The 144,179-nt window shown below is 42.5% G+C and overlaps 1 protein-coding gene and 2 pseudogenes across 5 annotated transcripts; all 3 read left to right on the top strand.

The window, feature by feature from the left end:
- Positions 1-44,562: 44,562 nt before the first annotated feature.
- On the top strand, positions 44,563-45,013 carry LOC308240016 (CCAAT/enhancer-binding protein gamma-like; annotated as a pseudogene). The gene has a single exon. The product of its transcript is annotated as a CCAAT/enhancer-binding protein gamma-like (transcript).
- A 2,009-nt stretch (positions 45,014-47,022) lies between these two features.
- On the top strand, positions 47,023-125,312 carry KIAA1210. 3 transcript variants are annotated; one of them, XM_080652109.1, is made up of 12 exons: positions 47,023-47,080; positions 79,171-79,241; positions 82,611-82,779; positions 85,926-86,049; positions 86,368-86,499; positions 87,320-87,472; positions 97,385-97,582; positions 100,199-100,295; positions 103,208-107,050; positions 107,999-108,162; positions 121,081-121,186; positions 122,871-125,312. In XM_080652109.1, exons 1-12 carry the CDS (start codon positions 47,046-47,048, stop codon positions 123,032-123,034), a joined length of 5,256 nt encoding a protein of 1,751 aa, XP_080508235.1. In that variant the 5' UTR covers positions 47,023-47,045; the 3' UTR covers positions 123,035-125,312. The 3 variants fall into 3 exon arrangements, with proteins under 3 accessions (XP_080508235.1, XP_080508236.1, XP_080508234.1); XM_080652110.1 differs by having other exon boundaries at positions 107,999-108,147; positions 122,868-125,306; XM_080652108.1 differs by having other exon boundaries at positions 122,868-125,306.
- A 17,139-nt stretch (positions 125,313-142,451) lies between these two features.
- LOC308240217 (60 kDa heat shock protein, mitochondrial-like) lies at positions 142,452-144,171 on the top strand (annotated as a pseudogene). The gene has a single exon. The product of its transcript is annotated as a 60 kDa heat shock protein, mitochondrial-like (transcript).
- The last annotated feature ends 8 nt before the right edge of the window (positions 144,172-144,179 follow it).

Here is a 144,179-nt window from a genome sequence, read left to right as displayed (position 1 = left end):
AAAATAACTTATTTTTGCGTAAAATAGTAACTTCAACTAATGCCTAACACGATATAACTAAGTAGAATTTCCCTCAACCTCTGTTAATGAATAGATAAGGTAATTAGTACATAATTAGCATGCAAATGATGCTGCTTCTAAACTAGTTGAACTGGCTCTAGCCATTTTGATTCAGATGATTAATTTTCATAGCTTTATCTTTTTTTTATAGCTGGGGCAAAGTTAAACTTCAGTCACCTGTGCTCCTCACCTATTGTGAACTATAGTTCTTTCCATTAATAAGATTTTGCTGTTTTTTAGAGGTCCAACCAAGGTTCCATTTTAATGTTAAATGATGGGTTTAAGATAGAATCATGTAGGAAAATATTATGTGTGTGAGACACCCTTATATTTGTTTATATATTTCCTTCTCTCTCTCTCTCTCTCTCATACACACACACACACACACACACACACACACACACACACACACACACAATACTTTCCAGCAGCTAAGAAGAAAGGAATAATCAAACTATCAGGAGCCATGGCCATCTCGAGAAGAGAGTAGAAAGTACTTATAGGATTTGGGCTCTGGATTGGGTGCTATAGGAAGCAGAGCCAATGCTATGACTGGGTATTTCAATAAATCTCATCTAGAATGAAGATAGATTACAACCAGGCCAAAGACATAATTGGTCAAGAAGTGGCAGCTCCTCATATTAGCCAGGAGAGGGTGATATTTGGTCATTTCTGTGGTTTGGCCAATGTTCATGTTTTGTCTGAGTTCAGACATGATTAAGGAGTGGTCTTGTTTTTGCCTTGGTCCACACTGTCACAGAGAGACCTTGTCTGATGTTGATGTTTGTGAAATTGTTTATGTTCAACAGGAGAACACCAAGGCTCAGCTGTGAGTGCAGGGCCAGCTGCTAACCACACCAAGGCCTAACTGATAGTGCCAGGCCAGCTCCTGGATAGCAAGGGATGCTTTTCTCTTTATCAATACATTTATTATATCATATTATGTTATTTTATTATTCATATCATATTATTGTACTATATCATATATATATATATATATATATATATATATATATATATATATATATATACACACACACACACACACACACTAGAGTCCCAATGCATGAAATTAGTGCAGGGGGCAGTCCCTCAGCCCGGCCTGCACCCTCTTGCAATCTGGGACCCCTCGGGGGATGTCCGACTGTTGGTTTAGATCAGGCCTAAACCTGCAGTTGGACATCCCTTTCGCAATCCGGGACCCCTTGCTCCTTACCACTTGTCTCGCAGCTCCTTAGTGCTGCCCCAGAGGCAGGAGAGGCTCCTGCCACTGCCACTGTGCTCGCCAGCCTGGCTTCTGGCTGAGCGGTGCTCCTGCTGTGGGAGTGCACTGACCACAAGGAGGCAGCTCCTGGGTTGAGCATCTGCCCCCTGGTGGTCAGCGCATGTCATAGTGACCAGTCGTTCTGGTTGTTCCACCATAAGGGTCACTGGGCTTTTATTATATAGGATGTGTATACATCCATATTTCCATAACTCATAGTCAACTACTATTAACTTAGTGTTCTTACTTCTACTCATTTCTTCAGTGCCTGGGTTTTCATTTGTTGGTTTTCTGTGCATAAAGACTTTAAGTCTGCTATTTCACTACTTTCCGCAAACACTGATTTTTCCCTCTGATTCACCCACAAAGTTAATACCTATTAACACACCACCATCATTCAGCCCTGCCCTCATTCCAGCCTGGTCTTTCTCCCTTGTAAATTGTCCACCTCTCTTCATCTCCACATCCATCAAAAGTTTTTTCCTATTTGAGATTCATTTGGGATTCACTGTGAGAACACCATAGCATGTCTCCCCTGGGGGAGGGGGGTGCATTTGGGAATCTGTGAGGACCTAGCCCCCACACAGGAAAAAAAGGGGTCCTAAGCTAAAGAAAGGATGGAAGTCCAGGCTTCGAAAATAAGGGGAGGGATAGGCACCCTGAAATTATACTGCTCAGATTTTAGGTTACCTAGGTTTCTAAGTGAGGGCTTGGAAAGGGGGGGGGGGAAGTTCACAACTTGATAAAGCAAGAGGTTTGAAACAAAACATGTACCAACATGGGATCCTGATCATCCCCTGGTTGGTTATCTGATCTCCATCTTATAGCCTGTCACCAGGGAAAGGGAGCCTAACAGCAACAGGTGAGCAAGTTCCAGCTGGCTCCCAAGCATGGAGAGGGTATCCTGAGAAGAGTCCTTTGAACTCTTCCTCTGGAAAGCCTTTCCTGACCCATCCACTGGTTGAGGTGCTTCCTATTATAGTCTCTTTCGAAGTGGTCCTTTGGGGCCAGAATAGACCTAGGTTCCTAACCTGGCTATACAAAGTTTCTTGGCCTCTCTGAAGCTATTTCTACATCTTTAAAGAGGTGCTAAAAATAGTACATTCTTTGTAAAATTTGTTGTGAAAATTAGAGAAAATGTATGCATAGTTGCTGGCACATAGTAGGTACTTAACACATGGCAGCTCATATCATTATCATTATCATCATCAACAACAATATTATCATGGCCTGTTTGCTCTACCCCACTGAACTGAGCTCTCAACAGTGAAAAGTAAGGGTAGGCAATGTGCCTTGAAAAAATGAGTTGTCCAGGAAGGCCATGAAGGGAGGACTTCTCCCCCTTCTTACTCATATCCTCTGTTCCCTTCTTCCCTCAACTGAGAGCTACCATAGTCTCCCCCTATCAAAATATATGCTTAGGTAAGTTTAGGTAGGGTTGTAACAGGGAATCTGGCCTTAAACTGAAGGACTGAAACTCTAAGGGAGGAATACTAAGCAATAATCAATGGATGGGAAAACTGGATGGGAAAGATTCGCCCCGTGTCCTCCAAATCCCAACCCACTGCACACAAGAAAAATGTGATTTTTGTCCAGGAGGAGTTATTAAAGAAGTAACATGGTCCTAATAGGACAGTCATTCTTATTGACATGCCACAAAGGGACCTTTCTATCCTAAGACTTCCCTGACCATTACTCCTCAAACTTTTGGTAAAGGAGTTAATGATCTATAAAGAAAGTCATGAGTGCTGGCTTGTATTTCAAAGACCTTTAAGGGTAATCTTTCTGTAATCCCAAGTTCTGATTTGTCCGTTTTGTACTTTTAGTTTTTTAAAAAAGCCCCTGTAGATTCCCTTACTCTCCTTATGTTCCCTCTTCTTAACATAGCTCAAATTTCCCAGACTCATGAATGTCACCCTAGCCACAGGGCCTTTTAGTTCCCTGCCCACAGGGCTGAGCTAGAGGCTCCCTGAAAACAGAAGGCAACATCTTGTTTTAATAGTAGCATTATTTCATCAAACACTTTCTACATGCCAGGCACCATGCTTGGTCTCATTGTTTTCAAATTAAAAAAAAAAAATTAAGTAAGTATAGATTCACAGGAAGTTGTGAATATTATACCAAGAATTCCTGTGTATTCTTCATCTAGTTTTCCCCACTGGCTAAATCTTATGTTAATATACACTGAGTGGCCAGATTATTATGACCTTTGAATGCATAATAATCTGGCCACTTAGTGTATATCCTATATAATAAAAGGCTAATATGCAAATTGTCCCCTCGACCAGGAGTTCGACCAGCAGGAAGGCCGGCCAACCACCCATGTCCCCTCCCCCTGGCCAGGCTGGCTAGACCCCACCCATGCACGAATTCATGCACTGGGCCTCTAATATATATAGAGAGAGTGGCCAGATTTTTATGGGTTCAGAGATCATAATAATCTGGCCACTCAGTGTAGTTCATTATCGAAACCTGGTACAATTGACACTAGTACAATGTGTGTATGTAGTCCTATGTCATTTTATCACATGTGTAACCACCACCAGAATCAAGTACAGAACTATTCCATTACCACAAAAATCTCCCTCAAGCTACCCCTATATAGTCACATCCACTCACCCCTGCCCCCACTCCCTATCCCTGGAAACTACTAATCTGTTCTCTACCTCTGTAATTTTGTCACTACAAGAGTGTTATAAACATGGAATCATACAGTATGTAACTTTTAGAGGTTTTTTTTTCCACTGAACATAATGCCTTTGATATACATCCAAGTCTTCGCATGTATCAATAGTTTGACTCTTTTTTTTATTTAAGGGAAGTGCTTTTGGTATGTCTAAGAACTCTATGAAGCCCTCGGTTCGAAGATTTTCTCTTATGTGTTCTCGCCCCCAACTCTAGATAATGAGAACAGATCCTCCTTTTTACAGACAATCCACCACCATGTCCTGTTGATTCTACTTCCTAACTGCATCTGGACTCTGTCCACTGCTCTCCATCTTTACCACGCACCACTAGTTGAGGCTTCTGTCATCATCTCCTATCTGAACGAGTGTAGCAGCTTTCCAACTGTCTCCCTATTTCCACTCTTGGCTGCCTCTCAAAGCCAATGCAAACCTGATTCTGTCTCTTGCCCAAAGCCCTTCACTGGCTCCCCAAAGTTCTTCAGCTGCAACACAAATCTTTCTCATGGCCTGTGAGGCCCCACCTGTCTAGTCCCTCCTTGTCTTTCTCCTAGAACTCATATTGAGTCTCTCCAGTTTAACTTCACTCAGCCCAAACCCTGGCCTTTTTTCTGTACTTTGAAAGTACCACATCATCTGGTCTCTGGTCTTTTGCTTGCTGTGCCCTTTGTAATACAATACTTCTCCCTCTCCTGCCTCCCTACCTAGATAAATCCTGCTCATCCTTCATGTTTAAGCTTTAAATGTCACCTCCTCAGGAAAGCCTTCCCAATGATTGCAGGTCTCCCTATTATAGTCTCTTTCAAAGTATTTTTAAAATATATTTCTTTATTGATTTCAGAGAGGAAGGGAGAAGGAGAGATAGAAACATCAATGATGAGAGAGAATCATTCATGGGCTGCCTCCTGCACACCCCCTACTGGGGATCAAGCCTGCGACCCAGGCATGTGCCCTTGACAGGAATCGAACCTGGGACCCTTCAGTCCGAAGGCTGACGCTCTATCCCAAGCCAGCCAGGGATTTTTCAAAGTATTTAACACAATTGTAATTAATTAGTTGTTCATGAAATTAATTAAATCTCTATCACTTCCACTGATTAGACTTTAAGCTCCCCAAGAGTTCACCCTTGAGTCTTCAGGTCCCAAAGAAATGTCAGCTTTGTGGCTGCTCATTGGATTCTTCTTGAGTAGATGAATAAAGGAAAGTACAACCAACTGATCATAAGTTACTGTGATTTTAAGAAACAGGGAGTAACTTTATGGAGCTATTGGAGGGGAGGGATTACCGAATGACACACTGACTGAACAGCTGGATGTTCCAGAGGCCTCACTGCAAACTCACTTCCCTCTTTCATCCCTCTTCAAACCTTCCCTTATGCATGAGAGGCCCTATGAGGGGAGAAGGTTTTTATGAGGTGCTAGGGACCCATTTTTGAGTCTTATATGTCTGCAAAATGTTGGCAGTTTCTTCAAGATACTCAGATTTCAGGTTTGGCAGCACTAACTGGAGAGCATCTGTGGCTCTTTAAGAGGGAGGGTGTGCCTCATGGTAATGTAAGCCTCTTTTAACTACCCTATCTAAAGGACCCCCCCCTTCCGCTTTTGTTCCCATTAGGCGGTAAACTCCAGCAGGGCAGAGTACCGTCTCTGTTCACCACCGTACCTCCAATGCCCAGCCCATAATAGGTACTTAATAAATGTTTATTAAGTGAAGGAATGGCTGATGAGTGAATGAATGAATGAACAAATGAATGATTAGGCGAGTTGCTGAAGGTTCCATAAGTTGCCTGGAAGCCAAAACTGACTGGCTGAGCATATGCTCTTGTTGTCATATCTCTTGCCTCATGTTTTCCCTGAGAGCTCTGTTCCCTCATGCTAGACTAGAAGCAACCAGAGGGCAGAAGCAGTGGTCCCAGGGCACAGCATTGGGCCACACAAGTAGGGGGTACTCAGTAAGGACTTGCCGGATGATTTGCTGATGGCTCAAGAGTCCCCCTTGCAACCGCTCCCTCCTCCTCCCTCCCTATTCAAACCTTCCTGGCCTCAAAACTGCTCTCTGCTTTCCAAGTTGGCAACCTGCAAATGGATGAGCTAATCCAAGCAAATGGCTTCCGGTACTCCTCCTCCAGAGCGAACAGCGTGTTCATTCTCACATTTCAGTCTTATCACAGACCTGGTGGGGGCAGCCGTGGAGAGTTGGGGTCCTTAGGGAAAACATCCAGACCTTGGGTGGGGGGCTGCTACCTACTTCTCAGGCTGCCTTCCAAGGAGGCCCTGACTTGGTTCTCTTATGTCTCTGAGTGAGCCTCCAAGGACACTCTGAGCCTTTGCAACTGGCAAGAAGAAAAACACCCTCCCCCTTCTATCCCCAGTGTCGCTACTGAGAAGAAGCTGGAAGAGGATCCTGGGAAGGCCCTGGAGAGCCACCTGTGAGAGGCTCTGGGAGAGACCCAAACTCCAAACTGGTTTCTCTGTCTTTAAATAGATCACTGAAAGCTCAGAGCTGGAAGGGAGGGAAGTCATCTCCCAGGGCAGCACCATGACAGTGGCTCCTTCAGATAGGAAGTTGTGTAGAAAGGCATGGTGAGGCCTGGCCACAATTCCCTCAGGAGAGGCTCCAGGTTGGAGCAGGGAAGAGCTGCATTTTCCTAATTTTAGCTTTTCCATTTGGACACCCTCCATACTGTGGAAATGTCTGGCCCACGAGTCAGCCCCCAGCAGTGCTACTGACTCATTCACAGTGTGAACTTTGAGCAAGTCTCAGCCCTGGGTTTGCAAATGTAGACCAGAGATGCTCCCTACTATGCCTGCCTCAGGAACGGCCATGAGGAGCAAAAGTGATAATGGAGAGGAAAGTTCTTGGTCAAAGTGAAATGCTTTTCTTCTCTTAATCTTCTCTGGTCTTCCAAACTGGAAGCTGACCTGTTCCAGGGGCCCTGGCTCTCCATCCCATGATATCTCTCAGTGGAGTTATCCCCAAGCCAGAAAGCTGTCTATGTGGGATGCTACTAAAAGGGTTCCTCAAAGCCTCACTGAGCAAAGACCTCTGTCCCAATGGGGGCTGAACTTTCCTTTTCTCGCATTAGAGCCAACCCCTGTTTTTGTTTTATTTTAATTAATTAATTAATTAATTAATTAATTTTCCTCACCTAAGGATATGTTTATTGATTTTTTAGAGAGAGGGGAAGAGGGGGAAGAGAGAGAGAGTGACATTGATCTGAGAAAGAAACATCAATTTGTTGCTTCCCGTATGTGCCCCGACTGGGGATTGAACCTGCAACTTTTAGTGTACAGGACGACACTCCAACCAACTGAGCCACCTGGCCAGGGCATCTCCTGGTTTTAAGCATTCTGCCATTAACAGAATTATTAAGCGCTTCCTAAACACCTCCTAGGGCAGGGATTGTGGGCTAAGCCATGAGGATACAAGAAGGCCTAAGACATAGTCCCTTCCTCCAACCGAAGTAATCAGGACAGGAAAGGAGGAAAAGAGGACAAACCTTCCCTTTGTGTATTGCTTTGGAATTTACCAAGTGTTTCCATATTTTCATTTAATCTTCAAAATTTATTATAGGTGATAAAATGGAATCTCAGAGAAGCTAAGCAATTTGTCCAAGGTCACATTGCAGAGACTCAAGATATTCTGATTTTAAATTCAAGATAGTTTCTTCTACCAATAGTTGCCCTGTATGATCTCCAGGAAGCCCCTGTTGAAATGTAAGTGGAAGGTGGGGATAATATCAGTGTCTTCACTGCCCACTAACACCTTAGCATAGATTACTATAGCAGGGCCCAAGAGAAGGGCATAAACAGAGGTGCAAAAAGATCTTTTTAAAACGTTTTTAATTTTGAGATAGGTTCACATGGAGTTGTAAGAAATAATACAGAGAGATCTCAGGTACCCTTTACCCCATTTCCCCCAATGGTTAATAGCTTGAAAAACCACAGCACAGTATTACAACCTGGGGATTGACATAAATAAAATCATATAGATAGATTGTATTTCCATTTCTACAAGGGCCCCTCATGTTGCACTTTTATAGCCACACTCACTTCTCACTCACCCTAACCCTCTCCACAACCCCTGGCAACCAGTAACTGTTCTCCATTTCTATAATTCTGTCATTTCAAGAATTTTATCCGAATAAAATTATCCGAACAAAACCTTTAGGAATTGGCTTTTTTTCACTCAGCATAATTCTCTGGAGAGCCATCCAAGTTGTTGCATGTATCAAGACTTCTTTCTTTTTATGGCTGAGTAGTATTCCATTGACTGGATGTATCAGTTTGCTTAATCATTCACCTGTTGGAGGACATCTGGGACAATTCTGATTTTTGGCTACTATGAATAAAGCTGCTATGAACATTGTGTACAGGTGTTTGTGTGATCATAAGTTTTTGTTTCTCTGGGATAGATGCCCAAGAGTGTAATTGCTTGTTTCATTGTACTTGCATGTTTGTCTTTTTAAGAAACTGCCAAACTGCTTTCCAGAGTGACTGTACCATTTTACATCTGCACCAGCAGTGTATGAATGATTCAATTTCTCTAAATCCTCACCAGCATTTGGTGGTACTGCTAATTTTTTTTTCATTTTAATCTTTCTAAAAGGAGTCTCATCGTGGTTTTAATTTTTATTTCCCTAATAGCTAGTGATATTGAATATGTTTTCATTTACTTATTGGTTAACTGTATATCTTTTTTTGTGAAATGTCTGTTCATGTTATTTGGCCATTTTCTAATTGGATCATTTTTCTGTGGTTGAGTTTGAGAATTCTTGTTATATTTAAGGTACTAGTCTGGTGTTGGACATGTTGTTTGCAAATATTTTCTCCCAGTTTGTAGCTTCTCTTCATCTTAACAAGGTATTTCATAGGACAAAAGTTTTTGTTTTGATGAAGTCCATTTTATAATTTTCTCCTTTCATGGGTCATGCTTTTGGTGTCAAGTCTAAGAATTTTGCTTAGCCCTGATCCTGAAGATTTTCTTCTATGGTTTCTTTTCAAAATTTTTTTACTTTAAAAAATTTGGCTTTTATTGACTTCAGAGGGAGGAAGGGAGAAGGAGAGAGAGATAGGAACATCAATGAGCTTGGCTGGCTTGGCTCAGTGGTTGAGTGTCAACCTATGAACCAGGAGGTCACAGTTTGATTCCGGATCAGGGCACATGCTCGGTTTGTGGGTTCGATCCCAGTAGGGGGTGTGCAGGAGGCAGCCAATCAATCATTCTCTCTCATCATTGATGTCTTTATCTCTCTCTCCCTCTCTGAAATCAATAAAACTATATTTAAAAAACATGAAAAAACCACACACATCAATGATGAGAGAATCAGTGATTGGCTACCTCCTGCACCCCCCACACTGGGGATCAAGCCAAGCATGTGCCCTGACCAGGAATCAAACCTCAACCTCCTGGTTCATGGGTCAATGCTCAACCACTGAGCCACACTAGCCGGGCATTTTTTACATTTATATTTTACATTTAAATCCATCACCTATTTTGAATAGTTATTGTTGTTGTTGTTGTTATTATTATTATTATTATTTGGTGTATGGATGCTTACTTGCTCCAGCACCATTTGTACCTTTGTCAATAATCGGTTGGGCATGGTAGTGTGCATATTGTTCTGGGTTCTCTGTTTTGTTCATTAATCTATGTGTCTATCACTCTGCCAATACTACATTACCTTGATTAATGTGCTTATATAGTAAGTCTTAAAATGAGGCAGACTAATTACTCATATTTGTTGTTTCAAAATTGTTTTTATCTATTCTAGTTCATCTGACTTTTCATATAAACTTTAGAATAAAATTGCTGGGATTTGTATTAAACCTATACATAATTTGGGGGTGGGGAAGAATTGCCATCTTTACTGTATTGAATCTTCTCATCCATGAACACGCATATGTCTCTCCATTTATTTAGATCTTTGATTTATTTTATCAGTGTTTTGTAGTTTTCAGCAAACAAGTGGTATATATATTTTGTTAGTTTTATACTTATTTTAATTTTTGAGTGATTGTAAAAGGTATCGTATTTTTAATTTTTTTGTGTCTGTATGTTTATTGCTACTTTGCAGAAATACAATTGACTTTTTTATGTTGCTCTTATATCCCATGACCTTGCTGAACTCACTTATTAGTTCTAAGAGATTGTTTGTAGTTTGCTTGGGATTTTCAATTTGACTATCATGTCATTGGCAATAGGGATAATTTTATCTCTTTCTTTTATATCTGTACTAGGGGCCCAGTGCACAAGTTCATGAATCTTGAAAGGAACTGTGGGCTGTGGTGGGCACAGGGGCGGGTCTCGGCCTATCCTCTGCACCCCCGTCTGGCCCCTCCCACTATGGCCCCAATCCCCTGTCTGCTGGCAGCCCAGCTCCGGCAGCACAGAACTATTGTGGCTGGTGCCAGCAGTGAGTGCGAGCGGCGGCAGCTGCCCTGATCACCTGTCAGGAACAGGGGGAGGTGGTGAAGTCCTCAGGGGTGATCGGGGCTGGCAGCCACTGCTCACATCCGCTGATGGCACCAAGTGATCTGGACAGGCACCTGGCGCCAGCAGTGGGTGAAAGCAGTGGCTCTGGTGCCCGTTGCGGGTGCAAGCGGGGCCGTAGCCAGCAGCGGGTGAGAGAAGCAGCTGCCAGCCCTGATCGCCCCTCAGGAGCAGGGGGAGATGGAGAAGCCCTGAGGGGCTATTGGGGCTGGCAACAGGTGCTAGGGCCGGGAGGGACCTCAGCACACCACATGAGAGCAAAGAATTTTCAGTAACCACTAGAGGCTCACCCTGATGACAACAACTGGCACCCAGCTTTGGTCTGGTGCCCCGGCTCACCTACTTCACCATCCCACTGCGGCTGACACACGCCATGTTCTGCGTGCACCCCCTGGTGGTCAACACATGTCATAGTGACTGGTTGTTCGGTTGTTTGGTCTATTTGCGTATTAGGGTTTTATATATATAGATGCCTTCCCATGTGGCAGAGCCTCATGACTACTGGGCAGCAGTGAAATTCCTCATTTTCCACGAGGCCTCCTCTGATACCACTCTAGTGGGAGGTAGGGACACCTTTTTTTTTGTTTTGTTTTAGGGGCACCATTTATAGCTTATGAGGGTGGAAGTGTGGGCTCCCCACTAGGCCTTTGCTGGTGTCTTTATGTGGTGTCTGGCTGGTATAGAGCAGTTATTAAATTTTTTTTCTATCTTATAGCCTCCCCTTTCCTATTCCTTTGGCTAAGGAGAGCAGGCTTTGCTTTGGGATTTTTTTGTGATTGTGTCTCTTGTCCTTTATCAGTTGTGGGCTTCTTCCAAAGACTGAGATATGTGAGACAAAAAGAATACACAAGGAACATATTACCATTGTTCTTTTTCTTTTTTTTTTTTTCACCGTGAATGGACTTTTATTTTATTTTATTTATTTATTTATTTAATAAATCTTCATTCAGATTATTACAATTGTTTCTCCTTTTTCCCCCCATAGCTCCCCTCTACCCAGTTCCCACCCCATCTTCTGCCCTTACCTCCCCCTCACTGTCCTCATCCATAGGTGCATGATTTTTGTCCAGTCTCTTCATGAACCCCCCATACCCCTTTCCCCCTGAGAATTATCAGTCCACTCCCTTTCTATGCCCCTGATTCTATTATATTCACCAGATTATTCTGTTCCTCAGGTTTTTAATTCACTTGATTTTTAGGTTCACTTGTTGATAGATATGTATTTGTTGTTCATAATTTTTCTCTTTACTTTTTTCTTCTTCCTCTTCTTTAAGAATACCTTTCAGCATTTCATATAATACTGGTTTGGTGGTGATGAACTCCTTTAGCTTTTTCTTATCTGTGAAGCTCTTTATCTGCCCTTCAATTCTGAATGATAGTTTTGCTGGGTAGAGTAATCTTGGTTGTAGGTTCTTGTTATTCATCACTTTGAAAATTTCTTGCCACACCCATCTGGCCTGCATAGTTTCTGTTGAAAAATCAGCTGACAATCGTATGGGTGCTCCCTTATAGGTAATTAACTGTTTTTCTCTTGCTGCTTTTAATATTCTCTCTTTGTCTTCTGCTCTTGGCATTTTAATTATGATGTGTCTTGGTATGGTCCTCTTTGGATTCTTTTTGTTTGGGGTTCTGTGCGCTTCCTGGACTTGTAAGTCTATTTCTTTCACCAGGTGGGGGAAGTTTTCTGTCATTATTTCTTCAAAATAGGTTTTCAGTATCTTGCTCTCTCTCTTCTTCTGGCACCCCCATAATTCTGATGTTGGTATGCTTGAAGTTGTCCCAGAGGTTCCTTACACTATCTTCAACTTTTTGGATTCTTTTTTCTTTTTGCTTTTTCGGTTGAGTGTTTTTTGTTTCTTTGTATTTCAATTCTTTGACTTGATTCTTGTGTTCCTCTAGTTTGCTGTTGGGTCTCTGTATAATATTTTTTATTTCAGTCAGTGTATGTTTAATTTCTAGTTGGTCCTTTTTCATATCTTCGAGGGTCTCATTATATTTATCGGCCTTTTCTAGGATATTCTTGAAAAGCCTTATAACCGTGGTTTTAAATTCTATATCCAGTTGTTTGTTTTCCTCCATTTCTTTCGTTTGTGGTCTGTTTGTTTGTTGCCGCATTTTCATTGCTTCCCTGAGTTGGTAGGGTAGCTTTGTGTGCTAGGTTTCCTATATGGCCCAGTGGGTCGGCCTCCCCAGTTAACCTGAGGTGGATACTCTTGTTGCACCCCTTTGTGGACTGTGTGTACAGCCTTGTTGTAGTTAAGTCTTGATTGTTATTGGTATCACTGGGAGGAATTGACCTCCAGGCCAGTTAGCTGTGAGGATCAGCTGTGTCTACGCTGGGAGAAGTTCGGTGCTGGAGACAACCTTATAGGATTAGACTTGCCAAATTGCAAAAGTCTCTGTGCTCAGCTTGGATGGGGTGGAGTCTCAGGGCAGAGCAGACAGTCTTGGCTTCCTGTCAGCCCTGCCCTTGTGCGCATGCGCCTCCAGGCCTCTGCCTTCCCTGGCTCCCGAGTCTCTGCCCGAGAGTCCAGATTCCCCCCCCCATAAGAGCGTGGGTCCCCAGGGGCTCGCCTGGAACTGGGGTTCAGTGCAGTCAGAACTGGGGTTCAGTACAGTCCGGAGCTTCCGACTCCCTTCTGCTAGGGAAAGCCTGTGGCAACCTCTGCCGTCTTTGTGCACACTGGCGTGCCGGCCTCCAGACCCCTGCCCGCTGGGGCTCCCCTGGGTCTCCCCCGGGTCTCCGAGTCTCCGGGTGCCTTTCTCTCTACCTGACAGTCCAGACTCCCCCTGTATGAGCCTGGGTCCACGGGGTTTCGCCCGGAACTGGGGTTCAGTGCAGTTGGAACTGGGGTTCAGTGCAGTAGGGGGCTTCCTTCCCCCTCCCGCCAGAGAAAGTCAGCCAGGCTCTCAGCCGCCCTTCCTCTCTGCGCGCACAAAGACCCTTTGCCGTACCTCCAATTCTCTGTGAGCTTTTCTCTTTCCTTCTAGTTGTAGAATTTCCACTCAGCCAGCTTTCCTGTGGTTCTGGATGGTGTCTGTTCTGTCTTTTAGTTGTAGTTTTGAAATTGTTGTACAAGGCAGCAGTTTAGGTGCTTGCCTATGCCGCCATCTTGGTTTCTCTCACCATTGTTCTTTTTCATGTCCTAAGGTTTCTAGTGTGTTTTCTTCTCCCCACCTTCGAGTCATCTCGCCCTCTTTCTCCCCCTTTTTCTTCATCTTTTTAATATATAATGCCCATCATTCTTATTTGTATTTAGTGGGAGGAATGGGGAAAAATACATCTACTGCATTAGGAAGGTTTTGTTTGTCAAAGAGGGAGGGACAGAGAGCAAAGGACCTGGAATGCTTATTTGACAACCTTCCTAGGTGTGGTGGGCCTGCCTCTGAGCCAAATGCAACCATGGGTCCAGATTAAAGGTACCTCAATAGTCCTGGCTGCCCTAAGAAATGGTGTTGGGAGGGATGCATAAAGGAGCAGGTGGGAGGGACCAAAACACAGCATAAATCTTAGTTACCCAATTGGATTGCACTGAGACTGCAGAAGGCTTGGGCAGTCCCACAACAACATAGGTCAGGATTCCTGAAAGAATCAGACAGACTCCCAGCAGCCTGTAGGTGGCACCTGGCATCAAGGAATTTGCATGTGGGTCTTCCAGAGAGCCCAAGTGTGGGCTCATCTGATTCAACCAGTTTTCATTCCTCTGAGCCCACAGGGCCCTGCAGTGAGACTGAGCCCTACCTCAAAATGCAGAGACTATCCTGGACATGGCTGCTCAGAAAGTGGGAGGTTCTCAGGAAGCATTCTTGGGTAACTAGAAGGCACAAAGAAACAGCTTTTTAAAAGAACATATGTTTTTGTTTAATTTTAGAGGGAGAGAGGAAGGGAGAGGGCTATAGAGATAGAAACATCTATGAGAGAGAAACATCATTGATCAGCTGCCTCCTGCACATCCTCCACCAGGGACTGGGCCCACAAACTGGGCATGTGCCCTGACTGGGAATCAAACTGGCAACCTCTTGGTTCTTGTGTTGACGTTCAACCACTGAGCCACACCAGCTGGGCAAGAAACAGCTTTTTCCCCTTGTTTTTCTGAAGGTTTGAGACAATTCTGGTTCATTGAAAATTAACTCATTGAACATCAGGAGCCCTTTTTTTTTGCTAGCCACCATTCACTCATCAGATACTAATGTGTAGTAGGCACAATTTTAGGCACTAAATATACAAAAAGTCCCTTCTCCCAAGGAACTTTCTGGTGAATTACTGTTGGAAAACTTTCCCTTTTCAGTGAACAGTGCTTAGCACAGGTCTGCTCACTGGGATGATGTTGCAGACCTTGAGTCAGGGTTCTGAATACAGTGTATTCTGGGGGTTCTCAACTGGGCCTGCACCTCAGAATCATGGGTGATACTTATTAAAAATGAAGCCTCCTGGCCCGGATGGTGTTGCTCAGTGGTTGAACATCGACCTCTGAACCATAACCTCTGGAGGTTATGGTTAGATCCCTGATCAAGGCATGTGACCAGGTTGCGGATTTGATTCCCAGTAGCGGGCATGCAGAGGCAGTCGGTCAATGATTCTCTCTCATCATTAATGTTTCTACCTCTCTCTCCCTCTCTCTTCCTCTCTGAAATCAATAATATCTATCTATCTATCTACCTATCTATCTATCATCTATCTATCATCTATCTATCTTTAAATGAAGTTTCCTGAAGAGCCCAAGTGCCCATCAGCAGATGAATGGATAAAAAAAGCTGTGGTACATTTACACAATGGAATACTATGCAGCTATTTAAAAAGATCACTTACCCTTTGAGACAGCATGGAGAGACCTGGAGAGCATTATGCTAAGTGAAATTAGCCAGTCAGAAAAGACAATTGTCACATGATCTCACTTATATGTGGAATGTAATTAACAAAATAAACTATGAACAAAATAGATCTAGAGGTATGGGTGTATGGAACAAAATAAGAGATCTCAGGGGAAGGAGGGAATAGGAAGAAATTAACCAAAGAACATATATGCATATATGCATTGCCCATGGACACAGACAATAGTATGGGAAACACCTGGGGTGGGCAGGTATTGGGTGGAGTGGGGCAAAAAGGGAGAAAATGTAATACTGTCAACAATAAAAAAAGAATCTTCCTGGCCCCCATCTAAGATCTATTGATAATGAGTCTGGGCCTTCTGTCTATCTGTGTTTATGCCCTTGAGTGAACCAAGCACTTTCCTATCTCACCAGGGTTTCTGCATTTGCTCTTTCTTCTGATATAACACCTTTTCCATGGCTGACTCCTTCTGTTCACTCAGGCCTCAGTGAAATGTCCCCTTCTGTGGGAGGCCTGCCCTGGTCACCTTCTCTAAAATCACAATCCCATCCTAGTCTGTCCATATCACACCATATTGTGTCTACTTTATAGCACTCATGAATACTTGCAGTTACCTTCTCTCTTTCTTGCCTATCTCATCCACTAAATTGTAAGCTTCTTGTGGACAGGGACTCTGTCTTATTCACTATTGGATTCCTAGTGTCTACAGCAGTGTCTGGCACATAGTAGATGTTCCCTGAATAGTAACTGACTCCAGTTGAGTGACTGGAGGTCTGCATGTTCCTCATTTACACTCATCACAAAAACAATGTTATCTCCCTGTGTGCCCTGCAGTTAGCAACAGAGATTTGGGGATCAGAGTGGAGCCAATCTAGAATTGTGTGTTTTTAAAAACACTTTATTTGTTTAATAATGACTCTTTTTAAATTGATGAGAGAGAGAGAGAGAGAGAGAGAGAGAGAGAGAGAGACAGAGAGAGAGAGAGAGAGAGAGACTTGTGTTCCACTGATTTATGCATTCACTGGTTGATTCCCGTAAGTGCCCTGACCAGGGATTGAACCCAGCACCTTGACATATTGGGACAACACTCTAACCAACTGAGTTACCTGGCCAGGGCTAGAACTTTTCAAAAATTTATCTTTATTATTGATAGTATTGCAGATTTCCCCCTCCTTTTTCCCTCCATTTCCCACCTTCACCCAGTTCCTGCTCCACCCCAGGCCTTCACCCCACTATTGTCTGTGACCATGAGCAATACATATATGCATATATGTTCTTTGGTTAATCTCTTCCCACCCCCACTCCCACTTCCCTCTGAGATTCATCAGTATGTACCATGCTTCCATGCCTCTGGCTCTATTTGGTTTGTCAGTTTATTTTGTTCATTACATACCACATATGAGTGAGATCATGTGATGCCTGTCTTTCTCTGACTGACTTATTTCGCTTAGCATAATGCTTTCCGGGTCCCTCCATACTGTCTCAAAGGGTAAAAGATCCTTCTTTTTTACAGTATTCCATTGTGTGAATGCACCACAGCTTTTTTTATTCGCTCATCTACTGATTGGCACTTGATCTGTTTCCAGATCTTAGCTATTGTAAATAATGCTGTTATTAACATAGGGGTGCATATATCCTTTCTGATTCGTGTTTCTAGTTTCTTGGGATATATTCCTAGAGGTGGGATCACTGGGTCAAATGGGAGTTCCATTTTTAGTTTTTTGAGGAAACGCCATAGTGTTTCCCACCACGGCTGCACCAATCTGCATTCCCACCAGCAGTGTACTAGGGTTCCTTTTTCTCCATGTCCACACCAGCACTTGTTTGTTGATTTACAGATGGTAGCCATTCTGGCAGGTCTGAAGTGATGATACCTCATTGTAGTTTTACTGTGTATCTCTCTTTGAGCATTTTTTCACATGTCACTTGGCCATCTGTATGTCCTCTTTGGAGAAGTCTCTATTTAGGTCCTTTGACCATTTTTAATTGGATTATTTGATTTCCTTTTGTTGAGTTATATGAGTTCTTTATATATTTTGGAAATTAATCCCTTATCAGATGTATCATTGGCAAATATGTTTTCCCTTACACTGGGTTCCATTTTCATTTTGTTGATGGTTTCTTTTGCTGTGCAGAAGCTTTTTAGTTTGATATGGTCCCATTTGCTTATTATTTTCTTTGTTTCTCTTCTTGTAAGATGTCTGGGATTTTGCGGCATATGTTTTCTTCTAGGATTTTTATGGTTTCACAACTTACATTTAAGTCTTTTATCCATTTTGAGTTTATTCTTTTGTATAGTGTAAGTTGGTAGTCTAGTTTCTTTCTTCTCTTCTTTTTCTTTTTGCATGTACCTGCCCAGTTTTCCCAACACCACTTATTAAAAAGACTGTCTTTACTCCATTGTATGCTCTGCCTCCTTTGTCAAATATTAATTGAGTGTAATGGCTTGGGTCGATTTATGGGTTCTGGGTTCTGTTCCATTGATCTATATGCCTGTTCTTGTGCTAGTACCAGGTTGTTTTGATTACAATGGCTTTGTAGTGTAGTTTGATATCTGGTATCGTGATCCCTCCTACTTTATTCTTTTTCAAGACTGCTGTGACTATTCAGGGTCTTTTTTGGCTCCATATAAATTTTTGGGGTGTTCTAGATCTGTGAAGTATGCCATTGGTATTTTAATAGGGATGGTGTTAAATCTATAAATTGCATTGGGTAGTCTGGACATTTTAATTATGTTAATTATTCTTATCCATAAACATGGTATATGCTTCCTCTTATTTGTATCTTTCTCTATTTCTTTTTTCAATGTCCTGTAGTTTTCCAAGTACAGATATTTTACCTCCTTGGTTAAGTTTATTCCTAGGTATTTTATTTGTTGTTGTTGTAATGGTAAATGGATTGTGTTTTTAGCTTCTCTTTCTGAGAGTTCATTATTGGTGTATAAAAATGCCATCAATCTCCAAATGTTCATTTTGTAATCTGCTACTTTGCCTAATTCATTTATTAAATCAATTAGTTTTTTGGTGGGGTTCTTAGGGTTTTCTATATACTATATCATGTCATCTGCAAATAATGACAGTTTTACTTCCTCCTTTCCAATTTGTTTGCCTTTTGTTTTTTCTTCTAGTCTGATTGCTGTGGTTAGGACTTCCAGTACTATCCTATCTAATAAAGAGGGAATATGCTAATTGACTGTCACACCATCACAAAGGTGGCGGCACCCACGACCAATAAGGAGGGACTATGATAATTGACTGCCATGCCCTCAAAGATGGTGGTGCCCACAGCCACCAAATGGCAGTGCCCAGTCCCCTCAGCCCCGCTGGGGTGACAGGTGTGCGGCATGGCTGGGCCCACCCTCAGGCGGGTCTGGCCACTCCGTGTGCCTGCCTCTGGAGTCCCCCAGTCCCCTTAGCCCCCCAGCTGCCCAGGGCCTGCCCAAGGCTCAGGCAAGCCTCAGATGGCAGCTGCCCAGCCTCCCAGGGCCACCTGAGGCTCAGGTAATCATGGCCAGCCAAGGCTTGCACTGCCGGCAGTGGCAGCAGCAGAGGTGTAATGGGGTGTTGCCTTCCCCTGATTGCCAGGTCACCTCCCACCCAAGGGCTCCTGGACTGTGAGAGGGGGCAGGCCATGCTGAGGACCCCCCCCCCCTCCAGTGCATGAAAAAGGGCCTCTGGTTTTGAATAAGATTGGTGAAAGTGGAGACCCCTGTCTTGTTCCTGTTAGAACTGTTATTTTTAAAATTCACCACAGTGTTCTGCAAAGCTATGATTCCTAGGCGCTTAAGGAAAATTGCACTTTGCTGTGTTTCTTGCCAAGGTCTGCACTCTCTCTCATGACCCTCCCCCCCCCCCCAAATCTATAGCTGGATCCAGATTGCCCAGAGGAACAAGCTGCTTTGCTGACACATGGGTTCCTGGACCTTCCCCCACAGAGTGGCTATCACTTTGGCATCTAGCATCAGTCTGGAGTTAGAGAGGCAAGGATGTAAAAAAAAAGGATCCAGAGACATTGGGTTGCATGGTGGGTGGTAAGTTGGTGGCAGAATGGCTCCTCAGGGAGAGCCCTGCTCCTCTCCTGCAATGGCTGGGGTCCTGAGTGCTGCTGCTGTGAAGTCCTCTGCAAATATGGCTCAGAGTGCATGTGTCATCATTTCCCATTTGTGTTTTCTCATAACCAAGTCCTGTCATCAAAGAGAGCCAGAGCTTGTTCCTGAAACCCTGGGTCTGGCCAGAAAAATGGAACAAGAAGAATAATGGGACCAGTATCACCTTAGAAAGGCCAATACTGGTTGGAGAGATATTAATAGGCTTTTTGGGCTCTGGGCTGCACACAATCTGTCATCTGTTGACCCCTGTTCACCAGGCCCCAAAAGCCTATGGCTCTTTGTAGATGTGGTCTACAGGGTCCCAGAGGAATGTGGCTGTGACCAATGGCAGTGGGGCCTGTTTTGTTGCATAGCTGGACTCACCCTGAACTTGCTCGTTATTATCTCCTTATGGTTTCTGTTAGAGCCACTGAAGAAGGATTTGTTTTTATCTTTTTAAATTCATTCAAGAGACACTCAGGATTCTATTCAGGGAAAGTCAAATGCTCCATGTTGCTTATTTAATAGAGTTGTGGAGGTTTCTTTTGGTCTTGTTTGTCAAGCTGGCATCTTTGAGTACCACTCACAGAGAATCAAAATAGGGAGCAGAGTGTATGTTTAAGAGCAGATTACAGGGCTCTCTTTGCAGTGTTGGAGACTAGCTGGACTTCAGAGAGCATCCTTAGAGGGGTGAACTGATTAAAAATGCCTTACTGCCTTTCTGGACAGAAAAATTTTTTAAAATAGTCAAAGTTATTAAAAACAGTTAATCTAATTAAAACTAATTAAAGAAATAAAATAGTAAAGGAGTAAGTTTCAGGAGGGGACCATCTCTTCTCCAGTTGTGGCTGACATAAGGTCTTCCTTTTGTAGAATTTGTGAGAGGAACAATTGCCCACTTGAATGTGCGGGGCTGATTCAGTGTAATCCATCAGAGTTTAAGTTACTGTGCTTGTAGTCTTGGTAAATGAACGGCCAGCTCTGGATGAAGACCAGAGGTGGGGATCACACTCTGGTCATTTTCCCTCCAATCCAGATGAAATTTGGAGGAATGGCTCAGTTTGCTTTGCAGTCATCTAAAGAAAACAATATTATGAGGATAACTAACAGAATGTAGGTCCTGTGCCCAGGCCCTGTTCTGAGGGCTTTATGTAGATAATCTCATTTATACCTCACATTAACCCTCTGAGATAGGGACCATTGTCATCCCATTTTACAGAGAAGTTACAGTCACAGAAGGACATATGCCATAACAAATAAAGGTGTGGTTAAGCCAACTCTGCAAATTGCTCTAGGTAAGCAAGAGCTACAATACTTGGGGGTCCTTTGGAGGTGGCTCTTCAGGCATCACCAGCACCTAGGGGGAAGAGAGGACTCTGCAGATGTTTGCATACAGGCAATCATTCCTTAACCCCACCCCCATAGCCTTCTGTATAGAAAACTTGTTGGTGATTATTCTGGTCTCTGTCTTGTTAACAAACCTCATCACTAATAGCTAGCTTGAAGAAGTTTGAAAATCCATTCAGGAAACCTCATTCTTATTCTAAGCATTAGACAGCAGGGAAGTTGGCCTATTAATAGTTCACTGCTACATTTTTTTTTTTTTGTCTCTTGAGGGGGTATTGGCTATTTGCAGTTATGTTTCTCTTTGTAAAGTGTTCTGACATGAGATGTAAGTGATAATTGTCATTATTATGCTCATTATTAGCAGAGTAATACTTATTAGTAGAGGCAATTAGGCCTCCTGCTTGTGGCCCTTCATATGCATCAACTAGTCTTCCCAATACCCCAATGTGGCCTGCTTAGCATAGAGTTCCTGCTAGCTTAGCAGGATCAGGATGTTTTGACTGTTGCTGTGACCTGAAAGATCAGCAAGCAGAAAAATAAGTGGATCTCTCTAGGCATTCAGTGTGTCCATTGACAGATTTAGACAGCTCCAGAATAAGAGGTTAATTTTTTAAAAAATCAGCTTTGTTTGGATTATAATTCACAAACCATGCAGTTCAACTAAATTTTTATGGTTTTTATTAAGGACATTTCTAAACAGATACAAAAATAGATAGAACATTAGAATGAATCTCATGAACCCATCTCCAAGCCTCATAGCCAATCTTGTAGATCTATCCTGCCACTTCCCATGCCCCTCACCCCCACATGCCTGGGAACATTTTAAAATAAATCCCAGACAACACATCATTTCACCTATAATATTTCAGTGTGCATCTCTAACACAGATAACATTAGAAAAAAACATAACCACAGGACCTAGTCTGTTTTCAGATTTCTAGATCAGACGTTTCTGTAATGTGGGGACCTGGGGCTATATGGGCAGGATGGTTTATGAAGGAACTTCAGGAGATGTATATATCACCTGAAACTATGCAGAGTGTTGTGTATGTATTTTGTGAGGGGGCCACTGAAGGAGTGCAAGCTTCTGCGTGGATGTGTTTAGGGGACGATGGGGAAGATCCAGAGCTTTGGACAAATTCTCAGAGGGGTATGTGACCCTGTAAAGGTATAGAGTCCCTGGTCTAGGTGAAGGGGTGAAGCTGTGTTGTCTGACTAACAGAGTCCTGGTTTTCAGTGACCAGTACTGGGCAGCTGATATGCTGGAAAAATTGCTAAGCAATGTTGGGTTTCAGCATTGTAACCTTATTGTATGCCAAATCAGGAGGCAGCAGTGTCAGCCAGCACTCTAAAACTTTTCAGTGCCTCAGAACCCCGTGGTGTGGTTTGAATATGCAGATTCCTGGGCCCACCTCCCAGGATTCTGAGACAATAGATCTGAGGCCTTGGAATCTGCTCATGTTAACTAATCTCCTGCTTTGAGAAACACTGGTGCAATGGCTAAGAGCCTGGGCTTTGGAGTTCCACAGCTCTTGGTCTGAATCTTGGCTCTGACTCATATAAGCTGTGAGGCCTTGGGCAAGTCATTAAACTTTTCTGTGAAGTGGACCTACTTATAGCACCTCAGCAATAGGGTCACTATAAGGATTACGTTAGATAATATATGTAAAGCACACACATAGGGCCATGCAGGAAGATAATGCCCACATTGATGGTAGTTCTTTTTATTCTTGATTAAAATGTCTCAGATTAACAGACTTTAGGAGGGTCCCTCCCTTCCTTCCCCCAGGATTATAACGGTTTATTGTCCTTCCCATAGAATTTTAGAGATTTAAAAAGTATCAGAAAGTTTATCTGATTCATGGGTCTTCTGAGCTCCACTGACTTCAGCTGACAATACTAAAACAAAGAAAACAAAAGGGATCAGATGGAATTATCAAGCTGCATGGCCTGGGTGGAAATGGAATGTTTCTTTTTCTAGGTGCCTTCTGGGTGCTACTGGTCTTTTATCTCAATTGTTTGTAACGTGAGACATCAGTCAGGAAATCCTTGATAACAAAGCCAACCCAATTTGGTAAATGTTTCCTAAGCCACAATGAAGATGCAATGAGAAAATGCAGATGACTCAGGGCCAGACCATCTCACTTGGAGGAACATAACTCAAAAGCTTCTGTCCAGCTAATGGGGTAGTGGTGAGCACTCACATGCACAAGGGCTCACTCTAGTGCCCATGACCTTTTCCAGCTTCAAAACAGTGGTGGTTTGGGGGGACCCAGGCCTGGGAAGCATGAGTGCTGTGTCTGTCTTTCTATGAAGGAAAAGCCCTGCTAAACTTCAAACTCCATGAGGGCAAGGCCCTGCCTAGGCCACTTGAGAAAACTATAGCATCCATCTTAAACGAGGATGAACTGCCCATGAACTGTAAGAAATAAGGAGAGCCCCCAAATTCAGGGGTCCTGGTAGAACACAAAACATACTCGGGAGCCAGGCAGCAAGGCACATGTCTTTACGCCTGCAGGAGGGTGCCCTGCACATGGTCTGGAAGCACGCACACACTGAGTGGGCGGTCCACTTGGCTTTTTAATCCTGACTCACATGACCTGTCCTTTGCACTTGATTGGTGCTCAGGTGCACAGTCTTTCACAATTGGCTAATTCAAAGGGAGGGGCTGGCCTTTGCCATTTCAAGATGGGGAGCTGCAAGTCCTGCCGGCAAAATGGTGGCTGCCAAGTCACATGAGCCAAAATGGCAGCTATCTAAACTGTTCTTTGACAGAAAAGATGACTTGTTCATTCTCACAGAACTGAGGCTTATGATTATGTTCAGCTCCCCTGCCTCCAACACTCTTCAAGGTCATTGGATTTTCTCACTTTGCTGCTGCCTTTATTTTCCAATCCTACCTCCATCCTAGTATCTACCTGCTGTCTGACTCGTCAGATCTTACCTCTTGTTTTTGGCTCTGTACTGCCTCTTGGAAATTAACAACCGAACATGGCCTTCCCCATACAGACCCTCTGGTCTCTCAGGATACAGCTAATACCTTGTTAGAAAGTTAAGGTGAATTGTCCTGCCACTGGCCTCCTGCTCAGGGGAGCTTGCCTGGTTCTCTCTCTACCCCCAGAGGGTTGACCCAACAAGCAATGGATGCAAATTAATAGTAATGGGCTCCATGGGGGTGTGGGTTAGAGAGCAACCAAAGGACTTGTATGCATGCATAATAGCATAACCAATGGACACAGACACTGGGGCAGTGGGGGCTTGCCCAGGGTGGGAATGGCTGGGGGGAGGGCGGTCAAGCGGGTAAAAAGGAGACATATGTAAAACTTTAGAGAATAAAAGAATTAGTAATGGGCTCCAGAGAGTACTTGCTGTCCAGGTTGCTGCAAGTGGATGACTAGTCAAATGAGTGAGGGGGTGAGCTACCTTTCCTTCCTCTAGCCAGCTCTCCCACCTGTCCAACTGTGCTCAAAGACCCAGGCAGGCATAGGGCAGAGGCCTTTTGGTAATGGAAGGAACTTCACAGGCCAGGCTGAGGCTGGTCTTGTGTCTGTTCATTTCCAGAGGCCTCTGCCTGCAGGGTCATTTGAGCCAGTGGGGAGCTAAGTCAAGGTATCTGGCCTTCTCAGCATAGTGAAATCTTGACTGGTCAGAATCTTTGGGAAGGGGCATAGTATGAAATTCTATAACACTGAGGCTCAAACAGAAAACTTTGTCATCCTCCTTATTAAAAGAATTACCAAACTGTCTCATGCTACCTTCCTGCCTTAAGAGCTCATCCTTATGACTACAGTGAGCCTTTGTGTTGTGATTACACTTCCTGACTATCCGAGGTCACTGCGCAGGCTGAGGATAGACACTAACAGAGTGTATGAGAGTTGACCCCCATGGATGTTCACAAAATTATGCATTTGTGTGCATTTGTGTGTGTGTGTGTGTTTTGGAATGTTTTTTCTCCCAAAAGAAGACTTAAGAGAAATGTTTGAGGAGGGTCCAGGTAATTAACTCTCTATCTTCCTAGGAAATAGAATTTTTCAACCTGAAATCATTTTGGTCATGGATGACCTTGGCACTTGGAAAATCAGACAGAAAGTATAGTTTGGGGAGGGTTGCCCACGCCACCTCTTCCTTCATGTCCTCAGAATAACTTCAAGTCAGGTTTCTTGGTTCATCTGAGTTTTTTCATGGGTAAGCAGCCCAGAGGTTAAACACTAAAGAAAATGTTATAAGGCACTACTGTGCTGGATGCTATGGGGGACACAGAGAGCTAGGAAAAAAGAACCTCTGCAGTCAAATAGCCTCTGCTGAGCTAGTTGAGGACACACAATGTAGATGTAGCATAGGGTAGTTAGGGCTTCTCTAATGTTATCCCTCAAACCCTAATTTCTGATTTCATGGGTCTAGAATGGGGACAGGAATCTACATGATCCTATTCCCTAGGAGACTTGGGATATATGGCAAAGAACGTCTCCCTTAAATCTTCAGGGCCATTGGCACAGATTATGTCCAAGGGCTGTTCCTGCTCTGACATTCTGTGATTCCCTGGAAATCCAACTAAACTAACCCAACAAAGTGGTCTGCAATGGGTGCCAGACTTGCCCAGGCAAATAGCCTTTCACTACTTCAGAAGAGGGCAAATCTCTTTATGGGCTGGGGAAAGAGTACTTCATGGAGAATTTCCAAACTAGGCCTCTAGGGATGAAGGGAAGATTTGAAGAGAGTAGAGGAATTATGTGATCAAAAACTCAAGAACATGTGGTACTGCTTTTCTCTATTTCTCTTTGTGCTTCTTATCTGGAGGTGGATATGGAGGAGTTGAGTTGAGGATAGGAGTCTGAGCACCAGCCAAGGCCAGACCTCAAGTTCCTTGAAATTTCTCAGATCCTGTTCTGGCCAAAGTCAAGGAATTCTCATTAGGCATTGACCTGCTGTTATTGGGGATAGAGATTTAGTAAGGCCATTAATTCATTCCACAAATCTTTATTGAATACCTGCTTTTGGCTAGGTCTTATGTTGAATGCTAAGGATACAGAGATGAATAAGGTATTATTCCTACCTTGGAGAAGCCTCAGTTTGAGCAGCAATTACAGTGCAACAGGTGTGTTAAAGACCTTATATGGAACACTAGTGTGCAAAACAGAGGCTTAGTGGGGAGAAAGGGATAGCAAAGACCTCACAGAGAAGGTAGGTAAGATTCACCAGGTTGGTGGAGGAAGAGGGAGAACACTTTCTGAGTATAGAGGTGGTATAGAAGTGTAAACCAGTATGGCACACTAATAATGAATTAGGACAGTTAATAGGCCTATAATATAGCCATGTAATTGGTGTAAACAATGTGAGGCCCCCAGGGGAAGAGGAAATGATGGGTACAATTTAGCTGGGGCCAATACTTTCATCTCACCAGTGTTTTAACCTCACTTTCAAGGCCCTGAGGAGACAGGAAGGAGTTTTGAAAGCAGAAGTTTACTTAAGCAGATTTAAGTTTTAGAACGTTCCCTTTGGATGTTCTGTAGATAGGGGGATAGAATGAGTTGAGCAATAACAAAAGAAATATTGAGATTATTTCTCTGGTCTAAGGAGAGTTGATGAATTGGGGATGTACAGTGGGGAGGATGAGCTATGGGTGGATTGGAATGCTATTTAGGAATTCAAATCTACACAGTTTTTTATTTTGCTTTGTTTTTTATTTAAAATACGTTTTTATTGATTTTTAGAGAGTGAGGAAGGGAAAGGGATAGAAAAAAAACACTGAACTTGTATGCATGGATATGAACATAACCAATGGACACAGACTGGGGGGCAAGGCATGTACTAGGGGGTGGGGACAGCTGGAGAGAGGTCAATGGGGGAAAAAGGAGACTTATGTAATACTTTTAACCATAAAGAATTTTTTTAAAAAAATGTGCCATCCTATATAATAAAGATGTAATATGCAAATGGTCATTACACCGTGAAGCATAATGACCAACCACGTAACGACCAGATCACGGATCAGCAGGAGGGTGGGGCAGCGAGTGGCAGAGAGCTACAAGAGCGGGCAGGGCAGCAAGCTATGATGGGAGTGCAGGGGGAGCTACAGGAGGGTGGCAGCAAGCTACTGGCACACGGATTTGTGCGCAGGGCTACTAGTATAATATAAAAAAAGAAAGAAACATTGATAAGCACAGATTAGCTGCCTCTTGCATGCCCCCTACTGGGATTGAGCCTGCAACCCAGGCATGTGCCCAGGGAATCAAACCAGTGACCTCTTGGTTCCTAGGTCAATGCTCAACCACTGAGCCACACCAACTGGGCACAGTTTATTGATTAGTTGGCAGTGCAGTGTTGAGGGAGAAGGTAGAGCTGAGGATAACTTCCCAGTTTTTGACTTGGGAAATTGGGTGGAGAAGAAGGTTTAGGGGATTGTAGATTAAGGAGAGAGAATGAGTTCCATTTTGGACAAGCTGAGTTTGAAGTACCTATATGACATCCAGGTGGAGATGTCCAGTAGGTAGCTAGATAACAAGAGAGAGTCCCAGCTTAGAGGTAATTCTGAGGAGGGATTTTTGGGTCCTGTGTATTCCCTTCTTATACATTCATTCATACTCTTAATACACTTCCAAGAACAGATTTTGGTGATATTCAAGGTTCTATATTTTCTCCTTTCTAACACCTCTGTATCCACCATCTATAACATTCATAACACATCACATAGCCACCCATGAATTCCTAAAGACATTTTCTTAAATCATGAAGGCAATTAGAAGAAGATCTCAGATCACTTTCTGACTCCTTATAGCGAAGTGTAGATATTCCAGAAGGCAACCAGACATTTGTTCAAGATTCTAGAAGTCACTTGTATTGTTTTGAGAATGGAAGTATTACAGATGCCCCCTTTTTTCCCCATTGACCCCCTCCACCCCACCCCCCAGGCCTTCACCACACTATTGTCGGTGTCCATGGGTTATGCATATATGCATATAAGTTCTTTGGTTAATCTCTCCCCACGCACCCACCCACCCCTGACTTCCTTCTGAGATTCGTCAGTGTGTTCCATGCTCCTTTGTCTCTGGATTTTTATAGATAAAAAATGGAGGTTAAGGAAATATGAATGACTTGCTTATGAACCCAGTTATTACTCAATAGAGCTGGATTTCGAACCTGTATCTACCAGCATCTGACTCCAAAATCCTTATTCTTAAGCATACTTGGCCTGTAACCACTGCTGCTTTTCTTTCAGAAAGTCTTCTAGTTTTTTTTAATCTTCATATGTAACTGCCTGATTAGTCAGCTAGTCATTCAACAGCTTGGATTGCATACCAGTTTTAAAAGAACTATACTACACTTTGGGAGAGACATGTGAGGCAAAAGAACTTGAAAACACAGTTCCTGTGCTCAAGAACCTAGCTAGCAAAAGAAACCCAGGATGTGACTTGAATGAGATTATGCAGTCTGGGGCTAAGAATGGGTGGAATTCATAATAAGGTAAGGTTTCCTAAAGGAGATGAGTTCTAGCTGTTTCTCTACGTAGAAGGAAGAAACAGACAAATGGGACAAGGCATTCTCGGTTTCTCTTAGGAGAATTCAGAAGTCATCAGAACTTGGAGGGACTAGAGAAAACATCTGGTTACTAGAGTCTGGCCTCATTTCCTAGATGAGGAAATACAGCAAGAGAGTGGGTTAGGGTTCCTGACACCCCAGCCAATATTTTCTCCCTGGGGCAGGGGAGATGGAAGACCAGCATGAGCAAAGTCCTAGAGGTGTTAAGAGGTCATAGTCATGTTCAGGGGAGAATCAAGCCAGGAGCAGCCACAGAGCCACCTTGTTCAGAATGCATTTCAGTAAAGTCTGGGAAGTTTTGTTTTGATTTCCACCTACTCCAGGGGCTTTCCTCAACCCTGGTGACAGTGTGTGGCTTGCTCTTGCCATGTGCCTTCGCAATCCAGGTTGACAGTGTACATTTTATTGGCCTGTTCATGCCAAAACCATACTGTCAGTGGAACATGCTTATGGCTTCTGTTTACCCAGCACAGAATATTTCCGATAAGAAACTAAAGCTTCTTTATTCCCACAACTTACATATTTTAAAACAAAAGAACCATAGAGTCTTAATTTATAAACTTCTGGCTGCCCTGGTGTTTGGTCAGGAAATACCAATTTTTTACATGGTGTCAAAAATTAATCGACTTCCATCTCCTCCCACAAAAATGTTGCTTCACAGACGTAAAGATGCGGGGGTTGGAGTCCTAACTCTCTTGGCTCCCAGACTACCTTGTCATACAGTCCTCATAAATCAGAAGGCAACCCTTTCTGTTAGGTATGTATTTATCTTTGCAGATGAACAGAGGTGCCAAGTTATAGAGGGGGAAAAATCATTTTTTTTTTTACTCTCATCTGGAATCTTCCAGCAGTTCCCACCTGCCTCCAGGGGCTGTGTAGATAGCAGAGCACTTGAATTCCTGGACTCCAGAGTGCGTATTCTAGGTGCTTCTTTCCTCTTGCCCAGCCCAGAGGTTTTGCCCCTCACACTGAGCTTTTTGCATTCCAGGTGCCCAGAATTTAGCCATCCATCCTTGGCCTTTTAGCCTTTCAGCCCTGTGTGGGAAGCTCAAAGGAACTGGCATCTTCTTGCTGTAGCTGCAATGATTTTGGATCCTGCATTATGCTTACCTGGCTGAAGGGTTGCCTCCCTCTAGATAGTCATCAGCAGATTGCACTCTTGGTGTGTGGGAAGGTGACACTGAGGGCCATAGGACTGGGGACAAGTAGGATATGGAGGGAAGGAAGTAGATTTAGTTTCTGTAATCCTGTACCACCTAATCAGAATGTAGTAATCTTAATAGAAAGGTTTTTGAGGATTTAAGACCCAGGAAAACACCTGACTGCTTTTATTTTGGGATTATAAAGATCAGAAAAAAAAACTGTATTTTGGAAACTTGACTGTCTACTATTTTAATTTTTTGTAAGTATTTTATTTTGTACTTTCATTCATTCAATGCATATTTGTTAAACTCTCTACTATGGCCAAGCCCTGTGCTGGCTACAGTGATGAGCAAAATCAAACATGGTCCCAGCCCTCATGCAATTTATAATCTAGTTGGAAAGCCAGACATTTATTACACAATCAGAGAAATTATTTTAAAATCCAGTTATGAAAAGTTCTATAAAAGAGAAATATGTGTTATGAAAGCACATAATAGGGGAGTTTTGATATGTTGGGAGGTCAGTGAGGGCTTCCTGGAGGCAATGATGATTTTACTGAGACCTGAGGGATGAGTAGACTTTAACTAAGCTAAGAGTAGAGGGAAGAGTATTTCACGCAGAGTGAACAGTATATGCAGTGATGGGTCTGCAAGAAAGCCAGTGTGGTCGAGTGGAGAGAGGATCAAGGGGAAGTATGGTAGGAGTTGAAGCTGTAAAATCAGCAGGTTTCCAAGGCATAACCATCAGAGCCCTTGAAGGCCTTGCTAAGGATTTTGTTTGTTATCTCTTAAGAGCCAAGGGGAAGTTCTTGGTCAAGTTCTTTTTGAAAATGTCAGTCTATTGGAAGGGTAATTTGCTAGTAAGGAAAGAAAATGGTTGTTTTCTTTTTTTTTTTTAACCTATGTAGGTATATTAACATGTAAATAAATCTCATTTCCTACTCTCTTGGGTCCCAAGGTGAAAAGTGCTACTGAAATGGAAGAGAAATCTTTAGGTTTGGAGGAACCTAACAAGATGATGAAACTTATAGCATGCTGAGAACTGTGGCCTGACACTGTTCCTTTGACAGCACTTTCCCAGTTGTGGTCTTCCTTTTATAATCTGGCCCAGGTCTCTATCTCCCATCCAGCTACTACACTCACTTAAATTTTTTATAATGGTGGTACAATACACATAACATGAATTTTACTATCTTAACCATTCTTAAGTGTACAGTTCAGTGACATTAAGTATATGCTTGTGTTAGACTACCATTACCACCATCCACCCATTTACAGAACTTTTATCTTACAGAACTCAGTGCCCATTAAAGGATAACTCCCCATTCTCCCCTCCCTCACAGCCCCTGATAATCACTATTCTAATTTTTGTCTTTATGAATTTGACTGCTCTGGATACCTCATATAAGCAGAAGCTTATATTATTCGTCTTTTTGTGACTGACTTAACTGAGCATCATGTCTTAAAGGTTCATCCACGTTGTAGCATGAGTGACATTCCATTGTATTATATACCACATTTTGTTTATCCAATATGTCAATAGACATTTGGGTTGCTTCCACCTTTTGGCTTTTGCTAATAATGCTGCTTTGAATGTGGGTGTTCAAATTTCTTTTCAAATCCTTGCTTTCAATTATTTTGGTTATATAACCAGCAGTGCAATAGCTGGATCATATGGTAGTTCTATTTTTATTTTTCAAATCCTCACCCAAGGATATGGTTTTTTTAATTGATTTTGAGAGAGAGAGAGAGAGAGAGAGAGAGAGAGAGAGAGAGAGAGAGAGACACTAATGTGAGAAACATTGATCGGTTGCCTCTTGTATGTGCCCCAACCGGGGATCAAACCCACATCCTAGGATTGTGCCCTGACTGGGAATTGAGCCCCAAACCTTTTGGTGCATCGGGATGACGCTCCAGCCAACTGAGCTATCTGGCCAGGGCATTTCTGATTTTTCATAGTAACGGTCCCCATGGGTCTGAAGTGGTATCTTGTTGCTATTTTGATTTACATTTCTCTAATGGTTAGTGATGTTGAGCATCTTTTTAAAAAAATATATTTTTATTGATTTCATAGAGAAAGGGAGAGGGAGAGATAGAAACATCAATGATGAGAGAGAACCGTTGGTTGGCTGCCTCCTGCACACACCCTACTGGAGATTGAACCCACAACCTGGGCTTGTACCCTTGGCCACAGTCAAACCTAGGACCCTTGAGTCCACAGGACAATGCTCTATCCACTGAGCCAAACCAGCTAGGACATGTTGAGCATCTTTTTTTTTTGTAGTTTTTTTTTTTGTGTGTGTGTGTGTGTGTGTGTTTTGTTTTTTTTACCAGTACTGCATTCTTTTTTAAAAATATATATATTTTATTGATTTTTTACAGAGAGGAAGAGAGAGGGATAGAGAGTTAGAAACATTGATGAGAAAGAAACATCGATCAGCTGCCTGCCTCCTGCACACCTCCTACTGGGGATGTGCCCGCAACCAAGGTACATGCCCTTGACTGGAATTGAACCCGGGACCCTTCAGTCTGCAGGCTGACGCTCTATCCACTGAGCCAAACCGGCTAGAGCATGTTGAGCATCTTTTTGTGTGCATTTGTATATGTTCTTCAGAGAAATGTCTATTCAAGTCCTTTGCCCATTTTCTAGTTGGGTTGTTTGTTTCTAGAAGTTCTTTATATATTCTGGATATTAATTCCTTATGGGTGCCTTCATTTTACAGAATGACTTTAAACATTTTGAAAAATATTTTTATTGATTTTCAGAGAGAGACATTGATATGAAAGCATAATATAGATAGGCTGCCTCCTGCATGCCCCCTAGCAGGTATGAAGCCCACAACCTGGGCATGTACCCTGACTGGGAATTGAACCAGCAACCTTTTGGTACATGGGATGACATCCAACCAACTGAGCCACATTGGCCAGGGCTAGAATGACATTTCTTAGAACAAGGGTCTAAGTTCTGGTCCCAATTCTACATTGACTAAAATGGTGATAACACAACTTCCCTGCCCAAAAATAACAATAACAAACATTTATCAAGTACTTACTAAGTGCCAGGAACTGTTCTCAGTGTTTATACAAATTAACTAATTTAATATTCCAACAGCACTGTGAATGAAGTAGGTACTATTTTGTTTTCTTCTTTTTTTATTATTTTATTTTATTTTTTTATTTATTGATTAAGGTATCACATATTTGTCTTCATCCCCCATTCCCATCCCAAACCCCTCCCCACGCATGCCCCCACCCCCTGTTGTCTGTGACCACTGGTTAGGCTTATATGCATGCATACAAATCCTTTGGTTGATCTCTCCCCCTTACCCCCACCCTCCCCTACCTTCCCTCTGAGGTTTGATGGTCTGATCGATGCTTCCCTGTCTCTGGGTCTGTTTTTGTTCATCAGTTTATGTTGTTCATTATTTCCCCTAGATGAGTGAGATCATGTGATACTAGAAATACACTTATAAGAACCGAAAATGAGGCAAGCAATAATGTGTTTTCTTCTTTATCTTACAAATGAGGAAACTTGTTACAGAAAGTATGGGATTTGCAAAGGTCATACAGCCAGCAGGCACCAGAGCTGAGATGCTACCCAATAGACTGGCTTTTTAAAACCCATGCACTCTAGCCCTAGCCGGGTATCTCAGTTGGTTAGAGTCCCCTTGCACCAAAGTTGCTGGTTCAATCTCTGGTCAGGGCACATACAAGAATCAACTAATGAATGCATAAATAAGTGGAACAGCAAATTAATCTCTCTCTCTCTCTCTCTCTCTCTCTCTCTCTCTCTCTCTCTCTTCCTCTCACTCTCTCTAAAATCAATCAATAAAAAACAAAACACAAGAAAACCATGACTCACCCATTCCACCAGGCTGCTTCCCTTACTCTGCTCTTGTGATGAGCTCAGGCGTGAGGAAGGCCTATAAGCTGTTAAGTGCTATAAAGAGACAAGAGATGGTTTTCATTACTGGGAATATTCAGAGAATAGTCCTTTGATATGGACAAGCCACTTCTGTGAGACACTAGGATCATGAGGAGTCAGGGAGAGGCATTTGCAAGGGATAGGGCCCTTAGTATGGACTGTGGGCTTTGGAGCCCAGTCATAAGACATGAAGAACATGAAGACATGCCCTTCTCATTTGGCCCCTCTCCTCCAGGACTCCCATTGTAAATGTATGTCCCTTAAGAATAGGTGCTGGCATCTGTATAATACTTAAACAATTAGTGCCCTGGCTGGTGTGGCTAAGTGGGTTGGAAATGTTGCAGGTTCAATGCTCAGACAAACCACATACCTAGGTTTCGGGTTGCACCCTGATTGGGGCTCATATGGGAGGAACCAGGTAATGTTTCTCTCACATATGTCTCTCTCTCTCTCTCTCTCTCTCTCTCTCTCTCTCTCTCTCAATCTCTCTCTCTCTCCTCCTCCTCCCTCTCTCCCTCTCTCTAAAATCAATAAACATATCCTCAGGTTAGGATTTTAGAAATATTAAACATAGTTATGCACACATTATTCCATCAGATCTTCATAGTGATACAGTCAGCCAGGAAGGATGGGGTTATTGTTACTATTTTATGGATGCAAAGGCTCAGGGAACCTTAAGTGGCTTACCAAAATCCTCAATTAAGTGGCCAAATCAGAAAAAAAATATCTTTGGATCTTTTCATTCATTTCTAAATAAATCATTTTGCACTCATCAAAGGAGCCTATTTCTTACCCAGCCAATGGGCCAAATAGGCACAAAAAGCCAGGTGTGCTAACCTACATGACCTGTGCCAGCGCCTGTCTCATAGTTCCCATATGAAAGCTTTGCAAGTCATTGTTTGCTTTTAGGTCCACTGGTCAGCTAGGACCATGGCTCTGAGGATCAGGGACCTAGACACTTAAGATACTTTCTAAGTCAATAATGCCTCCCTTCGGAGATACAGCAGCTCTATGAAAGAGGTCCAGAAGACATTATTGCCTCCATCTGAGAGATGTGGAAACCGAGGCTCAGGGAGGGTAAGTAACATGCCTGAGGTCATGCAGCTAATAGCTAAGTATTTTATTTTTGGGGGTGTAATATAAATGCTATTGTGTTTTTTATTTCAAATTCCAGCTGGTAATTGATGATATATAAAAATTGATTGACATATGTATATTAACCTTTTATCCTGCAACCTTGCTATAATCACTTATTAGTTCTAGTAGTCTTTTTTATCAGTTCTTTCAGATGTTCTACAATGACACATGTCATTTGCAAATAAGGGTAGTTTTGTTTCTTTTTTTTTCAATCTGTATACCTTTTACTCCCTTTTTGTCTTATTGCATTTGCTAGTTCTTCCAGTATGAAGTTGAAAAGAGCTATTGAGAGGTGGCATCCTTGCCTTATTCCTGATCTTAGTGGGAAAGCTTCGAATTTCTCAACAAATATCATGTTAGCTGTAGCTTTTTTGTATTTTTTAAATATATGTTTATTGATTTCAGAGAGGAAGGGAGAGGGAGAGAGAGAAGAATCAATGATGAGAGAGAATCGTTGATTGACTGCCTCCTGCACGCCCTACACTGGGGATCAAACCCGCAAACCAGGCATGTGCCCTGACTGGAATTGAACTGTGACCTTCTGATTCATAGGTTGATGCTCAACCACTGAGACATGCTGGCCAGGCTTTTTTTTTTTTTTTTTTTTTTTTTTTTTTTTTTTATCAAGTTGAGGAAGTTCTATTCCTAGTTTATTGAGAGTTTTTATCATGAATCGGTGTTAGATTTTGTCAAGTGCCTTTTCTGCACCTACTGATATGATCACGTGATTTTCCTGTTTTAGTCTGCTGATATGATGGATAACACTATTTTATTTTTAAAAGAATAGTTTATTGACTTTTAGAAAGAAAGGAGGGGAAAAGAGAGAAACTTCAACGTGAGAGTGCAACATTGGTAGGCTGCTTCCAACATCAATTGGCTGCCTCCTACACACTCCGCACCAGGGATAGAACCCATAACGGGGCATGTGACCTGACCTGGAACAGAACCAACAACCATCTGGTGCACGAAATGACACCCAACCAACTGAGCCACACTGTCCAGGTCATTAGTGATTTTTGAATGAACTAGCCCTGCATACCTGGAATAAATCTCATATGGTTATCCTATCTAATAAAAGAGTAATATGCAAATTGACCATCACTCCAAGACACAAGATGGCCGCCCCCATGTGGTCAAAGATGACTGCCCCCATGTGGACACAAGATGGCGGCCACAAGATGGCCAGCAGGGGAGGGCAGTTGTGGGCAGTTAGGGGTGACCAGGCCGGCAGAGAAGGGCAGCTGGGGGTGACCAAGCTGGCAGAGGAGGGCAGTTGGGGGAGGCCCGGCCAGGAAGGGAGGGCAGTTGGGGGGGACCCAGGCCTGCAGGGAGGGCAGTTGGGGGGGCAGGCCTGCAGGGGAGGACAGTTGCGGGGAGACCCAGGTCTGCGGGGGAGGGCAGTTGGGGGGGACCAGGTCTGCAGGGAAGGGCAGTTGTGGGCAATCAGGCAAGCAGGGAAGGCAGTTAGGGATGACCAGGCCAGCAGAGGAGGGCAGTTGGGGGAGACCAGGCCAGCAGGGGAGGGCAGTTGCGGGGGGGGACAAGGCCTGCAGGAGAGGTCAGTTGGGGGGGCCAGACCTGCAGGGGAGGGCAGTTAGGGGTGACCAGGCCAGCAGAGGAGGGCAGTTAGGGGCAATCGGGCCAGCCGAGGAGCAGTTAGGTGTCAATCAGGCTGGCAGGGGAGTGGTTAGGGGGTGATCAGGCTGGCAGGCAGAAGTGGTTAGGGGCAATCAGGCAGAGGCAGGCAAGCAGTTGGGAGCCAGCAGTCCTGGATTGTGAGAGGGATGTCCAACTGCCAGTTTACAGTTTAAATGGGTGGTTGGACATCCCTCAAGAGGTCCCAGATTGGAGAGGGTGCAGGCTCAGCTGAGGCCCCCCCGCCCCATGCATGAATTTCATGCACCAGGCCTCTAGTGATATATAATTCTTTTTATACATTATTGGATTTGATTTGATAATGTTTTTGGTAAGGATTTCTGTATCTATATTCATGAGAGATATTGGTCTGTAGTTTTCTTCTTTTTTAAATTTTTATTTATTGATTTTTGAGAGAGAGAGAGAGAGAGAGGAAAGGAGAGAACATTGATTTGTTGTTCCATTTATTTATGCATTCATTGGTTACTTCTTGTATGTGCCCTAACCAGAGTTTGAACTGGCAACCTTGGTGTATCAGGACGATGCTCTAACCAACTGAGCTACCTTGGCAGAGCTATAGTTTTTTTGTAATTTCTTTTTCTGGTTTTGGTATTAGGGTAATGCTGGCCTCAAAGATTGAGTTAGAAAGTAGTCCCTCTACTTCCATCCTCTGAAAGAGATTGTAGAAAACTGGCATAATTTCTTTCTCACACGTTTGGTAGAATTCACCAGTGAACCCACCTGGGACTGGTGCTTTCTGTTTTGGAGGGTTATTACTTCCAAATAAGTAATTTTAAGTAATTTATATAATAAGTAATTTTAATAATAATTTGTATAAGAGATATAGGCCTGTTTAGACTGCCTATTTCTTCTTGTGTGAACTTGGCAAATTGCGTCTTTCAAGGAATTGGCCCATTTCATCTAGGTTATCAAATTTGTGGGCTTAAAGTTGTTCCATAGTATTCCTTATTTATCCTTTCAATGTTCATAGGATTGATAGTGATGTCCCTTCTTTCATTTCTGATCTCAGCAATTTATACCCTTTTTTACTTTAGCCTAGCTAGTTTTTAAATCTCAGAATTGTCCACACTGAACATTCACTAATTCATCAGTTACAATTCAGGTTTTCCTACCCTGACACTCGCTTCTGCAGCAGTTTCTGCTTGTGAATATTGGCTTTGGGAAGTCACTTTGGGAAGTTCCCTGTATTTGCTTGACTGTCTTTCCAATTTTAGGGGCAGCAGTTTCCCCTGAGTCTTTCCCTTTTGTGGATCCAAGAAGAGTTGTTGATTTTCAGTTTGTTCAGCTTTTTACTTGTTGTTAGAACAGACTGGTGACATTTAAAATCTTTACTTATGGAACCAGAAACCAAAAGTCCTACTGTATCAGTTTTTCCAGCTTTATTAAGATATAATTGATACATAACATTGTATAAGTTTACAGTGTACAATGTAATGATTTATATATGTATATATTACAAAATGGTTATCAGAATAAAGTTAGTTAGCACTTTCATCATGTGACACAATTGCCTTTTTTATGGTGAAAACATTTAAGATTTACTCTCTCAACAACTTTCAAGTATATAATACAGTGTTGTTAACTACAGTCACCATGCTGTACATTAGATCCCAGAACTTATTCATCTTGTAACTGGAAGTTTTTGCCCTTTGACTAACATCTCCCCATTTCCCATAACTCCCACCCCCTGATATCCATTATTCTAGTCTCTGTTTCTATGAGTTTGGCTTTTTTAGATTCCATATATAAGTGGGGTCAGACAGTACTTGTCTTTTTCGTCTGACTCATTTCACTTGACATAATGCCCTCAAGAAGGTTCATCCATGTTGTCACAAATGGGAAGTTTTCCTTCTTTTTATGGCTGAATAACATTCGTGTGTGTGTGTGTGTATGACATTTTCTTTATCCATTCATCTGTTGATGGACACTTAGGTTGTTTCCATGTCTTGGCTATTACATGGTAGTTCGTTTTTATTTTGGGGGGGAACCTCTATATTGTTTTCCATAGTGGCTGTAGCAATTCTGTATGGTTTTATTTCAATAACATTCTTGAAATGATAAAATAATAGAAATGGAGAAGAGATTAGTTGTTGCCAGGGGTTGAGGAGGGGTTGGGGGTGGGAGAGATGTAGTTATGGCTATAAAAGGACAACATGAGGGGTCCTTGTAGAGATGGAAAAATTCTCAGATTGTATTAATGTCAATCCCTGGGTTGTGATAGTGTACTATAGTTTTGCAAGCTGTTACCATTGGGAGAAATGGGGTAAAGAGTACATGAGACCTTTCTGTATTATTTCTTGCAAGTGCATGTAAATCTAGCTCAAAATAAAAAAATTAAATATATTTTTATTGATTTCAGAGAGAGGAAGGGAGAAGAAGAGCTAGATAGAAACTTAATGATGAGAAAGAATCATCCATTGGCTGCCTCTTGCATGCACCACCCTGGGGATTGAGACCACAACCCGGGCATGTGCCATGACTGGGAATCAAACCATGACCTCCTGGTTCATAAGCAGATGCTCAACCGCTGAGCCAACCCTCAAAATAAAAAATAAAAAATAATTAATTAAAAAAGAAAGATCTTTCTTTTCCTCTGTTTATCCCCTTCTCTTGGGCCCTTGTTTGGGCCAGTATTGAGGAGTAAAAGCTAAGTCGTCTTGAGGCCAGTAGTAATTCACCAGAGCAGTTAAATTCAGCAGTAAAGTAGATGACATATAGGAGGTGGCCTGAACATCTATATCCTTTCCTCATTCTACCGCAACTTAAATAGCATCAGCATTGGACCTGCCATGACACTTGAACCTCCTACCACTAATACCATTCTTTGGGACCCGCTTAGCAGACCTATGCTCTAACTGACTTGAGACAAGCAGCATGTTAATCTGTTGGTGTGATTATTACTCTCAGTTATTGTCAGCTGGCACACAGAAAGGCTCTGAGGTTCTGAGGAAATAGGACAGAGACTTTGGGAGTAAGTATGAGAGAGAGGTCAGTGTAGCAGTCCTCAATTTTTTAAAACATATATTTTTATTGATTTCAGAGAGGAAGTGGGGGGAGAGAGGGAGAGAGAGAGAGAGAGAGAGAGAATAATTGATCGGCTGCTTCTTGCACGCCCCACTGGGGACAGATCCCGCAACCCGGGCATGTGCCCTTGATAGGAATCGAACCTGGGACCCTTCAGTCTGCGGGCCGACACTCTATCCACTGAGCCAAACCAGCTAGGGCAGTCCTCAAATTTTTATTCCCAAGGATCATTTGAGAGTCTGTTGATTTGCAGTTATCAAAGAATGTGTGACACCTTCCTGGCTTGGGAGAGAGAGAGAGTGCCAAGATAAGCTTATTAGGTAGAACAAAAGCAAATGAAAAAGCTGTGTAGAGTATGATCTGTGTTTTTTTGTTTGGTTTGTTTGTTGTTGTTGTTTTTGTAAATAAAAAGAAGCAAAAAGTATTTATATGCATACAACTTTCTGTTTCCTGGAAGGAACCCAAGAAGTAAAGTATGGACTTATTGGGGATGAAGAGTAGAGAAGGGCTTTTATGTTTAGTCATTTTATAAGTTTGTGTGAGGTTAGGCTTTTTTCAACCCCGTTTTTCTTTCTTTTTGGAGGAGTTCTTGGAGGCCAGCTGCCCTGGCTACATGCCTTTACTTGTCCCACTGACCAGTCATTCAACTCAGGATGCCAGTGGCCTAAGAGGAAGGACTAGGAACTCCTACTCCAGGATGTTAAGTAATGAAGGAAATAAAAAATGACAGCAGGAGGCTGTTTGGGTAGGCCAGTGTGAATCACTGATTCCAGACCCTGGGGGTCACTTCCCTCTCAGCTGCCTGGACATGGAAGCCAGAACAGTTTTCTGCTTGTCATGGTGGTAAAAACCCCATTTACAGTATCAAGAAAATCTCCCTTCTTCAGTGAAGGTGGCATCCCTGACTAGGCCTTTGCTCTCTGGGTTGATGGTTGAGTGAAGAGGGGCATGGAGTCTATGGACAGTGCTACCTGTAGGGGAAGTGCAGCTTGGCAGGGCTTCTGACCCCGGGAGATGGCAGCTGTGGGGCCCCAGCTGCCTCACACCTCTAAGCTCTGGGCTAAGTGAAGGGTGAGTAATAAATATGTGTGATTTCTCTTTCCTGGTGATTTTCAGGTTGGAGATAATTATTTTGGCCATGACTGGAGGTAAGGGAAAAGAAAATTGGATTTCTCCTCCTTCCTGAGCACTGTTCCATTCTGAGGACCTTGAGGGCCAGGAAGCTGGGGGAGGGAGGGTGTGAAGGGAATCAGTTTTGGAGTTTTCACACAGTCAGGGGGAAAGGAAATGAATGCATCCAGCAAGAAACTGGCAAGGATCTTCCACATCTTTGCACCTTTGCTCTCAACATCATTGACCCCATCTGAGCTCCAGTTTCTACTCAGGAAAGGGAAAACCTTAAAGAAGGGCAAATCTAGCAGGCAGGAGGATGGATGATTGTGCATTGAGAAACATTTCAGAATGTCGATTTATAAACTCTTCTCATCTCTGTTCAGTCAGGCGGGTCCCCTAGGACCACACCTGGAGCCAAGTTTGTGTTATTGGATATATAGCCTGAGAGTAATAAAACTACATTCTAAACATTCTATATAAGACAGATTTCCTCCAAATCTGGTTGCTTTCCTCCACCACAAGCACAAGCACCAGCATGCAGTGAGGCAAGTGATGGTAACTTTCCTGCTGTTTCGTCCCTCCCCCAATCCAAGGTGTCCATGCAGGAGATGCTCAATGGTCTGAAGACTGCCTGGTGGAGGAGGAGGAGTGGGAGGAGGATTTGAAGGAACAAATCCTCAGGATGAGCACTACCATTAGCAAGTAAATACCTTTGTAAACATCATTATGTAAGCATTCCTCCCTTTCAACCTTCCAATCCCAGGGAGGCACCCTCTCCTCCCCCTCCCCAGCCCCCAACTTAGTATCTTATTGGCTTTCTCTTCCCCAAACCTACCTCCTCCTTCCTTAATGTTAATTTGCATCAGATTTGACCTGTTTACAAATGTTGGGGCTGGGAAAGGTCCCTGCCCCACTGAGTGTAATGTTTCCAGGTCCAGCTCCTTTAGAGATGGTTCTGGCTCTGTTGGTCTTTAATTCTTGAATCTCACTTGCCCCCAGACTCCCTAGGGTGTTGTGAGGGAAGATATTCTGAAGGCTCTCTGAGATGTCTGGATGAATGGCCCCATAGAAGCCATAACTCATCTTTCTAGGTTATCTTCCCAGGATTTGTGAGATGTCACTCCATTTGGGATGCTGTGATCAGCAGGGTCACATGGATTTATACACTAAACTGCTTTGTCTCTCCCATTCCTAACTCCTAAACCCACCGTTTCTTTGCCAGAATTTAGTGGGAATTGGTTCAGTGAGCCTCAGGAGGTAGATGGAGGGGAGAGGGGAAAAGGAAGGAGGGAGACCAAAGCCAAAAGGAAAGGGAGGAGAGACAGGGATTGAGAGGAACCTTTTGTAATGGCTTGCATCTGCTCTGGAGTTTCACCATTCTCCATTTCAGGCTCTAGTGATTACAGGGATTTTTTTCAAGAGCCATGTGTTTAAAAGTCTTGGCAAGGTTTTTGAGTCAGTTCTGAAGGTTTATTCGAATTTACCTTACATGTTTTATTTTTTAATTTAAAATTTATTTATTTATTTATTTATTTATTTATTTATTTATTTATTTATTTGAAAGAGAGAGAGAGAGGAAGGAAAGGAGAAAGAAACATTAGTTTTTGTTATTCCACTTATTTATGCATTCATTGGTTGATTCTTGTATGTGTCCTGACTGGGAAAGGGGAAATACTGAACTCTAAATCCTGGAGATCGCCAAGGCTCTAACTAACTGAGCTACCTGGCCAGGTTCTACCCTGCATGTTTTAGACTCACTGGAATCATCAATTAGAGTCAGGAAGATTGGACTCCCTTCTAAAGCAACAGAGGCATTTATTCAAGAAGTGGGGGTCACTTGCAATGTTTGCACTCTCCCTTTCATTGGGAGGGGCAGCTGTGCCCTGCAATCCTAAAAATCTGCCTTATTGTCCTGGCATCTAAGGAATGCCCAAGTTGCTTAGTAAAAGTCATCCCTATCCTGGAAGCCAAGCAATGAAATGTATGCCCTCTTGGCATTTATAAAAGGTAGACACTTTTCCCCAAAAGTCTGGTTGTGCATGAAGGAATCTACCTTCAATTTTAAGAAGTAAAAAAATCTATTCCTTAAATAAATGTTTTATAGCTCTATCTTCTTACCCAGCTCCCACCAGGCTATGTTAACATTATCTTCTATTGGTCTGTAATAATGAGTGGCCTTTGGGCACATGATAATTTTCAAGTCTATGCTATAACCAAAGATCCCACAGAATAGTAATCTCAAAGTCACTTTGACAAGGTATTCTATTCACTATCTGTGAATTACAAGGTATTGTGCCAGATATTATAGTAGGTAAAAGAAAAATGTAAGAAATGTGTCTTACCCTCTAGAAGCTTAAAGTCCAAGTTAAGGAGACATGATATTTGCATTTGAAACACCTTGAGAACAATAAAAGACAGTAAGTAATCAAATGTTAAATAACAATGGCATGATAACAGTAATTCCTATCAGTTAATGAGTAAGGGACAGGAAACATGCTTAAGGGCATTACATTTATTATCTCATTTAAATCCTCATAACAACCCTGTGGGGATAGGATCTATTAATATCTCAATTTTAGAGCCAAAGGAACTCAGATTTGCAAGGAGTAAATAATTTACTACTGCACAGTTGATAAGACAGATGGAGCTAAGGTTTTATTTCCAACTTTAAATTTTGAAAACACTTCAAAACTATAGGAAAGTTAAAAGAATAGTGCAGCCCTGATTGGTTAGCTCAGTTGGTTAGAGCATCATCCTGATATGCCAAGGTTTTGGTTTCAATCTCAGGTCAGGGGACATATAAGAATCAACCAATGAATGCATAAATAAGTGGAACAACACATCAATGCTTTTCTCTCACCTCTTTCCTCTCTCTAAAATCAATCAATAAAATTTTTTCAAAAAAGAAAGAATTGCCCTATCAGTGGATAGTGCGCCTGTGGACTGAAGGGTCCCAGTTACAATTCCAGTGAAGGATAGGTACCTCGGTTGCAGGCTAGATCCCTGGCTCTGGTTGGGGCGTGCATGGGAAGCAACTAATTGATGTGTCTCTCTCACACTGATGTATCTGTGTCTTTCCCTCTACCTTCCATTCTCTCTAAAAATCAATGGAAAAATATCCTCAGGTAAGGATTAAAAAGGAAAAGAAATAATAGTACAATGAAGATCCATATAGGCTTCATTTAGAGTCACCAAATGTTAACATTCTACCACATGTTCTCTCTCTCTCTCTCTCTCTCTCTCTCTCTCTCTCTCTCTCTCTCTCCTCTCTCTCTCTCTCTCTCATTTTTCTGACCTATTTGAGCAAAACTTGCAGACATCATTATACTTCACCTCTAAATACATCAGAATGTATTTCGCAGGAACAAAGACATTTTCCCACAAAATCCCAATGCAGTTATCACACCTCTTAAATTTATCCAGAGTCAGGATTTGAACTCAGCTCTGACTTCAGAACCTTGACCTCAAATGCTGTGGGAGTTCAGGAGAAGGAGTCATCAGTATAGTCTGGGAATTGAAGGCTGGATTTTCTGTGGACCTTCTACTGTAGATTATTCAGAGCAATGAAATAAAGGAGTAGGCCAAATAAGCACAAAGCATGCATAATCAAAAAACAAAATTCCATGTGTGTTCTATTTGGGTGGAATATTTGCCTTCCTAATTAGTTTCTTCTCTGGCCAATATTAAAATTGGTCTTTCCTGTCCTGTCCAGTGTGTCTCAGTCGACTGGAGCATTGTTGTGCATAGATGGTCATAGGTTTGATTCCCAGTAAGGGCATATGGAAGCCAACCATTCCCTGTTTTCTCTCACATAGATGATAGATCTCTCTCTCTCTCTCTGCCCCCTCACCCGCTCCCTTCCTCCCGCCTCCCCCCTCCCCCTCCCCCTCTCCCTCTCCTTTCCACTCTGTTTAAAATCAATTAAGCTCCTGGCTGTGAGGCCTGGGTTGGGTGGGGCCTGGCAGCTTGGGCTGCTCAGAGTGGAAATGAAGGGAGAGGGAGAGAGACATAGAAACATCAATGATGAGAGAGAATCTTTGATAGGCTGCCTCCTGCACATCCCCTAGTGTGGATCAAGCCTGCAACCCAGGCATGTGCCCTGACTTGGAATCAAACCGTGACCTCCTGGTTCATAGATTGATGCTCAACCACTGAACCACACCAGGTACATGTGAAGATTTCTTGGCCATGTAGAGTGGAAACCATTGATTGCCATGCCCTCATTTCTGCCTGTTCTGTGTTGGCAAGAGAAAGTGCCCAAATGAGCAAGATATTGCAGCAGAATGGTACTCCAGGAGTGAACGGAATAAGGGTTATTCATACTCCGGCTCATGCCAGCGGCTTACAGCAGGTTCCTCAGCTGGTGCCCGCTGGCCCTGGGGGAGGAGGTAAGGCTGTGCCTCCAAGCAAGTAAAACAAAAAGAGTTCACACATGGATGGAAACAGTGATGAGTATCGTCAATGCAGAGAGAGGAACAACATGGCCGTGAAAAACAGCCAGTTGAAAAGCAAGCAGAAAGCACAGGATACCTTGCAGAGAGTGAATCAGCTCAAAGAAGAGAATGAACAGTTGGAAGCAAAAATTAAATTGCTGACTAAGGAATTAAGTGTACTGAAAGATTTGTTTCTTGAGCATGCACATAACCTTGCAGACAACGTGCAATCTAAGTAGCACTGAAAATATGACAAATTTTGATAATGCAGGACAGTAGACTGCACCCCTTCCCAAATTTACAACTTGTGGCTTGAACATGAAAGGTGTTGACGACTTACACCACTCATATCAATGGCTGAACATTGTCTTGTTCCATTATCCAAAGATCAATTGAAGGTTGTTTTCTAGGATCAGCACTGAAGAGTTGATTAGCTAAAATTGTTAGCCATGTAATTCAAATTTCTGGTTTTAAATAATATTGGGATAAAGAAACAAAATTTTAAGGTATATGGTTAAAAAAAAGTCCCAGACCTGGATGTTCTTAATAAATCCCAACTTCCCAAGAAATGCGGGTTTTTTTGTTTTTTGATTTTTGTTTTTTAGGTTGACAAAAGGAATGAGGAATTGGCAGGTCCTGCAGAAGGTTCTGGATTTTAATGGAAATGGCTAATTGGATTAAGAAAAATTGAATGTTGTTTGTGATCATCTATTTGTGATTTTATTCTAAATTATGTATTAAAAATCCTTAGGGCTATAGAAACCAAATAATAATAATAATATAAAATCAATTAAAAATTGGTCTTTTTTAACCACCCTCTGGGGTAGGCACCCCAGAAGTTATTCTTTGATTAAAACATAATTGCAAAAAAACACACTAAATGGGTAAGCCACATATGAATAGAGAAATAACCATACATTATAGATAGAAATTTTAGCCACAGGTCAGGATTCAGTATCTACAATATAAACCTAGTCCTTGGTCTACTCATCCAACGAAATTCCAGAAAAGGTGTTTGTTGCCTATTGCTCACTAAAGAAGGAAAGCAGGCCCTCTGCTACAGACTGGCCAAGACACTCCCCCCCCCCCCCAGAAGGGGCCCCAACCTGGCTTTTTTCCTTTTTATTCAAGGAAGCAAGACTTAGGCCCTCGGATCAGGTCCAGTCCTGAGGTATTTAATGACTGCCCCCTACCCCCTGCCTTCCCTGGAGAAATCTTGACCTTTTTAAACCTTTGATTTCTCTCAGTAATTAAAAAGAGCCCCAAACCTGCATCTACATTTGCCTTGCTGTTCACATTCTCACTAGACACTTAAAAAAATCACAATGTTGCAAATCTCTGTGTCTCAGATGCTAGGGCAGGAACTGGGGCTGGGAAAGATGCCCTATTGGATCTTCCAGACAGCCAGCATCAGGTCACATTTTGTTCTCTCCTGTTCTTTCAATTTTCTGCAGACACAATGTGATCAACATTATCTCTGAATCCATGCAATATAAGTCATGTTATAACTGAGATCCACTGTGTATACATGATCATTGATGGGGACTTTCATCTCAAGGGAATTCAAATTTTGTTCACAGCTTTAAGGACATTCTTGGTGGTTTTTATTTTATTTTGTTTTATTTTATTTTTCCCTAAACTTGCTTAAGAAGTAAATAGTTTTCCTTGGGATTAAACAAAACAATTTAGATGGGTCAAAAATAGTGCTCAGATTGAGGTGGGAATGCTTGCAGCCTAGCTATTTAAATTCCCTTTCGGGCTTTCCCTCCCCCCACTCCTTTGTCCCTCCCCCCCCCCCCCCCCCCCCCCCCGCCAGCCTGCAGAATAAAAAATGCCTGAAAGGGACTAATTTACATTTGCTTCCCAAAGCTGTGGACTGTCCCTCTTTGCTGGGGTAGCAGTCTCCACAAACTCTTTTGGGCTTCTTCCCCTCCAAACTCCTCCTCACATTCGTTAGCCTGCAGGGATACAGAGATCCTAAGAAAGAGCATCTGGTATTTTGCACTGAGGATACTGTGGTCGCGGGAAGTTGGAGGCAGGGGGAAAAGGGGAGTTAACTGTTCTAACCATGTAAGGAACAAGCCCAGCCCTCTTTGGACCTAGTTCAGAAGACAGAGAGAGGCCTCGGAAAAGAAACTTCATTTGGCTGGTTGCTTCAGCCCACTGGTTTGGAGCTGCGTGCGTGTGAGCGCTGGGCGTTCAGAGCTCCTCCAGCAAGCCTGGCATCCCCATCGATTCTCCCGCAGTGCCGTTTCCTATAAAACCCAGCAGGCCAGGCTCCTGGCGGGCCGCCAGCTCCTTCGGAAGCACCATGGCTGGGTTCTATGGGTGTCTGAAGATTCCAGAGTAAGTGGCGGGTGAGTTGGAGCTGTGAGGGCTCCAACCAGACTCCTCGGAGTGGAGGGTGGCAGAGTGCGGGCAGTGGGTGCATTGGCCTCTACCTGTCCAAGCGGGGCGCTAGCCAGCAAGAGGGGCAGCTGGGAGCCACCCAAGGCTGGGTGGCAGGCATGGAGGGGATCCTGTCTTCGCACCCTCGGCTTAGAGGCGGGACGCTCCGGGAGGGCTCGTACAGGTGTGCATATGCGTGGGAAAGCGGCGGGGTGTGGGCTTCCAGAATTCAGTGGCCAAGGGAGCCTTGCAGGGCAGCTGGACGCCAGGCGGTTCCTGACTTTCAGGCTTTCTCCTTCCCGCCGCTGGCCCTACCTGGCTCACCTGTGTCCCAGCAAAAGAGGGACTGCGCTGGGCAGACGGGACAGGCGGGGCGTCTTCCCAAAGCTATTGCGGTTGTTGATTAATTTACTTTCCAAGGCAAAGCTGAGGCTCAGTGGCTGACATGGAAATACCCAGTTATTCCTGGGGTTTCCTTTCCTGTGCATCGTGTTGCCCTACCTCTTGGTGCAAGGGTACTTTGTGATACCTCTTTGATCTTCCCTGAGTTTGTAAGGAATGACTCAAGGGTCTGAGAAGGGAGAGCTGCACAGAGGAGGAAGATGTTTATATAACCAGATGGGTGGAAAAGAGACTGGGGCAAAGATATAGGTTCCTAGCACATGTCTCTTAAAGTATCCCACAAACCTGGATTTTACAAAGCTAATTTCATTGACCAGTAACACTATTAAAACAACGTTCTCAGCAATAATTCAGTTAAATGATGTGTTTCAGTTACACCGAAACACTTTGTTATTGCACCAGTCAGCATCCAGTGTGACTGAAAATAAAGATATAAAGGGGTGGGGGGCGCTGAGGGCAAGAAACGGGAGAGAGGAGAGCAAGGGGGAGAGGGGGATGAAAAGAGGAAGTAGAATTTGAATGAGTGGAGAAAATCACCTTAAATTTTTTGAGTTGTCTTAATTTTATAAGTGTGTTCCAAGCTATACAATGTGCAGTCTCCTTATTTGATGTGGTGTTAGGTCCTCTTCTCTGAGCTTTTTCCAGGGCTCCAGGAGGTAGTGGAAGAGGAAGACCTGAAGGGAAATCCTACTGCTCAGATATTCATTGCTCCCCATGCAAGCCCAAAGGGGGGTTCCTAGAATCGCAATGTAGCCAAATCAGGAGGGTTGCACCCTTTCAAGGAAACCCAATAGGCCTTGAAAGTTGAATTTGGGTGGAAACACAGGATAGGGTCACAGTTTCCTCTCCAGATCACAATTGTATTCTAAACATTATATATAGATATTATATTATTATATGAGTTGGAGATGTTTGACCAGTGGTGGAAATGGGTACCCTCCCCTTAACCACAGAGCATATGTTCTAAGACCCCAGTGAATGCCTGAAACTTAGCATAGTACTGAACCCTATATACCCTACGTTTTTCCCTTTGCATACATACCTATGATAAAGTTTAATTTATGATGGGCACAGTAAGAGATTAACAACAAAAAATAAAATAGAACAACTGCAACAATATACTGTATTAAAAGTAATGTGTTGTTTGGGGACCATTATTAATTAAAATATGGGTTATTTGAACACAACCATGACAGTCAATCTGATAACCAAGGTGGATGAGTGACTAATGGGCAGATTGTGTATGCAGCATGGATATACCGGACAAAAGGATGATCCCAGGTAGGACAAAGCAGAACAGCACAAGATTTTATTATGGTACTGAGAATGGCGAGCAATTTAAAACTTACAAATTGTTTATTTCTAGAATTTTCCATTTAATATTTTCAGACCACAGTTGATTGAGGGTAAGTAAAACTACAAAAAGCAAAACCACAGGCCCTGGCTGGGTGGCTCAGTTGGTTGGAGCATCGTCCTGTACACCAAAAATTTGCAGGCTCAAATCCTGGTCTGGGCACATACCTACATTTAGGGTTCAATGCCAAGTCGGGGTGCGTATGGAAAGCAACTGATTGATTTTTCTCTCTCACATCAATGTTTCTCTCTCTCTCTCTCTCTCTCTCTCTCTCTCTCTCTCTCTCTATCAATAAACATATCCTTGGGTGAGAAAAAAGAAAAGCAAAACCATGGATAAGGAGGTACTAATAACATTTGTGGTATTCAGAGCCACACAAATCCTTGTAGGCCTTGACTCCATTCTACTAGCCTCATTGGTACCTTGCTCTAATCAAGTGAGTTGTTAGGGTACCAGTTTTGGTGTTTAACTTCTAAACTGATTATTGTAGATACAGCTCTTGCTTAAGATAACTAGCAATTAAGTTCTACTATTTTCATAGATATAGAAAGACTGCAGGTGACAGGAGAATTATCCTGGGTTCAGTGAATAGACATTATTAGAAGGGAAAAATAGTAGTATTCTTGAATTATGTGATACTATTTTGTGCAAGTATGTGAGGAGATGAAGGAAAAGCAAAATAACTTTCTTAACCAGACAAGATCCTGTAATGGTGGGATGGGTGAAAATGTCTTCATTTTAAGGGTGGTGAAACTGGACCTCAAAGATGTTAAGTGATTCTCTGTAGGTCACACAGTCAATGATAATTCCAAGATTAGAATCTCAAGTACCCTGCCTTCCAGTGTAGAGCCGTACAACCTGTGATAAAGGAAAGATCATCCTCTGAGCAAAGGACCAAGAGCCTGCATCGTAGAATACTGTGGTTGGGACTGCTGCAGACGTGGATTCAGCTCAAGACAAGATAGTGAGCTAGGGCAACTTTGCTTTTGGCTACCTCAAAATCTCCTGTTATAACTCTTTCCCATTTCAGCACTCTTTCCACTCCAGGTGTTCTGGGCCTGCACCTGACCCTTCTTTCCAAGCCTGTCTTCTCAAGCCTCTGGCATCTTAAGCTATGGACTTCCCCTAGGCCAGTGGTCTGCAAACCGTGGCTCTCGAGCCACATGTGGCTCGCGAGCCACGGTTTGCCGCTCTGTTGACTAATGAGTTTGCCGACCACTGACCTAGATTCTTGATTCCAATAATTACAGGCTGTTGTTGTTTCTTGTGATTAAGCCCCTATCCCAGTGGTCGGCAAACTCTTTCGTCAACAGAGCCGCAGTTTGCCGACCACTGCCCTAGGCTAACACATTGCCATCCTGTGGTCCTATCACTGGCCTGTGATGATAGGTTAGAGGGCATGGACGGATTACTCCTGAAAATGTGCGTTTCAATAGGACCTGAATGCTTTTGTGTCACTCTGATGCTTAGTGGCCATCTGCGGGAGCTTGCTAGGTTGGTGGGCCCTTCACATCATGCAATCAGTTTTTCCCACTCTAAGAACAGGATTCAGGAAGCTGAGGCTGAGCACTTCTGCAACAGGCACCTGACACCTTACCAGGGAAGAACTAATGATGAGCCAGCCTGAACCCCTCGGCTGCAAATCTTCCCTGATGCACCCCCTCTCCCCCCAAAAAAAATCCTTGTGGCCTGCTAGTTGAGATTAGAGGCCAGTTACTGACTTTTTATGAGTTACAGTTGCTGGTGCTCAAGGGGCCCATGCATTCTTTCTTGGCCCTGGTAACCCCTAGTTCCCATATGCTGGAGGATCTCCAACCCTGCAGGTCCCTCCAGTAGCTGACAGTCTCACCACCTTATCTGCAACCTGTTCTCCTGAACCTGAGACCTACCTGTACCCAGGGAGCAATGATGAACATGAAGCCTGACCACATGTGAGCTTGCAGTTATGGAAGGCAAATATAGGCTAGCAGAAAGCACCAGAAATATGTAGCTGCATCTACTCAACCTACTAGCTCAGACCCAACTTACACTCCTCACTGTAATTAAGAGCATTTAATGTGGTCATTAGAGATCCCTATTGCACTTTGCTTCCTTTTCTTCTTCTCATCTTCCATGTCCCCCGCCCCTCCTTTTAGTTTTAGAAGAAAGGCTGTTAACTCCAGTTCCCTGGCCAGGGGCCCAGACTGGTTATTGCATTTTGCTAACCTGCACTCACCCTGTGGCATCTGTTCGAAGTACTTTCCCTTTCATTAGAACACACAGGAGAGCGGATGGAGTGGCAGGTGTACCCAGGTCCCCAGCCTCACCTTTTGCACGGGGTGGGGTAGGGTAGGAGTTTGGGAAGGCCCACCATTGGGAAAGCTCTTGAATAAACTATTTGCTGTATTTACCAGTTTACCAAAAGTTTGTCTCTTTTGACTATAACATAGTTAAAATTCTTAACTCTGTAAAAATTCATTTAGGGGGAGTGGTTTTAAGATCTTTTGGAGATTTCTCTGAAGATGTAGTTGACAGGTTTCATTTGAAAAAGTGTGCCTTATGTTTAGTTTTCTTGGGAATATATTAAAATGTGGAAAGGTATATGATTTCATCAGCAACCAAAATTTCAGCATTTTATATGGGAATGTTTCCACTAGTTTCTCTTGAATCCTTTAAAAGCTCTTTTTCTGTTGGATCAACTTTAGCAGTTTTGGGATTCTTTCCCCAATTTCTGAAGTAGCATAATTTTTGTTGTTGGTTATTTCTAGAAATTAGTAGCCGAAATGTAGTATGCGATTTGGTTGCTCCTGTCGTTTACTAATTTATTTTCTACGTTAACATTCAATAAACCAATTCATTTTTTTAAAAATATATTTTATTGATTTTTTACAGAGAGGAAGAGAGAGGGATAGAGAGTTAGAAACATCGATGAGAGAGAAACATCGATCAGCTGCCTCCTGCACATCCCCTACTGGGGATGTGCCCACAACCAAGGTACGTGCCCTTGACCGGAATCGAACCTGGGACCCTTCAGTCCGCAGGCCGATGCTCTATCCACTGAGCCAAACCGGTTTCGGCAAACCAATTCATTTTTATCCTTCACAATTTCATAGTTATAGTTAATGGATAGGAAATTTGGGCAGCTAATTGTACACTACATTAGAGTAATCCTCATTAGCATCTTCACTCTCATTTTGCTGCTTTAAATTTTATTTAATTTATTTTTTTACAGAGAGGAAAGGAGAGAGCGAGACATCAATTTGTTGTTCTACTTATTAATGCACTCATTATTTGATTCTTGTATGTACCCTGACCTGAGATCACACCTGTAAACTTGGCATGTCGGGATAACACTAACCAACTGAGCTACATTCTGCTGCTTTATTTTATTTATTTACTTATTTTTTTCATTTGCTTTTAAAGATGTTATCTTTATTGTTGAGAGTATTATAAATATCCCCCACTTTTCCCCATTGCCCCCCTCCATCTGGTTCCAACCCCCACCAGGGAAGAACTGATGATGGGAAAAAGACACACTATTATCTGTGTCCAGAAGCTATGCATATATGCATATACATTCTTTGGTTAATCTTGCTTTATTTTTTAAATTATTTTTTGACTGCGAAACTATATATTTTTTTACTTTTAAAAATATATTTTTTATTGATTTCAGAGAGGAAGAAAGAGAGATAGAAACATCAATGATGAGAGAAAATCATTGATTAGCTGCCTCCTGCACACCCTCTACTGGGGATTGAGCCCACAACCTGGGCATGTGCCCTTGACTGGAATTGAAACTGTGATCCTTCAGTCCGCAGACCAACGCTCTATCCACTGAGCCAAACCAGCTAGGGCGAAACTATCATTTTTTAAAAAGTTGATTTTAGAGAGAGGAAGGGAGAGAGAGAAACACCAGTCGAACCCGCAACCTGAGTATGTGCCCTGATGGAATTGAAACCATTGCCTTTGGGTGTAGGGGATGACACTCCAACCGAGTCACGCTGGCCAGGTTTCATTCTGTTGCTTTAAATGGTTTTTACTCTTTCATGAAATCTTCAATAGCTATTAAAACCACCCATTTAATGCAAATTGCTGTAAACTATGATTCACTGGAAGAAATGAAGACCAAGTTTAGGCAGTGAAAAGATTTGCTGTTTTATTACTTCAAATACATAAGCTAACCTTAACCCAGAAGTTTTCAGCAGGGGTGTGGGACTTTTGGCAATGTCTGCAGACATTTTGACAGAGCACAAAACTAGATGGAAAGTGTGCTACTGACATCTAGTGGGCAGAGGCCAGGGATGCTGCTCAACATGTAGGCTCTTCTTACAATGCACAGGAAGAGCCCTCTGTAACAAAAAATTGTCCAGCCCCATATGCCAATTGTGTCAAGACTGAGAAACTCTGCCTTAAACTAAGAACACTTTACCAAAGTAGAAGTCGGAGGAGGACCACCAGTGTTTTGATCAGCACTATTCAATAGAAGTTTGTGGTGATGGAAGTTTCTGTGGTTTTCTCTATCTGTGCTGTTCAATACAAGAGTCACTTAGCCATGTGTGGCTATTGAATACTTGCAGTGTGACTAGTGTGACTGAGGAGCTGGCTTAAAATTTTTTATTTTATCACTTGAGGATATGTTTCTTTATTTTAGAGAAGGAGGGAGGAAGAAAGTACAAAATTACTTTACCAGTTTTTAGTAGCAATCTTTTCTGAAATAACAGTGCCTATACTTGTTACTTTTTAATAAATCTATATCTAGACTTTCCCATATTTGTATCTCTTCTTTATCTTCTCTTTTTTTCCATTCCTCATTTTGAACATCTCTCTTATGTGCTATAGTAAATAACTGAACTATGTTGTTATAATTTGTTGTGTTTGTAACAAGGAATACAGTTTCAAATGTTCAGGTTAGATGAGTAAAATAGTTTATGTTTCTACTATCAAAGAAATTCAAGGAAGCTGTTTTAACAATATTTATACTTAAATAGCCACATGTGCCTAGTGGCTTCCATATTGAACTCAACTTTAGAGGCACTGCAGACTAGTGAAACATGGTTCTAGGATCAGACAGTCTTAAGTTTGTGTCTATAGTCTATCAATTCCTAACTTTATGGTCTTGAGTATGTCCTATAAGCCTTCTAAACCTCAGTTTTCTCATCTATAAAATGGGAGTAATAATGGGACCTATTCCTCAGAGGATTATGAATATCCAATGAAATGTTGCATTAGAAATAAAGCATGTAGCAAAGTGGCCAGCACAGTAAGCATTTAAAAGATGGTAGTAATAGCCGAAACCGGTTTGGCTCAGTGGAAAGAGCGTCGGCCTGAGGACTGAAGGGTCCCGGGTTCGATTCCGGTCAAGGGCATGTACCTTGGTTGCGGGCACATCTCCAGTGGGAGGTGTGCAGGAGGCAGCTGATCGATGTTTCTCTCTCATCGATGTTTCTAGCTCTCTATCCCTCTCCCTTCCTCTCTGTAAAATATCAATAAAATATATATTTTTAAAAAAATAAAATAAATAAAAGATGGTAGTAATAATTGCCAGAGATTTGTGATTAGTATAGTAATTGTCATCATGTAAATCAGTCTTCAGTAGGGCTTACAAAGGAGATCTCCCATGGGATATTTAAAGGCCACTTCAGAGGTAGAACACTAACTCTCAGCCCTCATAGTGTTACCATAGGCATGTCCCCATGCCTCTTCGGGCCTTGGTTTTCTCATCTGTAAAATAGGAGTAATAATAAAAATAATAATAAGAATATTGCCACTTTCCTAAATGTCTACATCACAGAATTGTTGGGAGAATCAAATGGCTGCAGAGGAGCTTTGAAGAGGCCAAAGCTCTCTGTAAGTGTAAGGTTTATGTTACAAGTTGGCACACAAGAGTGCATTTTGCATTTATTTAGATTCAGTGCAAAAGTTCTGTCTTAATTGAATTGTCTTAAATTCAAAATAAGAGTGCCTGAATTGGGAGGTTGTATTAGAGAGCAGCAGGAAGCCAAGAGCTCTTCAATGTCAGGTCCACCTCTGTTCATCATCCAGCCAGTAGTGTTACAGGAGAGCCTAGGCACCACTTTAAAGATGCGTGGAAGCTTGGCATTTGGGGTTGGGAAACCAGAGCAGTGTATGGACCAGCCTGGTTCCCAGGCTACTAATGGAGCAAGGCATTTAGCCCACTGGGAGAGAAGAGGGCCCCTCCCAGGAGCTTATAGTGTGCTATCAAAGGTTATACTGCCCAAGGGCTCAGCCACTCAGCATAGTGTTTGGCCTGAGAGATACACATGTACACACCCTGAAAATATTTGACACCATGTAATGGAAAGAGCATGGGGCTTTGGAGTCAGACATAGGTTTGAATCCTCACAATGCTACTTACTAGCTGTGTGGCCGTGGGCAAATGCCTTCATCTTTCTGAGCCTTTGTTGTCTCATCTGTTAAATGGAGATAATGATTCCTACCTCAGAGGGTTGTCACAAGGATTAAGTCAAGTAACTGACAAGGACATAGACTGCTAAACGTGAGTTCCTTGCCACCAAATGCTGATAAACAAAGAGCAACTTTTAACCAATTAATTAGTCATAATCCCATTTCTGTTTCTCTGGGATGGAAAAAGTAAATGAAAGTTTCTGCTGATGGTATGGGAAAACCATATACTAGTAATTCTTTCTTGAGAAGAGAAAAGGGGGAAAGGGGTTCTCGTTGCTGTGCCACTATCATGTCTAGAAGAGCAGTCTGAACTATTTATGGATAGACTAGGTTGGAAGATAAAGCACAGGGTTCTGAGTTAGTCACAAATACAGCAATTTTTTTAAAGTATATTTTCATTGATTTCAGAGAGGAAGGGAGAGGGGATGGCTGGGGAGAGAATGGATAACTGGAGGAAGTCTCATCCCCTACTTTTGAGAAAGCTATGAAGAGCAAGGAACATAGTACATTAACACCAGAGGAGAGTAGTAATGGTAATAGCTAACATGTATTGAGTGCTTCCTATGTGTTATACTGTATGCCAATAGCTTTATATAAGTTAGTTCACAAAATTGTGAGAGTAGGGCCCTTCTCTTTTTTGAGCACTATTCTGATCTCTTAGCGCAGTGGTTGGCAAACTGCGGCTCGCGAGCCACATGCGGCTCGTGAGCCGCGGTTTGCCGCTCTGTTGACTAATGAGTTTGCCGACCACTGTCTTAGCACATAGCAGGTACTCCACAAATAGCTATTAAGTGAATGAATCTTCACAGTTAGCCTATGTTGGAGGTACTACCCTTAGCCCCACTTAATAGATAAGGAAATTTAGGATTTGAACAATTCAGTGACTTGCCCAAGATCACAGGCTAGTAATTGACAAAAGCCAGGATTTAAACCTAAATTTGTCCAACTCATAGCCTAACCATTTTGTAACTATGGTTTATCCTCAGAAGGTCAAAATGACATGATATTGTGACATTCATACCATCTTCATCCTTGGGAGAAGGGAGGAGGTTCATTTTGTGGATAAGGAAACTAAAGCATAAAAAAATCATATGGCCTTAGCTGGTTTGCTCAGTGGGTAGAACGTCAGCATGAGGACTGAAGGGTCCTGAGTTTGATTCCGGTCAAAGGCACATGCCTGGGTTGCGGGTTCAATCCTCAGTGTGGGACGTGCAGGAGGCAGCCAATCAATGATTCTCTCTCATCATTGATGTTTCTATCCCTCTCTCTCTCCCCCTTCCTCTCTGAAATCAATAAAAATATATTTATATATAAAAAAGAAATCATATGACTTGTCCAAAGTCACACAGCTTGTAATGATCTTCATTGGTTAGATGTTCTAGTCTTCAGAAGACTCAGAGCTTGATAGGGAGAGGAAGACTTTCATCTATTGGCTCCAAGGGTAAATGAGAAAAATTTAACAAAGGGCCCCATATTGTTAAAACAGCTTCCTTGAATTTCTTTGATAGTAGAAACATAAACTATTTTACTCATCTAACCTGAACATTTGAAACTGTATTCCTTGTTACAAACACAACAAATTATAACAACATAGTTCAGTTATTTACTATAGCACATAAGAGAGATGTTCAAAATGAGGAATGGAAAAAAAGAGAAGATAAAGAAGAGATACAAATATGGGAAAGTCTAGATATAGATTTATTAAAAAGTAACAAGTATAGGCACTGTTATTTCAGAAAAGATTGCTACTAAAAACTGGTAAAGTAATTTTGTACTTTTATATCAACAAGGTCATTACGTCCTATTTCTCGTCCTGGGAACTTCATAGGCCAAGGACCAGCCCATCTGATAAGCTGTGGATTATGTTACTAACCTTTCCTTATTGCATTTAGATCTCCCCTTTCCATAAGCCCAACTGTCCTGAAAAAATGAAGAGGAAATTAAGTCAAAGGGAGACTTCTGAGATCCCCATGGGTTGGAGAAAGGAAAAGGTCCTGGGAGCCCAGGCACATCTACCTGCCCACATTCTGAGCAGAGCCCAGTAGATAAGGCAGGAAAAGTCTACTTTCCCGAATTTGCATAAAGCATATGGATAGAGATGTCTACATTAGTCACTATTCATTTATGATAGTTGGACAGGGTCTCCAGAAGCTCTTTAAGGGAAGCAGGTGTGAAAAATATCCCCACCAAACCTCCATCACATATTTTTGAAGGACATAATTTTACTTTTCCATGTGAGGAATGTTTATTTCTTCTGTGCTTGTGGTTTCAGAAGCCAAATATCAGTGATCCAAAATACTTTACTTGATGAAGAAATGCCTGTTTGCTTATTCAGAGTTAGAGGAGGGAGGAAAATCTCTGGGATGAGGTAGTTTAGTTTTCTGATAGAGATGAACTCCTGATTTGAAGAATTTTTTAAAAAATTGCCTTTGAAAGGGAAGAGAAAATGAGTGGGGAATTTTAAGTCAAATCTCCTGAAATCCTGTGCATTTCTTAAGTGGGAAAAATAGCTTAGGTTTCTAAACCATCTGAAAGTAGAAGAGTTTTCTAAAAATACTGGCAGGTTTCTGAAGGGCTGCTCTGAAGGTTGGTCCCCTGTTGGCCAACTCAAGCAGGGCTTGTAGTAGGACTCTGAAAAGTCTGGCCTTTGCAAAGTCTGGCATCTCTGGGAATGAACTGAGAACTTTCAAAGATTGCCTCAGTGATTCGCAGAATCCTAGAACGTCTGGACTAAAGGGAACCTTGGGCTCCAAGTATAATTCAACCCCTTAGTTTTCAGGTGAGGAAACTGAGGCTTAAAGAAAGGATTTGGTGTGTCTGAGGACTCACAGCTAATTAATAGCAGAACAGGGGTGTCAAGTCTCCAAAAGTTGAATTGGTCCCATTGAAGGCTCAAGTCTGAGATGTTTACTAAAAAACACACAAAACATCTTCTTTTGTAATCACAGTCCTCTCTAGATATCAGTCAAGTTCCTTTTTCTTTACCACCCTTGCCCTGTCACCCATTTTTTAATTTCCCCAACACTTTCTTATGAAAAATCTCAAATATATAGAAAAGTTTAAAGAATTGTATATTATACAATGTTGTTGTACAATTGTACATTGAACACTCCTAACTCACTATTTATTGATTGATTGATTGATTTTTAATATATTTTTTATTGATTTCAGAGAGGAAGGGAGAGGGAGAGCGTGAGAGAAACATCAGTGATGAGAGAGAATCATTGATTGGCTGCCTCCTGCACACCCCTTACTGGGGATCAACCCTGCAACCGGGGCATGGGCCCTTGACCAGAATCAAACCTGGGACAATTCAGTCCACAGGCCGACGCTCTATCCACTGAGCCAAACCAGCTAGGGCATAACCCACTATTTAATTTCAACAATTCAAATATAGTTTCAGACACTTAAATGCTTCACATACATGTAAACTGAAATTTAGTATTTTTTCATTTTTCAATTATAGTTCACTTCTAATATTATTTTGTATTAGAGGCCCAGTGCACAAAATTTGTGCACAGGTGGGGTCCCTCTACCTGGCTGGTGATCGGGGCTGATCAAAGCCATCTCGCCCAGTCCTGGTGGCCAGGGAGGGAATGTGGGAGGGACCACAGGAGGGCTCCAGGGCATGTCCAGCCCAGTCTTACCCAGTCCCGATCGACCAGACCCCCACAGCAAGCTAACCTACCCGTTGGACCATCTGCCCCCTGGTGGTCAGTGTACATCATAGCGACTGGTTGGTGAACTGCTCGGTCAGACACTTAGCATATTAGGCTTTTATATGTATAGATTGTAACTCATGGCATGGAATGGTCAGCATGCACTTTCCCTCCAGCCCCTGGTCTTGGAGACCTCATGTCCTTCCAAGGCTCTGCTCACCCTCTTCAGCTGCCACACAAAGTAAATTGCATCGTGTGCGTGGAAACCTTTTGCAGGCTCCATGGGTGTGTCTTTACTTCGCTGCAGTTCTGATTACCCCAACTTAAGGAGAGACACCCTCATTATCAGGTAACACCATTGTGGTAAGACCCCTGCTCAGCCTACTGTAGTGGTTTTAAATAGGCCATGGGTTGCCCTAGCTGGTTTGGCTCAGTGCATAGAGCCACAGCCAGTGGACTGAAGGGTCCTGGGTTCGATTCCAGTCAAGGGCACATTCCTGGGTTGTAGGCTCAATCACCAGCAGGGGGCATGCAGGAGGCAGCAGATCGATTATCTCTCATCATTGATGTTTCTATCTCTCCCTCTGCCTCCTCTCTGAAATCAATAAAAATATATTAACAAAAATAAAAATAAGTAGGCCATGAATCATACATCGCTGCTCTCCATCCATCCAGTCCCCTCACACCATCTTTTGTCTTCACTCCTCCTCCCGCCCCGCCCCCTTCACACTCTGCTGGGGTCTGTAAAATGGGGTCAGGATTTCTACTTCAACCAGGGGCAACACTTTCGCAAGGCCCTCCTTCCCTGCCCATCTCTGTCCCCAGTCCTGTGGGGCCTCTCCCTCCTTCCCTCCCTCCATCTAACTTGGTGGGCCCTGCTCTGCCCCTCCTCCTACAACCCCCTGTGTGCAGCCTCCCCCTTTCTCCTCCAGGGGCGGAGCTCCCCAAAGGCTGTGCAGGGCAGGGCAGGGCTGTGTGGGGCAGGGTAGTGTAGGGCGAGCCCAGGCAGGGCCTCAGAGGAGAGCTGGGTTGACGGGTCACAGGGAGGAGGAGGGAGGGACTTGGAGCCTGTCCTGTGGGAGAGGCACCAGGCTCCATGGCTGCCCCCACCCAGCAGCTTTTCTAGGCCCCTGCACAGCTATCACCTTCCACCCCTAGCTGCCTCCCACTTCCTTTCAAGTTTTGGACTCAGTTTCTCCTACTCAGCCCCACCCCTCTCTCTGCTGTGTCCAGGAGCCCGAGGCGACCCCTTGGCCTTGGGCAGGTGCACCTGGCCTGTCCTCCCGTAATGGTGCTACCCACTGTCCTGGAGTAGTTAGTGAAATTTAACAAATAAACAGAAGCAGCTCTGAAGATTACAAATTGCCCACTGAGAATGCCACTGGCTGTGGAGGACTACACAGTCCACGGCTCTCAGATCACTGTAGCAGCCTCCCACACCATCCCGTCCCTCCTGGCTCCTGCCCCCACCCACCTCTGCCCAGGGCTCGGGCCAAACCCTGGGAGCTTCCTGATGGCTCTCTCCTCACACCTCACTTTCCAGTCCAGCCCACCAGTGCCCACAGCAAACTAACCTATTGGTTAGAGCGTCTGCCCCCTAGTGGTCAGTGTGTGTCATAGCGACTGGTCTAGAGGTCAAACTCCTAGTGGAACTCAGGATGAGGGGACAATCTGCATATTAGGCTTTTATCATATAGGACTAGAGGCCTGGTGCATGAATTCTTGCACTGGTGGGGTCCCTAGGCCTGGCCAGTGATCAGGGCCGATCAGGGCCAGGCCAATCAGGACCAGGCCAGAGAGGAGGCAACAGTCGCCGGGCCGGGTGCGGAAGGAATGGATGCTGGATGCCAATGTCGCTATCATTGGTGCCCTGCCACCACGCAGTTCCCTGCCTCTCCCCTGCCTCCTTCTCCTGCCTCCTTCCCTTGCCTTGGTGCTGCCACCATGGCAGGCAGGCTGCAAGCCAATTGGGGCCCACCAGCCTGGGGTAGGGACAGGGCACAGGAGGTTGGCCGCCAGCCTTGAGAAGGGAGCTGGCCCTCGGCCCCCTGGGAAAGGGGCTGTGTCTGCCACCACCCACCCCAGTTCCCCATCCCAGCCCAGGGCCAAAGGCCCTGGCAGGGTCGGGAGAGAAGGCAACGGTTGCTGGGCCAGGCACAGAAGGAAGGAAGGCTGGACGCCAATGACGCCATTGTTGATGCTCTGCCACCACGTGGTTCCCCGCCTTGCCCTCTCCTCCTTCCTTCACCTCCATGCCACCACTGCGGCAGGTAGGCAATGGGCCGATTGGGGCCTGCCGGCCGGGGGGAGGAATGGACCACAGAAGGTTGGTCACCAGCCCCAAGGAGGGAGCCAGCCCTTGGCCCCCCTGGGAAAGGGGCCGCGTCCACCGCCACCCATACCTGGTTCCCCATCCTAGCCCAGGGACCAGCCCCAATTGGGCGATTGGGGACTGCCAACCGGTGGGGGAGGGGGCAAACCACAGGAGGTTGGCCGGTCGGGGGATGCTGGCTGTGGGAGTACACTGACCATCAGGGGGCAGCTCCTGCATTGAGCATCTGCCCCCTGGTAGTCAGTGCACTTCATAGTGATCAGTGGTTCTGGTCGTTCCTGTCACTTAGGCTTTTATTTATGTAGATTAGTTTCAGGTGAACAGCATAGTGGTTAAATAATCATAAACTTTCCAAAGTGTGCCCCCTGATATTTCCAGTATCCACCAAACCACCAGTCTGCTGTTCACTGTATCTGTGAGTCTTTTTCTGTTTTGTCAGTTCATTTATTTTGTTCTTTAGATTCCACACATAAGTGAAATCATATGGTATTTGTCTTTCTCTGACTGACTTATTTCACTGAACATAATACCGTGTTTCCCTGAAAATAAGACAGTGTCTTATATTAATTTTTGCCCCCAAAGACACGCTAGGTCTTATTTTCAGGGGATGTTTTATTTTTCCATGAAGAAGAATACGGTACACATTTATTGTTAAATGAAAATAAAGGAAATTTATTACCTGTATACGGTACGGTAGTACGGTAGTTGTCAACACAAACCAGACAAACTGTGAATCCTACAGTATCAAGAATTTACTCATTTATTCAATGACAATCATGTCATCATCTTCTGGAACATCATCATAACAATCCAATTCCTGAATTTCCTGTTGAATTTCTTGTGACTCCATTTCTTTCAGAATCAGTGGACCAAATCTCTCATGTTTAGCAATAGCACTGTCTTTAAATGAGTACTTCTTGTCAAGGTAGCCTGCTCGTAGTGCATTTGCAATGCAACTGTCAGTGATTTTCTCCCATGAATTCTTCACCCAAGTCACAACTTCTTGCAGTTTAGGTTTCACAAAGTTTCCACGCTGATTTCTCTCCATTCTATTTTCAATGTAGTCATTAATTTCCATGCGCAAATTGTCTTTGAATGGCTTGTTTATTGCAATATCAAGAATCTGGAGATAGGCCGTCATTCCTGCGGGAATCATTATCTGATCTATTTTTCTTTTGTGAAGAAATGTCTTCATGTCTTTAGCGTGGTGAGTGCTGGCTGCATCCCAGACTAGCAGACCTCTTTGGCTCCCTCGCATAACAAGCGGCAGCATTAAATCGACCCACTTCCTTATAACTGCTTGTGTGGCCCAGGCTTTTTCAGTTTCAAGAATAAAAATGCCCAAAACACGTTCAATCTTTTCCTTCTTGCCCTTAGAAATGATTAAAGGTGGGATTTTAGTGCCATCCAGACGAATTGCCAAAATACAGGAAACACATGCACTTTCGTAAGCAGTGGAGGGAATGTACGCTAAGGAGGCACCCCGCTGTTCAATTGTTGTTTGAGATGATTGGCCCATAAACACTGCAGTTTCATCCATAGCAATCATGTTGGAAAGATTGTATTTAGAGAAGTCAGCATCATCAATAAAGGACTTGAATGCAAGTGCTCGCTTAATAACTTGAGTATCTTCCAACCTAAACAATGTTGTAGATCTTAAAGACAGTTCATTTCGCTGAAGGAAATTATCCAGCCAGTGTTGTGACGCTTTGAAGTCTTCGCGGGCTATGTCAAACTGTGGTGCCATTGCAAGGGCAAATTCTTGAATCTGAGCCCTATTCACAACCAAAGCCTTTGCTCTCCTGTCAACAACCCATTCACAGATCAGGTCTTCCAGCTCGGAAAATAATGGTTGCCGACCTGATCCACACTTGCGCTTTTTAGCATTTCCCTTGTCCACTTGTTCAATGAGGTTACCATACTCTGCTCACCATTTTCGGACCAATCGGATACTCAACATCTTCTCTTTGCAGAAAGCAGTAAGATTTTGGCCCCAAGAGTCTTCCACGATTCCTTTCTTCTACTCCACGGAGTAGCTTTTTCTTCTTGCGCTCATTTCTAGGGGTAAAAAAAAAGGAATTGGGGTATCAAGGTGGGGGAGGGGGATCACTCAAAATGACACAGGGGGGATCAGAGGGGGGAATCAAAATGGCACAGGAGAATCAGAGGGGGGATTACCATTTTAGTAACCCCTTTTGATCCTCCTGTGTCATTTTGATTGTCCCCTCTGATCCCCCTGTGTCATTTTGATTGTCCCCTCTGATCCTCCTGTGTCATTTTAAGTGATCCCCCTCCCCCCACCCCTGTGCCACTGAACACCTTCACCAGACATCCCCCCTACCCCTTTATCAGACATTTACCCCCTGGGGCCTGCCTGGGGACTGTCACTGGGCTTGCTGGGGCCTGGATCTGGGCTGGAGCAGGGTCTGCCACTGACTGAGAACCTTCAGTCATCATGAAGGAGGCCACAAGCATCAGGTAGTGTCACCAGAGACAGACCAGCACTCAACACCTTCGCCACGTACCATCCGCTCTAATCCTCCTGTTCTTCTACACGCATCTGCGAAAGTCTCCTCCTCTCTCCCGCTCCACACTCACTGCTCACTCCGACCTCCGCTCCACCTCTACACAGCAGTGACGTCAGGACTCCGCGTAACGTCACTGGTTGCTAGACGTCAGTTGGTGGCGGCCCTAGCGACCAGTTTACGGTAAATTAATTTTCATTCTGAGACAGAGCCTGGGGGCCTTATTTTCGGGGGATGCCTTATATTTCACTCAGAAGGAAACCTGTAAGTAGGTCTTATTTTCGGAGGATGTTTTATTTTCGGGGAAACACGGTACCTTCTAGGTCCATCCGTGTTGTCATAGTGGTAAGATTTCATTCATTTTTTAAAGCTAAATATGTTCTTTTTAATTGATTTTAGAGAGAGAAATGGAGAGGAAGAGAGAAATAGAAACATCAATGATGAGAAGCATTGATCAGCTGCCTCATGCACACCCCCTACTGGGGATTGATCCCATAACATACATATATATATATATATATATATATATATATATATATATATATATATACACACACACACACACACACACACACACACACACACACATACACACACACACACTAGAAGCCCGGTGCATGAAATTTGTGCACAGGGAGTTGTCCCTCAGCCTGGCCTGCACCCTCTCCAATCTGGGACCCCATGAAGGATGTCCTACTGCCGGTTTACAGGGATCGGGCCTAAACCAGCAGTCGGACATCCCTCTCGCAATCCAGGACTGCTGGCTCCTAACCGCTCACCTGCCTGCCTGCCTGATTGCCCCTAACCACTCTGTCTTCTGGCCTGCTTGCCCCCAACTGCCTCCCCTGCCAGCCTGCTCACCCCCAACTGCCCCCCCTTCTGGCCTGCTCTCCCCCACCTTTCCTCCCCACTGGCCTGCTCACCCCTAACTGCCCCCCTGCTGGTCCACTCACTCCAAACTGCCCCTTCCCCCACTGTCCTGATCACCCCCAACTGACCCCCACTGACGGCCTGCTTGCCTTCCCAACTGGCCCCCCTGCTGGTCTGCTCACTCCCAACTTCTCCCCCCGACAGCCTGATCACCTCCAACAGCCCCCCCACCAGCCTGATCACCTACAACTGCTGTCCCATCCTGGCCTGATCACCCACAACTGCTCTCCCCTCTTGGCCTCTAACTGCCTCTACCTCGGCCCCGCCACCATGGCTTTGTCCAGAAGAATGTCTGGAAGGTCTCCCAGTCTAATTAGCATATTACCCTTTTATTAGTATAGATATAGGCCTGGTGCATGGGTGAGGGCCAGCTGGTTTTCCCTGAAGGGTGTCCCGGATCAGGGTGGGGGTTCCCTTGGGGCCTGTGGTGGTTTGCAGGCCGGCCATGCCCCCATGGGGTGAGGGTCCCTGCTGGGGGGGCGTGGCCAGCCTGGGTGAGGGGCTGAGGGCTGTTTTGAAGCTGTCCATAACCCCTTCAGTGTGGGGGGTTCCACTGGGGTGCCTGGCCAGCCTGGGTGAGGGGCTGATGGCTGTTTGCAGGCTGGCCATGTCCCCAGCGGGGACTCTTACTCCATGGGGGCATGGCCAGCCTGGGTGAGGGGCTGAGGGCCGTTTTCAGGCTGGCCACACCCCCTTCAGGGTGGGGGTCCCCACTGGGATGCCTGGCCAGCCTGGGTGAGGGGCTGATGGCTGTTTGCAGGCTGGCCAAGCCCCCAGCGGGGACTCTTACTCCATGGGGGTGTGGCCAGCCTGGGTAAGGGGCTTTTTTTCTTTTTTCTTTTCTTTTTTTCAGTGCCTCCTTGAGCGGAGGCCAGGGAAGGCTGGAAGCAGGTATCTTGGATTTATTTATCTTCTATAATTGAAACTTTGTAGCCTTGAGTGGGGGCCAGGGCCTGCCAGGGCTGGCGGGAAGCTTGGCTTCCTCCATTCCTGGGGGCAACCCAAGCCTCCTGCTCACTCCAGCTCCGTGGCTGCTGCCATCTTTGTTGGGTTAATTTGCATACTCACTCTTGATTGCCTGGTGGGTGTAGCAGAGTGATGGTTAATATGCATGTTTCTCTTTTATTAGTATGTGTGTGTATATATATATACACCACCGTTTTTTTATCCACTTGTCTGTTAATGGGCATTTGGGTTGCTTCCTATGATACATTTCTTATGGCTTCCCATTTCAGATTCAATGTTCCAGCCAATCCCAGTACCCAACATTACTTACAACAGGGTTTCCTTAAAGCACGGTGTCTGAACTCTACCTCAGAATCACCTGGAGGCTTATGAAACATGCAGATCTTTGGGCCCCACCCCCCAACGAAGAATCAGAATCCTTGGTGGTGAGGGCAGGATGTTGACTTACAGCCTTCCTTCTCACCCATTTCTCATGCCATTGTCCATATCTATAGCAGTAGTTTTTTTTAAAAAAAAAAAAACAACAAAAAACTATTATTGCCCAGTCAACATTTCTCAGTGGTTGGGTGTCGACCTATGAACCAGGAGGTCACAGTTCAATTCCCAGTCAGGGCACATGCTTGGGTTGCAGGCTTGATTCTCAGTAGGGGCCACACAGGAGGCAACCGATAAATGACTCTATCTCTTCATTGATATTTCTACCAGTATCTCTCCCTCTCCCTTCCTCTCTGAAATGAATAAAAACATATTTTTTAAAACCCTATTATTTATTGAGCACTTAGTTTGTATCAGGCACTTTGCTATTTTTCATGCTTATCTCACTTATTCCTCAGATGCTGGCTGTGTGCTTCCTTCTCACTCTTAAATGGACAACAGAGCAATGTTCAGCCAGGGTAAGGGGCCAGTCACCTCCCACCCTCAGTCAAGTTCTCCTCCTGGATTCTACTCCCAGGGTGGCATTTTCTTTCCCTAGGCCATTCTGACTAGAGATCCTTGTGCCTTAAAGTTTAAGGAAGTCTAATAGATTTCTACTCTCCTGGTTCTCACTGCCACTTTTCTTTTCCCCTTGAGGTGCTGACTCTAGTGGGAAGAGCTTTGCATTTACTCCTTCAAAGGGACAATCCTGTTTCTCTTCCTGCAAAGGAATGATGTGGTTTGAATGCGGATGAGTGTGAGAATGCTTTGAGCACTGTGTGTTGTGATCCTTTCCATTTCTAGGCCTGAGGTGAACACGGGAGGATGGTACCAGGAATCTTCTTCTTGCCCTTGGCCACCTGGGCCTTTCTCTCCCTCACCCCCATTAGCCATCTTCCAGCCTCGCCCAGTTGCAGGCCCTCCTCTTTCTCCATCCTTTTGCTCTCCTGTCTATCCCCAGGCTCTGGGGCACTCCATTTTCCAAGACATTGCTATGTGGTGTCCCTTGCTTTGGAGCCTCCTTGCCGTGTCCTTCTCCAGAAGCTTATTTTCTAGACAATGGATCAAAGAGAAATAAGAAGTGTGACAGCAGACTTGACTTTGGGCAAAAGGGATGTAAGTGAGTCAGGTGCCACTCATGCCGCATTGCTCCAAGAACATCATTACAGGTCAGAGTCCTCAGGCTCTTCCTGGTTACCCAGGATTTGTGGCTATCATCTGCCCTCTCTGCCTCATCCTCGACTCACCTATGCTGATTCTCAGTGCTTCAGTCCTCAAGCTGTCAACAAAATTTCCTACCTAGCAAATGGCTCATCTTAAAGTGGGCTTCCTCTACCAGGCCTTTCATTATTACTTTACACCCAGTAGTTCCTTTTGCTGCTTTAAATGAGGCCACCCAAAAAAGCACCCTCTAGGACAGGGGTCCTCAAACTTTTTAAACAGGGGGCCAGTTCACTGTCCCTCAGACCGTTGGAGGGCCGGACTATAGTTTAAAAAAAAAACAACTATGAACAAATTCCTATGCGCACTGCGGGCCCGGGACGAGTCGGCTGCTAAGCAGGACAGGCAGCGGCACCCAGCGGATAAATGGTTGAGTGTTGACCTACAGATCATGTGGCCAGCGGGCCGTAGTTTGAGGACCCCTGCAGGACCTCCTGTGGCTAGACTAACTCCTATCCCCCAATTCTCCCATCTGCTGTTCCCTTCCACTCTCACCTTCCCTTGTTCTTTGACCTCATTTACATCTAGGTCTCAGCTTTCTAGCCTTGCTTTACCACTCCCTGAACAACTTGGCTTTGCAATGTATTTTGTTTTTGCAATGTATTTTGGACACACTTCTCTGGCTTACATTTTCCCTCTTCCTCATTTCTGTCCTCTGGACCCCTGTACCATATATGCAAGCAACACACTCCAGTTTCCTGTTCTATAACCCTTGTGGCCTATAGGCCCCACCCATATACAATTTTCATGTGTATTATTAATTTTGTCATTAAGGAGTGGGTGATTTTAGTGTAACACTTATGAGCTCTGGAGTCAAACTGCCTTGCTTCAAATACTGTCTTTACCATGTACTTCTGTGTGACCCTGAGCAGTTATTTAGCTTTACACTTTTCTCATCTACAAAATGGGGTGGGGGAGTAATAACAAATAGTGCCTACCTAGGAGGATTACATAAGATGATATATGCAAAATACTTCAAACAGTGCCTGCACATATTAAATATCCAGGAAATGTTAACTGCTTTATTTTGTCATTGCCTCCATAGCACTAAAACAGGTTTGATCACAAAGTAGGTTGGCATAAAGACTTTGGGGTACTAAAGAGAGAGGCCCTGGGAAAAATGTTCTGACTTTACTGTCTGGTTGAAGGGGAATGATTCTAATGGTGAGTATTTTAGGCCATATAGAAAGAGAAGGCAATTCAATGGCTAGGGTAAAGGAATAAATTTGGGGACCAGGAAACATTTGGATAAATAACTCTTCTTATACCTCCAGATAGGCAGTTACTTCCCTTATCATTCTTGCCTTCTCTGCCAGGTAATGGCTGCAGGTATCTCCTTTTGAATTTTAAGGCCAGGAAATATCTGTGTCATAGTCTGCATTATCCAATAAACCATGTAGCATTCACACACCTTACACCAGCAACCCCCCTTCTTCATCTTTGCTTTTTCCCCTCTCCTTGGACATTTTTCACCCCCCAGTTCCCAACTGATGAGTTACTGACTGCTAGGAGCAGTAATAACAGCAACCACAACAAATACATAAGAAAATAAAAAGCCTCAGATACTCTGCTTGAGATGGACTTGAGAGCTGGTGGAGAGGTTGGGTACAGAACTCTTGGCACCAAACACATACTCTTAAAGCTGTGAAATCCATCCTTAAGTCTCCCCAACTCAATTCTGGATCTTTCTTGAGATCCCTGAGGTCTTCATGCTTCCTGCTTCTTTTGATGGTACCCTACTTCAGCCTGGCCACCAGAGGGGTCCATGCTACAGACCTATTCCCTTGAATATTGTGTGATCTTTCACCACAATATATGTGCCCAGTGAGCCATTTTTGGCAGGACTCTTCAGTGTTGAAAAGACCAAGGAATCTTTGCAAATATGTTAGAAGCTGATAATGACCTAGCAAGTTATCCTATTTTTAGGTCATATAATATAGTACAGTGTGTGAGATTCTTTGTGGCAGGAAAGGGTGGGAATTTAATACTTGCCAGATTTTGCCAAGTAAGGAGGGTAAAGAGTGTAATGGTAGAATCATGAGCTCTAAAATCCTTCAAAACTGGATTTGAGTCCTATTACTTGTATGACCTTGCATAGATTACCCAATTTCAGTGAGTCTCAGTTTCCTCATCTGGGAAATGGGAATAAAAATAATAAAATAACAACCTTTATAGGGCTCTTGGGAGGATTCAATGAAACAATGAATATAAACCCATTTTTTTCACAGTGCCTGCCTGTCACAGAATAAGGACTGAGCAATTTCATTCATTTTATTAATTAGATAATATGAATTGCTTCTGACTACAAGAAGAGAGCCTTTAATCATAGGATATGTGGAATGACAAGACAGTAGGACTCCCCATCAGCTAGGCTTTGACGCTACTAGAGAGATAGCAAAAATAACCTTTTAGGCCAAGTTCTCTGCATTTTTAACCCTGTCCAGGATCTAAGGTGTTAGGGATGGCATGAATTGGGTCTTTCTGAGCTTCTACTGGTTTACTCTGGTGGTGAAGTATAATGGGGAGAAAGGGAACGCAGAACTGGAGGCAAAGCTAAAGACTATTTTTTATTTATTTATTTATTTATTTATTTAAAACCTTATTATTGGAAGTATTACATATGTCCCCCTTTTTCCCTCATCGACCCCCTCCAGGCCACCCCTGCCCCTCGCCCCAGGCCCTCACCACCTTACTGTCTATGTCCATGGGTTATGCATATATGCATACAAGGTCTTTTGTTGATTACCTTTCACCCACCCATCCTCCCCAGCCTTCCCTCAAAGATTCCACACTCTGTTCCATGCTTCCATGTCTCTGGATCCGTTCATCAGTTTTTTTTGTTAGATTCCACATACGAGTGAGATCATGTGATACTTGCCTTTCTCTGAAAGCTAAAGACCTTTTAAATGGAAGCACTGAAGGAGGAAAAGACACAAAGAAGAAAAAAGAAGAAAGAAGAAGAAAAGGAAGAGGAGAATTGGCAGCTAGTATGGCTATTGCAGCCACTTCTCTAAGATAAGGAATAGATCTTTTCCTGACCAGGACTTGAACCATGACCTCCTGGTTCGTAGGTCAACACTCAACCACTGAGCCACACCAGCCAGGCTCAGCTTGATGGTTTTGGTGGTCAAATGCCCATTGGTGAAGGTATGGAATGTAGAGAAGTGACCCTTTACCCCTTGTATGCTTTCTTACTAACACCCATGGGCATTTTGAGGATTGGCTTTGCATAGGTTGCTGAAGATGTTTTTTCAAACAATGTGTCACAAAATCCATGTTACAGTTACTGCTTTGGGCATATATCCATCACGGCTCAAGGAGCCAGTATAAGTGATCATCAAATTGGTCTCTTCTATCTAGGATCCCATGAAGGCATTCACATCTGTTCCTAGGAACATAAGAAAACAGAAGTTCTAGAGCTAACTAGTTGGTCTCGAGCCTGCTAAGAGCTGCTGCTCTTGTACCCTGCTGGGAAAATGCCAGTTATGCTGACTAACCCAGAAAGCCCTGATTTTTGCATGGCAGTGGTTGTATCATGAGTGAAACATGGTATCAAACCCACCCCCCAAATGAACTCTGCCATGCAGTGGGGTGATTGTACACATCAGAGACATTCTGATTGATGGTGGCTCATGGAGTGGGACTTCTGGAGCTCACCGTGTGAGTCCAAGAGCTGGTTGAACCTCTGGTGCCTTCCTGCCAACTTCATGCAAGGAAAAGATGAAGGGGGACTGGTGGCTCTTCTGCACTGGAGGTTAGCTTATTTTAAGATTAATAAGGGGAATGGGAGCCCTTTCTGGTATTTTTATTTCTGGGAGAAGCTCAGATTCCTCAATGAGTTGACTTCCTGGGAGCAGACATTTCCTTTAGAATTGGCTGGGTGGTTTCAAGGAGGAAGGTATTTGCCATCATTCTCTCACCCCCGCTGTGTCTCAGAATGATCAACTCCAGAACTCTTCATCAACTGATTGGCATATACACACACTCTGGTTGAGGAGGACACTACTATAGCAATATTTGAAAGGGGTTGGAGACATTCTCGTGCAGGTAGGAAAAGCCATCTCTAACACGGTGAGCCTTCAGGAGGCTTTTGCATGTTCTAACATTTTGGCAGAGCCTAACCTGATCAGCTGTCAATTGACTTAAAAGAGTGCCAACTTATGTTCTTCAGAAGAAGTGTTTGTGGTGGGGTGGACTGGGGGAAGGGAGCCAACAATACCCTCATTGGCTTTTCAATGAGTTCTGTGTTGCAGCTTACATGGTTCCAAACTTACCCCACTTTTGGCTTCTTGCTCAATTAGAGCTAGGGCCTGGAGGACTTGTATCTGTTTTCCATTGCTGTGCAATGAGTGCAAAAATTTTAGTGTCTTACAACAATGCAAATTATCTCTCAGTTTCCATGAGTCAAGAGTCCAGGCACGGTACAGCCAAGTCCTCTTCTCAAAGCCTCAAAAGCCTGAAATTGGTGTATCAGTGAGAAATAAGGGCTCATCTGAGGTTCCAAGTTTTCTTCCAAACAAATTGTTGTCAGAATTCAATTTTTTGAGGTTGTAGGGTGAGGTCTCTGTTTTTTTTGTTTGTTTGTTTCTTTTTTTTTTTTTTTTTGTGTGTGTGTGTGTGTGTGTGTGTGTTTTTGATAGCTGTCAACCAAGGGTTGCCCTCAGTTCTAGAGGCCACCTGCCATTCCTTGCCACATGGTCCTCTCTACAACCTAGCAGTTTGTTCCTTTAAGGCCAACAGGAAAGTATCTACTATAGCTTCAAATCTCTCTAACTTATATATCTGAACTCTAGACACTCTTTTATTTTTTATTTTATTTTTTTAAAATATATTTTATTGATTTTCTACAGAGAGGAAGGAAGAGGGATAGAGAGTTAGAAACATCGATGAGAGAGAAACATCGATCAGCTGCCTCCTGCACACCTCCCATTGGGGATGTGCCCGCAACCAAGTTACGTGCCCTTGACCGGAATCGAACCTGGGACCCCCCAGTCCGCAGGCTGACGCTCTATCCACTGAGCCAAACCGGTCTTGGCTCTAGACACTCTTTTAAAAGAGCTCACCTGATTAGGCCAGGCCCACCCACACTCAAGGGCCAGGGATTTATAAGGCATGAACACTGGAGGTGGGGCAACAATCTTGGGAGCCATCTTAGAATTCTGACTACCATAGATTTTTTTCTAAATGAGGCCAACTGCTTTCCATTAGCATTCTCCATTCTGGGAAGGCAGCAAAGTTGTCAAGCAGTCTTCTGAATCCTTGAACCTGAACCAGATGTGCTTAAAATTTTTCAACAACCTTGGAACACAGGCCTGGCTCTCTCTCTCTCTCTCTCTCTCTCTCTCTCTCTCTCTCTCTCTCTCTCTCTCTCTCTCTCTCTCTCTCTCTCTCTCTCTCTCTCTCTCTCTCTCTCTCTCTCTCTCTCTCTCTCTCTCTCTCTCTCTCTGTCTCTCCCCTAGAACTCTTGTTGAGCCCTCAAGTCAGAAAATATGAGAAGGAAAAAAGCAACTCTGGGGCTTAAGCATCTGGGGTTGACTGAGAGTGAGAGAACAAGCATTTAAATAATAGCTGATAATGCAGTTTTATGTATCTGCTGGGCCAGACTTTCTGATGACCATTATTATATGACTTTATACTCTTTGGAAGTGGTTCTGAAGGCCTCTCATCATTTACTGGATAAAAACCTACATTATTTCCTCTTTCCTTGCTCAGCTTGCCAGCTTTTTCATAGTACTTAATGCAGAGGGATCTTTTACTGAAGTGTGTCTCAAATTGTTTTTAAAAAGGGACTACTTTTCCAACTGATCCCTATTCATCACTTCACCATTCTTGCCCACTCCTGCATTCATCCATCTATAAAAACACCTAGTGAGCACCTTCTGTATGCCTGGTATCCAGGATAGGTGCTGATGATAATCTAGATAAGCAAAATGTGGTCCCTGTTTTCAAGGTGATAATAGCTATGACAGAGACATGTAAAAAGAGCTGAAAGCATGGAGCATGGGTGGTAACCTTAGATCTGGGTCTTAAAGAAAGTCTAGGATTTCAAGGATGTGGGGATTAAGAGGTAGTATTACAGGTCAAGTGGACCGCTTGTGCAGAGACCAAAGAATGCAAAAGAACATGGTGTGTTTAGGGAATGACTGGTGATTCTGGGAGATCAGAACATGAGGGTGGGAATGGGGGTGGACTGCTGGTAGAATGTAGGAGGGCAGGAAGCACCAGATTGCAGAGGGCCTTGAGTGTTAAGAACTTGGCTTTCATCCTGCAGGCAGTTGGTGAGCTAGTTTAAGCAAGGAAGCTCATGGTCAGATTGGTATTTTGGAGAGGACATTGTAACTTTTCTCTTTGAGATGCCAGTGAGGTGACGGTAATTTTTGCTGAATATCATAAATAAAAGTGCAATCCAAAAGCTATTGTTAAAGAGCCCTGGTACAGTTAAAAAGCAAATTAACTTTGAATTTTTATTAGCCACAGTGAGACACATGAAAGAAATATAGTGGTGCCTCTATAAGGAGATACTTGGGAAGCAAATCTCTGGTTAATAGAGTCAGCTTGTGGGCAAACAGAAAGAGGTTGTGCCAGTGATGGTGGCTGTAAAGTAAGAGTCAAGGGTGTCTGTTCCTGAAACCTCCTCCATAAGGGTCAGGGCCTAGCCCACCTGAGTGGGGCTCCACACCAAGGGGGTCTCGTGGCTAGGACACCTGAGAATGGACTCTATGCACCAAGGACAAGAGAGGCCCAAGAGTACTTGCTTCTGCACAGATGAATAATCTTGGGGCAGGGCCCACCTTGCTGGGAGAGAAGGCAAGTTCTGCAAAGTTGGGAAACAAGGAGGTTCCTCTTCCAGGACAAGTCTTCCTCTGCCTCCCATAGCATGCCTCTACTTCTAAGAAATTGTCGACCACAAAGGTGGCTCTTATATTACTTCCCCTTCCTTTATTGAATTTGGGCATTCATTCAATAAATATTTATTAATTGCTTGCTATGTGCCAAGTACCATTCTAGGTGCTCGGAGATCCAGTGATGAACAAAATATGCAAGGTCCCTGCTTTTATGGAGTTTACATTCTGGTAGAGGAGACAGACAAGAAACCAGTAAAGAACATACTTTTAGGTAGTGGTGAGTGTTGTGAAGACGTTAATAAAGGATGATGTGATGAGAGAGACTGGGAGGGGGCTTTAACTAGGATGATCATGGAGGTCCTCTCTGGGAAGTAACATTTGAACTGACTTGAATGCTACAAAAGAGTCAGCTGCGCAGCTAATTTGGGGAAGAACCCTCCAGGCAGAGAAAGCAGCAAATGCAAAGACCCTGAGACTGAAAGGGGCGGATGTGTTGGGAGTTAGTAAGAAGGCCAGTGAGGGGAGAAAGTAGGAGGGTAGCAGGATCAGTGGGCAGTGAGGCATTGGCATTGGGGCCAGATCACATAAGGTTCAAGGTAAGGAGCTGAGATTTACTCTGAACATGATGGTAAACCACTGCCGGGGGTGGGGGGGTGGGGGGGGGAGGGAGGGTGGTAAGCAGGGCTGACATGACTGATGTGGGTGCTGTGTGCAGAATAGGGAGGCAAAGATGGAAGCAGTGAGACCCATTATTGCAGTAACCCAGCAACAAGATAATGGCAGTTCAAATATGGCAAAAAAAATAGTTGCATTTCAGAAATATAACGAAAGAAGAGTCACAGGATTTACTGTTGTATTAAATGTAGCATGGGAAGGAAATAGAGGAATCAATGACTGCTAGGCTTTAGTCTGAGGATCTGGCTAGTAGCATTTCCTGAGATGAGGAAAATGTGGGTGGGGAAGACAGTGTGAGGGAAATCAAGAAGTTGATATGCACTGTGAGGTGGCTAGGCAGTTGGTTATAGGAATATGGAGTTCAGGGAAGAGGTCTAGTCTCAATAGAAAGATTTTGGAGTCCAGAATGTTGGTAGTATTTAAAGCTTGAATGAGATAATCTAGGATATGGTAGCCACTAGCCACATGTGTTTATTGAGCACTTGAAATGTGGCTAGCCCAAATTGAGATGTACTATATATGTTTAAAATGCAACCCAGATTTCAAAGACTTAATAAGAATGTAGTAAAATATTTCACTTATATTATTTCTATAATGATTACATGTTGAAATGACAATAATTTGGTTCTATTGAGTTAAATAAAATATTAAAAGTAATATCACCTGCTTCTTTTTGCTATTAGAAAATTTAAAATTACAAATTATGTGGCTCATAGTAACATTTTAATTTAATGACATGGGTCTAGGAAGTGATTGTAGATAAATTAGATGGAAGGCCCAGGTCAGAACCCTCGGGTGCTACAACATTTCAAATTTAGTGGAGGAGAAAGAGCCAGCAAAGGAGATTAAGAAGGAACAGCCAATGAGGAAAATTAGAGGAGTGCTGTTCATGATAAAGGTAAGTGATACAATTATTCAAAAGGAGGGAGTGTCCTGCTGCTGTGATGTCAAATAAGTGTCGGTTGAATTTAACAAGGGCAGTTTTGGTGAGGTGGTTTGGAAGCCATTCGGTTTGGAAGCCTGATTGGAGAGAGCACAGGAGAATCAGTGAAGACATAAATATAGTAAGTATAGATAATTCTTGAATTTTGCTTTAAAGGGATGCAGAGAAATGGGGTGGTAACAGGAAAAGGATTTCCCATCGAGGGAAGGTTTGTGTGTTTTGTTGTAGTTGTTGGTTGGTTTGTTTAGAAGGGGAGATAGCTCAGCTAATGGTGGTGCTGTCTTCGGGACCCCAGGAGTCAGTTGGGCCCCAACTGTTGGGGAAATAAGGCAAGTGTGCCAAAAAATTCTTTGAGACAGTCTAAACTCAAGAGCTAGTTAAATGGAATGATAGTTAAATTGAATTATTCTATTAGTGCTTCTAGGGATTCAGATGCTGCCAAGATGCCCCCTTTCTTTGTTCTCCCTTTAGTCTTCCATATAGGGTGGGACAAAAGTAGGTTTTTGGTTGTGAGTATGAGAAACAATTTATTCTTGTATAAGTAGTCATTAATTATTGCATTATTTTCCATATGAATAACTGCAAACCTACTTTTCCCCCACCCTATATATTTTCTCTTTGGTTGTTGTTTCCCTTTCTTTTACTCCTGACAGTGGTGGATCAAGGACAATGTTAGTCTACTGTGGCCCGGTATTTTGGAAAACAGGCTCCTTTTTCACGTACTTCTCTAAAGCTCAGAGATGGTTTATTTCCCCAGTGTCTGAAAAGTCTTCCTTAACTCTTACCATTTGCAACAGCATGGAGGGACCTGGAGAGTATTATGCTAAGTGAAATAAGCCAGTCAGAGAAAAGTACCACATGATCTCACTCATATGTGGAATCTAATGAACAAAATGAACTGATGAATTAAATAGATCCAGAGACAGAGAATCATGGAACAGATTAACAACTGTTAGAGGCAAGATGGGGGTGGAAGGTTGGGGGTGGAGAGATTAACCAGGGAATTTATATGCATGTATGCATAACCCATGGAGACAAACAATAGTGTGGTGAAGGCCTGGGAGGGTCAGGGGGGTGGAGAGGGTCAATGGGAAAAAACCAAAGAGGATATCTGTAATATTTTCAACAATAAAGATAAATTTAAAAAAATAAAAAAATAGTTCTAAAAAAATAAAAATAAAAAACCTTTCTTAGTGGCAGGGGTGGGGTGCTGCCATATTTATTAAGATGGTCCAGAAACTCACGAGTGATGGTCCAAGCAACTTTTCTGTTCTTCTTCTGAATTTCTGAGGGGCTTCTGAATTGCCCTACCCCTTTGCTTCTTCCAGATGTCCAGATGGAATGTGTGTGTATGTGTGTGCATGTATGTGTGTGTAAACTAGTGAGCACTGTGTAGGCCTGGGGCTTAGTCATCTTCAGGCAGAATTGTGATATTGGCTGATAGTGTTTGAGTGACTTGAACAAAGTGAACATCAGCCAAAGCTCACCAGGAACACATCTGTTGTTGAACAAGTTGGGTTTATTATTCATTACAGCAAGAAATAATTCACACCATAGGACTTTTCAGTGAGAGAGTCTGAAGCCATCCTGACACTAGGGCCCTATCAGCTCTCACTGAGGTTTGGAAAGCCTTTGCTTTCCAACTCCAAGGCCTCAGTCACTCTTGCTGGGTGACCTCTCAAGTTCACCTTAACCTCAGAGCCTGTGATCACCCCTCTCTGCTTCCAGAGGTGTATAAGGGGCTTATGGCTATAAACAGCAGCACAGATGGGCCTGGAGACCCTCCACTAAGCTGCAAGGACAGCCTGGGAGCAGAGAAGATCTGGAGGGGGGGCACCCCAGAACCTACTTAACCCCACTTGATGCCACTTGCCTCTCTACAGCCCTCTTGTGTGTATGAATACAGCACCCTTTCTCTGGGTTATGGTGCCCATCATATCGCCTCACCCAAAACTCCCATAAAAATGTCAGCATTGATTTATAAAAGTTTGAATATCAACTGACATGCTTCCCTAGACCTATCATTCCTAGCTTTTGCTAGAAGGCTAGATTGAGTTGAAAATTCACAGTTGACTCTCAATTGATTATCTGCACTAATGGAAAAGAGCATAAGGAAAGATAATTCTCCCACAACATGGAATCAGTAAAGGTGGAATTTTCCTTTTGGTGGTCACTCTGATTGTTTCCCACTTTTGGCTGTGTAAAACAATGCTGTGATAAGCATTCTTGCATGTATATTTTTGTATACAAGTGTGAGTATATCCACAGGGTAAAGTTCTAGCAGTGATGCTACTGAATCAAAAGGTATATGCATTTTTTTTATTTTGATACTGTAAAATTGCTCTTTACAGAGAAATTCACATTCCATGATGTATGAGAGTGTCTATTTTTCGCATACATTCAGCAATGGAACATCATCAAAATTAAAATTTTTTTGACAACCTGAAAGGGGAAAATGTTAGCTTGATATATATATTTAAAATATGATTTTATTGATTTTAGAGAGAGAGAGACAGACAGAGAGGAACATCTATGTGAGAGAGAAACATCAATTGGTGGCCTCCCATTTGGGGCCAGGATTGAACCTGCAACCCAGATATGTGCCCTTGACTGGGAATAGAACCTGAGACCCTTTGGTGCACAGGCCTATGATCTAACCATTGAGCACATTGGCCAGGGCTAGATCAAGTTTTTTACATTTGTCTTTTTTGGGGGGTGGGTAATAGCTTTATTGAGATATAATTCACATACTATACAATTAATCCATTTAAGGTATAAGAATCAATGCATTTTAATATATTCAAAGATTTGTGTAACCATCATGACAATTGATTTTAGGACATTTGCACCACCACAAAAAGAAACCCTGTTTGCCCTGGCTGGGTAGCTCAGTTGTATATTACACATTTTGCTGATCTGACAAAAAATAAGTATAATTTTAATTGATTTACAACAAAATAATAATAATTATCTACCTTTTTTGCTCCAAAGTGGCTTTAAAAAATAAGGTACCTATACTTGTATATAAGGATTTCTGGTACCAAGAATTAACCAATCAGACCCAACCCTATTATGTGACTTGACCAATAATATGAAACTCTATTATATGACCTATATATTTATGATTCAAGAAAGGGCATTTATACCAGACAGCTATTGTTGTGATGACTGCTGTCATTTTTAATTTGACAATCTAAGGGAAAAGAGGTCAGTGCCCCTGACTAGTCAGGTATTGCATGTTTTTAAAATTCTTGTGGTACACTGGTTAAAAATCGCTGCTCTAACAGAAGGATAAGGAGTAGGGTAAAATGATTGTATTATGTTCTGGATATCAAACGATGATCTTTTGCTTTTTTTTACTCTATATTTTGCTTTAGTGATCCTACTATGGCTGCATCACTAAGGGAAGCTTCTGCCAATCTGGAAATTCTGGAGGCCAGTGATGAGGGTAAGTAACTCAATAAAATCTTGATAACTAGAACTAGATTTGTTTACTATGTTTAACAACCCTAAAAAAGAAAATCAAGTCACAAGCAAACAAATTCATATCAAATTTCTAACATTAGGCTCAGTCCACATTTACTTTTTAGTCTTCTAACCTCTTCACTTTCATTTCCAATCTGATACTCAAAAGTTTGCCTGAGGCCCTGCAATCTTATTTGGGGATAGTTAATAGGTTCTACTTACTAAGGCAGGGGAAGTATTTCTGTTTAATCAGGAAAACAATCAGAGCAGCCCATGATCAGAGAGATTCAACTGATGTTTTACTATAGTTAGTAATCCAGATTTAACCAAGAGTAAAGGGGGGATAGAAACAAAAGATGCCACCATAGGCTTCTGTTAAATAGGATTCAATTAAAACTTTTATTGTTGCAAAACTTACTCAGATGTTTATCATTGCCTAAATTATGGTGCCAACTATGAGTGATGGTTGTCCATGAGTGATAGAAAGGGAGGCAAAAGTCACTAAACAATGATAAGCTTTATTGACAGCAAAAAAAAAGGAAAAAGAGGAATCTAAGACATGAAATGAGATATTGAACTTAAAGATAAAACTGATTTTAACAAGTCACTGAGTTGTTCTCAATTTTTGCTGCGCTTCCTTAGTAGTGTATGGTGTAGAACAACTTGGTATGGAAGGACAGAGAGAGGGGAACCTTTTTGGGGCTTCCTGGAGGCCTGACTTCACTGATGATGTGGGGTGGAGGATACTGAGCATGGTGCATGGATCTTTGAGGAGAGAGTTTGGGTATTCATCTCTGTGTCACCATTGTTTAGTATTGGGCCTCAGAGAGAGTGATTAGGCACTCAAAATATATACCGAATGAAATAAATAAATGAATGATAGGCCCCCTCACCTAGGCAGCCCAAACACTAAACCAACTGACCTATCTTTTTGTATATGAGCTAGACATAGGCCTACAAAAGAAGATGACAATGCAATGCAGCTTGGTGAAGAATGAAGGTAAGGAAATGCCTTTTCTCTATTCCCAAGATTTTTTGTTGTTAATCCTCACCCGAGGATATCCTTCCATTGATTTTTAGAGAGAGTGGAAGGGAGAGGGAGAGACAGAGAGAAACATCGATATGAGAGAAACATCGATATGAGAGAGACACATTGGTTGGTTGCTTCCTGCATGCACCCCCACCAGTGCCAGGGATTGAACTTGCAACTGAGGTACGTGCCCTTGACCTGATTCAAACCTGGGACCCTTCAGTCTGAGTGACGACGCTCTATCCACTAAGCCAAACCGGCCGGGGCCCTAAGATTTTTTTTTAAAGTCTAAACATTTGGGTACATTTTTAGTATTAGTCATTGCTAGCCAGAGAATAAGGTGGTTATTGGGAGGTTGAAGGGAAGAAAGGCTAGTTAGAAATGTTTTCTTTCCAAGCAGCAGTGCAAGAGAACAAGGTCACCATTATGTGATGCATTTTTAAAGCTAAGCTCAACTTAGATGAGCTGCCTGTGTGCATGGTGGGTAAGCAAATATACAATCCAGCAGCAATGATTCCATCATTGGATTTAATGGTGTTTTCTTCTCTGCGGCGGGGGGGGGGGGGGGGAAACCTTACTGCCATGGGCCATTTTCTGGCATGTGACACACTGCAGGCCCTCATTGGATGAGGATGTTGAAAGCTACTGCCTGTTTGAGAATACATAGTCCTTAGGCTTGGATAGGGAAATGAATGGCTCAGTTATAGAAGTCCAGATATCTGTCAGCTCTCAGTTGTCAGCTCACTGACCACCACTGCTGTACCTTATGGGGCATAAAGTACCCAGTGTATAGGTGACCTACATAAACATTGCTGGATACAAGTGTGGGTTTTGACCCAAATCTGCTGTATAGGTCTAGCTACCCTTACACTTTTAGCAAATCTTGAAACCAACCCTCACAGGACTCAGCTGCTGGCAATTTAAAGGCACCCCTTTACAAAGAAAGCTTGAAAGACCAATTTATACACTTGAATACATGGCAACTATCTCGGATTTCATTAAGGGTTCAAAAGTAACATAGCATTTGGACAGTTCCCAGCTTTGTAGCTCACACCCAGGGCTGGTCTCCATACATGGAGTCTGATGTGGTTCATGATGGGGAGGTCTCCTAATCCAGAGTAGGCTTAAGACTTGGCATCTTGCAGCTTGCCTTGCACTGTGCTACTTGTTAAAGGGATTTTAAAGGGGGCCTGCCTACAACCTTGATGAGGGGACAGTAGCTAAGACTTAGAACTATATTATTCCTTTCACATGATACCCAAAATGTAGTAAGTGCTTGATCTTAATAAATATTTGTGGAATAGATGAATGGACTAATTAATGTGCAGACTAGAGAGCATTCAGATACAAATGCTCTTTTGGTGCTAACACTCAAGTTTTAGGTATGCAGAGAGAAGCGTGAAATTGAGAGAAAAGTGAATGCCTAGTGAGTTAGGCATAAACAGAGGCTGTCCAAACACCACACAGAAGCTGGGGCCTGAGCTTCTGCACTTACCAGCAAATGTGATACTTTGTCACACCAAAAAGTTGCCAGGTTGATTCCAGGTCAGAGCACATGCCTGAGTTTCCGGCTCAATCCCCAGTAGGGGGTGTGCAGGAAGCAGCCTATCGATGTTTCTCTCTCTCCCTCTCCCTTCCTCTCTCTAAAATCAATTAAAAAACTTATTTTTTTTTTTAAAAAAAGAACAAACCAGCCCTGACTGGTTTGGCTCAGTGGATAGAGCGTCGGCCTTCGAACTGAAAGGTCCCAGGTTCGATTCTGGTCAAGGGCATGTACCTTAGTTGCGGGCACATCCTCAGTAGAAGGTGTGCAGGAGGCAGCTGATTGATGTTTCTCTCTCATGGATGTTTCTAACTCTCTATCCCTCTCCCTTCCTCTCTGTAAAAAATCAATAAAATATATTTTATTTTTTTATATATATATTTTATTGATATTTTACAGAGAGGAAGGGAGAGGGATAGAGAGCTAGAAACATTGATGAGAGAGAAACATCGATCAGCTGCCTCCTGCACACCTCCCACTGGGGATGTGCCCGCAACCAAGGTACATGCCCTTGACCGGAATCAAACCCGGGACCCTTCAGTCCGCAGGCCGACGCTCTATCCACTGAGCCAAACCGGTTTCGGCAAAATATATTTTAAAAAATAAAAAATAAAAAAAGAACAAACCAAATGAATGGTGCTGTGGTCCCTTGTAGCAAGAGCCAAGATCTGCAGGGCGCCTGGGATCGTAGTCCTTCTTCATATCACGGAGACCCTGTTTCTGCTCTTTTCTTCCCTTCCACCATCACACTATGTAACACTTTCATTCCTAATTTCTAGGAAAGAAGAAATCTAAATTTAAAGCCTTCAAGAATTTTTTTGGCAAGAAGAAGAGAAAAGAGCCTGAAGGTATCCAGAGAAGAAGAAGCAGCCTGAAACCAAGCTCGTCCAACAGCAGTATCAACAACTCTCTGAATCTGGTTCAGGAAGGTCAACAACCTACGTTTAGGTAATCTCTGGGGGGACTGGTGTGAGGGGCTTAGAGGGGGATGGGGACAGGGTAAGGGGCAGATTGCTAGACCCAGGTCCCCCTTTGGTAGCCAATCACTGATGAGCCTTTGGTTCCAGGGACTTTTGGCCTCCATGACTGTGGAGGCTGGGTCGGTAGCCATTGTCAATGCAGCCATTTCCCAGTGCCCTTTCTCTGTGCTCATGTGTAGACTTGTCGTCTGGGTTGCACAGCTCAATGGGTTGGAACATGGTAAATGCACACCCCATTCCCCAAGAGCTCTTGGTGGAGGGCGCAGTAGATCAAGGAAACCCTCCCCTGTCATAGCTACAAGAACTTGAGAAATGGGGTCTACCACTAGAGCTGCAGGCCTCTGTTTCATAAGGTAATAATAGCCTACATTATTCAGGAAGCTTGGTCTTGTTTGCTTGCCTGGCCCTCAGACTGCAGATCTGTGATTACTGGGTGAGGGGAGCTAGATCTCAGAATGCGTGAATAAAGTATCAGTGAAGCCATCTAGCTGAGTTTGGGGTATAAGTGTGAAGTCACTGTATTAATGTAAAAATGAACAAATAAATAAGCAAGCAAACAAAGAACCCAAATCCATTTATCCCTCTATCCCAGGAGACTAGGGGAAATGTTACAACTGTTCACAGAAGGGATGGGGAAAATTGTTTCTGCCCCTGCCACCCCTCTTCAAAGTTTCATCTGTGATGCCCCATTTTCCATATCCTATTGTGGAAAATCTGGACACCCAGTACCACCAGCTGTTCCTAGCTCAATTGGATCCCCCTCTATGGAGTTCCACTTGGGCCTGTTCTCCTGACCTTAAACTTTAGACTTATCTGAACTCCCCACAGAGCTCACCTGTGCTGCTTCTCATTCTCTTAAGGCTTTGCTTAGTGGTGATGGGACAGTTAGCAAACATGTTATACTGCCCCCTAACAGTTAGCAAATAAGTGTCCTTAAGGAGGACCTTAATGAGTGCAATGAATGTGAGGAATTTCAGATAGCTTTGCTAGTGGGAGAGATGGTTTTGGACAGGGGCTTGTTTCATACCTCACAAATCATACCATTATAGACCATGGCCTTATAGCTCCAAATAAGGCTAAGACAAGCCCTGCTAAAAACAGAAGGGTGGGATGGGGAGGGGCATTTGGGTTGACTCTATGCTGTCTCTACAGATTGGCAAGGACTGTCTCCACTAAAATTGTGTATTTCCCCTTCTTACTTGCCCCTCCCCCTCCAAAATGGTCCATTTAGTCTGCCACATTCTCCACACTAAGAAGGTGTGTGCAAGTGCATCTCTCTGAGGTGGGTGAGGAAAGGAGGGAAGGAGAGAGAGTAAGAATGAGAGGGAAAGGGAGTGCATATAAGTGCATGAGCAAGCTCATACATGAGTAAGGGTGCTTTTCTAAGGAACTTAGATAGGTCTTTATTTTGCAAGGAGCATAAATTAATTGAGTATAACGTGAGATGTCTGAGGATCACTCCTGACCCCAGTTTCTTGCTTAACGTTATGTGAATTTTACCTCAACTACAGTCTATATATTGAAATCCAAGAGTCACTTACTTGCTTGTAAACAATGTTGGGTGAATGATTAACATGTGATTACACAGCATCTCCAGCAGTAATTGGTTCTGTTGTCGCGTGATGTGACTTTCTGCAGCAGTTTTAACGCGTGCAGATGTTCCACAGATGCTAAGCCACACCCCAGCCTTGTGCATTTGTTAATCGCAGTGACTGGTGAATGCACACATTTACTAGGCCTATTCAGTATAAATTTAAAATTACAGTAATACATATAGAAAACTTTTCTGTGAAATTAAACTTTTTATACATTCATAATTTTAATTACACAAACATGTCTACATAAGAAAAACAGGTAAACTAATTTTTCAATTTTTAACACATGCATTTGGAAAACCTAACTTTATTATATAACAGACTTTCCGCTTTAACGGACATCCCTTTGCTTGAATTAGTCCGTTATATTGAGGTTTTACTGTATTTAATTTTTATGAAATCCATTTATCTATTTTTTCTTTTGTTGCTTAAGCTTTTTGTGTCATATCTAAGACATTGTCAAATCCAGGTCATGAACATATATACCCCTATGCTTTCTTCTAAGAGTTTAAGCTCTCATATTTAGGTTTTTGACCAATATTAAGTTAGTTTTTATATACATGGTGTCCCAAAAATGTATATACATTTTGAAAGATTATAAAGTCAGTGTTTATGAACATACAGTTCATTTAAAAAATTTTAAACTATCTATGGAAATGAATACTTTCTTTTGTCAATGCCTGTTTTCAAACGGATGACTGTTCTGGTCCAGGCACTACTGATAACGAAGCAATGGAATCTCAAACATCAGGAATCATTTTGTTCAGTATTTGTGTGCGCTCAATTCGTTGACTGTTGCCAGTTTTATACTGTAAACTGTATTTTTTATGAATCCCTATTAAAAAAGTCTAGTGGCACTTTAGGATGAATTTTCTTTGTTCAAAACTTAGTCTGGCTTTACCCATTATTTAAAATCAGTTAAACCTGAAAAAGAGTGAAAATTAAATGAGTTATCAGCTGTTAAAGTGTGTATACATTTTGGGGGGATACCCTATATATTGTGAGATAAGAGTCCAACTTATTCTTTTGCACGTGGCTATCCAGTTGTCCCAGCACTGTTTGTTGAAAAAACTATTATTTCCCCCACTGAATGGTCTTAGCACCCTTGTTGTAAATCAGTTAAGCAGAGGTGAGTGAGTTTATTTCTGGATTCTCAGTTCTATTCCATTGATCCATGTCTATTCTTAGACCATTGCCAAACTGTAGCTTTGTAGTCAGTTTTGACAGTGGCAAATGTGAGTCCTTCAAATTTGTTCTTTTTCAAGATTGTTTTGGCTATTTTTGTTCTCTTGCATTTCACTGTGAATTTTAAGATCAGCTTGTTCATTTCTGCAAAAAAAAAAAGTTTAAAGGCAGCTGGAATTTCATTTAATATCTCATGAACAACTTTCTGTGTTAGCATTTATGCATCTCCACCTTCCTTCTGTGATGTCTTTCATAGGCCATAATAGATATACATGTGTCTTTGGTTCCTATGACCCTTGGGCTGCTTTTAAAAGACTGTTTCCTTCTTTTCTAGGGTCAGGAGAAGCATGAGCAAATCCCTGTCCCATGAAAGCATATTCATGTTGGAGTCTGAGCCTGAAAGCCCAGAACGTAAAATATACCCCTCTCCAGAGCTCCAGAGTGGCAGATCTCTGGAGGTAATACTGAACTTGAATATCAGTGCCTATTTGGACTCCTCCTCCTCCATTTCCTATTCTTACCCCACCAAAAAAAGGAGGGAGGAATTTGGCCCTACTTCTCTGCTGATTCTACCCCCACAGGGCTCTTGTAAACATTGAATGAGAGAATGTACTTTAAATATATGATGTGCTTACCTAGTACCTGGCACATAGTGTTGACTAGTGTTACCATATTCACTTCTTTTGACACACCCAAGAATTTAAGTATTATGACAGTGACATCCCACTGTTAATGTGCAAGTATTCCAACCTTCATGTTTTTTCTTTCTTCCACAGAGATCTCATGTTTCCAGAACTCTGTCTATCACTAGTAGTGTGCATAGATCCGTTTCTGGAACTCTGCTTGGAGTTATGCCCCATTACGTGCACCGAAGTGGAATCTGGATTGGAGGCTCCAAGATCACTGAGGTAATAGAGTAGAATTGTTCAAAGTATGGCATCTGAGTCAAATAGACAGACCTATACTTGAATTCTTGATCTGCTACCTATTGGCTCTGTAACCTTGGACTGATGGCTTAACCTCCATGAACCTTCCTTTCCTCATTTACAATGGATATAATATTAATATCTACCTCAAAGGGTTGCTTGTGAGGATTGATAAAGACTCATAGAGGTTTAAGAAATTGCTCAGGATCTCCCAGTTAGTAAGTGAGAGACCTGGAAATCTGACCCAGTTGTGTTGACTTAAAAACCCGTGGTCTTTCCATTAGCACAGTCTCTAGGATGCTCAACTTCTTTGTACCTGCTTCAACAGGGAGAAGGTTACACATTTAGTCTTCACAAAATGCAGCATGTGAGTTCAATCCCCAGTCAGGGTATATAGAATAATCAACTAAGGAATCCATAAATAAGTGGAACAACAAATCCATGTCTCTCCCTCCCTCCATCTCTGGGAAGGCCACACAGGGAAGAGACCCTTCTCCACTGGAGAACTGATTATTCTGTATTTGGCAAAAGGTTACTTGGGTTTATTTTTTATTGATTGATTGACTTAGGAGAGGGAGGGAGGGAGGAGGGAAAAGGCTATTGGTGTGTGAGCTAAGGCTATTGATCTTTCGTTTGAATAGGTACTAGAAGTGAAAACAGGGAGATAGAAGATTCTTTCTTTGGCATGTTTTTTAACTTTCGGTTCTTAGTCCTTTAACCATTAAGCAACAAGAAAACACCCATAATTTTGAGGAAAGTACCCAAGTTTTAACTTTTTTCCTTTTATACTCCTCCTTAACAGATTCCACCACTGCGCGCACGCCAGCCCAACATCAACCCACCCCTTACACGATCTGACACAATCTGTAAGGACTTTGAAGAAATCTCTGCTGATGATGAGTCACCTAAGACTCCACAAAAGAAGGCTTTTCCAACGATGTTGACAATGAAGAAGGTTAGCCCCATCCTAAGTGGCAGGTTTTGTGGGGGTAGTGGTAGATGGAGCACAAGTCAGAGGCATAGTTTCTTCTTGAGTTTTATTTTCTCCTGCTGTAGCTCAATAATAGGAAGATCTGGGGGGAAGGAGAGGCCATTCTTGGTGTTTTATTTACATGGTGATTTACATTTTCTATCCAATTCTAAAAGCCAAATAATTAGTCTTCAATTTATAAGCAATAGAAGGCAGTATCTGAACAAAAAATAGTTTCCAGATGTTTTCAGTTATTTCAGGAAGAAAACAATGGAGATTTTGATGGAAGTAAAGCCCCTACAGATTTAAATGCCAAAATCTTAAGGTTAGGGCATGTAGAATTATTTGAGAGACACATACCCATATGAAAAAAAAATCATTTGACATATGAGAGGCCATGCATGTGTATTTCATATATCTAAGTTTGTCAACCAAATAATATCAACAATTAGAATATGAATAGATTGTGCCCATATCAACATTTCTATTCTCAAACTAATACACAGTTAATTTAATTCTTTGTTATTGAACTTGAGAGGGCTTTTAAAGTGAAGTAGAATTTTGAACAATTAACATCGGGAACCAAAAAGTAAACAGAAAGGTAATTTATAATGAAGATAATTGGCCAGTCAGCAAAAAACTATGCTTTGATGTTAAAAGATTCTATAGAGAGACGTAGCCTTCAGTTATATATGTCAACCAAACAAAACAAAACAAAATACCAATTAGGTTAGGACCAAAGGTAAAGCACAGGCTGGCGATAGGGGCTTGTTTGCTCACTGATTTATGGATTTAGGCTATGATTATAAGTTTTTTTTCTGCAGAATACCACAAAATCAGATGACTTGGGACATTCAGTCTGAATTGGTGGAAGGATTGTATTAGATAATTTCTACTGAAGTAAAATTCACATAACATAATTTTTCATATTAAAGTTGTATGGGCCCAGGATCCCATCAGCGCCTACAAACTGGAGCTCCAGGAGGGACCTGCGACCCAGGCTCTTGGCCAGCCCACTTCCCAGCAGCCCACCATGAACTCAAGCTTTTGACCCATGCCAGGCCCAGTCTGGGTGGACTGAAGCGAAAGCAGGATCTTTTCACCAGTGAGGGTGAAGAACCTGATTTTTAAACCAGCTCATCCTGTTCTGGAGAGAGAGAACTACATAACCAGACACCTGGAGAAGAGAGACCATGGAGAGACAAAGAAACAGCCCGCATATGAAAGAAAAGGAGGCATCACCAGAAAAGGAAGTAAACGAAATGGAGGCAAGCAACCTGTCAGAAAAAGAATTCAGAGAAATGTTCATAAGGTGGCTGAAAAGAATGGAAGACAAATTCAACAATATGAGTAAGAAACAAGAGGAAATGAAGAAGAACCAAGAAGAAATGAAAAATGACATTGCTGCTATAAAGAACTCAATAGAGCCAAAACCAGTTTGGCTCAGTGGATAGAGCGTCAGCCTGCTGACTGAAGGGTCCCGGGTTCGATTCCAGTCAAGGGCATGTACATTGGTTGCGGGCACATCCCCAGTGAGAGGTGTGCAGGAGGCAGCTGATCGATGTTTCTCTCTCATCGATGTTTCTAGCTCTCTATCCTTCTCCCTTCCTCTCTGTACAAAATCAATAAAATATATTTTTTTTAAAAAAAGAACTCAATAGAAAGCATCAAGAGTAGACTAGAAGAAGCAGAGGACCGCATCAGTGAGCTAGAAGACAAGGTAGGAAAAAATACCCAAGTAGAGCAGCTTCTAGAAATAAAAAAATTAAAAAGCAGGAGGAGAGCCTAAGGGAACTTTGGGACAACATGAAACAAAACAACATCCACATAATAGGGGTTCCAGAAGGAGAGGAAATGGAACAAGGAATAGAAAACTTGTTTGAAGAAATAATGACAGAAAACTTCCCAGATATAGGGAAGAAAAAACCCACACAAATCCAAGAAGCTCATAGAGTCCCAAGCAAAATGAACCCCAAAAGACCGACGCCAAGGCACAATATAATTAAATTGGCAAACACCAACGACAAAGTAAGAATCTTAAAAGCGGCCGAGAGAGACAGAAAGTTACCTACAAAGGAACCCCCATCAGACTAGCAACTGATTTCTCAACAGAAACTCATCAGGCCAGAAGGGAATGGAATGAAATATACAAAGTCATGCAAAGGAAGGGTCTGAATCCAAGAATACTGTACCCAGCAAGGCTATCAATCAAAATTGAAGGTGAATTCAGGAGCTTCACAGACAAAAAAGGACTAAGGGAATTTATTACCACCAAACCAGCAATGCAAGAAATGCTAAAGGGTCTGCTGTAAAAAAAAAATAAAAATAGGAAGCGAAGAAAGAACACAGGGGTAAAGAATAAAAATGGCAAAAAATAAGTACCTATCAATAATAACTTTAAATGTAAGTGGATTAAATGCCCCAATCAAAAGACATAGGGTAACGGATTGGATAAGAAAACACGACCCATATATCTGCTGTCTACAAGAAACCAACCTCAGAAAAAACGACGCACACAGACTGAGGGTGAAGAATTGGAAAAAGGTTTTTCAGGCGAATGGAAATGAAAAAAAAAAAGCTGGGGTAGCAATACTTATATCTGACAAATTAGATCTCAAAGTGAAGGACATAACAAGAGATAAGGAAGGCCACTTCAAAGTACTAAAGGGAGCAATCCAACAACAAGAAATAACTCTGGTAAACATATACGCACCCAATACAGGAGCACCCAAATACATAAAAAAAACCTCTGGATGATATCAAGGGAGAGATTGACAGCAATACAATCATAGTAGGAGACTTTAATACCCCACTATCACCATTGGATAAATCCTCTAAACAAAAAATCAGCAAAGAAACATCTATCCTAAATGACTCACTAGACCAGATGGAATTAATTGACATCTTCAGAACATTTCACCCCAAAGCCACAGAATATACATTCTTCTCAAGTGCACATGAGTCATTTTCAAAGATACACCATATGTTGGAACATAGGCAAAGTCTCTTCAAATTCAAGAAGATAGAAATCATATCAAACATCTTCTCAGATCACAGTGATATAAAACTGGAAATCAACTACAATAAAAACAATCCAAAACACTCAAACACATGGAGACTAAACAGCAATGTATTAAACAAAGACTGGGTTACCAGAGAGATCAAGGAAGAAATAAAAAACATCATGGCAACAAATGACAATGAAAACACAACAATCCAAAATCTGTGTGACACAGCGAAAGCAGTCTTGAGACGGAAGTTCATAGCTCTACAAGCCTACTGCAAAAAAACAAGAAACAATGGTAATAAATTACCTAACCCTACAACTCAAAGAGTTAGAAAGAGAGCAACAAGAAAAGCCCAGTGTAAGCAGAAGGAAGGAAATAGTAAAGATCAGGGCGGAGATAAACGACATAGAGACCAAAAAAACAATACAAAAGATCAACAAAACCAAGAGCTGGTTCTTTGAAAGGATAAACAAGATTGATGAACCTCTAGCCAGGCTCACCAAGAAGCAAAGAGAGAGGACCCAAATAAACAAAATCAGAAATAAAAGAGGTGAAATAACAACAGACCCCACAAAAATACAAAGGATTGTTTAAAAATACTATGAACAACTCTATTCCAACAAACTAGACAACCTGGAGTAAATGGACATATTCCTAGAAAAATATAACCTTCCAAAAGTCAATCAGGATGAATCTAAACATCTCAATAGGCAAATAACTATGGAAGAAATTGAAGCAGTCATCAAAAAGCTTCCATCAAACAAAAGGCCAGGCCAGATAGCTTCACAGGGGAGTTTTACCAATCATTCAAGGAAGAACTAAAACCCATCCTCCTCAGACTATTCCAAAATATTCAAGAGGAAGGAACACTTCCAAGCTCCTTCTATGAAGCCAGCATCACCCTAATACCAAAACCAGATAAAGACAACACAATGAAAGAGAATTACAGGCCAATATCCCTCATGAACGTAGATGCCAAAATCCTCAACAAAATTCTAGCAAATCGGATCCAGCAGTACATCAGAAAGATCATACACCATGACCAAGTAGGATTTATCCCAGGAATGCAAGGATGGTACAATATCCACAAATCAATAAACATGATACATCACATAAACAAATTGAGAGATAAAAATCACATAGTCATATCAATTGATTCAGAAAAAGCATTTGACAAAATCCAACACCCTTTCTTGATAAAAACTCTCAACAAGGTAGGAATAGAAGGATCATACCTCAACATAATAAAAGCTATATTTGAAAAACTCACAGCTAACATCATACTCAATGGGCAAAAACTAAAACCATTTCCCCTAAGAACAGGAACAAGACAGGGATGCCCACTCTCACCACTCCTGTTCAACATAGTACTGGAAGTATTAGCCATTGCAATTAGACAAGAAGAAGAAATAAAAGGCATCCAAATTGGGAAAGAAGAAGTAAAGCTGTCCTTATTTGTGGATGACATGATATTGTACATAAAAAATCCGAAAGACTCCATCAAAAAACTAATGGACTTAATAAATGAATTCGGCAATGTAGCAGGATACAAAATTAATGCCAAGAAATCTATGGCATTTTTATACACCAATAGTGAACTTACAGAAAGAGAGACTAAAAAAGCAATCCCATTTTCCATCGCACCAAAAAAATTAAGATACCTAGGAATAAACTTAACTAAGGAGGTAAAAGACCTATACGGAAAAAACTACAGGACACTGAAAAAAGAGATAGAAAAAGACGTAAACAGATGGAAGAACATAACCATGTTCATGGATTGGGAGAATCAACATTATTAAAATGTCCATACTACCCAAAGCAATCTATAGATTCAATGCACTCCCCATTAAAATACCAATGGCATATTTCACAGACCTAGAAAGAACTCTCCAAAAAATCATCTGGAATTAAAAAAAAACCCGGAATAGCCACAGCAATCCTGAGAAAGAAGAACAAAGTAGGTGGGATCTCAATACCAGATTTCAAGCTGTATTACAAAGCCACTGTTCTCAAAACTTCCTGGTACTGGCACAAGAACAGACATATAGATCAATGGAATAGAATAGAGAACCCAGAAATTGACCCAAATCACTATGCTCAATTAATATTTGACAAAGGAGGCATGAACATACAATGGAGTCAAGACAGTCTCTTCAATAAATGGTTTTGGGAAAATTGGACAGATACATGCAAAAAAATGAAACTAGACCACCAACTTACACCATACACAAAAATAAACTCAAAATGGATCAAGGAGTTAAACATATGACAAGAAACCATAAAAATACTAGAGGAATCCACTTCCAGAAAAATGTCTGACATATGCCAAAGCAATTTCTTCACTGATACTGCTCCTAGGGCAATGGAAACTGAAGAGAAAATAAACAAATGGGACTACATCAAAATAAAAAGCTTTTGCACAGCAGAGACCATCAATAAAACAACAAGAAAGCCCACTGCATGTGAGAACATATTTGCCAATGATAGCAACGATAAGGGTTAAATCTCCAACATTTACAGGGAACTCATGCAGCTTAACAAAAAGAAGATAAACAACCCAGTCAAAAAATGGGCAACTGATCTAAATAGACATTTTTCAAAAGAAGACAGAAGGAAGGCCAAGAGACATATGAAAACCTGCTCAAAGTCACTAATCAACAGAGAGATGCAAATCAAAACAACAATGTGGTATCATCTCACACCTGTCAGAATGGCTATTATCAACAAATCAACAAATGACAAATGCTGGCGAGGATGCCGAGAAAAAGGAATCCTGGTGCACTGCTGGTGGGAATGCAGACTGGTGCAGCCACTGTGGAGAACAGTATGGGGTTTCCTCAAAAAACTAAAAATGGAACTCCCATTTGACCCAGTGATCCCACTTCTAGGAATATATCCCAAGAAACTAGAAACACCAATCAGAAAGGATATATGCACCCCTATGTTCATAGCAGCACAATTCACCATAGCTAAGATTTGGAAACAGCCTAAGTGCCCATCAGCAGATAAGTGGATTAAAAAACTGTGGTATATCTACACAATAGAATACTAGACTGGACTAAAAAAGGAGTTCTTACCATTTGCAATAACATGGATGGAGATGGAGAGCATTATTCTAAGTGAAATAAGCCAGGTAGAGAAAGATAAATATCACATGATCTCATTCATTTGTGGAATATAATGAACAACATAAACTGATGAACAAAAGTAGATCCAGAGACAGAGAAACATCAATTAGAACGTGAAACCTCAGGGAAGGAAGGGGAGGGGGCGTAAGGGGGAGAGATCAACCAAGGGACTTGTGTGCATGCATATAAGCCTAATCAATGGACACAGACAACGGGGGTGGGGTCATGAATGGGAGGTCGGGGGTAATGGGGAAATAAGGACACATATGTAATACCTTAATCAATAAAGAAATTTAAAAAAATAAATAAATAAAGTTGTATGATCCCTTGGCTTTAAGTATATTCACAACATTGTGCAACTATCACCACTATCTAGTTCCAAAATAGTTTGTTTCCCCCCAAAGGAAGCCCCATACCTATTAAGCAGTCACTTATCATTCTTCCCTTCTCTCAGGATTTGTCAATTCTGCATACTTCATATAAATGTAATCATACAGTATGTGGTCTTTTGTGTCTGGCTTGTTTCACTTAGCATAATGTTTTTAAGGTTCATCCATATTATAGCACACTAGAGGCTCGGTGCACAAAATTCATGCATGAGGTGGGTCCCTCAGCCCAGCTTGCACCCTCTTACAATCTGGAACCCCTCGGGATGTCTGACTGCTGGTGTTTAGGACCGATCCTGCAGGGATCCCTGCGGTATTGGGCCTAAACTGGCAGGCAGATATCCCTCTCACCATTTGGGATTGCTGGCTCCTAACTGCTCACCTGCCTGCCTGCCTGATCGCCCCTAACCCCTCTGCCTGCCTGCCTGATCACCCCTAACCACTTGCTTGCCTGCCTGATGCCCCTAACCACTATGCCTGCCTGCCTGATCACCCCTAACTGCTTGCCTGCCTGCCTGATTGCCCCTAACCACTCTGCCTGCCTGCCTGATCACCCCTAACTGCCTCTGCCTCAGCCCCCGCTACTGTGGCTTCATCCGGAAGTACGTCCAGAAAGTCATTCAGCTGTTGGGTCTAATTAGCATATTACACTTTTATTATTATAGATATCAATACTTAAGTCCTTTTTATGTCTGGGTAATATTCCATTGTATGGATGTACCATGTTTTGTTTAGCTATTCATCTATATCTACATACTGGTTATTGTAAATATTGCTGCTGTGAACATTCATGTATACGTTTTTGTTTAAACACCTGTTTTCAATTATTTTGGGTATATACCTCAGAGTGGAATTGCTTGGGTCATATGGTAAGTCTATGTTCAACTTTTTGAGGAGCCATTAAATGTTTCCCTAGCAGCTACCCCACCTTACATTCCCACCAGCTATGTATGAGGGTTCCAATATATCCACATGCTGGCCAACTCTTTTCATTTCCTTTTCTAAAAACAAAAAATAGTCATTCTACTGGGTGTGAAGTGGTATCTCATTGTGGTTTTGATTTACATTTCTCTAGTGACTAATAATGTTAAGTGTTTTTTGATGTGCTTATTGACCATTTGTATATCTTCTTTAGAAAAATGCCTATTCAAGTTCTTTGCCCATTTTTAAATTTTGTTGTTGTTGTTGAGTTGTAAGAGTTCTTTATATATTCTGGATAGTAGACCCTTATCAGATATATAACTTGCAAGTGTCTCCTCCTATTCTGTGAGTTGTCTTTAAACTCTATTCAAGAGAACAAAATTGGTCAAAATTTTAAACATTTTGATAAGGTTTAATTTATTACTTTTTTTTTCTTTTGGTACTTATGCTTTTGTGTCATATCTAAGAAACCATTGCCAAATCTAATCATGAAGGTTTACCTGTATGTTTTCTTCTAAGAGTTTTAGCTCTTATATTTAGGTCTCTAGTCCATTTTGAGTTATTTATATATGGTGTGAGATATGGTCTACATAACTTCATTCTTTTGCATATGGCTGTACAGTTATCCCAGCACCATTTGTTGAACAGTCTATTCTTCCTTCCATTTAATGGTCTTGGCACCCTTGGTGCAAATCAGTAGATGAATGGGTTTATTTCTGGACTCTCAGTTCTGTTCCATTCCTTATGCCAGTACTATGCTGTTCTAATTACTGTAGCTTTGTAGTAAGTTTTAAAATTTATTTTATTTTTAATTTAAAATTTTTATTGATGAGAGAGATGGGGGGGGGGGAGAGAGAGATTTGTTGTTCCACTTATTTATGCATTCATTGGTTGATTCTTTTATGTGCCCTAACTGGAGATCAAACCCATAACCTTGTATCAGGATGATGTTCTATCCAACTGAGTTATCTGGCCAGGGCCAGGTGTATTGTTGACTGAACTATATTATTTTACTGCGTCTAGAAACATGACAGAGGGATGAAAATACTAAAATGTGTTTTATTTTTCCAAAGAGCAGCCTTACCCCAATTAACAACAAAGGAGTGTCCAGCACCCCTATCAACCAATGCTACGGACCCCTTCCCCTGACCTAAGGCCTAATTCTGATTCCTCCCCCAGGAAGATTATAGGTTAGTAGGTGCCAGGCCTGGCACATCTCACAGATGTTGAGGTGAAAGGACCTTATTTAACTCCAGCTGTTAACCAGAAGTTGTCTGTGCTCATCTCCCTTGAAAACACAGAAGAATGAAAACATTTGACATTGGGTACATAGAGGGTGCGTTGGTTCTCAGCATGCAGGGAGGGAGGAGTGGGTTGCAGGAAGGGTGGGGAAGGAAAAGTAGAGAAAGGAATCCCATTTCCTTCCCTCAGTTTTCTTTCAGAAACCTGCCAGAAAAGGATTCAGTTTGCTTTTCCTGAATATCTCATAAAATCCTATGGTTGGTTCCTGTCATAACTTTTCTAGGTTTCTCCTAACCAATATGGCTGAGGGAAAGGGTAGGGCCTTAGAAAGAGCCCTATTTCCCAAAGGGGTTTCAGATATTTCTGGTTCCTGTTTTAAGGGAACTGGCGGTTAATCACCTGGCCTTCAAAGGGGCTTCTGCTAACACAAATATCTGGAGATTCTTAGGAATGAGAGGTGCCCTGGGGTGTATTTTTGAGGTGTGAAAAATGCTATGTCAGGAATCCCAGAGGATACTTTTTTGAAGCCCATACAGAGGAACCCAACTGGGAGCTCCAGGATCAGATAGTTTGCAGAGGTGGAAGCCCGCCATAATGAGGACAAGGTGACATGCTCCGTATCCACACCATTGCGGGTAGGAGCACTCAGTTCCTCAGGGTGCACCCATTAGTCTTGTATCCATGAACATTAATATAAGTAAAGGTAGTGTGTTGTTTATGTAAACTTAGCTTACAGGCAAGCCCTCTTCCAACCTGATTTTCTTCCCTCCACTGAGCCCTCTTATAGAGAAATACCAAAATGCTGATGGGTTTTACTGACACAGATTGTGCCTTCATCCCAATCAGCCCCTCCTGTTAATAAAACAGGGGCACAGGACAAGAGAACATGCACACCCTGTCACCTTGTAAACTCCATTAAGTGGTTGGACTCCTGTCCCAAGGGCAAAGGGGAGCCACTGAATATTTTCTAAGCAGAGGAGCAACCTGAACTTCTTGTTTCTTGTTTTCACCTGCAAGGGAACAATCAGAAATTGTGCCCCTTACCACTAATGAACCTATTGACCTGAAGTGTCAATATTACTGTAGTAAAAAGGGATAATTGTTCATGAAGGATTTCTGCTTTAGGAATTCTTCAGCCAGAGGGATGTCCAACTTTGAAGACCAGTGATAGCGTACAGAGTTGACTCGTTTCTTTTCTTCCACTTTCTTCAGAGCTCCTTTGAGCCCTCATCTATACCCATGCGTGCACAGTCCTTGACAACATTTGCCACGCTCACCTCTCCCAGCAGCCCCCAGCTATCCGTTAGTTTCAGCACCCCAGCTACCACCCAGGGCTGTTTGGATTCTTCAGCTGCTCGACACAAGATGGCTTTAAACCCCCGAAAACAAAAGAAGTACCTTCAAGCTACTGTAAGTCCTTCAAGAGGCCTGGGAATAAACTCCTATGTGATTAAGGATGAGTTCCAAACTTTGCAAACTGCACCTAGGGAAGTGGTATGATTTGGAGGATCCATAGCCTAAATTGGGGTGGTAAAGTCAAGGGCACTGTCCGAGGATTGACACCCCCAGAGAGGTGACCAAACTTAAATCTAGTGATTGGGATGTCCTATGCATGTGGAACTTACATAAAAGAGACTGAAGAAAATAGAAACAGTAACCTAAATTCCTGGAAACTGCTTGTTGTATTAGCATCAGGAATTCACTCAACCCTCTTTGTAGAGGATATTCAACCATAGCCCAAAATTAGGATTCTTTTAATTATTAATCAAGTAAGACCTATGTGTTACAAATTGCAGCACTGTTCCACTCATTTGGGACAACTCCAAGCATTCAAAACTCAGCTATTAACCTAAACCCCCAAAGATCTCTCAGTATCACATTGATGTCACAAATTACTGTTTTACAACTTTCAAGCAGGTAGAGCTACACTTAATGAGCCAATTCTGTTAAAAACATGGCCACAGATCAGATTCAGAGATCTGACAGCAAGGAAAAGTAACAGTTGATAGCAGAGAGGGGCCATTTAGTACAGGGATCAAGAACCTTGCCCACCTTTATAAGTCCCTCAGGGCCACACTGTATCATAATCCAATGTAATAGGTCATGTTCATTATTTGCCCGAGTCATCAAGAAAAGTTAAACTGCCCTAACCGGTTTGGCTCAGTGGATAGAGTGTCGGCCTGCGGACTGAAGGGTCCCAGGTTCGATTCCGGTCAAGGGCATGTACCTTGGTTGCGGGCACATCCCCAGTAGGAGGTGTGTAGGAGGCAGCTGATCGATGTTTCTCTCTCATCGATGTTTCTGACTCTCTCTCTCTCCCTTCCTCTCTGTAAAAAATCAATAAAATATATTTAAAAAAAAAAGAAAGAAAAGTTGAACTATGTTCCCTGATCTCTGTTTAGGAAGGTAGGGAAGTAATGTCTTTGGGAAAGATTTTTACTAAAAGCTAAGAATTAAAATATGCTAATGTTTATAAGGATGTGTCAGTTAGCTGGAAGACTGATTCACTTTGATCAAACACCTAATTTCTCAGTGACTGTGGCCTATAAGTTAAGGGCTGTAAATCAAAGCTGAAAGAGTCTAAGTGATTTCATAGTTTTAGTATTTTACAGGAAGGAAATCAAAGCACAAATAGTTGCCCAAGGTCAAACACCCTATTGGTGGCAGATCTAAGGCCAGAACCTAGTCTTCTGACTTCCAATCCAGTACTCTTTTCACCCCACCATGTTGCTCCTTGATTCAACATCTCAATTTAGCTTTAGAAAAAGAACAAATACAACCTGAAAGAACAGTAGGCAGGGTAGCAAGTCCCCCTGGGCCTCTGGTGGACCTGAGAGAATTTCCTTGGTTCAGTGTCAAGCAGAGGATGACCAATTTCTATGCACTAAACCCTGTATATGCATTATCATCTTGACACTTCACAAACCTGGGAGATGGGGAATGTTGGTTAAGGGAAACTTAGTGTGACCCTTCTGACTTCTTTCTGCATCGCCTAATTGAGGAAAGACCTGAGTATCAATCACTCTTTAAAAAGGCTGGAACATCAACTTCTTCCTTGTGACTTTCTACCTGATACTCAAATGAATATAAAGGGGTACAGGATCATATATGACACAGAAGCTGCTGCCACTTTCTCCCTGCTTTAGAATTTCTTAGGTCTTCAAGTCCCATAGGAGGTTTCCCTTATCTCTACTTTATAGATGTGGACACGGAGATTTAGATAATAACTTGCCCAGGGATCCACAGAGAGTAAATAATGGAGCAGAGATTTGAACCCAGGTCTCTCTGACCACATTTACTCAGAAGTAATTTTGAGCTGCCCTTGAATAGGCATGTCAAGTGGGAACATAAAGAGTTGTATTTTTGTATTGAATGCATGTCATAAATGCTTACGTTAAGCAAATCCTGACACTGTTCAATACAGTGCTACTCTGACATGTCTACAGCTGCACTGTAATTATCTGAAAACCTTGTTTATTCTAAACCAATTTTAACCCATTCAGTATAAATGCTGAACCCTTCATCTTTTCCTCTCTTCCTTCCCAACAAAACCCTGATCCTCTTTCTTCTTTTGAGTTGGAAAGACAAAATTCATATTCTCACTAAATTCCCTGGGGATGAAAAAGCCAAACAGGATTTGAATTTGGCTCCCAGGTGTGATGAAGCAAATTTAATAATTCCAATGTTGCCAAGAATATGATTGTTGTCAGGCACAACACCCCATTTTCAGATTTATTGCCCAGCAGTGTGTTTCAGTGGTTTCCGGGGTGTTTTAGAAAGTTCTCTGTAGCATATCTCTCAGAGATTAGAAGCTTCAAATGTAGGTGAACCACTTCCAATAGGTAAAATGATCACCAGGTGATGAATGCCATTGGAAATAATTTTCATTGTTAATGGTATTGTTGTGTTCCCATCAGAGCCATTTGGATATCAGAGATGTTTTCCCTGATTTTTTCCCCCTTTGGCAACCATGCAGGGATGGATGAGCACTTTAGTCTGATTCAAGCTCTTTCTTCTCTCTTTCAGTTGAAGCCAAAGCAGGAGGAGCCAGGCCTTCCACTGGTTTCTGAAGAGAAAATCAAACCAAAAGCAGTTACCCAAAAGAAGCTCAAAGACAGTGCAGGTTGGCACACTTCACCCTCACCCAGAAGCATGTACTATGAGCTTAATTGCACAGTGCTATGTGATGGGAGTTACCCAGGCCAGCTGTCCGTGGTCCTCAGAGAGCTTTCAATTTAAGATGCATACTAATGTGGTCCAGGTTTCTCCATCTAAACTGCTTAATTAATACAATTGCCACTTGCAGGTGATTTAGGTAAAGGCTCATACTGATCCCTCTTGTCTAAATGAACTTACAACCAGAGGTGTTTTGTGTTTGTGAGTTTCTTCAATCCTCTCTAACTCTACTGTACATGCTGAGTTCCTTAGTGAGCCCAGATATTTGAGAGCAGCCAATAATTTCCCTTCAGCATTCCCCCTCAGCAACAGAACCAGATAATAATTGCAGAATTGGCCCAAAACTAGTTTTTTTAAAAATATATATTTTTATTGATTTTCAGAGAGGAAAGGAGAGGGAGAGAGATATAGAAACATCAATAATGAGAGATAATCATTGATTAACTGCCTTCTGCACTCCTCACATTGGGGATTGAACTCACAACCCAGGCATGTGTCCTGACTGGGAATTGAACTACGACCTCCTGGTTTATAGGTTGATGCTCAACCACTGAGCTATGTCAGCCAGGCCCAAAACTAGTGTTTTAAAGTTGCTTTTCTCTTTCTGTAGAGCAGTGGTTCCCAACGTGGGGCACATGCCCCACAGGGGGGCAATTTGATTTTTAAGGGGAGCATTTTGATTTTTAAGGGGGCAATTTGATTTTTAAGAGGGGAAATTCGAGAATGAGTTATTAACAGTGAACATTTTCATTTCTTATGGTTCTAGGGGCCTCATATACAGTATATAAATACATATTGTGCCATATTTATGCATTTCAGTTCTCTATTGTATGTTTTGAAACTTTATTTGCTATTTTTTTCATATCACTTCATATTATTATTATTTTTAACAATTTCTTAGTGATTTCTTCCTCAGTACTTCAACTGTCCTTTTGTTCTTTTATTTTTCTCTTTCATGGATGCCATGTTCTTTGGAAGCTTGTTTAGACCAAGTTAATGGCCTTATAGGCTTCCTCCACATGAATAGGCGTTCACTTTTTGAATAATAAAAATTATATGTCGGGGTGGGGCATCAGGATTTTAGAGATGCTTAGGTGGGGCATGGCCAAAAAAAGGTTGGAAACCACTGCTGTAGAGAGAAAAGGTCTTGCATTAGCAGTGAGACCAGTTCCCATATCCATGGGCTAAGAGGGCTAGGGCAGCTGCAGACAGATGTCTTTTATAGCTGACACCCATCAAATCCCCAAATAATACCATGGGAGTGAAAATCTGTGTGTGTGTATGTATATGTATCCACATATACACACACACATCAGTTGGCTCCAGCTGATGGCAACCTAATTTCAAGTAATACTTGATAAAACAAAATCCCAGTTCCATAAATTAAGTCAAACAATTATTTCATATTTTTCCACAAAGGAGTTCAAAGATAGGATATTCTTAAACAAATTTTTTTCATGAAAACTAACAGAATTGTTCTGCAAAGAGAAACAGAGAGAAAGAAATGAGTAATTCCTTTTTACCTTCTTTTTATTGTTTTTTTTTCATATTTACTTTTAATATTTGTCCTTTTATACACAGAGGATAGAACTGATTCAGTGTCCATGGGGGCAGATACTGATTGGATTTCCACATAATGGGAATAGTTTGGAGTGCACCCAGCTATGCTCAGTGCTGTATGCTGGATATGAAGCCACCAGGTGGAGCTAGGGATGCAGTGTATGATGGGGGAGGGAAGGCAGTGAGGGCCCTCCCACCTGGGCATCAAGCTGAGTTCCTTAGTAAAAAATATAGCGAGGAGCTCAGCTGGTGTAATTCAGTGGTTAGCATTGACCCAGGAACCAAGAAGTCACAGGTTCGATTCCCAGTCAGTGCACATGCCCGGATTGCAGGCTCAATCCCCAGTAGGGGGCGTGCAGGAGGCAGCAGATTGATGATGTTTCTCGTCTCGTTGATGTTTCTATCTCTCTATCCCTCTCTCTCTAAAAATCAATAAAAACATATTTTAAAAACAGAGAGAGAAGAGAATTTGTACAACTGTTGCCTTGTGTTTGACCTGAAGCCTATGGACTAATGCAATTAAAGCTTGCAAGAATTTCTTTGCATGTATATTACATCAGATTAATTTAATACAAGAGAGTAGCCCTGACTGGTGTGGCTCAGTTGGTAGGAGTGTTGTTCCATCCATTGAAAGGTGCTAGGTTCCATTCCCGGTCAGGGCACATGCCTAGGTTGGAGGTTTGATCTTCGGCCCTGGTCAGGGTGCATGCTGGAGGCAACCAATCAATGTCTCTTTATCACATTGATATCTCTCTCTCTCTCTCTCTCTCTCTACAAAAAAAATCAATGAAAATGTCCTCAGGTGAGGATTTACAAACAAAAACCAAGAGAGTAGGAAACAGAAGAAAAGGGAGCTATAATTTTACCTCCAGATAACCCCTGCTCACATCTTTCTAAAAAAAATAAAGCATTACCTGCATATTATGTGAAAATTAAATAGAATTAAGTAGAAAATACAAATACTAATTAGGAAGTAAAATTTCCCCTTGCCCTGCCCTAGTTGGTTTCCTAAAAGAGAATCATTGCTGCAGGTTCAAAAATTGTCTTTTGATGTGTCTCACTCCTAATGGTGGGCAAGACTATTGATATAATGGTAATGAGCCAACCTTAGAATCAGTTCATAAAACTGGGATTTTACTTCACTTTTAGTGACCAGTTGCTCTAGCTTCTGAATAGCTTCTTCTTCATGCTAGAAAATTCAATACCAAATAGGTACCCATTAGGCCAAGGCAAATTGTTCTTATTTTAGGAAGTCAAAAGCACACATATTTTTCCTTTTCTTATTTCTATCTGGTATAGGTCCCTCAAGTCAGGAACAGAGCATCAAAACTGAGATTTATAAGACAACAGACCAGGCTGCAAATGCAGATGCTGCTGAGAGTCAGGGCTACTCATGGCCAGCAGCATATGGAAGACGACGTGGAAAAAAAGAACCAAGTGTTTCAGAAAAGAATGAGTGTGGATCCAAAGGATGGAGCTTTATACAACCTAGTCGAGGGCTTGGCTTAGGTAATAGAGCTGGGTACCCATCTGCTGACAAGATTGCCAGGGATAGCCCTTTCTGCCACTTTTCCTTGGAGACACAAGTCATGAAGCAGCCCAGAGTTCCACAAGTAGAAACCACTACTCCTCAGGAGTTGCTTTCAGATGAAAATGACACGAGAAAGAGAATGGCTGGTTTAGATTTTAAAACCAGAAAAGCATCAGTATCATATATCAGACCTAATGACATGAAAGAGTCCATGGCTAGTGGTCCATCACAATACCATGAAGATGGGGCTTCTGGAACTAAGAAGTCAGAAGCCATAACTTCTCTTTCATCAATGGTGGAAAACCCTTCTACAAGCCAAGAAGATACCATGTTCTCAGTGGCAGGGGAGGCTCAGGTGCATATGGATCCCTTTCATATTCAGTCAGAAGAGGAAGAAACTTCCAGCTTTGATTCAAAAAGTGACCAATTTGAAATGAAGTCAGCTCAGGATATCTCAACTATCTGCAAGGAAACGCCTTCTGGAAATGTCATCCAGGCCTTTCCAGCAAGTGTTTTGGATATGGCAAGTGCTTTGACAGAGGGAGGAATTTCTGTAGAGAGGATGCCTCCCAGAAGCCTTTCCCAATCTTTGGGGAAGCTGGAAGCTGAAGGAGTCTCCTTAGATTCAGACAGTATTTCAGAGGTGGAAAGTGGTTCTGATCAACAGCTGGCTCCTGGATACATTTTCCAGTCTTCGAGGAAACCCAAAGATGAAGAATTACTCTCAGATTCAGAGCGTGCTTCTTCAGAGAAGGGCAGTGGTTTTGAACAGGATCTGGATCCCGAATATTCGTTCCAGTCCGTGATGAAGTCCAAAGATGATCAAGAAGCCTTTCCAGATTCAAACAGTTTTGTTGGGAACTTGTGCAGTTCTCATGAGCAGCTGGCTGCCAGATGTGCTTCCCAGGCTTTGGAGGAGCCTGAAGACAACGTGCCCACAGAATCAAATAGTAATTCTGCAAAATACAGTAATCCTAATGATTGGAGCAGTTCTGAGGAAGATATGCCTCCCAGACATCCTTCCCCGGTGTTGGGGACACCCACAGCCCAACAGGAAATCTCGGTTTCAAAGAATACACTTGAGGAGGAGTTGGTTGTATCCATGGAGCAGACTCCTTCCAGACACCTTCCTCAGCCCTCTGTGAAGCCATCTGTTCAGCAGCAACTCTCCTCAGGTTCAGCGAGTGCTTTTTCAGAATGGGTGTCAACACCTCCCATGAACTTTTTCCATCCCTGGCTGAGCCCTAAATCTGAGGAACAAGCCTCTACAGGTCAAGCAAGTATTGCTCCTGAGTGGGGCATTTTTATGGAGCCACTGCCTCCCAGAATGCATTCAAGGCGCCTGATGAAGCATAAAATTGAGCAACCAATCTCCTCAGGCCCAGAAATTGCTACTATTGAAGGGATCACTTCTACGGAGCTGAAGCCTTCAAGAAATAATTTTCAGCCCCCAGTGAAACCAATAGCTGAACAAGAAATCTCTGCAGGCCCAGAGAGCACAGCTGTTAAGTGGAGCATTTCTATGGAGCCTCCTTCTCCTAACATTTTAGCCCAGCCCATGATGAACCCAAAAGTTGAACAAAATGTGTTCTTAGGTTCAGAGGGTGCTGATAAGGTCATTTCAGTGGAGCCAACACTCCCTGAATGCTCAATAAATCCTCAAGACCAGCATGTCTTCTCAGAGAACACTGCTAGTAATAAGGACATGTTTGTGGAACCCCTGACTCCAAACTACCCTGGCCAGCCATCGGTGAAGCTTAACTTCCAGCCACAGACTATTTCCAGTGACCCAGGGAGTGCTTCCACAGATTGGAGCGATCCTGTGGAGCTGATGCCTCCCAGACACACAATGGGCTCCTGGGTGAGCACCATCTTTGAACAACAACCCTCTGCAAGTCCAGAGAGCACTGCTGTGGAGTGGGGAAATCCTACAGAGCCACTACCTCCCAAAATGCCTTCTCAGTCCCTAAGAAGACCAGTTGCTGAGCAAGAAGTCTTCTCAGGTTCGATGAGTGCTCCTGAAGAATGGAGTGGTCTTGTGCAGCTGAAGCCTCCTCGATACACTTTGCAGCCCTGGGTGAGCCCTAAATTTGAGCAACAAACCTATGCAGGTCCAGAGAGCACCATGACTGAGAGGAGCATTTCTATGGAGCCTCTGCCTCCCAGAAAGCCTTCACAGCGTCGGATGAAATCAGTAGTCAAACAACCAATCTCTGCAGGTCCAAAGAGTGTTGCCATTGAGGGGGACATTTCTACAGAGCTGCTGCCTCCCAGACATTGGTCCATTGTGAGACATAAAATCCAGAAAATGATGCCAACTTCTGAGAATGCTGCTGTTGGGTGCATTTCTGAGAGGCCACTGCCTATCGAATATCCCACCCACTTCTCAAAGCCTAACATTCAAGAAATATCCTTACATCCAGAGAACACTGCTGTTGAAGGAGGCATGTCTAAGAAATCACTACATCCCAAGTGTCCTTCTCAGTCATTTGTGAAATTTATGGCACAGCATGTCTTTTCAGAGAGCCCTAATATGAAGGAGCAGGTTTATGTGGATCCTCTGTCTTCTAAACAATCTTCCAAATATTTGTTGAGACCTACAGTTGAGCACCAAGTTTTCTCAGGATGTGAGAGTGCTGATATCGAGGGAGGCATTTCTTCAAAGTTGCTGCCTACGAAATGTCCTTTACAGTTCTCGGGGAGGCCTGAAGACCCACAAGGAGTCTTCTCATATTCAGAAAATGCTCCTGTTAAGTGCAACTATCCTCAAGAGCAACTGCTTCCTGGATATCTTTCCCAGGCATGGGGGAAGCTTAAGTATGAGCAAGAAGTATCTTCAGTTTCTGAGAGCTCTCTTAAAGAATGGAAGAGTTCTGAAGAGCAGCTGCCTTCCAAATGCCCTGTCCAAGCTGAGGATGGGGCTGAATTCCAGCCACAGATTTCCTCAACAGGCTCAGTGAGTGTACCTGTAGAGAGGAGCAGTGCTGAGAATCGTCTGTCTCCCAGACACCCTTTCCAGGCTTTTGCAGACCCTCAATATAAGCAACAAGTTTATTCAAGTTCCATGAGTGCTGCTGCCAAGGGAACCAATTTTGAGAGCAATCCTAGCAGCTGGGCCCTCCCAAAAGGTCCAGCTTCTCCAAGCAAAACTAGGGGACACATCCAAGACTCTGAAGACCTCTTCAAGGACATCTCAACTCCTGCTACCAAATCTGTGAGGTTCACCCTTGCTCCTGCCTGGCCACCACCCACTTCTGGGGACACTTACTCTAAGGAGGATGTTCTTGAGAGTAATGATCAAAATAACGACTATTCAAATTTATCCACCAGTGAGGCTGATGTTGAAAACATCTTCGGAGTTCGACTGAAAAGGATCCCTTCCTCACAGAAGTACAAGAGTAAGGAACAAAACAATTCTACCAAGCTCCCTTCACTCTCCTTGGGCCCAGTTTCATCTTACACAGATAGAGAACCACAAATCAGAAGTGCTTCCCAGGGGCTCCTGGGCATCGCCAAGAACCTTACCACAACATCTGACGTTGCAGAGAAGCAAAAGAGCAAGCCCAAATCTGACAGCATGCCCAAGAAGAAACCTGATTACAAGATCCCAGGTGAGACTATCTTTCCATATGGCAGTTAGGTACCAAGTGGAGGGAAGAACTGTTAATCAAAGTCTTGAATGGGAAGAATTCTGTTCTAGCCTTGCCTGCTGAGTTTTTTCCTTTGATGGGGCTGGTTTGTTGATTTGGGGGCAGGATAGTGCCCCATTCTAGATTAAGGGTTTCTCTAATGGACACATGACCATCTTCCCATTCCCTCTCTCCCACCCTCTGTACACCTTACATTTGGGTGAAATGTTATGATTTTCTCAAAACACTTTTACATGTATTATGCTCCCCCCAACACCATGTGGATTTTTAAAGACAGCTCATTAATAGAGCATTATGTTCAGACTCGCAGCTTGAAATCTTAATTTACTATAAGTGGTTGTACTTCCAGAGCTTCTTCCCTCATCTGAAATGTCTAAGAATCCAGAACTAGGAGATCTAATCTCTCACAAAGTCTTTGCATTGTCAGACTCACCATCACATAGTCTTGTATATGCCTATAACCACACCCATGTACCTACACACTTGCATGAGGAACTATGAAGTAACAAATACTGTAAGCATTTCCTTGGAGTTAGAGGAATGGCATTAATGGCTAATGGCCTGGACCTCTGGCCTCCTATGAATTTTTCCAGCCCACCTGGCAACCATTGTCCTATCATGATTTAGAGAGAGGAAGAGGGATGGACAAGGAAGGGAAAGGTACCAGTAAGAGAACAGTATGTAAACTTCGAAGTACAGCTTCTTATCTACCCAAAGAACTCCTGCCTTACTAGGTTGTGGGAGGGTCCAAAAGAAGGGGGCTCTTCTCTATGTGATATCTATTTATTTTCACTGGGAAATTCACAAGGATCCCACTGGGACATTATTATGGGTAGGCCCCAGCCTGGGTAGGCACTCAAGACTCTGTCTGCCTTGCTTCAGTTCTAACTCCGTTAATTCCCTTCTCAGGAAAGGCTCCTGGTAAACACTCAGGTTATTCCACCTCAGAGCCATCTTGGATAACCATGGTCAAGCAGAAGCAGAAGAATTCCACGACCCAGGTTCCTACGAAAGAGCTGAAAACCAAGAATAGAGCTGGAACAAAGGCTGGAACTAAGGTGCCTAGATATGAGGTAGGACCTGGGGTAGCCCACAAAACACTCCCAAGGGTTTCATTGGGAACTTTGCCAGGCATGCAGCTTCCCACTTCTTTGGTTGCATTGATCAAGACAGGAGGACTCTTCAAAGGAAAAGACTTGCTTTGTACTCAAACAAATGTGCCCCACTTTGTGCTCTTAAAGAGTGTATGAAAGTAATGCATGTGAAAAGATTCTATAAATCAAATCCTGTCCTAAACATTCTAAAGCAGATTCCATGAAATTGGTTGAGAAATAAGGAGTAATAAAAAATCCTTTTAAGTCATAAAATATCCCAAAGGATTTTTTTTATTTCTTTATTGATTAAGATGTTACATATGTGTCCTTCTTCCCCCATTACTCCCCATACCCCCCACTCATGCCCTCACCCCCCTGTTGTCTGTGTCCATTGGTTAGGCCCATATGCATGCATACAAGTCCTTTGGTTGATCTCTCCCCCTTACCCCCACCCTCCCCTACCTTCCCTCCGAAGTTTGATGGTCTGATCGATGTTTCTCTGTCTCTGGAACTGTTTTTGTTCATCAGTTTATGTTGTTCATTATATTCCACAAATGAGTGAGATCATGTGATACTTATCTTTCTCTGACTGGCTTATTTCACTTAGCATAATGCTTTCCAGTTCCATCCATGTTGTTGCAAATGGTAGGAATTCCTTCTTCTTTAGTGCAGCGTGGTATTTCATTGTGTAGATATACCACAGTTTTTTAATCCACTCATCTGCTGATGGGCACTTAGGCTGTTTCCAAATCTTAGCTATGGTAAATTGTGCTGCTATGAACATAGTGGTGCATATATCCTTTCTGATTGATGTTTTAGCTTCTTGGGATATATTCTTAGAAGTGGGATTACTGGGTCAAATTGGAGTTCCATTTTTAGTTTTTTGAGGAAACTCCATACTGTTCTCCACAGTAGCTGCACCAATCTGCATTCCCACCAGCAGTGCACCAGGGTTCCTTTTTCTCCGCATCCTTGCCAACATTTGTCATTTATTGACTTGTTGATGATAGCCATTCTGACAGGTGTGAGATGGTACTGCATTGTTGTTTTGATTTGCATCTCTCTGTTGATTAGTGACTTTGAGCAGGTTTTCATATGTCTCTTGGCCTTCCTTCTGTCTTCTTTTGAAAAGTGTCTATTTAGATCAGTTGCCCATTTTTTGACTGGGTTGTTTATCTTCTTTTTGTTAAGCTGCATGAGTTCCCTGTAAATGTTGGAGATTAAACCCTTATCGTTGATATCATTTGCAAATATGTTCTCCCATGCAGTGGGCTTTCTTGTTGTTTAATTGATGGTCTCCTTTGCTGTGCAAAAGCTTTTTATTTTCATGTAGTCCCATTTGTTTATTTTCTCTTTAGTTTCCATTGCCCTAGGGGCAGTATCAGTGAAGAAGTTCCTTCGGCATATGTCTGAGATTTTTCTGCCTGTGGATTCCTCTAGTATTTTTATGGTTTCCCGTCTTATGTTAAGTCCTTTATCCATTTTGAGCTTATTTTTGTGTATGGTGTAAGTTGGTGGTCTAGTTTCATTTTTCTGCATCTATCTGTCCAATTTTCCCAACACCATTTGTTGAAGAGACTGTCTTGACTCCATTGTATGTTTGTGCCTCCTTTGTCAAATATTAATTGAGCATAGTGATTTGGGTCAATTTCTGGGTTCTCTATTCTATTCCATTGATCTATATGTCTGTTCTTGTGCCAGTACCAGGCTGTTTTGAGATCAGTGGCTTTGTAATACAGCTTGAAATCTGGTATTGAGATCCCCCATACTTTGTTCTTCTTTCTCAAGATTGCTGCAGCTATTGGGGGTCTTTTTTTATTCCAGATGAATTTTTGGAGAGTTCGTTCTAGGTCTGTGAAATACGCCGTTGGTATTTTAATGGGGAGTGAATTGAATCTATAGATTGCTTTGGGTAGAATGGACATTTTGATGATGTTGATTCTACCAATCCATGAACACGGTATGTTCTTCCATTTATTTACGTCTTCCTCTATCTCTTTTTTCAGTGTCCTGTAGTTTTTTGCATATAAGTCTTTTACCTCTTTAGTTAAGTTTATTCCTAGGTATCTTAATTTTCTTGGTACGATGGTAAATGGGATTGCTTTTTTAGTCTCTCTTTCTGTAAGTTCACTGTTGGTGTATAGAAATGCCATAGATTTCTTGGCGTTAATTTTGTATCCTGCTACCTTGCCAAATTCATTTATTAAGTCTAATAATTTTTTGATGGAGTCTTTAGGGTTTTCTATGTACAGTATCACGTCTTCTGCAAATAAGGACAGTTTTACTTCTTCTTTTCCAATTTGGATGCCTTTTATTCCTTCTTCTTGTCTGATAGCAAGGGCTAGTACTTCCAGTACTATGTCGAACAGGAGTGGTGAGAGAGGGTATCCCTGTCTTGTTTCTGTTCCTAGGGGAAATGGTTTTAGTTTTTGTCCATTGAGTGTGATGCTGGCTGTGGGTTTATTATATATGGCTTTTATGATGTTGAGGTATGATCCTTCTATTCCCACCTTGCTGAGAGTTTTTATCAAAAAAGGGTGTTGGATTTTGTCAAATGCTTTTTCTGCATCAATTGATATAACTATGTGATTTTCCCCCCTCAATTTCTTTATATGATGTATCACGTTTATTGATTTGCGGATATTGTACCATCCTTGCATCCCTGGTATAAATCCTGCTTGGTCATGGTGTATGATCTTTCTGATGTACTGCTGGATCTGATTTGCTAGGATTTTGTTGAGGATTTTAGCATCTATGTTCATGAGGGATATTGGCCTGTAATTCTCTTTCATTGTGTTGTCTTTATCTGGTTTTGGTATTAGGGTGATGCTGGCTTCATAGAATGAGTTTGGAAGTGTTTCTTCCTCTTGAATTTTTTGGAATAGTCTGAGGAGGATAGGTTTTAATTCTTCCTTGAATGTTTGGTATAACTCTCCTGTGAAGCTGTCTGGGCCTGGCCTTTTGTTTGCTGGAAGCTTTTTGATGACTGCCTCCATTTCTTCCACAGTTATTGGCTTATTGAGATTTTTAGAATCTTCCTGATTGAGATTTGGAAGGTTGTATTTTTCTAGGAATATGTTCATTTTCTCCAGGTTGTCTAGTTTGTTGGAATAGAGTTGTTCATAATATTTTTAAATAATCCTTTGTATTTCTGTGGGGTCTGTTGTTATTTCACCTCTTTTATTTCTGATTTTGTTTATTTGGGTCCTCTCTCTTTGCTTCTTGGGGAGCCTTGCTAGAGGTTCATCAACCTTGTTTACCCTTTCAGAGAACCAGCTCTTGATTTCATTGATCTTTTGTATTGTTTTTTTGGTTTCTATGCCATTTAATTCTGCCCTAATCTTTATTATCTCCTTCCTTCTGCTCACTCTGGGTTTTTCTTGTTGCTTTCTTTCTAATTCTTTGAGTTGTAGCATTAGATGATTCACTACCATTTTTTTCTTGTTTTATTAGGTAGGCCTGTAGAGCTATAAACTTCCCTCTCAGGACTGCTTTCATTGTGTCCCATAGTATTTGCATTGTTGTGTTTTTATTGTCATTAGTCTCCAGGATGTTTTTAATTTCTTCTTTGATCTCATTGGTGACCCAATCAATATTTAATAACATGGTATTCAGCTTCCAAGTGTTTGAGTGTTTTGGATTGTTTTTATCGTAGTTTATTTCTAATATTATGCCATTGTGGTCTGAAAAGATGCTTGGTATGATTTCAATCTTCTTGAATTTGGGGAGACTTTGCTTGTGACCCAGTATGTGGTCTATTTTTGAAAATGTCCCATGTGCACTTAAGAAGAACGTATATTCCGCAGCTTTGGGGTGTAATGTCAATTTGAAGATGTCAATTTGGTCCATCTGATCTAGTGAGTCATTTAGGATTATTGTTTCTTTGCTGATTTTTTTGTCTAGAGGATTTATCCAGTGATGTCAGTGGTGTATTAAAGTCCCCTACTATGATTGTATTGTTGTCTATCTCTCTCTTGATATCTTCCAGGAGATTTTTTATGTATTTGGGTGCTCCTTCATTGGGTGCATATATGTTTACCAGGGTTATATCCTCTTGTTGTATCGATCTCTTTAGTATTATGAAGTGGCCTTCCTTATCTCTTATTATGGCCTTCACTTTGAGGTCTATTTTGTCAGATATAAGTATTGCTACCCCAGCTTTTTTTTCATTTCCATTTGCGTGAAAGATATTTTTCCATCCCTTCACTGTATGAGTCCCTTGTTCTGAGGTGGGTCTCTTGTAGACAGCATACATATGTGTCATGTTTTTTTTTTATCCATTCAGCCACTCAATGTCTTTTGATTGGAGCATTTAGTCCGTTTACATTTAAAGTTATTATTGAAACGTACTTGTTTGTAGCCATTTTTATTTTTTGAGGGTGTTTTCCTTCTTACTTTTTTGTTTCTTCTTTTTACAGCATTCCCTTTAGCATTTCTTACATTGCTGGTTTGGTAGTGATAAACTCCCTTAGCCATTTTTTTGTCTGTGAAGCTCCTGATTTCCCCTTCAATTTTGATTGATAGTCTTGCTGGATAGAGTATTCTTGGATTTAGTCCCTTGCTTTGCATCACTTTGTAAACTACCTTCCATTCCCTTCTAGCTTGATGTGTTTCTGTTGAGAAATTATTTGATAATCTGATGGGGGATCCTTTGTAGGTAACTCTCTGTCTCTTTCTTGCAGCCTTTGAGATTCTCTCTTTGTTGATAACATTTGCCATTGTAATTATGGCGTGTCTTGGTGTGGGTCTTTTGGGATTCATCTTGCTTGGGACTCTGTACTTGAGTAACTTTTTTCTTCCCCATATTAAGGAAGTTTTCTGTCATTATTTCTTCAAATAAATTTTCTAATCCTTGCTGCTCTTCTTGTCCTTCTGGCAGCCCTATTATACATATGTTATTTCATTTTGCATTGTCCCAAAGCTCCCTTAGGCTCTCCTCCTGCTTTTTAATTTTTTTTCTCTAGTTGCTATTCAGATTGGGCTTATTTCTGTACCTGATCTTCTAACTCGCTGATTCGGTCCTCTGCTTCTTCTAGTCTACTGTTGAAGCCTTCCATGGTGTTTTTTATTGTAGCTATATCATTTTTCATTTCTTCCTGATTTTTGCATAGGTTGTTGATTTTCTCGTCCATCTGGTGTATGAACTGTATGACCATTACTCTAAATTCTTTTTCTGTCATGTTGCATGCTTCTGTTTCACTTATTTCCTTACTTGGCGATTCCTCTTTTTCTTTCATCTGGGGAATGCTTCGTTGTCTCCCCATTCTATCACCAGAAGGTTCAGATGTCAAGTTCTGGGAGCCTGGACCGTGTGCAGTGGGAGTTTTGCACCCCCCAAGTGTCACTGAAGAGCTCTGATACCAAGATGTGCGGTTGCTGTGGGTTGGTGGGAACCACACTCACCCTGTGTCAGAGTCACAGGCACTTAGTGTGGCCTCGTGTGTGCACCTAGAATCAGGGACCCTGCCTGTGCCACATTGAAACAGAGAACCCAATAGCAGGTGCCAAAAATCAAAGTCCCCTATTGTGTGTCTGGAGTCAGAGGCTCCCTGTGTCCATCCTGAGAATCGAGTATCAGAGTCTCCGTTTCTTGGTGCTACCTCACACTGAGAATCAGGTCCCTGTGTGCACATGCACCAAGAATTGGAGTCGCTGGCTCTTAGTGTGAATGTACTGGGAATCAGGGATCTCAGGTGCACATAATGAGGAACGGAGTCTAGTCACTGGTGGTCAATGCTGCCTCTTGTGTGGAGATTCAGGGTCCCCGATCTGCCCGGGAGACCGGGTTGCTCAGTCGCACTGTGTTGGCAGGCGGTCCACTTCTGCCCTGCGGTAAACAGCCCTCTGTGTGCGCTTGCCCTGAGTCAAAGTCAGGTGGCTCTGCCCCTTAGTGTGGGTGTGGGGTCTGGTCACGCGGGTGTGTACTGTGGAAAACAAACTCCCTGTGTCCATGTACCCAGGCTCAAATTCAGCACTGCCTTCCTGTGTGGGCACGGGGTCTGGTCATGGGGAACAAACTCCCCGAGACCGCACATCCAGGTTCAAATTCACCACAGCCTCTCTGCTAAGGTGCAGGGTCTGGTCATGGGAAACAAACTCCCCGGGTTTGCACCCCCAGGCTCAAATTCAGTGCTGTCTCCCTGCGTGGGCATAGGATCTGGTCACAGAAGACAATCTCCCCAAGGTCGTGCACCTATGCTCAAATTCAGGGCTGCCTCCCTGCCTGGGCATGGAGACTAGTCACGGGAAACAAATTCCCCGAGTTCACAAGTCCAGGCTCAAGTTCAGCGCTGTCTCCCTGCCCTGCATGGGCGTGGGACCTGGTCGCAGAAGACCACCTCCCTAGGGGTGAGCAACTAGGTTTGAATTCCGCTCAGTCTCCCTGCCTGGGCATCGTGTCTGACACCAAGGCTCAAAGTCAGGCAGAGTCGCCACTGCTTCGTGTGTGCAGAAAGCCTTATTGTGTGGCTGGAGTCTGGTAGTTTCTATATTGCTGCCGTGAGGGCGGCGGGGGAGGGGGATTGGCTTTGTGACACAGAAATCTGCAGCCGGGTGCCTGGAGTCCTGGTGTCCCTGGATCTGTAGCTGTGGTGGCAGGTCTTATACCAGAGCGGCTGTAGGGTCCTGGTTTGCTTCCGAGACCAGACTGGGTGGTGGCGAGGTTAGGATCCTAGTCTCAAGCAGTTCTGTTCTTCAAGATGGCGTGGTCTCTGTGCCACCAGTGTCCTCCCCAGAGTGTTTGCGGCAGCCACAGGGTTTTGCCGTCTAAGACTGCCCAGATTAGCAGCCCCCTGGAAGAACTGCAGGGTCTAACTGTCCCTATTTCACTCACACACACACCCACACACACGTCCGCACACACCTCTATCATTCCCTCACTCTCTCACACACTCTCCCTCCCTACCTTCCTGCCGGTCGCCATCTTCCTGATCTCCCCAAAGGATTTTTTACGACTGGGGTGAAAGTTTTTTATCACTGGCGTGAAAGTTGAAGAACTATCCTTACAGATATTCTAGACACACACACACACACACACACACACACACACACACACACATTAATTTAGATCAGTATGGAGAGGTTCATTTGAAAAGCTTAAACTGTACAATTTTGAAAAGACCTATAGTTATATTGTTTTTTTTTTTTACTCTTTTATTAGTGTAGATTCTTTTTTTTTTATTAAGGTATTATATGTGTACATATCTTACCATTGCCCCCCCCACCCCACTCCCATACATGCCTCACCCCCCAATGTTTTGCATCCGTTGGTTACTCTTATATACATGCATATAAGTCCTTCAGTTGATCTCTTATTTCCCCCACCTCTCCCTAAACTTACTGCTATAATTTGACAGTCTGCTTGATGCTTTACTGCCTCTGTATCTATCTTTTTCTTCATCAGTTTATAATGTTTTTCATTATCCCCAAATGAGTGAGATCATGTGGTATTTTTCTTTCATTGACTGGCTTATTTCACTTAGCATAATGTTCTCTAATTCCATCCAGGTGCCTACAAATGGTAGTAATACCTTCTTTTTTATGGCAGCATAGTATTCCATTGTGTAGATGTACCACAGTTTTCTGATCCAGTCATCTGCTGATGGGCACTTAGGCTGTTTCCAAATCTTAGCTATGGTAAATTGTGCTGCTATGAACATAGGGGTGCATATATCCTTTCTGATTGGTGTTTCTAGTTTCTTAGGATATATTCCCAGGAGTGGGATTACTGGGTCAAATGGGAGTTCCATTTTCAGTTTTTTGAGGAAACTCCATACTGTTCTCCACAGTGGCTGCACCAGTCTGCATTCCCACCAGCAGTGCACGAGGGTTCCTTTTTCTCCACATCCTCGCCAACACTTGTCATTTATTGACTTGTTGATGATAGCCATTCTGACAGGTGTGAGATGGTATCGCATTGTCGTTTTGATTTGCATCTCTCGGATAATTAGTGACTTTGAGCATGTTTTCATGTGTCTCTTGGCCTTCCTTCTGTCTTCTTTCGAAAAGATTCTATTTAGGTCTGTTGCCCATTTTTTTATTGGATCATTTATCTTCCTTTTATTAAGTTGTATAAGCTGCCTGTAGATGTTGGAGATTAAACCTTTATCAGTGATAACATTTGCAAATATGTTCTCCCATACAGTGGGGTTTCTTGTTGTTTTGTTGATGGTTTCTTTTGCTGTGCAAAAGCTTTTTATTTTGATGTAGTCCCATTTGTTTATTTTCTCTTTGGCTTCCATTGCCCTAGGGGCAGTATCAGTGAAAAAGTTCTTTTGGCATATGTCTGAGATTTTGCTGCCTGTGGATTCCTCCAGTATTTTTATGGTTTCCCGTCTTATATTTAAGTCCTGTACCCATTTTGAGTTTATTTTTGTGTATGGTGTAAGTTGGTGATCTAGTTTCATTTTTCTGCATCTATCTGTCCAATTTTCCCAACACCATTTATTAAAGAGACTGTCTTGACTCCATTGTATGCTCATGCCTCCTTTGTCAAATATTAAATGCGCATATTGGTTTGGGTCGATATCTGGATTCTCTATTCTGTTCCATTGATCTATATGTCTGTTCTTGTGCCAGTACCAGGCTGTTTTGAGGACAGTGGCTTTGTAATACAGCTTGAAATCTGGTATTGAGATCCCTCCTACTTTATTCTTCTTTCTCAGGATTGCTGTGGCTATTCGGGGTCTTTTTTTATTCCAGATGAATTTTTGGAGAGTTCTTTCTAGGTCTGTGAAATACGCCGTTGGTATTTTAATGGGGAGTGCATTGAATCTATAGATTGCTTTGGGTAGTATGGACATTTTAATGATGTTGATTCTACAAATCCATGAACACAGTATGTTCTTCCATCTGTTTACATCTTCCTCTATCTCTTTTTTCAGTGTCCTGTAGTTTTCCGCATATAGGTCTTTTACCTCCTTGGTTAGGTTTATTCCTAAGTATCTTAATTTTTTTGGTGCGATGGAAAATGGGATTGCTTTTTTAGTCTCTCTTTCTGTAAGTTCACTGTTGGTGTATAGAAATGCCATAGATTTCTTGGTGTTAATTTTGTATCCTGCTACCTTGCCGAATTCATTTATTAAGTCTGTTAGTTTTTTGATGGAGTCTTTCGGGTTTTTTATGTACAATATCATGTCATCTGCAAATAAGGACAGCTTTACTTCTTCTTTTCCAATTTGGATGCCTTTTATTTCTTCTTCTTGTCTAATTGCAGTGGCTAATACTTCCAGTACTATGTCAAACAGGAGTGGTGAGAGTGGGCATCCTTGTCTTGTTCCTGTTCTTAGGGGAAATGGTTTTAATTTTTGCCCATTGAGTATGATGTTAGCTGTGGGTTTATCATATATAGCTTTTATTATGTTGAGGTATGATCCTTCTATTCCCACCTTGTTGAGAGTTTTTATCAAGAAAGGGTGTTGGATTTTGTCAAATGCTTTTTCTGCATCAATTGATATGACTATGTGATTTTTATCTCTCAATTTGTTTATGTGATGTATCACATTTATTGATTTGTGGATACTGTACCATCCTTGCATTCCTGGGATAAACCCTACTTGGTCATGGTGTATGATCTTTCTGATGTACTGCTGGATCCGATTTGCTAGAATTTTGTTGAGGATTTTGGCATCTACATTCATGAGGGATATTGGCCTGTAATTCTCTTTCATTGTGTTGTCTTTATCTGGTATTGGTATTAGGGTGATGCTGGCTTCATAGAATGAGTTTGGAAGTGTTCCTTCCTCTTGAATTTTTTGGAATAGTCTGAGGAGGATAGGTTTTAGTTCTTCCTTGAATGTTTGGTAGAACTCTCCTGTGAAGCCGTCTGGCCCTGGGCTTTTGTTTGCCGGAAGCTCTTTGATGACTGCTTCAATTTCTTCCATAGTTACTGGCATGTTGAGCTGTTTAGATTCTTCCTGATTGAGTTTTGGAAGGTTGTATTTTTCTAGGAATATGTCCATTTCCTCCAGGTTGTCCAGTTTGTTGGAATAGAGTTGTTCATAGTATTTTTTAACAATCCTTTGTATTTCGGCGGGATCTGTTGTTATTTCACCTCTTTCATTTCTGATCTTGTTTATTTGGGTCCTCTCTCTTTGCTTCTTGGTGAGCCTGGCTAGAGGTTCATCAATCTTGTTTATCCTTTCAAAGAACCAGCTCTTGGTTTTGTTGATCTTTTGTATTGTTTCTTTGGTCTCTATGTCGTTTATCTGTGCTCTGATCTTTATTATTTCCTTTCTTCTGCTTACACTGGGCTTTTCTTGTTGCTCTTTTTCTAACTCTTTGAGTTGTTGGGTTAGGTAATTTATTACCCCTGTTTCTTGTTTTTTGCAGTAGGCTTGTAGAGCTATGAACTTCCCTCTCAAGACTGCTTTCGCTGTGTCCCATAGATTTTGGATTGTAGTGTTTTCATTGTCATTTGTTGTCATGATGTTTTTTATTTCTTCTTTGATCTCTCTGGTAACCCAGTCATGGTTTAATAGCATGTTGTTTAGTCTCCATGTGTTTGATTTCTTTGGGTTGTTTTTATTGTAGTTGATTTCCAGTTTTATGCCACTGTGGTCTGAGAAGATGCTTGATATGATTTCTATCTTCTTGAATTTGAAGAGACTTTGCCTATGTCCCAACTTATGGTCTATCTTTGAAAAAGACCCATGTGCACTTGAGAAGAATGTATATTCTGTGGCTTTGGGGTGAAATGTTCTGAAGATGTCAATTAATTCCATCTGGTCTAGTGAGTCATTTAGGATTGATGTTTCTTTGCTGATGTTTTGTTTAGAGGATTTGTCCAATGGTGATAGTGGGGTATTAAAGTCTCCTACTATGATTGTATTGCTGTCAATCTCTGCCTTGATATCCTCCAGGAGTTTTTTTATGTATTTGGGTGCTCCTGTATTGGGTGCATATATGTTTACCAGAGTTATTTCTTCTTGTTGGATTGCTCCCATTAGTATTATGAAATGGCCTTCCTTTTCTCTTGTTACGTCCTTCTGTTTGAGATCTAATTTGTCAGAAATAAGTATTGCTACCCCAGCTTTTTTTTCAGTTCCATTTGCCTGGAAAACCTTTTTCCATCCCTTCACCCTCAGTCTGTGTGCGTCTTTTTTTCTGAGGTTGGTTTCTTGTAGACAGCAGATATATGGGTCGTGTTTTCTTATCCAATCCGTTACCCTATGTCTTTTGATTGGGGCATTTAATCCATTTACATTTAAAGTTATTATTGATAGGTACTTATTTGTCGCCATTCCTATCTTTACCCCTGTGTTACTTCTTCGCTTCCTGTTTCTTTCTTTCTTTCTTTTTTTTTTTTTTTTTTTTTTTTTCACAGCAGACCCTTTAGCATTTCTTGCATTGCTGGTTTGGTGGTAAAAAATTCCTTTAGTCCTTTTTTTGTCTGTGAAGCTCCTGATTTCACCTTCAATTTTGATTGACAGCCTTGCTAGGTACAGTATTCTTGGATTCAGACCCTTCCTTTGCATGACTTTGTATATTTCATTCCATTCCCTTCTGGCCTGATGAGTTTCTGTTGAGAAATCAGTTGCTAGTCTGATGGGGGTTCCTTTGTATGTAACTTTCTGTCTCTCTCTTGCTGCTTTTAAGATTCTTACTTTGTCGTTGGTGTTTGCCAATTTAATTATAATGTGCCTTGGCGTTGGTCTTTTGGGGTTCATTTTGCTTGGGACTCTGTGAGCTTCTTGGATTTGTGTGGGTTTTTTCTTCCCTATATCAGGGAAATTTTCTGTCATTATTTCTTCAAAGAGGTTTTCTATTCCTTGCTCAGCTTCCTTTCCTTCTGGAACCCCTATTATGCGGATGTTGTTTTGTTTCATGTTGTCCCAAAGTTCCCTTAGCTCTCCTCCTGCCTTTTAATTTTTTTTTCTAGAAGTTGCTCTACTTGGGTATTTTTTCCATCTTGTCTTCTAGCTCACTGATGCGGTCCTCTGCTTCTTCTAGTCTACTCTTGATGCTTTCTATTGAGTTCTTTACAGCAGCGATGTCATTTTTCATTTCTTCTTGGTTCTTCTTCATTTCCTCTTGGTTCTTGCTCATATTGTCGAATTTGTCTTCCATTCTTTTCAGCCACCTTATGACCATTTCTCTGAATTCTTTTTCTGGAAGGTTGCTTGCCTCCATTTCGTTTACTTCCTTTTCTGGTGATGCCTGCTTTTCTTTCATATGCGGGCTGCTTCTTTGTCTCCCCATGGTCTCTCTTCTCTAGGTGTCTGGTTATGTAGTTCTCTCTCTCCTTATCCCAGGCGAAATCTGACCTTTCCTTGGTGGAGTGTAGAGCTCCTCTGAACCCGTGTGTTTGCGCCAATTGGGGAGCATTGTTCTGGGGCTCGCAGTCGTTCCTTGGGTGCTGCAGTTGTGGATTCTCAGGCTTCCGATAAGCTCCACTTTCCGGATCAAGATGGTGCAGACTCTATTAGTCTAGTTATATTGTTTTCTAATGCAAGGAGTGCAAGTCAGATGTCCACAAGTTTTGCTCAATAGAAATCCTATAGAACTCACTTCAGTTAATTGATAAAACTTGATTATAACCACCACATTCTGCTAGCTTGCTGTTAAGTGCTAGGGAAAAGGTTGTTCTCAAGATAAATAATTCTCATGTCAACCTGTTTACAGTATTTGTATGATTAGACAACCTTTTTTCCAGATCTGAAAAGTGGTAAACTTGAACCAGCTTAGGTTTTGTGAACCTAAATTCTGAACCAAGGGGGCTCTCACTGCTATTTCTTTCCTTATCTTTTTCTATCTCTATCACTCCATATCTTTCCATTTTATTAATTTTGACCTCATAATACCCAGGACAGGGCTTATAGCTTGTGATCATCTGAATAAGTAATTTGCTGTTTTCATATTAGGCCTTACAAGCTTCCTGTTTTCATTTTTGTATTAAAGGGAGCTGACCTTGCAAAACGAAGCCAACAAAGAGAGATTTCCACTTCCAATGTCAATAGACAGCAGAAGACGGCACAGATGAAGCTACCTGACTCTACCAAAGCAGGTAAAAACACACACCTAACCCCCTCCCCCCAAACATCCCTGGCAGAATGCTGTGAAACCCTTGCATTTTCAAGCTCTGACAATATATATCTTCCCACCCCCAACTCCAAATCAGCTTCATGAGTCTCTCATGGCTCTTCCATTAGATACAGATATTAACTTGTTTTAGGAAAATCCAATCATTATCGCTGTTATAAGTCCAGTGTGTAACTTTCAGAGTAGCTTCCATTTGTTTTACCCTACTGAGGAAATTGTGTAGGTACAAAATTATGATCGTGTACTAAAATGTTCCTGAGGCTAGTATTCAAGAGGAAAGAACCAAGTTACTTTTCAGTTCATAGCAAAGCAGTGTGTTCTCACCTTCTCTGTTTACAATGAAACTATTAAGAATAATCCACTATAAAGACCCAATGGTATTGAATTGTTTTTTTATAACTTTTTAAAAAGCTTGTTTTAGCCCCTCTATATTCTAAGCAGAGGTATGAGAGGTGGGGAAATGTTGAAAGTGGAAAAAACACACGTTATGCTGGAATAGAATAGAGTGTGATTTCACCAGCAGAGTTATATGCCAGAGGGTTGTTGTTTGTTTGTTTTTTCAGCAGGAGCAGGGGCCTGGGACAATGGATTTATATTGAATCATCTTTGTCCTTTCCCTTAGTCCCCCTCATGAAGAATTAGACTAGGAATTTGGTAACCCATTGTCTGGCCATAAAATAGTAGCACCTGACCTGCTCATAGTTATTAATAATCTCATGGGCACTATACTCCTGCCAAGTGGTTCTTAACTCACTGTTTTAGAATCACCTGGTAAGCTTTTTAAAAAAATTACAGATGTTCCTGGCTCCATTTCTAGAAATCCTAATTCAGTTAGTTCAGGAAATGACATAATTTTGTTATTTTTAAAGAATAGTTTATTGATTTTTAGAGAGAGAGAAACATCAACGTGAGAATGCAGCATCAATCAGCTGCCTCCTGCATGCCCCTACCAGGGATTGAGCCAGCAACCTAAGCATGTGCCCTGACCAGGAATTGAACTGGCAACCCTTTGGTGCACTGAACGATGCCCAATCAACTGAACCACACTGGCCAGGGCTGGGCCTTTGTATATTTAAAAAGCTCTAGGAAATTCTAATGTGTAGCCAGGATTGAGAACCACTGATTGAGTCTAAGCCACTAACTTAATCAACCATAAAACAGGATGAGGAAAGGAGTAGAATTGGGGAATAGGGAGTTAAGTCTGCTTGGTTAGAGTAGTTGGTACAGTGTTATTTAGCATAGACTTTTACCAGGTGGAGCTACTTTGTCATCATTTATGTTACACAACATCATGGATTAGCGAAAGAAAAATAATATTCGAAATTTAAAATACTGAAGATACCATATAATATGATTTCTCTCTGATCTCACTTTAAAAGTATAAACCAATCCAGTAATAACCACCCAAACATTGGCAGTTATAGCTGTAAGCATTTTCTCCCAGACCTTCCCTTGTCCACATCCCTATTGATGCCATAGCCGTATTGATTTTACCCCTTTGCCATACCACCCATGGCATTGTCCATGCATTAAGTTTTAGAAAACAGAATAAACATGAAAGAAGGAAAATTTTATTGTATTCTTTAAACATAGCTCAGTACCTCTGGGTCTTCTTACTGCTTGTGTATTATTTGCTGTGATTCCAGTAGGATGTGAAAATGAGAAGATAATTCAAGTGCCTGCCATGAGAAAAGAAACCAGACAATCTTCAGCTCGCCCAGCCATGTTCCAAGAGCCAGCTGAGCCAATCTGGTTCTCAATGGCCAAGAAGAAAGCCAAAGCATGGAGCCAAATAACAGAAACCATGCAATAAATAGCTCCTGGGTGGATCATCAGCATTTCAAATGATAATTGCCAAGAGCTTTATTAATGCTATGCACTGAATTATTTAGAAATGTAACAATTTTCTGATAAGCAAAAAAGCCTTATAATGGGAATTAAAACTAATAATTATGTGAGTAAAACAAATGCCATGAATGCCTAACGTTTAGTACAGTCACTGCCAGCATCTGAAAACCCAGCATTTCCTCTATAAAAACTATGTAAAATGTTTGCAGTACTATGGAATTTTGAAATCTTTAACATTGGACAATGTGCTTTAGAAGGGTAAAAGTAAAAGCATTTTGTTGGAGCAACTAAGATAGGGGTCATTTCCCTTGATCCAATAAATTAATTCTAGTGGAAATGTCCAGATGATTTGGCCCAAGGATTGGCTTTTAGGTTTATGAGCCTAGTTAAGTGCTTTAGTTTTTGGTTGCTGCTCCAAGCTCTGCAAAGGCCCCTAGAAAAGGTGGTGGAAGTGAAAATCCTGGTCTCCAAGAAAAATTTTGCACAGCCTGTCCCTCAGTCAGCCCAGTGCCCTTTAAAACACCTTTGTATACCTGGGAAATCCCAATGCCTGCAACTTATTCAGAGCATATCAGTCTGTCACAGGTCTGACAGCAGTGAGTACCTTCTTGTGAGGCAGAATATTGCTTGGAGATTATCATGCTCCTCTGGATGGTTAGTTCACCAGTCTTTGACTGCTTTCCCCAACACCACTACGACCCTCTCCAGTTGCTCATAAGTCTACTAGATATCATACATATCCTGTTTTTATTGTTGTTAATCCTCACCCAATGATATTTTCCATTGAATTTTTTAGAGAGAGTGAAAGGAGTGGGGGAGAGAGAGAGACATCGGTGGTTGCCTCCTGCATACGCCCCTACCAGACCAGGGATGGAGCCTGCAACCGAGGTACATGCCCTTGACTGGAATCCAATCTGAGACCCTTCAGTCTGCAGGCAGACACTCTATTCACTGAGCCAAACTGGCTAGGGCCATATCCTGTTTTATAAGCACTGAAGACCCTGTTGAAATTCAAAATTCTGTAGATGACAAAAAATATACTTTTAGCCAAAAAGCCTTCCATGAAGGAAGTCTGGGGCCCCTTGAGAGATGCCTTACACCCTGGCTCCAGATTTAAGGTGGAGACCTCTGCATAGCCCAGTTTCTTTTCCCTTTCCCTCAGAAAACTCTGTTTCACAAGATTTTAGCCCAAAGCAAGACTGCCATAGAACAGTTAACTTTCTGGTAACTGGAAGCCTTGAGTGATTAAATCAGCCTCTTCCTGCCCTCTTTCCTAAGGACACACATCTCAAAAGTTTGACAGCCCTCACCTCCCCAGTGAGCCACTCACCCTTCCCTTCTACTCCATTCCCCAAATATACCAAACACTAAGGGAGAGCTCCATTTGGATGCCTGCACAGTATCTAGATCAGGGGTGGGCAAACTTTTTGACTCGAGGGCCACAATGGGTTCTTAAACTGGACCGGAGGGCCGGAACAAAAGCATGGATGGAGTGTTTGTGTGAACTAATATAAATTCAAAGTAAAGGAGTGGAGGGGAGAGCAAGAGAACCGGATAGAACAGCCAGATCCAGCCCGCTGGCCGTAGTTTGCCCAAGGCTGATCTAGATCATTTTCTTAGGACACCCAGAAGTGTCTTAGTATAACTTTCACTGTGTCTGCCTCTGCCACCTTGGGGTTACTTTGCTTAAACAGAAATGCAGGGATAGATATAACTGCACCTTTAAGTTCTGAGTGGGGTGTTGCTTCATGGAAAAGAAATTCAGATGGGCAGTGAGATGCTAGAGCTAATTTAAACGCTTTCAGTGCTTGGTTTTGCTGATGGTATAGTGTGACATTGTATAGTCATATGCTGAATTTTGCATTTTCTCTATAAAACTTCTATTTTTCCTGGTACTGTATCTTTACCCTTTTGATAATGTTAGATTTTTTATTGATTTGGTTTGATTTCCTTTGTATTCCCATAGTGAATAGTTCTTTAAGATAGATGCCCTTTACCCAGGTAATCATGTAGATAAGTTGCTATACCTCCCTTCCCCCTTTTCTCAGGGTGGACCACTATTAGGTTATTCTCACTCTAAGAACACTCCATTAACAATTTCTTTTCCACAGGTAACAACAAAACTCTGTTTTAAAGTAGATGTTAAGTTTTTTTAATGCCTACAGGCACATTTTGACAAGTTTTCAGTTTTTAGCATTCTTGATTTTGGCTATATGCAAAGCAAATAAAGTAAATAAAGCTTGTTCTGTAGTCAACTCTGTCTGTCACATGGGGAGGGAAATCAAGTAAAATATTGACTGTTCAGACCAGAGGGTTATCAGAGAAGCAAAGTTATCTTAAGAAGTTATGTATGGCATAACCAAGTTGTGCCTGACCAAGCTGATGGCCTCTAGTTGGGTATTTGTACAGGGGAGGGTGGCATTGAAGAAGAGGTTCTAATCTGTGTAAACACCTGGGGAGCAAAGAGACTGGTAGGAGAAAAAATGCTGATGGGCATGAGTGTGTATGGGGGGGCGGGCAAGATGGTGGTAATCCAGCCTGCCCAAGGGACTGGGTTTAAGTCCTAAAGCAATATGGGCTATTGGAATGAGCTACTATCAAAAGGAAAGGGCCCTGCTGTGTTCAGGTAACAACTTGTAACATGGAGCAATCAAGGGAAAGGGGTGATAGATCAGATATTTAACCTGGCCCTCCTGAAGCATTTGTAAAATTTGTGGGGTTCAGTAAAAGAGTTCAATTAAGGACCAACATACCCATATGTATAAAAATATTTAAAATAACAAATAAACCATTAAGTAAAATAAGTTGTATCTTCTTTATGACAAATGTACCTTCATAACCACCTGAAAAGCTAGGTTGAGATTTAGAATTCTCAGACTCCTGTAAGTCCTGCTCCAATGGTGTAGGAAGAGCTGTCCCCCTTCTCAATCACCTAGACCAGACCCATCCTCAGTTCTGGGTATATACTACCACCCCTTAAGCCTGGGAGCACAGGCCCCAGCCATGTAGTCAGCCCTCCCAAGGACAGCCCCAAGAGAAGCACACAGGCCCTGGCGACAGACTTGGGACTATAAAGGGGTGCCAGGTAACTGGAACATGGGCTAGCAGGGGCACACCCCTTCTTCCATGGGCTGAGCTCCTGGCCCTGTAGGGAGGGGCATGGTTGGAAGAGGACAAAAGTGGGGACTCTAAAGCACGGAGCTCAGGACAGAAATTCCTCTTGCCTGGGTCTAAGAACAAGACTATACTATCAACTTATACAATGTAAGCACTGAAAAATAAAAAATAATTTGAAGGTGCTCAAATCACTCTATATGGAAAAATGTCTATTGGCCTGCCCTTTCATTTTAGGTAATGATGACAAGGGGCCTGCGCCTCTCCGTTTCACCATGTGGTTCCAGTCATAAGGAATACATAATACATTTTAAAACATCGACACATACAGAAAGTGATTGTGGGCATGTGAAGTTTGCTTCACTTTAACAGGCATTAGTAGAACATCTACTCAGTGAAAAGCTCAGCAGCCTTTGGAAAAGAAAGATAAACCCTTTTATGGTCCCAACCATTCAGAAGTTCACAGTCCAGGTGATCAGGGGTTGGGGGGAAGGGGAAATAGATACACACACACAAACACACACATAATGCACAAATAAATACTAGGACATGAATGTTCATATTAGCACTATTCATAATAGCCAAAAGTAGAAACAGCACAAATGTCCATCAATAGAAGAATGGATAAACAAATTGAGGTACATGTGTACAATAGAATATTATTAAGCTATAAAAAGGAATGAAGTGCTGATACATGCTACAATGTGGATGAATCTTGAAAACATTATGCTAAGTGAAAGAAGCCAGACACACAAGGCCAGATATATGATTTCATTCATATAATATGTCCAAGAATAGGTAAATTCATGGAGGTGGAAAGCAGATTGGTGGTTGCCAGGGGCTGGGGGGATGGGGACATGGAGAGTGACTAATGGAAACAGGGTTTTGGGGTGATGAAAATATTTTGGAACTAAAGAGTTGATGGATGCACAAAATTGTGATTGACATTGAATTGTTCACTTTTAAATGGTTAATTTTATGTAAATTTCACCTCAATTAAAGAATGACAATATAAGTTAGAATAAGAGATGTACTACCACAGAATATAAGAGAAGGTATCAGTGCAATCAAGAGAGCACTTAGGAAGCCTAAACTAAATGCAAAAATGAGGCTGTCTAGTTTCACCCGCAAGAGCCCTGGCCCTTCTCTGATCCTTTGGTCAAATAGGTTTCCACTTTTTCCCCCTTTAAACAGAGCCCACAGATTAAACACATTCTCTCCCTTTCCTCTTTTTATTTTTCTCATTTTTATTAGGAAATATCTCAGACTTACACAAAGATATAGGGAATAATACTATCAACATCTATGTATGTACCACCCAGCTTAAGATATGTAACATTACATTTCTTAAGTTGAAGCCCACTGTGGAACCCTCCTCAATAAGATCCCCTTCCTTTTCTTTCTCCAAGAGGTAACCATAATCCTAAATGAAGTGCTTTATCTTTCCCACACATGCTGTTGCACACATTGGTACACAGCTCCCATGAGCATGCTTTTTACTCCAGATACTTGTATCCACAATCAATATATGGTGATCAGTTTACATGTTTTTAGACTTCATGTATTTGTTATTATGTTTGTATCCTTCTGGAACCAGCTTTTCCCACTTATGCATTTTTCTGCTGCCATCACCTGCTCTCAGCCCCCCTCTCAGCCCCTGTAAGTTCTGCTCTCTTCAGTCCAGCCCTTGCCATCCTGTTCAGTTTACCTGCAACAGTTCCAAGTCAGCGAGTTAAGGCTGGTCCTACCTTGGGTGAGTCTCAGCCTCTTCCCCTGTGGCTTTAATAGTGCTTCTCAAACCTTTAAACTAGTCCTTCTCAAGCCTGCACTGCATCAGAATCCCCTGCAGAGCCTGCTAAACACAGGCTGCTGGGCTACCCTTAGAGTTTCTGATTGAGTATGTCTTGGGTGGAGCCTAAGAATTCCTGGGTGATGCTCATGGTGCTGTTTTGGGGACCAAACGACGAGAAACACTGCTCCAAATCAATGTCTGGGTCCAGGCTCAGCAGCACCATCTGGCCTCCAGGCATGCTGGGCCATCTATGAGGTTTCCTTTGAAACTGCTCTAGAGCCCCTCTGTCTAGCAGACATATAATGCAAGTCACATGTGTAATTTTAAGTTTGATAGTAGCTGCATCAAAAAAGTAACAGGCAAAATTCACTTTAATAGTATATTTTAACTCAATATATTATCATTTAAACAGGTAATCAGTATATAGTTTATTAGTGAGAACGGTAACACCTTTTATAGTTAAGCACATCTCAAATCAGACAGAGCAGCTCTAAAGGCTTGACATCATCTCTCTCTTTCAAAAATTGTTTTCAACTTGACATTTTAATTTATTTTGGGCTGCCATAAAAGAATTTAAAACAGGCTTACAAAATGTGGAAAGTGATATCTTTCGAAACAAAGAGGTAAGAGAGATATGAGTCGGGATTATTTATCTAAATAAACTCTGCCTGCATATCAGTTTATTAATTGAAACAAACTTATTTTTAACTAAAAATGTTGTCAAATATAGGTATAAGAAATAAAAGTCAGATATCATTGGATAACATTTTTGGGTGATGAACTTTGAAATGATATCAGTGTTTAATGCAATTAACATGGATTTATGAAAATGAAAAACCTAAAAAGAGTGAACAATAAATTCTTCTTTCTCTATCTTCTTTCTAGTTCTCCAAACTGCAGGATGAAATGAGAGAAAATTAACACTTACAAGGTATTAACCAACTCCAATGACTTTCTAAATCTAAGAAAATAGCCCTGTGTGTACCTGCTGCATTTGTGTGCTATATCTCAACAAGGAGAGAAGAAAACACGCTTCCCTCTTGTAACCTGCCTTGCAGATCATTTGGTTCTGTCCAAGAGACCCATTGTGAAATTTGGTCCACACTAAAATGCCTTGATATTTGGTTCTGTCCATAATGCCCATGCTTAGGAAACATCCTGGATTTAAAAAGCCCATAATGTTTATATACACTTCTGATTTATAGGATTAATATATAAAATATCATGTTTTATTGGTCCAATAATTGTATCTGGCCGGATTGCCAATAGTAACCCTTCTTGCCTCAGTAGCCTAGCTCCAAATGCACATGGGGTTAGGTAGATGGCTCAGGGCTCCAATCTTGCAGAAAAGCAGAATTTAAATATCAAGGACCTTTTGGCATAGACCAAATGTCTCTGTGGACTTTTGGACAGGACCAAATATCTGCTAATTGTAACCTGCACCTTTGGATATAGGGCACTCCTATAACCCATGGCTTCAATTGTGATCATACCAATTTGTCTCCCTCTTGCCTGACACCATAAATGCCTTTTCTTTTCCCTAGAGGCCAAACTGGGATTTAAATAAATCTCTCCACCTTAAAAGCCTGTGCTCATTCCACAAGTGACACTCCCTTAACCACCCAGGCCCTCAGTTTTCCATATCTCCTGTACGAGAGGCTATCTATATATCTAAGAGCCTAAGCAACCATTGCGACTGGTCAAGCAAACAACCAGTCGCTATGATGCGCACAGACCACCAAGGGGCAGACGCTCAACACAGAAGCTAAATCTGGGGGTCAGTGTGTTCCCACAGCCAATCTCCCACGGTCCCTCCCCCAGCCAGCTGGCCTGATCGGGACTGGGCAAGATGGCCTCGATCGCCCTATTGTCAGCCAGGCCGAGGGACCCCACCCATGCACAAATTTGTGCACCAGGCCTCTAGTTATAAAATATACAACTATGAAAGTGCCAAAAAAGAGAGAAAAAATTAATTATTTAAATAATACACAAAGATAAGATAAACCTTGAGACTTAATTACCAATTCAGTGATAAACAGTAATCATACTATGACTAAGTTTCTTTTCTTTTGACTGTCACACAAAATACAAAAATCTACAACCAAAAGTTTAGGTATTAATCATTAAATGTGGTCCTACTTGAAATTGTTAACTTTTTGCTGTTTGTAAGTAGTCCTTATCTCCTAGTTTGTATAGGAGACTGATTTCTTTTTTTTAACTTTATTTTTGTTGTTGACACGATTACAGATGTCCCCATTTACCACCCCCTTTGCCCACCTCCACCCAGTCCCTGCCCCCACATCCCTCTGGCCATTACCACATGTTTGCTGTGTCTATGGGTTAGGCATATATGTTCTTTGGCTAATCCCTTCACCTTCTTTCATCTAGTCCTCCCCACCACCCTCCTCTTTGACAGCTGTCAGTCTGTTCCATGTATCCATGCCTCTGCTTCTATTTTGTTTGTCTGTTTATTTTGTTTATTAGAATCCACATGTAAGTGAGATCATATGGTATTTGTCTTTCTCTAACTGGCTTATTTCACTTAGCATAATAATCAGACTGCATTTCTATGGCCAAGCAATGAAGGCCCAATCACACAGCCCAGCTACTTTAGCTGCTGCATCTAGTAACTGTTTTCTAAACAAATATTGGCCTTAGGTACTGATATATTTACCATTCGTTAGTCTTTAGAGGTAGAGGACAGAAGACCTCATGAGAACAAATGTGTAGCCATGAAGTATAGTTCAGTACATAATGTGTTTTATATTACTAGGTGTATGAGTAATCTATTAACGTTCTAAGTAGATAAAATTTAATTTTAAAGCTAGTTTTAAACAAATGTTTTTCTTAATTAATTTACTGGGAGAATTGCTGTCAGTAACAGGTAAATGCCAGGAATGGTTGTGTGATGTTCAAAGCTACACACAGATACCTGGATTTTCTGGACCTGCTCTCTGCTGGATCCACATCCTTTTCAGGTTCCTGTTTTTTGTTCAACTCCTCTTTGTCTTCCTTACTTTCAGCACCCTGGGCTTCTTCTTCAGTTGTTTCTTTAGTGAAGAATAAGACAGACTTTGGGATCAGACATTCACAGAAAAAAATCCCAATTCATAATGAATGGGGACACACATAAACCCTCAGGAGAAGCAGGATTATGGAAGTAACTAGGAAAAGACTAGCTAGGCACCTTCCTACTAGTTGCTGCAACACTCCCGTGGCCCTCACATTTCTGCAGCTTGATCGTTTTCACAGTGACATTATTTCTCTTTTTCTAGTAAACCTGTGCTGTTGATGACTTCTGGCCTTCCAGAGAAAAAGGGATCAGAATAACCAGGGTCTAGGGTATTCTGTATGTTCTAATCAGAACTGTCTTGGGAAAATATTTTTGCCTCACAGACAAATTCCATGGTGAAGCTCATTAGTTCCTCAACCCCCTGAATACTTCATTTTTACAAAGTCCTCGGGATCAGTTTTTAATGTTTGGGGATCAACTTTCTCAGAATCTTGACACTTTCAGAAGCCAAGAACCAAACACCAGGTTTGCCATTTGCTTGTTCTTTTCCTTCAGGCTCCCCTCCCATGTCCTGCCCGGCTCCCTCCTGAACACCTGCCCCTGGGACAGTTGGACATTGGTCTGTGGGCTGTGAACTGCACTGAGCTCAGATTTCTTAGCAGAGGTCGGGAGAGGGCAACGTACTTTTCCCCTCAAAGCGGGGAAGGCCATTATGGAGTTGGGCTTCTCCTCGGCCTGCAGTGCGTTGAGGGCCCCGACCCAGCCGAGAGAGCATGACCGGCCAGTGTGCCACCTGTGCCCACCGCCTGCTCACAGGCTGCCCGCCCCCTCTCCCCCCACCCCTGCCAGGGGCCTCCCTGGTCCTGGGGCCTCGTGACCCGACCCTATCCGCTCCGCTCCGCCAGATCCTCACCACGGGGGGCTTCGGCCTCCTGCGCGGGCTCCTCCTCTGCCTCCTCTGCCATCTCCCCAGCCGAAGACTCCTCCTCCACCTTGGCCTCCACCTTGTCCTCGGGCTCTGGGGTCAGGAACCCCTCTCCAGAGCCTACGGCTCTGCTGCTGAAGCCCTCTGGCAGCACGGCTGCAGCACCCTCTCCAGAGGCATCTGGCACCGAAAGCATGCGGATCTGGGCCGCCTGACTTGGCAGGTGATGTCTGGGCAGGAAGATACTGCGGCCGCCGTGGGGACGCACGAGGATGTGGTCATTGTGGTACAGGCGGCGCAGCATTGTGCGCACCAGGTGCAGGAACATGATGTGGAAGCCCACCAAGGGTAACTGGTTGGGGTCCATCACCATGTTCTGGCCTGGCACCATGATCTCCTCCTCCTCCTCTTCCTCCTCCTCCTCCTCGTCTGGGCCAATGTCAGAATCCTCTTCACTGGTGCTGCTTTCAGGGTCTCCCACTGCCCCGGCCTCCTCCCCCAGGCTCTCCATGGCCTCTGCTACTTCTGCGGCCACCATGGCGGCAGCTGCGTCATCCCCGTCCCCCTGGGGCCCGGAGTTGAGGATCAGGGCATCCCGATCTCCATCTTCCCCGACCCAGGCTCCCACCATGCCCACGGGACTCTCCCGGCCACCTGGGGCCTGGTTTCCTTCATCACTGTCAGACATGGCAGCGGACAGTACCTCTCCCGGGCAGCGATAAGGCTGTGGTGTCGCTGGCCAAGATGGTGGCCAGGAAGAGGAGGCCGTTGACAGGGGGGCCCACCGGAGGGGGCGGGGCAGTGGAGGAACTGTCTGTCAAGTGGACAACGGCCTCTGATGGGCAGGGGTAGAAGTCCGGAAACACCCACCAAGGCTTCGCCACACCACGGGGGTGGGGCCAGAAGAGTCAACAAAGGGCCACGCCAACTCCTTACAAGCTTCAAGCTCATTGGCTGGGAAGTGAGGATTGACATTCTGTGTGTCCAATGAATGACTTTGAGGCCTTAGGGTCCTGAGCTACCTTCAGGTCCACACAAGTCCTGCCCTTTCAATTTTGCGATTGTCTGAAATCTATAGTAGTCCAATATGGAGGTACCCTGGGTGCAGCAATTTTCAAGGGTGTCATAAGAATTTTAAAAACATGGAATGCCTGACTAGTTAGGGGCACTGACCTCTTTTCCCATTGAAAAAAATGACAATGGGAAATATCTGTAATACTATCAACAATAAAAATATATTAAAAAATTGATAACAGCCAACACACTAGCTGTCAGTGTGAATGAATCAAAATTGTACCTATTTTTTTCTCAGATCAGTAATAAATATATATTTTTTCTTTTTTTATTGTTTGAAGTATTACAAATAATAGTACATATGTCTCCTTTTTTTTTTTTTCCCATTGACCTCCCTCCCCGGCCTCCCCTACCCCCCAGTACATGCCTTTACCTGCCCCCCCCCAGTGTTTTTATCCATTGGTTATGCTTATATGCATGCGTACAAGTCCTTTAGTTGATCTCTTACAGCCCCCCCCCCCCACCCAACCTCCCCTGCCTTCCCGCGGTAGTTTGACAGTCTGTTCAATGCTTCTTTGCCTCTGTATCTATTTTTTCCCGATTTCTTTCCTTTAAAAAATCTTGCCTCTGCAGACTAGAAATAAACATATAATAACAAAAAATGTTTGAGTCCCAATTTCAATGTCCAACAGTTCTGAGTCCCCGCTTCAATGTCAAACAGTTCCTTATGTGTACATGTCAGCAATGATATCTGGATGGTGGGCACATGGTGGCAATGCAGGTCCGACCCTCTCTGGTTTGGTCCTAGGCAACCTGCTGCCTCGCACAGCTGCTGACTGCTAGCGTGGCAAGGGGTCGTCAGCGTCTTCCATCTCTGGACTGTTTCTCCTCTTGTCTTCCTGGTTGGAGCAGACCTGTCAATTCCTCTCTGTTGCAGGAATCCACATGGTCTTGGAGTTGTTTTCTGAAAATATACAAACATATTCTCGACCAAAAGTTAATAAAGGAATCTTTTCTATATAATTGATTTGGGATCCTTTTTATTTTTGCCCAAACGATTTTCCTTTGTCTTATTTAGACATCATGTGTGTTTTTCATGGGTGTCTTGCTGTTAGCATTACAAATGAAAATTAATTTTTTGTAAAGTAAAAATTTTCCAGATGTAATTTACTTATAGGATATTTTTCCTTACATAATATTACCCTACTATCCCCCCCTTTTTTTTGATTAATGGAGGCTTTTGTAAATTTTATAATGCAGTCTTGATAACTTTAAATTTTATTTTTTTGCACAAAAATATGACTGCTTTAGTTTCATTGCATGTTCAGGAATTTTACCATGAGATGAACTACCAATAGAAATTTTAGTTACCACTTTAGGAACAGCTTTTTGTCCAGTACAATTAAATTTTCTTGAATATTCACTTATTTCAATTAGCCTATTTAAATTAATCTGAAAACTTGATTATTATTTTACTGTCAAATTTAATACTCTACCAACAATCTTAGTTTACCCTGTAAATATTAGTGGAAAGGATTATTTGCATTCTTGAGTAGGCCCTGAGCATTCCTGGTGCTAGGCTGGATTTAGATACAGGGCAGCTGCTGTCGGCCAAGTCTCTGTCTGTTGCCTGGGTCCCAATCTGAGCTGGGCCAAGTCACTGTCTGTCACCTGTGTCCCGATCTGAGCTGGGCGTGGGAAGCAAAGCAGCCATGGGGGCAGGAGACCTCCCTCAGATGGGGTGAGGGTTCAGGCCCCTGCAGGGTTGGGGGGGTGAGGGTCTGTGCCCCACCTCTGTTGACCCCCATGTTCTCTCCTGGTGGCCCCTCTGCGACTGTGCCTGTCTTAGGTTGTTCCTTCCCTGAGGAATCTTACCTGTCTCTGGCTAACCAGTCATCCTCCAGGGCCAAGTAGGGTGATGTGAGGTTCAGTTCTGTCTCCTTGGTAGCCTATGCCCCCGTGGCCTCCACGCCCAGCACCTGCCTTGGGATCCCCTGGCCTGCTGGCGGGGACCCAGCACTGATCACATATCTCGGAGAACTCAGGTTTCTTCTCCAGGGAGGGCCCAGCTCACACCATTGGGCAAGAGACAGATCCATGGTACCAGCCACCACGAGGCTTCCAGCTCAGCATGAACAGAAAGCTCAGGCAACAGCTGAGGGCAATTGGATTGTGAGAAAAGGGTCCCTCTTGGCACAAAAGGCAAGAGGGGCCAATATAGAATGCTCAAGTGCCTTCCCAGCGCCAAAATTCTTTCTGAAAGGGATTAAATCCTTTCATGTCCTTTTTTTTAAATTGCTGCCAAACATTCAAAGAATTAATTTGTAAGTTGGTTTGGGATAATTGTACAATATGCTGTTGTAAAATATCTAAAATTATAATGACATTGTAGAATAATATCATGTAAGGATATTCTTTGCTCTAGGCCATGGCAATTCAATTTCAAGCTGGCAGTCAATTTCTTTTTGTAACTTTATATAAACTTTGTCAGGGAGGCAAAAACACAAATTACTTACTTTAGTTCAAGAGGCCAAATATATTGACTTTCAATTACAATCCTTACGGCTTTTGAAGAAACTTCTCTTTATTTCCTTCCAAAATAATTTTCGGGCTATAGAGAGTTTCACTTAAAAATCTTTGTCACATTAAACAATTTCTCTTAAGGTTATGGTGACCACTAGTATGGATTAGGTTTAATATTTTATTTTATTTTTTTATAATTTTAAAAATTTTTTAAATTGTTATTTTTTACATATGTGTCCTTATCCCCCCCATAACCCCCCACCCCCCACTTAATGCCCCACCCCCTTGTTGTCTGTGTCCATTGATTAGGCTCCTATGCATGCACACAAGTCCCTTGGTTGACCTCTCCCCCTTACCCCCACCCTCCCCTACCTTCCCTGAGGTATGATGTGCTGTTCTACGTTTCTCAGTCTCTGGATCTGTTCTTGTTCATCAGTCTATGCCGTTCATTATATTCCACAAATGAGTGAGATCATGTGATATTTATCTTTCTCTGCCTGGCTTATTTCACTTAACATAATACTCTCCATCTCCATCCATGTTGTTGCAAATGGTAAGAACTCCTTTTTTTACTGCAGCGTAGTATTCCATTGTGTAGATATACCACAGTTTTTTAATCCACTCATCTGCTGATGGGCATCTAGGCTGTTTCCAAATCTTAGCTATGGTGAATTGTGCTGTTATGAACATAGGGGTGCATATAACGTTTCTGATTGGTGTTTCTAGTTTCTTGGGATATATTCCTAGAAGTGGGATCACTGGGTCAAATGGGAGTTCCATTTTTAGTTTTTTGAGGAAACTCCATAATGTTCTCCACAGTGGCTGCACCAGTCTGCATTCCCACCAGCAGTGCACGAGGGTTCCTTTTTCTCCACATCCTCGCCAGCATTTGTCATTTGTTGATTTGTTGATAATAGCCATTCTGACAGGTGTGAGATGGTACTGCATTGTTGTTTTGATTTGCATCTCTCTGATGATTAGTGACTTTGAGCAGGTTTTCATATGTCTCTTGGCCTTCCTTCTGTCTTCTTTCGAAAAGTGTCTATTTAGATCAGTTGCCCATTTTTTGATTGGGTTGTTTATCTTCTTTTGTTAAGCTGCATGAGTTCCCTGTAAATGTTGGAGATTAAACCCTTATCGTTGATATCATTTGCAAATATGTTCTCCCATGCAGTGGGCTTTCTTGTTGTTTAATTGATGGTCTCCTTTGCTGTGCAAAAGCCTTTTACTTTCATGTAGTCCCATTTGTTTATTTTCTCTTTAGTTTCCATTGCCCTAGGGGCAGTATCAGTGAAGAAGTTCCTTCGGCATATGTCTGAGATTTTTCTGCCTGTGGATTCCTCTAGTATTTTTATGGTTTCCCGTCTTATGTTAAGTCCTTTATCCATTTTGAGTTTATTTTTGTGTAAGGTGTAAGTTGGTGGTCTAGTTTCATTTTTCTGCATCTATCTGTCCAATTTTCCCAACACCATTTGTTGAAGAGACTGTCTTGACTCCATTGTATGTTTGTGCCTCCTTTGTCAAATATTAATTGAGCATAGTGATTTGGGTCAATTTCTGGGTTCTCTATTCTATTCCATTGATCTATATGTCTGTTCTTGTGCCAGTACCAGGCTGTTTTAAGAACAGTGGCTTTGTAATACAGCTTGATATCTGGTATTGAGATCCGACCTACTTTGTTCTTCTTTCTCAGGATTGCTGCAGCTATTCCGAGTCTTTTTTTTTTTTTTTAATAAATCTTTATTCAGATTATTACAATTATTTCTCCTTTTCCCCCCCCATAGCTCCCCTCCACCCAGTTCCCACCCCACCTTCTGCCCTTACCTCCCCACCACTGTCCTCATCCATAGGTGTATGATTTTTGTCCAGTCACTTCATGAACCCCCCCATACCCCTTTCCCCCTGAGAATTATCAGTCCACTCCCTTTCTATGCCCCTGATTCTATTATATTCACCAGATTATTCTGTTCCTCAGGTTTTTAATTCACTTGATTTTTAGGTTTACTTGTTGATAGATATGTATTTGTTGTTCATAATTTTTATCTTTACTTTTTTCTTCTTCCTCTTCTTTAAGAATACCTTTCAGCATTTCATATAATACTGGTTTGGTGGTGATGAACTCCTTTAGCTTTTTCTTATCTGTGAAGCTCTTTATCTTCCCTTCAATTCTGAATGATAGCTTTGCTGGGTAGAGTAATCTTGGTTGTAGGTTCTTGCTATTCATCACATTGAAAATTTCTTGCCACTCCCGTCTGGCCTGCATAGTTTCTGTTGAGAAATCAGCTGACAGTCGTATGGGTGCTCCCTTGTAGGTAATTAACTGTTTTTCTCTTGCTGCTTTTAATATTCTCTCTTTGTCTTTTGCTCTTGGCATTTTAATTATGATGTGTCTTGGTGTGGTCCTCTTTGGATTCCTTTTGTTTGGGGTTCTGTGCGCTTCCTGGACTTGTAAGTCTATTTCTTTCACCAGGTGGGGGAAGTTTTCGGTCATTATTTCTTCAGATAGGTTTTCAGTATCTTGCTCTCTCTCTTCTTCTGGCACCCCCATAATTCTGATGTTGGTACGCTTGAAGTTGTCCCAGAGTCTTCTTACACTATCTTCAACTTTTTGGATTTTTTGTTTTTTGCTTTTTGCTTTTTCGGTTGAGTGGTTTTTGCTTCTTTGTGTTTCAATTCTTTGACTTGATTCTTGTGTTCTTCTTGTCTGTTTTTGGGTCTCTGTATAATATTTTTTATTTCAGTCAGTGTATGTTTAATTTCTAGTTGGTCCTTTTTCATAACTTCGAGGGTCTCGTTATATTTATCGGCCTTTTCTAGGATATTCTTGAAAAGCCTTATAACCGTGGTTTTGAATTCTATATCCAGTCGTTTGTTTTCCTCCATTTCTTTCGTTTGTGATCTGATTCTTTGACACCGCATTTTCACTGCTTCCCTGAGTTGGTAACGTAGATTTGTGTGCTAGGTTTCCAATATGGCCCAGTGGGTCTGCCTCCCCAGTTAACCTGAGGTGGACACTCTTGGTGCACCCCTTTGTGGACTGTGTGTACAGCCTTGTTGTAATTAAGTCTTGATCGTTGTTGGTATCACTGGGAAGAATTGACCTCCAGGCCAGTTGGCTGTAAGGATCAGCTGTGTCTATGCTGGGAGAAGTTCGGTGCTGGAGACAGCCTTATAGGATTAGACTTGCCAAATTGCAATAGCCTCTGTGCTCAGCTTGGATGGGGTGGAGTCTCAGTCTTGGCTTCCTGTCAGCCTTGCCCTTGCGCGCACGTGCGCGCCTTCAGACCTCCACCTTCCCTGGCTCCTGAGTCTCTGCTCGAGAGTCCAGACTCCCCCCACAAGAGCGTGGGTCCCCAGGGGCTCGCCTGGAACCGGGGTTCAGTGCAGTCAGGAACCTCCGACTCCCTTCCACTAGGGAAAGCCTGTGGCAACCTCCGCAGCCCTTGTGCGCACTGGCGTGCGTGCACGCGCTTTCAGTCCTCCGCCTTCCCCGGCCCCGAAGTCTCCGCCCAAGAGTCCAGACTCCCCCCACAAGAGCGTGGGTCCCCAGGGGCTCGCCTGGAACTGGGGTTCACTACAGTCAGAACTAGGGCTCAGTGCATTCAGGAGCCTCTGACTCCCTTCCACTAGGGAAAGCCTGTGGCAACCTCTGCAGCCTTTGTGCGCACTGGCGCGTGCGCGCTTTCAGTCCTCCGCCTTCCCTGGCTCCCGAGTCTCCGCCCGAGAGTCCAGACTCCCCCCGTAAGAGCGTGGGTCCTCAGGGGCTCGCCTGGAACCAGGGTTCAGTGCAGTCAGAACTGGGGTTCAGTGCGGTCGGGGGCTTCCTTCCCCCTTCCGCCAGAGAAAGTCAGCCAGGCTCTCAGCCGCCCTTCCTCTCTGCACGCACAAAGACCCTTTGCCGTACCTCCAATTCTCTGTGAGCTTTTCTCTTTCCTTCTAGTTGTAGAATTTTCACTCAGCCAGCTTTCCTGTGGTTCTGGATGGTGTCCGTTCTGTCTTTTAGTTGTAGTTTTGAAATTGTTGTGCGAGGCAGCAGTTTAGGTGCTTACCTATGCCACCATCTTGGTTTCTCCTCTTTTTTTATTCCAGATAAATTTTTGGAAAGTTCGTTCTAGGTCTGTGAAATATATCATTGGTATTTTAATGGGAAGTGCATTGAATTTATAGATTGCTTTGGGTAGTATGGACATTTTGATGATTTTGATTCTACCAATCCATGAACATGGTATGTTCTTCCATCTGTTTGTGTCTTCCTCTATCTCTTTTTTCAGTTTCATGTAGTTTTCCACGTATAGGTCTTTTACCTCCTTAGTTTATTCCTAGGTATCTTAATTTTTTGGTAAATGGGATTGCTGTTTTAGTCTCTCTTTCTGTAAGTTCATTATTGGTGTATAAAATGCTATAGATTTCTTGGCGTTAATTTTGTATCCTGCTACATTGCCGAATTCATTTATTAAGTCTAGCAATTTTTTGATGGAGTCTTTAGGGTTTTCTATGTAATAAATATATTTTTTGGTGTGCCACAGAATTTAAGTAATTAGTTTATGTGTGTTATGAGATGAAACTGGTTGAAAATCACTGCTGTAAAGGGCAGAGAGTATAAATTTCTGGTTTGGTAACTTAGAGGTACATTTGAAACCACTATGTAGATACTCATTTTACAAGAGAAAAAACAAATGTCCACAACTATTTTATTCTTGAAACTAAAAGTATAATGCTATTTGCATACAATTTTTATAACAAAGGTCTATTAATAAGAAGAGTGTAAGTCTTTTGGGAGAATAACATTTGGCTTAATTGGGGTTCAAAGTTAGTGATCTCTATCAAAATTGATTGCATATGCTCATCTGTTGAACTGTAATTAGGTTTTACATAATTTATCTTTTAAAAAATATGCTGAGTGTTTTTAAAGGGTTTAAAAAGCATGTTCAATTAGCATACAAGTTTTTCTCATTTATATAATAGATGCATTTTCATCTGCTTGAGTACAGCAAAGGGTTAGAATCTGAATCAATTTATGACTTCAGAGATATGCTATTTCAAAAATGTATTCTATAGAATTTAGTTAACTGCTTCTACCACTAATCCTTTAAATAAGCAAAGCAGATGATACCATTCCTTGAAATTGCTTTTAAACACTAGCATTTTAATTGAAATACAGGTAAAAATCTAGAAATTCCTGGTACGGTGCCTGCACTTAGTCTTATTTAATATGGGAATTGAATGTACAATGAAGAAATTATCGTTTTATTTATCCTTGGAGCAGAGGGAGGGAGAGAAAGGAGAGGTGGAAATATGGTTGCAGTATATAAGAGTTGAATAGGAGAACAATAAATCTTTCATAATGCCAACAACTGCACAATGAAGAACAACCTTGTATCTCATCAATTTTATAATTCACTAGTGGCCCAGTGCACAAAATTCGTGCACATTAAAAAGGGATTAATTAGAGGAAATAATTTAATATTGCTATTTGCCCTATCTCTATAATAGAAGTGTCAGAGATGAAAGAAAATTAGTAAAATGTATATGAAAACCTTCCTCCTGTCAGAGTCTGCGGCACACCATGGGACCCAGAGTCAAGTCCCTGCCCACCCACATGCGCCTCAAAATCGCATGAGACCCAGACCCGGCCAGCCCCCCACCCCTCATTGGGATAGATCCAGACCTGGCTAGTCCCACCCTTGTCAAGCCCCGCTGGGCAGGGAACATAGCCTCAGGTCCCCTGGCCTGGCACCAGAAAGGGGGGGCGTGGCATGAGGTCCCCCAGCCCAGACCGGGGGAGGGGGGCACATGCCTTTAGATCCCCCGTCAAGCCCCGACAGGTGTAGGACATGGCCTGAGATCCCCTGTCAAGCCCCGCCAGGCAGGGGGGGGGGAAGAGGGGGGCACAACCTCAGGTCTCCCCGCCCGGCACTGGGAGGGGGGAACACCCTCAGGTCCCCTGTTAAGCCTCATCGGCAGGGGGCACAGCCTCAGGTCCCCTGGCTGTGTGCTGGGGCAGGGGGTGCGGCCTGAGGTCCCCTGTCAAGCCCTGCCAGGTGGGGGGTGTGGCCTGAGATCCCCTGGCCTGGCGCTGGGGAGGGGGGAGCAGCCTGAGGTCCCCTAGCCCAGCACCAGGACGGGAAGCGCTCCTTTGGGTCCCCCGTCAAGCCCTGCTGGGTGTGGAAGGTGGCCTGAGGTTTCCTGTCAAGCCCTGCCAGCCTGAGGTCCCCTGTCAAGCCCCACGGGGGCAGGGGAGGGTGTGTAGCCTCAGGTCTCTGCTGATTGCTTGTTAAGGCTCCTTATGGGAACTTGGCCTCAGCTGTGGGTGCAGCCATCTTTGTGACAGAGTGATGGTTAATTAGCATATTCCCTCTTTATTAGATAGGATTCTCAATCCAGAAGTTAGGTTCCCCTCTATGTATCTCAATTAATTCAAACCCCATACCCTCCAAAATACAAAGATAATTTAATTGGTATTTTCTAAGTAGAAGATCAAACATCAAAGGGAATCCCTCCTTCTGACATCTGCTGATTTGATTTCACAAAAGTAGAAATCTAACACTTAAATATGAAATATCTTGGCCAAGTAAGAAACTGCAGCTGTTAGGGGTATTACCCCACTATATGTATTACATATTAAATCAAACCCAGCATTAAATATGCTTGCACAATTATGCTGTGAATTAGATAGCAGTGATGATGCTAGTGAAAAAGAGCTATCATTAACTCTAGAAGAATAAGGGGGAGAATGTGAAAACAAGTAGAAAGTCAACGAAGAGTTGGTCATTTTCTGATTAGGAAAGGTAATTTTAAACATAGAAATATAAAAAGGAAAATATTGCCTTATTCCCTCTGTAAGTAAATAATATGAAACATTTATTTTATATATCAAACAAGAACAGAGCTAAGTAATTCAACTCTACTGCAGCATTATAAATGTCCTGTTCCCTCACTCACTGCAGATATCCTGTCTCACGGCTCGCCTGCATTGCAGCTACTCCACATAAATGCCTTGATTGCACAAAGTCCTTTGTCAGATTAGGCCAGTTTCCAGGGCACTGGCTCCTCATCTCACTCAGGCTTATGCCAAAGATGTAAATTTTGGTGCAGGTGCCCAAGCCTCAGTGTTTCAAGGTATAGACCTTTTAGCTGATGCTGTACCATTACTATAGGGCCAAAGAGAAGAACAGTGATTATTGAACAGAGTTTGGGCAGTGCCAAATTAACAAAAGATAGTGTGATATTTGCAAAGTCCATTGCCTTAAGAGATAAATATAAAAATATTGGTGCTAAACTTGTTCAATATGTTGCCAATAATGCAAATGAAGAGGCTGGGAATGGCACTACCACTACTACCGTACTGGCACACTATCTTGCCAAGGAAGGCTTTGAGAATATCAGTGAATGTGCTAATCCAATGGAGATCAGGAGAGATGTGATGTTAGCTGTTGGTGCTGTAATTTCTGAACTTAAAAAGCAGTCGAAACCTGTGACAACCCCTGAAGCTCAGGTTGCTACAATTTCTGCAAACAGAGACAAAGAAATTGGCGACATCATTTCTGATGTGATGAAAAAGGTTGGAAGAAAGGGTGTCATCACAGTAAAGGATGGTAAAACACTGAATGATTAATTAGAAATTTTTGACGGCATGAAGTTTGACTTGGGTTATATTTCTCCATACTTTATTAATACAGCAAAAGGTCAGAAATGTGAATTCCAAGATGCCTATGTTATATTGAGGGAAAAGAAAATTTCTAGTATTGAGACCATTGTACCTGCTCTTGAAACTCCCAATGCTCACCATGAGCCCTTAGTCATAATTGCTGAAGATGTAGATGGAGAAGCTCTAAGTACACTCATTTTGAATAGACTAAAAGTTGGCCTTCAGGTCATAGCAGTCAAAGCTCCAGGTTTAGGTGACAATAGAACCAGCTTAAAGACATGGCTATTGATACTGGTGGTGCAGTGTTTGGAGAAGAAGGATTGACTAGAAATCTTGAAGATGTTCAGCTTCATGACTTAGGAAAAGTTGGAGAGGTCATTGCGACCAAAGGTGATGCCATGCTCTTGAAAGGAAAAGGTAACAAGGCTCAACTAGGGAAAAACATATTCAAGAAATCACTGATCAGTTAAATATCACAACTAATGAATATGAAAAAGGAAAACCTAAATGAATGTCTGGCAAAACTCTCAGATGGAGTAGCTGGGCTGAAGGTTAGTGGGACAAGTGATGTTGAAGTGAATGAAAAGAAAGAATAACAGATGCATGCCTTCAATGCTACATGAGCTGCTGTTGAGTAAGACATTGTTCCTGGAGGGGGTTGTGCCTTGCTTTGGTGCATTCTGGCTTTGGACTCATTAATTCCAGCTAATGAAGATTTTTAAAATTGGTATAGTATTTATAAAGCATTCAAAAATTCTGCAATGACTATTGCTAAGAATGTAGGTGTCAAGGGATCACTTATAGTTGAGAAAATTATGCAAAGTTGCTCAGAAGTTAGTTATAATACTATGCTTAGAGATTGTGAATTTGGTGGAAAAGGAATAATTGATCTAACTAAGGTAGTAAGAACTGCTTTATTGGATGCTGCTGGAGTGGCCTCTCTGTTAACAACAGCAGAAGCTGTATTGACAGAAATTCCTAAAGAAGAGAAAGACCCTGGAATGCATGAGAATGGTAGAATGCATGAGAATGGGAGGTGGTATGAGAAGTGGCATGTTCTAATCCTAGAATAGTGCTTTAC

Source organism: Plecotus auritus, assembly GCF_963455305.1.
Source record: "Plecotus auritus genome assembly, chromosome: X".
NCBI lineage: Eukaryota > Metazoa > Chordata > Mammalia > Chiroptera > Vespertilionidae > Plecotus > Plecotus auritus.
Note: the sequence above shows the minus strand (reverse complement) of the source record. Positions and strands in the feature narration are given on the sequence as shown.

Excerpts from the sequence above, each read along its gene's own strand:
- KIAA1210 (XM_080652108.1), top strand. The coding sequence starts at position 47,046 with ATGGCTGGGTTCTATGGGTGTCTGAAGATTCCAGA. Across the intron at positions 86,050-86,367 it reads AGAGTGGCAGATCTCTGGAG|AGATCTCATGTTTCCAGAAC; the intron begins GTAATACTGAAC and ends TTTCTTCCACAG. Across the intron at positions 100,296-103,207 it reads GAAGCTCAAAGACAGTGCAG|GTCCCTCAAGTCAGGAACAG; the intron begins GTTGGCACACTT and ends TATCTGGTATAG.